Source organism: Astatotilapia calliptera, chromosome 1, assembly GCF_964374335.1.
Source record: "Astatotilapia calliptera chromosome 1, fAstCal68.1, whole genome shotgun sequence".
NCBI classification, from domain to species: Eukaryota; Metazoa; Chordata; class Actinopteri; order Cichliformes; family Cichlidae; genus Astatotilapia; species Astatotilapia calliptera.
Window position 1 is genome coordinate 21,188,339 of NC_137422.1, and position 121,896 is coordinate 21,310,234.

The 121,896-nt window shown below is 40.5% G+C and overlaps 4 protein-coding genes and 1 non-coding gene across 11 annotated transcripts; all 5 read right to left on the minus strand.

The window, feature by feature from the left end:
- Positions 1-17,522: 17,522 nt before the first annotated feature.
- On the minus strand, positions 17,523-31,095 carry stk33 (serine/threonine kinase 33). 3 transcript variants are annotated; one of them, XM_026167492.2, is made up of 15 exons: positions 31,019-31,095; positions 27,246-27,378; positions 26,192-26,308; positions 25,579-25,692; positions 25,348-25,452; positions 25,032-25,170; positions 22,453-22,535; positions 21,764-21,851; positions 19,930-20,005; positions 19,738-19,850; positions 19,520-19,605; positions 19,373-19,445; positions 18,871-19,016; positions 18,100-18,195; positions 17,523-17,742 (listed from the first exon to the last, which is right to left on the minus strand). In XM_026167492.2, exons 2-15 carry the CDS (start codon positions 27,252-27,254, stop codon positions 17,665-17,667), a joined length of 1,323 nt encoding a protein of 440 aa, XP_026023277.1. In that variant the 5' UTR covers positions 27,255-27,378; positions 31,019-31,095; the 3' UTR covers positions 17,523-17,664. The 3 variants fall into 3 exon arrangements, with proteins under 3 accessions (XP_026023277.1, XP_080154302.1, XP_026023286.1); XM_080298176.1 differs by lacking the exon at positions 31,019-31,095 and adding an exon at positions 29,321-29,425; XM_026167501.2 differs by lacking the exons at positions 25,348-25,452; positions 25,579-25,692.
- A 4,527-nt stretch (positions 31,096-35,622) lies between these two features.
- On the minus strand, positions 35,623-35,693 carry trnag-ccc (transfer RNA glycine (anticodon CCC)). Its single transcript has one exon. It is a non-coding gene; the product is annotated as a tRNA-Gly (tRNA).
- Positions 35,694-38,152: 2,459 nt separating this feature from the next.
- trim66 (tripartite motif containing 66) lies at positions 38,153-56,441 on the minus strand. Of its 3 annotated transcripts, XM_026167528.2 has the most exons (20): positions 56,170-56,441; positions 52,354-52,569; positions 51,878-52,106; positions 50,985-51,198; positions 49,562-49,691; positions 49,118-49,234; positions 48,895-49,009; positions 48,501-48,647; positions 47,332-47,449; positions 46,296-47,119; positions 44,957-44,995; positions 44,265-44,474; positions 43,086-43,191; positions 42,908-42,989; positions 42,664-42,814; positions 41,240-42,099; positions 41,018-41,141; positions 40,668-40,742; positions 39,872-40,024; positions 38,153-39,756 (listed from the first exon to the last, which is right to left on the minus strand). In XM_026167528.2, the coding sequence occupies exons 3-20, from the start codon at positions 51,884-51,886 to the stop codon at positions 39,520-39,522; spliced, it is 3,711 nt and encodes a 1,236-aa protein (XP_026023313.2). In that variant the 5' UTR covers positions 51,887-52,106; positions 52,354-52,569; positions 56,170-56,441; the 3' UTR covers positions 38,153-39,519. The 3 variants fall into 3 exon arrangements, with proteins under 3 accessions (XP_026023313.2, XP_026023304.2, XP_080154303.1); XM_026167519.2 differs by lacking the exon at positions 52,354-52,569; XM_080298177.1 differs by lacking the exon at positions 44,957-44,995 and having other exon boundaries at positions 56,170-56,440.
- Positions 56,442-58,630: 2,189 nt separating this feature from the next.
- Positions 58,631-113,895, minus strand: dennd2b (DENN domain containing 2B). Of its 3 annotated transcripts, none has more exons than XR_013905894.1 (20): positions 108,530-108,798; positions 97,927-98,025; positions 89,078-90,355; positions 87,617-87,762; positions 81,440-81,561; positions 80,002-80,217; positions 79,522-79,618; positions 79,309-79,353; positions 79,011-79,195; positions 78,166-78,275; positions 77,614-77,683; positions 75,236-75,313; positions 74,129-74,269; positions 73,859-74,007; positions 62,882-63,059; positions 62,033-62,074; positions 60,937-61,177; positions 59,793-60,032; positions 59,408-59,494; positions 58,631-59,098 (listed from the first exon to the last, which is right to left on the minus strand). XR_013905894.1 is itself a non-coding variant. In XM_026167559.2 (20 exons), the coding sequence occupies exons 2-20, from the start codon at positions 97,998-98,000 to the stop codon at positions 59,064-59,066; spliced, it is 3,405 nt and encodes a 1,134-aa protein (XP_026023344.1). In that variant the 5' UTR covers positions 98,001-98,025; positions 113,370-113,895; the 3' UTR covers positions 58,631-59,063. The 3 variants fall into 3 exon arrangements, 2 of the variants coding, with proteins under 2 accessions (XP_026023344.1, XP_026023334.1); XM_026167559.2 differs by lacking the exon at positions 108,530-108,798 and adding an exon at positions 113,370-113,895 and having other exon boundaries at positions 61,066-61,177; XM_026167549.2 differs by having other exon boundaries at positions 61,066-61,177; positions 108,530-108,789.
- Positions 113,896-115,039: 1,144 nt separating this feature from the next.
- tmem9b (TMEM9 domain family, member B) lies at positions 115,040-121,211 on the minus strand. Its single transcript, XM_026167573.2, has 5 exons — positions 120,945-121,211; positions 119,346-119,437; positions 119,134-119,242; positions 118,701-118,835; positions 115,040-116,153 (listed from the first exon to the last, which is right to left on the minus strand). Exons 1-5 carry the CDS (start codon positions 121,014-121,016, stop codon positions 115,998-116,000), a joined length of 564 nt encoding a protein of 187 aa, XP_026023358.1. The 5' UTR covers positions 121,017-121,211; the 3' UTR covers positions 115,040-115,997.
- Positions 121,212-121,896: the final 685 nt, after the last annotated feature.

Genomic DNA, 121,896 nt, shown 5'->3' on the forward strand with positions numbered 1-121,896 from the left:
AACCTATCAGAGGGAGAGGTTTCACCACTTCGTGGCACACCATCATTATTTTCTGTATGCCTGAAAACATACTGCATCATATGAGATAATTACTGGACATATTTTACTTAAAGAGTAACAGCTTTTGGCATGTCTGACTCACAAGTCAGAGTGTGCAGATTGTTGCTTATAATGCACTTGCGCATTGTTATCTTCATCCCTGCATGCTTGTTTGTCTGTGCAAGTGTACACACTTCATTTTAATTTCTATAAAAAAATTCAGTTGGACCAAATAACCAACATTATTACAATTCTAACTCAGTCAGACAACTACCATTTCAATCTGTCCATCTTATCCATTTCAGGGCCGCGGGAGCCTATCCCAGCTGTCATGGGGCAAGAGGCAGGGTACATCCTGGACTACACGCCAGAATGTTGCAGAGCTAACACAGAGAGACAGACAACCATTCACACTCACACTTACACGTCCTTCTTGCTGTGAGGCAACAGCGCAAAACAGAAAATAGAGTTTAGTTTAGCTCTAAGATCCTCCAAATATTGTTACAGGCACAAAATGGGGTGTGATGAGCATTTTTTTAGCAAATAGCTACCTGCTTTGAAACAATTGCTGACTAATACCAACCAACCACAGTCCAATCAGCTCTCCACACGCTGAAATGGTGTGCATGACCTAATCGTAACATGAAAATTATGCACGTACACGGCTGTGTGGGACCACAACATATGAATTCAGGATACTTAGATAAAGACAAACAATAAGAGAAGACAGAGTTGTGCAGTGTAAATGTCAGTGTTCATTTTTCAGCATGACAATGGTCTCAAAAACTTTGTTAATATGGTACAAAGCATACTTGGATAGAAGAACACACAATGGAACACAATCAGTCTTAGACTGGCCTTCTCAGAGCCTGGACCTCAACATTATTGAAGCAGTGTGGCATCATCTTAACAGAGAACAAAAGACAGTCAACATCCAAAGAAGAGCTCTGAATGTCCTTCAAGAAGTCTGGACTATTCCTGAAAACTACTTACACAAATTACAAGAAAGTTTGCCTAAAAGAGTTCAGGCTGTGCTGAAGGATGCAGGTGGTGATACAGAATATTAACTTTCAAATTTGTTAGACTTGTTGAAACTCAGTTTTTCCCTTTTACACTGTATTTGCATTTGTATCTTTGCATGTTTCAATAAATCAGTGCATATCTTTGCCATTTTCTTTACAAAATATAAATAAAGGAGAGAAGGCTCGTAAATTTTGCACAATACTGCAGCTTCCAGGTGAAAAGTGAAGCCAGTTACAGAAGAAACAAGAAGTGCCTCACTGACTAACTACATTAGCTGCATTTAACAGTAGCTACATGTTACATTTGGAGGGTGTCCTCACTCTATACCCAAAGTGTTCATGTGTGATTGCAAATCTCGCCACGAGCACAGATCTCTTAATGCCCCAGCCATTATACTACAGCTAACTTACTGTATAGTCACACATATTGACATATTAAATATTCAAATCAACCTGGTCCCATGATGCCTGTATTTCAAAATATTCAGTTTGTGTTACTCAAAAAAGCAAATAAATACAAATTCTTTTTTTTTTTCATTTTCAGGTTCGCGTGTTAGCTTAATTAGCTAGTTAGCAACAAATAACACCTGCTGGTTACAGATGTCAGATTCACTATCTGAAGCCTATTTTTGTCTGCTGAATAATTACTTAGAATAATAAGTGATAAATCATTTTAAAAACTGTAAACTGCATGTGTGCCATACGAGAATGGAAAGTTAATGAGTGCAGAGCCTCGCAGACAGTCGAGTGGGCAGGATGTTTTCAGTGGCAAGTTAATTACGAGTCTTGTGATGTAGCGTCACAGACGGCAGATGTAGTGATCTGCTGGTAAAAAGCAGGTAATACTAACACGGTTATTGAATGTCATGATGTCACAAAAAAAAGTTGCAAACTTGGAGGTTTTTAAACTGAAAGTTTGGAGTCAAAAATGAAAATAAATAAATAAATGTAGTTCCACGTTCATCTGAGCCACTGTATGCAACAAAAGGCACACATACTCACCTTGACAACACGGCAATAATCGCCAAATGAACTGTTCCCAAACAAATCAAGCATTCAACCAATATAACATGGAGATGTGCAACTCAGAGGGGACGACTCAAACTGCTGCTGCACAGAGGAGTTTGCATACTGAAGCCACAGGAGAGCCATTACAGCTCAACCGTTCTCTTCACTGCACTGATAAACAACAATTCCCAGAGTCCCCTAGTCCTCCATTGTCCGAATTTACATGAGGTTTGGGGGCTTCGGCACATGCGGGTGATAGAGGTCAGAGCAAGTGTGTATCCACAAACACACGCAACACAAGGTGAACGAAAACTTCCCCTAAAACGGCACTGGATTCAGAAACTTTTAAATTGCTTGGATGCAGAATTACACCTGAATGTACACATATACTGTACTGATACCTATGAATGCGTGCATGAAGCATGCACATGGTGCGTTCATGTACACATGCACACGCATGCCAGTGCAGTTATTTTCATGCTGTTGTAGACACACTATATGCAAATGAGATCTAAAATGGCTCTCATGCTTGCCCTCTTCCTCCGGTGCCAGAGTCACGCATCATTGTCAGCAGCCAGCAAAACAAGATGAAATAAAATTCTAAGCCGTCCTGGCAGTCAAGGACACCATTCCCTCACCGTAATAGCCTGTATCGCCTAGCCACTCCATGTGTAGCTTTTCTTCATTGCTCTGGGCTTTTATTCCTGGCAATAAGCTCTTTATCACTCCTCAACACAATTCATTTAAAACCACCGTCAAGAAGCAATCAAACCTTAAGTAAGAGGATTCAAAGTCAGTGTGTTATTGTTAAGCAAAGTAGCATTACTTCATTTACATAATGCACCCAGACAGAGATGCCAAATAGGTAATAATAAAGAACAGCATGAAGGAAAATAAACAGTTAATATTTGTTCTCGATGATGGGGCCCCAAATTTAAATTCAACACTTCATGCGTCCGTGTTGTTTCCTCTTCTCTTCTTTCTCCGGATTGCCTCGGTCCCTGCCTGTGGAATGGCATTATGTTTAGGTTAGTTGTCTTTCTGCCTTGGACACCTATGATTTAGCAATTCTTGACATATCCATTACGCCACACAGATTGGCTGTTGTCCGTTCCCTGTGTCTCGGAAACCTATAGAAATGACATCTACCCTTCCATTTTTTTCTCAAATGTCCTCGATTCACAGGTGGTGCATTTAGAAAGAAGTGGATTCTAATTTCAGGAGTGTTCTCTTACTATTAACTATAGCTACAGGAGGAACATCAATCTTGACAAGGTCTTTTTGAGCCATGTCTAAAAATGCAATGCCATTTTGTGTTTTTCACCTGCTCGCCACAGTCTGACCGTAGAGGGGCATTTCGATTGCCGGTTTTAAGATTAACTATCTGCTTTATTTTTCTCTCTATAACAGTGTTTGGGAAATGGTTCACATGTCATCACTGTATATCTTTTGTATGTTGATTGCTTAGGTAGAACAACCCATCTCATCTCTCCCAGAGCAGAAAGTCAGTCAATTTTATAACAGGTGCAATCAGTGTCATCATCAGCACCATCATCTTCTTCATCCCTGCAGTGTTTACTTTACTGTGAGCTTCATCTTCCACCTCCAGCACCTCTCTCATTGATGTTTGCTCGTGGATTGATCTTCATCCTCACATATTTGCAGTTCTGTTGAATCCTAATTTTTAAATTCATGACTTTCTACAATAATTGATCAGGTGAAAGAGGAAGTTCATCAAGCAGCAATTGCATCAACCTGTGAAAACAGAAAACACACACAGCTTAAAGTGTCCTTACTGATAATGCTATAATTTTCCAATTTCTGCCCTTTTTTTATCTCCATGTACCGTACTGTGCAAAAGTCTTGAGCCACCCTTAATTTATGTTTTGCAAAGAAAATGGGAAAGAGGTGCTAAAATGCAGAAATTTCCTTTAAAGTAATCTTCAGGGATATTTCTCCAGGCTTCTTGAAGGGCATTCAAAGCTCTTCTTTGGATGTTGGCTGACTTTCCTTCTGTTCTCTGTCAAGATGATCCCACACTGCTTGAGCCCCAGGATCTGGGGAGGCCAATCCAAGAATGATAGTGATCCCTTGTATGTTTTTCTGTCCAGCTATGCTTTTACTGCACAGACAGTTTGTTTGGGATCTTTGTTATGCTGAAAAATGAACAGTGTTTGCCCAACAAACACTTTCCAGATGGTACTGCATGGTGGAAGCAAATCTGACGGTACTTTTCTGAGTCTATAGTTCTATCAGTTTTGACAGGATCTCCAACACCACGGCTGAAATGCAGCCCTAGACCATGACAGAGCCTCCACCATGTTTTACAGATAGCTGTAGACACTCACTGTCGTATCTCTCTCCTGACCTTCTCAGTGCATACTGAGGACAATTTCACATTTGGATTCATCACTCTATGTGAGTAGTTGCCACTGATTTTCACCCTAGTCCTCGTGTAACTGCATACCTCAGCCTGTTCTTTCGATTTCCCTTACTTAAGAATATCTTCTTGATAGCAACTAAGACCATTTCTGATGAGACTTCAGTGAACAGTAGATGGATCTGTTGGAGGACCAGATGTATCTCTCAGATCCTGTTTTAGGCCTTTGCTGGATTTTTTTCCTATTTCTTAAGGAAATGACTTCGATAGTACTCCACTTGGCCAGTTTCCTTAAATGTTTTAATGACACACTGGACACAATGCCAAGATATGCCAAGTTTTGTGGTAATGGATGTTTGGGGTTGCTGGTTGGTGTATATCTGCCAAACTGTGTTATCATTGGCATTTTTGTAGCTTCAACTAAATAAATTGGAATAAATAAGTGTTTTTGAAACAGGTTGCCCAAATACTTTGTAAATACTTTGTCATCCCTTGAGTTGCTTGAATGATTCATAGTTCAGTCTAAAGTGGAACAAACAAAAGAATATGTTCAGGTAAAAATGTCCACGTACAAGGAGTGAAAATGAGTTAAAAAAAAAAAAAAACAGCCAATTTCCAAAGAAAATTTTCAAAAGAGCCTCAGAAAGTCTGAAGAACTATTTCTTAAGATGGTTTCAAAAAGTTATAAGAAGGTCTGGCTCCTTTGAAGCAAAATCTAAAGAGATATATAAATATATAAAGGGGGTGGCTCAAGACTTTTACACAGTACTTTCCATAAATTTGTCTTCTTAAACGATGACCTTGAGCTTGAAACTTCCACTTCACTGTATTTGTTTCATTTAATTGGATATAATAAGACGGTCCTTCACAAACGCAGAGGTATTTAGAATTAAGTCACAACTTGTGAAGCTGTTTTGATTGAAGTTATTATCCACCTAATAAATTGTGGTGTTTGTTAATCATAGTTATATGTGTGATGGTTTAATTCCATGTCCACTGTCCCCTTGTTCTACTGCTTTCCATTTAATATGGCAACTTCATCACCAGGGAGATTAAAGCTAATGCCTAAAGGAGCACAGCCCAAAATTGAAAAGAATTAACTCTAATTAGCACACTGACAAATGGCTAATACGGTGGCAATTGTTATATTTTTATTATATAACCTGTAATCGTACCCTTGAGAACCTCATTTTAAGTTATGCTGAAATGAGGTTGAGGGTCATTTTAATAAAAAAAAATTCATTTTAATTTAGTAAAATTAAAAACGCAGGGTTAAAAAGAAGCATTTCTTCTGTCACAGCTCTACTCTTGCCAGGGTCTTCACCCTTCATGTTGCATCCTTTAGCAAGTGCGGCACAGCACCTAACGATAGGTAAGCCCACCACATCAAGCTCAGCATCATTACACCGACACCACAACCCCAGCAGGCAGTACAGCACATAAAAGACCCTGCAAACGGTCCCGTCAGCCTGTAAACTCAGCTAATTAACAGTAGCTTCATGCTTTTTGTACGTTGCCAGCTCTGCGTGCTTCTTCAAGGCCACAGGATGTAAGCCATGCAACAATCTGCAAGCCAATTGTCACACACCGAAAAAGTGAGACGGGTAGTAGTGAGCAGGGATTTACTGGCTGTGATAGTTATTGAATGGAGTTTTTTTTTTTCGCCTTTGTCACCTGCTGCTTGCCGTTGTCGCTGCCCTCGCCAGCGTCTTTCCTCACACAGACAGTAATGAAAATAATAATAATGATAAGAATAGCATCACTTCAATCTCACTTTCAGTGATTACATTGTTCCTCCCGTTTCCGTTTCTGCTTAAATTATATTTAACTTCATCTGCTGTGGTCCGCAAACAGGATTACTGGTACTTATCTGAAATGAAAGTGCATTTTTAACGCAGTTTAATAACGAGAGTGGAAAATCCAGTCCATAGCAATAAAGCTGAAACTAATTCATTTCGATGGCTGTCGGCACAGAGTGTTTCCATTCTTCCTCGCATGCCCATTCTTACTGTTTAAAACTGTAAAAGAAAGGCGGCAGAAGGCCATTTGTGTAATCTGCCGCTGCCTGACACGAACATGGTGATCACAGAGCCACTGAGGAATCTTCATCCAGCTTTTAAGAGGCTCTTCAAAGAGCCACTAAAAGGCTGGCTTAAAAGCAACCGAGATCATCAAACTCTGCAACTTTTCTTAAGAGTCTTGAGCAGAGTGGAGGGTGAAGGGTGTGGACCGGGGGGGGGATGGAGGGCGGGGGGAGGAGAAACTACCGCATGTCCTCGTGCATCTAAAGTGGTCAGCAGTTTGAACCTGTCCGTGCCTCCTGTTCCATTATGGAATAGTAACACAGGGGCCTGTTTGTTCGCCAAACACAATTAACAAGGTTTCTGCTGCACATCAATACTGCTATTTGCATAGGGTATTGATCTGAAGTCCTTATAATCACAAAATGTTAATTGCACCAATTAATTCTCAATCTGTTTGTGCCCTTGTCTGGCCGCCTTGAGCCCTGAAGGTCAGTGTGAAAATGAACTGCTCTTTGATTCTCCTCCAGGAAAAGATTTTTCCCAAGACAACACACTTTGCTACTCTGAAATCAAAAGGCCCTACCATCCTTTATCATTATTATCATTCCATGTGAGTAGCAGCTAATGGGTTTAAAATCTTGTGATCTGATTTGTCCTTTTAAGCAAGGTTTTTCTTGTCTCGTTCATTAACCAGGGCTGGCTCCACTTCTCTGCAGCAGAGCTGTGGCTATTTACACCTCAAAGACACAGTATCCCCTTTATATTGACTAATAAGTCATTTTCTGAGACAATGCATTGCCCATTTGATTCATAGCCCATACACACTGTGTGTGAGTTTCCTCTGTCTCTGGTCCTGCTACACCATGTTATTACATGTTGAAGCATGACCTCCTGGTTTATTGTCTGTTTGAGATGATCAGAATAATAAGTCAGAGCTGTCTATTTGCTTCTCTTCTGTCTGTAATATGTAGGTAGGCCTCGCTCCTTTCTTCTGTGCCACACTCATATTTTTTCTACCTAAACATCACAGCGTATATATCGCTCTAATTATCATTTTAAATGGGGTATACATGCATTTTGCATATACTGTATACATAGTGAAGATAAACAAATGTGAATAATAACACTACACATTTAATATGACTTATTTAAGCCACAGGAACTAATTATATTTTTTGCACTGGCTGTATTTACCAGTATTGATTGCAGTCTCCGTTAATTGCTTTTCCCTCTATCTTGATACAGTCAACAACAAGAACGCAATTATAGGTTTTGCAACGTGTTTCGCTCGCTGATATCTGTACATAACAGTGCACAAGGACCTCTCTTCCAGTCCCCGTCATCCATGCCTGAGCACAGCCAAATGAAAAATGAGCCACCCTGTGTGAAAGATGAATTTCAATCCACTACACCTGTGCCACCCCACCAAATGAAAGGACTGATTGCCTCCAATTGCATATTTAAAATGCTTAATTCCTCCATTAAGGAACCTATTTACATGAATTAGGGACAATTAGCATTTTCAGACCCACTTCAACTTTGTTCGCCCCCATCCATTAACATTTGAAAGTGTCGGCTGCCAGACACAAGAAAGCCCCTCCATCTGATTTGTGCTGACCCCCTATGATGGCTGCCTGAATGGACTTTTTTATCTGTACCACTTCACTAAGGAGGAGGGAGGGGTGAAGAGGATAAACTGGGGGACTATAGTAAGTCACCTCATCGTGGTTAATCAACAAAAGCCAGTGAATGAAAGACAACAAAGTGAAGGGCAAAGGGGTGTCTAATGGAGGGCAGCTAAGGTCCAGGTCTTCAGCATTACACACCTTTTATCTAATAGATACTACATTCATTTAATGCAGTCGAGCTCATGTTTTGTCCCTCTAATAGTGGGTTACACACTGAACTGCGGTGGAACGCAGACCGTTGTTCAGTGTGGAAATTATGAAGAAAAAAGTTTCTAAAAGAGAGGAGGATGAATTTTAGTGTGTACACCTCTCAGATTTGTGAAATTACTGAACCTTGTAGCCAAATCCAGTCGACATAATGGAAAATGAGGCCTCTGTGAAGACTGTTTGTGCACAGCCTTGAGTATTTCCATCGGTCAGCAATTACAGCTTGTGATTCAAAGCGCTTACACATCCTTAAGATGAGCTTTTTGATGGAAGAAAAGCTGCCATCCTCTAATGAAGGTGACAGAGGCCGCCTTATTCTCCAGAGAATTTATTAGAAGGGGAAAAAAAGTGGGGCGTCGCATCATGTGAGTCACATGTAATGCGTTTTATTGTTGCAAGAGAGGAAGGGAGAGCTTGAAAATACATTAGTATCTCTTTGAGTTGCATAAACCTTTGTGTGTTTGTTTTTGGTTGTGTACTGTATGCACGTGAGAGAGGGAGAAAGCGAGGGAGTATGATTCTGCAGACATGTACGCTATGTTTTTATGGGTTATGGGTGCAGTAAATCATATGATTTGCTCTAAATCAACATCATTTTTATTATAATGTACTTTTTTTTACTACAATGACGAAAGAGGTTTGAAATGTCACCTACACGTTATCACATTTCAGCAAAGAACATCTGAAGATTTGGAAATATCGAGTCAATGTCACATACTTGCATTTAACTTTTCTTATACTGCCGCATACCTCAGGCTTTATGCTACTTTTTGCTTCATTTCATCCATTACTGACTGTTAACCTAACAGGCTAATGCATCATATTGACTACACTCTGTCTCTCTGCTTGTCACACTGGGCATTTGCATATTGAATTGCATCACATGACACAGATGGATGCACTAAATTGGCACAGTCAGCAAGAACAGAGGAGAAATTTCTTCATGAATTACATTTCAAAATGAGCAAAACACCACTAGATCTGCAGCTTTGTCAGGACTTTCTGAGTTTGGGTCAGATAGCAGAGCTCTGTGTGCCACATGGTCAGATCATGTAGGAAGTTAACATACAGGTGGTAGTGCTGAGTATTTCATTCTTGGGGAAAATTGTGTAACGTATACAGTTTGCAAAAGCAGAAAAAGAGATATTCTCCCATTGACCTCAAGTGGTATTAAACCAAGAAAACACCAATGAAGTCCACGATTCACTTTAACCATCTTAAATTCAAACTTGATTAAAAATTCAAATTAAATGTAAAGAGGGAAAGTGCAACAGAAGCAGGCTGAAAAGGCCATCTGTTAACTCCATGGCAGAGTGGAAAGGTTGTTTTCTGCTCTGTAGCTTCCTTAGAAAAATGAATTTCATCTGACCAGAAGTTTTGCTAGCTAGAGGGCTTTGCTCTTGAGCTGAATTTGTACAGTAAAGGGAGTGGGTCGACTTGAACTGGCCTCCTCGCCGGTTCAAATACCACTTTGTACAACAAGAGGTAACGCTGAGATGGCTGACCCTAAGTTTGAAACACTCTGCTCAGCTGCAGGAGTGTCTTTGCAAACACCATGAAGAAATCACACTAGCTGCGGCAGAAGGAGCGAAAGCCTATTCATGCAATCATATGTAAACATCATCACATGCTATGAAATGTACAGCGGGAAACTTTTATGCCCCGGCCACCTGTGTTGCCTTTTTCCTTTAAATCTTGATTGGAGGTGCTGAAGATGACTAACAATCAGCTTCTGCAGAACATCCGCTGGATTTTTGTGCTCGCTGCAGCTTTAGTCGATAGATTGCATCTTGTATATTCCTTTGCTTGTTACATCCAGTATGACTTCCCGAGGCTGACTGATCTAGCCACATTCAACCTGAATGTTTGAGTACCTCTGTGGATCGGGTGTCAAACCACATTAAATGGCCTTAAGTTATTCTATGTGAAATTAAACTGTGGACGGCATTGTTGCCTCACAGCAAGAAGGTCGTGGGAATCCACCACTGAATCTATTGAATCCACCAGCTGACTGGGGGTGAGCTCTCTCTGAATACTCTGGCTTTACTCCCCTGGTCCAAATACATGCATGGGGTTAAGTTAACTGGCAATTCTAAATTAGCTGTAGGTGTGAATGTGAGTATGAATGGTTGTCTATCTCTCTGGGTCAGTCCTGTGATAGAGACTTGTCTAGGCTGTACCCTGGCCCAATTTTTATGGGCCATCAATTGCTGTAGCTGTTTTTTATGTTGATATATATATATATATATATATATATATATATATATATATATATATATATATATATATATATATATATATATATATATATATACATATATATATATATATCTGCTCTATCTGTCTGTCATTCCCAGATTTGATGCATACATCGTGAATATTTGAAGCTGTTCCTGTGGCCTGGGCCAGGTGTTTAGTGTGTGCAGAAATAAAAAATAAAAAAAAACAGCAAACCAAATATACTGAGAATCTAGTTTAAAAAAACTAATTACGTGTGGGGTTATTTTACTTATTTTTATTACTGTTTGACCACCGACATCAGATGGAGCCGCCATGTGCCACTCTCATGAAACACCTTGCAGTCCTTCCAATATTTAAGGGCACGCCAAAGGACAGGCAAATACCATCATCTCACTGGATTTAGCAGCCTTATTGTACTCCCTCTGCACAAACTCCTTCTATGATATTTCAAAATTGGTAACTTCCATACTCTCCAGCAATTCATGACAATATAATTCTTCTTCCCTTACACTACACAAAGAGCCCCTGATATATTGATTAGGACTAATATGATCGGTCCCGTTTTATCATCATAAATGGTGCATGAGATAGTGTGCAGATAGCATAAATCTCACTCCTGACAACAGATGCTAGTTTAAGTCCACACCACACAAGTTAATGCTATAATGAACACAGCCTCTTTGAATGCACATATTGTCTGTATTGCTAAGGACAGGTCCTACTCACTATCATAATTGTGCTATTGATTACACATAACTCATTTTGTCTGATTATGATTACAATTTCACATTGACTTTCCGTGTGCGATGAATTCACTTTCCTGGTGTCACTCTTGTTGACTTGTATGATCTATGATTCATCGATACCATCGACTCTCCCAAAGTTCATCCATCCATATGTGACTGGCACACCAGTATTTTACGTTAAAAAAAAAGATTGAGGGGAGGCAATCTGCATGTCAGCAAAATGTCACCATAATTGAGCTCGGCTGATGTTATTGTCCCTTAACGAAGTTCTGGCTGTTTTATAAACAGGGCTGGGACAAGAGGCATCAGTCACAAGGGAGACTGTTAACATCACCAAGGACAAGAGCACCTCATAGGGAGGGCCACTCTCCCTCATATCAATTTAAATACATTGATTTATTTATCTATCTTCAAGGTGTGGCTATCTATCTATGCATTGGCTCACTACAGCGATGGCAGATGTGTTTACAGTTTACAGAACAAAAGGAGAACATCTACTATTTACAACAGCAAGAAAGACAGCACACCGAGGCTAATTGGAAAGGGCCTGTCACTGATTATAGACACACTAATGCACACCGTTTGCGTGTGTGTTTGTGCGCGCACGTGTGTACACATTGCCCATCTGTGCCCTGCGTGGGTGCATGGCTATTTGGTCCGCACACACCTGTGTAGCTCTGGCAATTGCTCCGCTGGTGGACACCGCTGTGACAGTGAGCTGCCCTCAGAGGTCTCTGGATATCCAGTGTAAATCCAGCCCAGTGGAGCTGTGAAAAAAGCTAATAATATGTTATTGCAGTCTAGGTCCCCCCGTCGCCTCTCCATCAGAGCACCACTGTCACCTTACACATGGACCACTGTGTGATAATGGACAATAATGCGGAGTAGCTGAGAGTGAGAAGTCCAATCTGCCTCCTAAGTGGTAAAAGGGCTGAGAGGAAAGCACAGCCCATATGCTGCGTGAGCGCTCCTGACTCTGAGGCCGTGTGTCATCTTATCATGAACCTGTGGCCACCCCTTTCCATAAGGCGATCACGCTACCGATTATTATCTTATTTCATCAATCACAAAGGTTCCATCTTAACGAGAGGGGGGACTGCGTGAGATTTCTCAATGCAAAACTCACTAATTACTTCCTCTTTCCCTGAGAAGTAAGGCTAATTAGCGAATACAACTCCTCAGCTTTGTTTTTGTTATTACCATTTCTTTTTTTTCTAGTGATGCAGATACTTAAACCAGCAACACTTAGGACCATTGCCTAATTGTTTCATCATGATGTGTTTATTCATATTTAATGTAGAAGCATTTTCTCCTGCAAAAACACGGTCATTAGCGAGAGCTCTGCAAAGAAATAAATAAGCAGATTTGTTGTGAGAGGGTTTAAATTTCTCAAAGAGAATCTAAAATGATGCTATCAGTTGTGACTTTAGGCATGTTTGCGGCTAGTGAAGCACCGCTGCCCGTAATCCGGTGAGCTATTGTTGTGATTTCTTTGTTTAGAGCAAAGTTTTACAAAATAACCTTCAGAACATAAATAACAAGTCCGTTTTAAAACCTAAACATATTAAGCATGCTTCCTTTGATCAGGCTAGTGTATCTGCTGTTGCTTGCAGTGAACCATTTCCCTTTAGAGGAATGTAAAAAAGCACAGTGGTAGTGCTTTCAGCCAGACTGAGGCCTCTAGTGGCAGCTGAAGGTAACATCCTCGCCAGTAAAACTTCTCTTAAACTTTCAGTATGACTTCATTAGTTAAAGGTTAACGGCAGTTGTTGAATTGGTTAATCTTCTGAACTTTTATAGTCTAGCCTTTTATACCTTGCACCTACAAAATACAACTAATTTTCCCATCACTGTACCTCTTCAATGGGTGCTTTGTGATTAACACACTGCCAGCTGTCACACAAGCATCACAGCCGCATAACTCCTCAGGTTAGAGTGCATTTAAGACAGCAAATTACGGTCTGCCTTTCTAATTGTAATTTATTTAATGCTGTGAGGGCGCAGGGGGCATTTTATTTTCCGTCCGATGATTGAATTTCTGCCTCCTTTCCCGAGCTGTATTTTGGTGCGTGACCATGAGCTTTGTGGTTTTTCAAGTCTCATGGGACCAATTCCTATTATTTACTTGACTGTGACCCTGTAACGTGACCCTTGAAGTCTCTCATTCTCCAGGAGCCTTCTTTTAAATTGCTCATCTAATGGCGACCTGCATTTTTACTGAACTGTAATGAATGTTCCAATTACGCTGAAGGTGATGGAGGCGATTTTCGTATGATGGAAGAGGTGATTGGATCTCCCACACTCCATTTCACTATCTCTCTGCTCTTCAGGCATTCCCACAGACCTGTGGTCAACGCTAGCAGTTGGGAGGAAGCTAAGCCTCCACTTGTGGTAATGCACCCTCTCAGTGCACTGCCAAGCCGTGCACCAATGAGGTGACTACAGAATTAAGTGCTTGAAATAAATGAATTCATTCTGGCAGAAATGTGTCAAATGACCTTTCCGCTGCTCATTACACATGGTCCACATTACACCAGAGAAATGCTCCTGTTGTCTGGGGCTCCTTTGTCCCCCCCCACCCCACCCCCATCTGCCTTGTCAAAGGGGAATGGTAATTAATTGAAATCATTTCCATGTGTTAGGTTGTGTGAATCCCTCCTCAAGGTGTGTCAATGGGTCGATAGATATTTGGAGTGTATAGTGGAGTCAGGTGATAAGAACTCCAGTCATACTGTGCTAAATGACTGCCAAAGCTCCATAAAACCAATTCAAGGGCAGATGAGTTTGAGGGCAACAAGTAACAGAAAGAGAGGGGAAAAGGCATTGTCCCCAGCGGACTGTATTCTGACAGCAGACGATGGTCACTATCCACAGAAATTGCAGTGTTTTGGATCATTCAAGGCTGGGCACATATTTCATTTTCCACTCTTTTTTTCCTTCTGATTAAAAGGTTGTTTGTGAGAACCCAAGAGTCTCCTTGGAGGTGGCATCCGCCTGCTTGACTGAATGCGGGGCATTTCACCGAGCTCTGTGCACAAGAGAAGGGAGCTTATCCAAATGCAGAGGCTTGCCTGTCTGCCTGCCAAAGAGAGATGTGGCTTTAAGAGGGCCATACATGGCGTTGATTAGTTTTACTGAGCGGTTATGCAGAGACCAATAAATTAAATATGAATAAATTAAAAATGTACTCTAGCAGAAAATTGCTTGGAAAACAACCACCTCCCCATTAAAATATGTATAGTAATGCCTTTTATGTGAAGTAACTTGGGATTAGATATCACTGTAAATTAACACACCATCCAACCGTAGTGAAGAACTTTTCACTTTTAACAAGGACTTATAAAAGAGGTATTTACTCCAGTGTGTTCAGTAATTAATTTGATATTCAAATGAGCTTACAGTATGCATTATAATTGCAAATATCCCAAATAAGAGTAGTTTTAAAAAGGGGGTAGTGTCAACAAAGATTGATGAGGCATGCTTTGAAATTGCCATCTGTTTCAAATGTTTACTTGACGCCGGCACTTCCCCTCCCCTCTTCTTCTGTGGAAATAGAGGCATCATGGCATCCTCCCGCCATCCGGGCCATATGTATCTGTTATTTTACGAGGGGAGGTACGCTGCGGTGTAATACAGCCGCATCTCCGCACACATCGCAAACACTGAAGGGGATCGAGAACATCGGCATGTGTGATGAGCTCCCGCAGATAACGTCTCTGCAACATTTCCATGACATTGTAACTGTGTTCCCTCATTACCACAATGTCATAGCAGCATTGTGAGGATGTTGGGTTGGGGTGAGGATGGAAGGGTGTGTGTGTGTGTTGGGGAGTGGGGGGGGTCAGCAGCAGGTATCGGGCTTCTGCAGATGAGCTGATTAATTAAAGGGAGCTCTATTAAGGTTATTGAAATGAACCCTCCCCTCCTCTCCTGGAGCAACTCCCTCTACACTCCTCAATGGAGAAAGGTGGATGAAGAAGGGGGTGGGGAGGGGTGTTTGAAGAATCCTTGCCTCTTTTGACATTAGCCAGCGTGCACACGTCACACAACTACTCGCCACAAGTGCCTCTTATGCACCCCACCTTTGCAGGAGTGACACTGTTTCCCCCCCAAAAAAATGGGGCTTCAGAGTTTTAATCCCTCCAGCCCATCAACCCACCCACTCTTACTTCCATCTGTCGGGAGCACTGCTGGAGGGAAAAGGGGTGGGGGAGGATTGGAGGGAATGAGGGGGGGCATGGGGCGCATCCCTCGTTCCATCCCGACGAATTTTCTAATTTCCTTTGCTTCCATGCTTTGTCCCAAATTCACGCCCCTAACCTATCCACCATACAGCCTCTCATTCTTTCCCCTCCTCTCCCACCTCTGTGCTCTGTTGTTTTGGCAAAAGGAGTGAAACTGGAGGCTGCTGTTTGCTTGAAACACCATGACAGTGTTTTAACAACATCTGACTTTAGCAACATAGTTATGACTCTTCCATGTGTCCTTCATGAGTTTCACTCTGTTAGAATTTGTCCCAACCGGAGACACATATAAGCACTCCTATATCTTGCTGTACGTCAAATATCCACACCCCACTGCTGTCCTCTTTTTCTCAACTTATCACCACAATCATAAGGCAGAACCCAAAAGGAAGTATGTCTGAACATTTTATTTATTTTTCCTCTATGGACCACGCAGATATAAGCATACAACATATTAATTAGTGCCACATCACATGGGTGTCACAGTTTTAATGGGCAGTGGCTCAAGCAATCAATTCTAATTACAGAGCTTCATGCACAAAAGTAGGTAGCTTCAGGGACGACACCCTGTGTCAGATTAACTTCAGGGAATTATTTCAGAATCAATTCAACAACTCACTACCAGCTACCATCTGCTGTTCAAAGCAGTGAGTAAACAAAAATCATGTTTTCAGGAATCACCCAGTCCTTTTGGCAAGCAGCTTTAATCAAAAATAATTCACATCTCATTTGCATATCTACTCACTATGTTAGGGAACATCACCTGAGATTACTGTAGAATGTCTGCCTGGATAAAATTTGACTTAAAAAAAAAAAGAGTCCACTCATTCAAGAAAAAGTGCAAACTACATTTACACATACACACTAAAACACAGAGCCTGTGCATGAAAACGGGGCCCCATTGTTGGCACTCATTCACTTCAAGATGCAAATGGGTGGATTTGAAATTCACCCTCTGTGTGTTATGCTTGGATACTTTAATGTTGTATCTATGCTGGGGATTATTCTCTCTGCAGCGGAAAAACCTGTGCTTGAATGGCAGTGCCCTCAAAGTAGCTCCTACTGCTTTCAATGGCCTCCAAACGAGATTAGACCCGTGGCTGCCCCCAGTCCCAATCCTCTGCATTCAGATGGAGCGTAACCAGCCTGTGTGACAGTTTTTCTGTTTTGACACTGAGAGGGTGCAGTCACTGCATATCGGACGTTTTGGAATTGAGAGGTCAGAACAGAAAGAAAGAAAATCCCTATTGCTCACTCTTTTTTTGTTTGTTGTTTTTTAAATAATATCCAGTAATCTGCACGAGTGTTTTCTCTCCTATTTATAAAGCAAATAACCTAAAAGAAAAGTGACAAATTTAAAAAAAAAAAAAAAAAGACAAAAATTTATACCTAAACAGTTTACAACAACTAAAATGAAGACTTAGGGAAGAGAGAGATGTCAAGATAAAACATCAAAATCTTACCTAACCTTGTTGTTGCTGTAAGCTAAAAGTATCAGTGTTACACATCAGACTCATTCAGGCTCCACATTTGGCAGCAACTATAGAAATGCATGAGTCTTTATGTTAGCTGTTTGATGTTCTAAAACAATTGGCTATTTAATACAAATAATTTCTCCAGGAGTTTCTCCCCATGTGGGAGATTATCTCAGACGGAGTCTCTTTCTTTTGGCACACGGCAGTCCTGAAGCTGAAACTGAAGCTGAATCAGCTGCAGTGGTTTTCGGCCTCTTTGTACTATTTTCACAGTTATGTGACACTGTGTTTGCTGCTTAGTGTCCGGCCATCACAAAAAGGCTGCACCATTCCTAGTATTTACATTCACATTACTGTTAAATAAGAGATCTCAATTAAATAACAGAATGAAAAACAAAACAATAAATGTATGTCCAACACAGCCACAAAAGGCCAGGTTTGTTTTTGTTTTTCTCTCTCTTCATGTTTTATAATGGGATATGGCTCATTTTTTAGTTTTATTCTAAATGGTTTTCAGTCTTGGAGCTAGCTGGTGGTTTGCAGGGACCAGTTGTACTTTACTGGGGGTAGAAAGTCTCTGGTCGTCTGCCTTACTTGGGTTTGGGGGATTGTTTCTGTCCTGAACTGAGGTCCTTCTTGTCTGTAGGCCTACGCTGCTTTGCACTCGGCTGTGTGGAGAGTTTAACAAGAGCATGAGACTGCAGGCATAAGACTCATATTAATCTTACATAACAGAATTAACTATGACATCCATATAAAAAAAAACAGCTGCATGGCTACACCTTTATTAACATCTTCTAACATCTTTAAGAGGTGAATCTGGCACCATCTAGTGGTAGTTAAACATGAAAGCCAATATACAGAAATTTAGCTATAAAAAAACCTTCTTTTTTTTAATCCAAACGGTAAATCAGTAGACATTTGTAAACTGACATTTTAGATTAGACATGTATGCTGCTGAAAATACACACTAAAGAAAACTTTAAATTAACCAAAAAACATAGGATGTAGGAGATTCAACAGACCTGTGTGGTTGCTGGCTGTGCTGGGGTGTCAGAGCTGTTTATTTGTTTGTCCTGCTGAAGACTGCCACTGCTTTCTTTAGTCTTTATTCCACCGTCCTATGATAACCACAGGGAAAACACGAAACATGGACTTCATGACCACACATAATGGTCTATAAAGAGGTAGTTTAAAGGAAAATTCAGGTTTGTCTTGTTTCATTTTAAACCTTTGACACACACACACACACACACACACACACACACACACACACACACACACACACAAACACACACACACACACTGAGACTCAATTTATGTGAATTATTAGCAGTATTAATTGCTAACAGGAATAAAAAGAAATCAAGACACTGACGACATTACAGTAACTTTTAAAACTGTGTATGAGTGCTTCTAAAATGTTTTTATATTTAAAAGAAAACTTTTAAGGAACCAGGGAAATTTTTTTGGGTGGGAAATCAGAGTAAAGCAAGCATGTGACAAACACATCACACCAGCCATTATGATATAATACAGATGAAATCTAACAACTCTGTAACTCTGTTGTGCTGATCATAAACCTACAGCGATGACTCAAGATAAAACCCAATAATTGCCAAAAGGGGAAAGTGGGGTGTTTAATAGTGAGTGATACAAAACCTACATTAATCACATATAGCACTTAAGTAGATAATAAGAGACCTTAAGAAACACACATTTGGGGTCCTAAAACACATACATAGGCAAGTAATGTGAAAATGTAGAGAGAGCTGTGCTAAAGAGAAACACATTACCAGTTTAGTGGATGTGGAAGATATGTCAGAGCTGCTGTGTCTCATGCAGTTGCTGTTAGTTTCTGCTGAAAATGCCGGGTGGACCGGGACTGAGTCCAGGTTTGCCTCAGAAGTGATGAAGGGTGAAACTTCTGAAGTCTTGTTTCCTGTTTTGGAAGTTTTTTTAGCAACATCTACATTAGGTAGATTCACATGCCTTTGGTTTATCACTGTCATCTGTTTCTTTATAGTCTATGCTAAATGAAAACAAATGCCTCACATTTAAATATTACATTACTAAGTCAATATCACTGCCTTGGCCTTATTTGGCAACTTTTCCAGATCCATTTATACTGTGACCTGCATGTCTGCTCAATTATATATCAGGAGAACTCAAATATAGTAATCAGCATATTAAACTACAGCTTACCAAATGATAGCAACAGTACTAATAAAGTGATCAAATCAAAATCAAAATGATCAAGTGATGACTTGGAAGATTTAATTTAATCTTCATTATTACTTTCTTCCTGCTCCAGGTACTGACGCATCATCTCCAGCACATTGGGTGGTACAACAGGCATAGTAGAGTCACCCTGTTTGACAAAGCGCACTATAAGAGCTCTTCATGCGACTTATCTGAAGTTCATGAATGCTGAAAGTGCCTTACTGTAATCCAGGGGTTCTCTAGTAGCTGATTAGCAGACATTCGGTATGCGGGGTCCACCTTCAGTAGGCAAGTCAAAAGATTTTTAGCTGTTGAGACAGACTCAAGACGATCAGTGAGTGTTCGTAATACCAACCTGCCCAGTAAAACTGCACATATGAAGCATTTGCGCTGCTACTTTATATTACCATAAGAATGTGATTAAGATCATGAAGTGTTACCTGCATCACTGACTGAGGCCCAGATGGGTTGAGAAAATTTGACTCCAGTGTTCATTATCTTCTTAAGTAGGTTTTTCCTTGTTTTGGAGACAAATGGAGGTTCTCCACACAGTCTACAGGGACACATACCTCAGACATGTGCACTCATGAATCGTGTACATGTATAAAAATAGTACGTGTGCGCCTACTTACAACATATACATAATGACTCCTATGCTCCACACGTCGCACCACTGGGTATAACCTCGACCGCTCATCATTTCAGGGGCTGGCAACAACACAAAAATGCACAAATGTATGACTTGGTCTGCATGAGCTACAGAAATTTGTGGTGGAAAACCACTTTGTTAAATGATGTTTTTTAGCACCAGCAGCGCTGCTGAGCCCCATTTCAATAAGTTAACACTATAATAATGTGTGTGTTATGTTTTGTCACCATATTTGCAAGGACACATACACATGCAAGCTGAGTGACACACAAGGTGAAAGTGCAAAACCACAGTTAGAGATAGTAATGAGCCATAAAAGTTAGAGATGAATACATAAAGGTGGAGGAGGCTCATCTTTTGAATATATTATTATATATTTTTAATATATAATGATTTATATCTTTTGTAATGTATTTTAAATTATATGCTGGATCTACAAAACATCCTTTGTGCAACCATGAAACACTCCAGAGACATATTTATATGCTGAGAAAGTAACAAAATGACAGAAGGAATTTGCAGGCATATAGCCCAGCACATAATTGAACAATTATACCAAACAGGTGCTAATGAATCAAATCATTAACGTGGCTAAACCAAAACCATTAACTGTAACAGAAACAGCTGTGTAGGAAGGATTAAAGTGGCTGATACCCTGACATAATAAAAAGGTAAGGATTCTGAAACAGTGACAGTTCGAGCTAAAAAATCTTTAACCGTGAAACAAAATGAGCCTCAGCAGGAAGACAGAAGGTGGTCAGCCTGCAATGCTTGGTCTCTCACAGGCCAACATTTTGTGGCAAACAGGTTTTTCTGGACGTGTAGTCCAAGATCATCTGTAGAACCACACAGAAACGGTTACGGTTCAAAACAAAGAGGCAAGCCAAGGAAATAGAGTGCAGCAAACAATTGATGCATTAAGTTAACATTACAATCTGAGGATTTTCCAGCATTGCCGTCATGGAAGACTTCCAGCCAAATAGCCAATCCTCTGATGTAAAGACAAAGCCAAGTTAACTCACGTATGCAGAAAAACACAAGATGTGGGGTACAGAAATGGAAGAGCAGGTGCTTTGGGACAAGTCATAACCTGAAATATTTGGCTCCAAGAGGAGGCGGTTTAGTCGTCTGAGTGTTAACAAGGACCTGAGAAGTCCTGGCATTAAACATCATCAAGAATAAATTTAATTTGTCCCAGACTGAGTACCTCAAACGTACAACCAAAGTTCTAAAGATAAAAATTCTCCTAATATCTTTGATAATAAAAGGAATGAAGGGACACAATCCCAGAAAACGCTGATCTTAGTATCACAGAGTAAGTCAAGGATTACCAAAGAGAAAGTGGCAGCTGAGGAAGCATAAATTCACTGAAAGACTGGCAATAACTTTATTCCAACTTTTACAAACAGTTAAAGTGAAAATCTGCCTGTAGAAGAATCGGTACTTTTTAAAGGCATAGGGACACCACAGTTTGTATCCCGTTAAGTTAAAAGATAAATATTACTTTTGAAAGCATGACCACTTTACTGGTTTTTTCACAAGGACTAATAGCTTTTACACTGCATTGTAGATATAAGTATATAATAGCATATTTAGTCATAACATTTAACAATATACTTTTTATATAAAAACAAAAACAGCATTTTACAGTCCATTTATGAATTTTGCAGTCTGTATTTAAACTTAAAAATGTCATAAAAATACTTTGGCGCCCTCAGTGGTAGAATCAAAAACAGGAGTGATCTCTGCTACTCTGTTCATCCGCACTGTCATCGTGTTGGTCAACTAGCATGCTGCAGAAGATCCAAATATCTTACCCATATAGATAAGGGTCCCACAGGCGTGTGTCATTATGTTTTCGATCCCGACACCACCTGTCTTCACCGATAATCCAAAGTCTGCCACCTAGGTGGAGAACAGCACTTAGGAAAAAGGTGTCACAAATAAACATGATTCAGTCATGCTGACAAAATCCATATTAGATTCTTTGTTAAAGGTGCTTCAGTAAGGAGCTAGGCAAGTAACATCAATACAAGCCGACACTATACAGAATTTTTCTAGGGGAAAAAAAAATCGCAATACTTGCAAAGTTTTAAAAAAAGAGACTACTCTGAAAAACAATTTATGCTCTGCTATGACAAAACTTTCTAACAACATGTACTATAAGTGTGTTAGTGTATGTGCAGCCAAAGACAAAGACAATCCTGGCCTTGTTTTAACTCATACACCAGGTATCTGCTTTGTCTGGCTCGCCATCAATACAAGCAACATGCTGTGCTCAGCATGTCATCTGTTTAAAGATGCAGTTTAGACTCCATTTGTAAAGGTGGACTATAAAGGAAGACCAGAGGGAGACTATCATAATGAGATAGTATTTAAAGCCTTTACTAACTATAGAGGAGACAGTGGGCGAGGAGAAGGCGCCTATTTGAGGCTTTTTCTCAGTGTGGCAGAGAATGGATAAGATGCATTTATGGAAAGCTCTCAGTTTGGTTCAACATTTTACCTTGACATCGATTTTGTCACCATCCTTATCAGGAGAATTTTTCACAAGAATGTTCTCAAGTTTCAAGTCCCTGTGTACAATATCTGTAGGATGTGAAGAAACAGGAAATTTTACACGGACATAAAAGCTTCAAATATTTTTATATATATTTACAGGATTAGGTGCTGCAATAAATATCTCAATCAATTTTTTTTTTTAAATTAGAAGTAGACCAGTGGTTGCTTAATGATGAGACCAGTGATAACTATTTAATACCAACTTTTCATGAGTCATAGATAAAACATCAATCCCAACATAATTATTGTAATATTACCTGTGCAAAAGGCAAAAACAAAAATGTGGCTGAATTTTGGAGGTTACCTGCATTTTCTAAGTAGTTAATGCTAGTAAAGCAGGGGGCAAATGTCCCCAAAGGGAGTTATAAATACTAACTTAACTAAGCAGATTCATGGGTTGGGCCAGTGGAACATGACAAAACCTTTATGTTAATATTTTGACTTCTTGTGTTGAATTATAAGCCAAGAATTGAAGAAGCGAACAAGAGAAAAATACATATGTAGCCTTTCATCAAGGTATAACTTTATGGTCAGTCACTAGAATAAATTACATGTTCCATACATGCTAACACAGTTATGTTTTTCCTGCTTACAGCAGACCAGGCTGAAGGGCCTTGTTAACTTAGCACAGAGAGGGAAGGCAGGAGGAAAAATACAATTTGCCCTGGGCAGTCCTATTCAGTGCACTATTTGAAGCAACCAATTATACAATGCAACAGTGCTGATGGTGTGTGAAAGGTAAGTTAGAACAAATGATGTGCCCAAAACAAACACCTGAAAATGTTTTTTTTTCTTTTGTCTATTTAACATTTTTTTGGTATGGTAATTATTTTTCTTTAAAGTGCTTTCTGTCACCTGAACTCTCAATTTCTTTTTTCAGTTACGTAACAATTATACACACACTAAAACAGAAGTACCAGTTGTTAAATACACTACTTAGTTCTGCTTTTTTTCTAGTTACTTAATGAAATACTAGTGCAAAGAAATTAATTTCGAACTATAAACTACACAATATAAGGTTTGGTGCATTTAATTCCATTAAGGAATAAGAACAATAAGGAACAATACAGTTCACAGATCCACACAGCAAGCAACTACCAGTGATGCGGGAACCAGAGACCACTGCTGAGGTGAAGTGGGCAGCTTATTTGTTAAAATTTTCTCAGCTTCAAAGCGAGTGATTGAGGAGACTACCAATAAGACAGAAGCATACCACTGACTGACATATGAGGGGTAATTCATTCGAGGCAGGCAGTGGGCAATTACTTTTTCCAAGGGGCAACATGAGAAACTGGGACAGTTTTGGACAGTCGCACCAATAAGATAAGATAAGATAAGATAAGATAAGATAAGATAAGATAAGATAAGATAAGATAAGATAAGATAAGATAAGATAACCTTTATTAGTCCCACACGTGGGAAATTTGTTTTGTCACAGCAGGAAGTGGACAGTGCAAAAGTTATGAGGCAAAAATTAGAATACAATAAGAATAAATACAGTACACAACTGTACAGAATAGAATAAAATACTATATACAGTAGAATAAAATAAAATAAATATACAATAAGATAAAAATAGAATACAAATACAAATACTATATACAACTGAGTAAAAATACAACGATGACAGAAAGGATTATTGCACTTAGTATTATTGCATATGTATGGATGTGTGTGCTTGATCAGTTAAAGTCTTTATTATGGAGTCTGACAGCAGTGGGGAGGAAAGACCTGCGAAATCTCTCCGTTAGATGAACTAAACTCTGCTCAATATTAACTTTATATCTTCAGAAGCTTATTGGCGTGGCCCACCCCAACAGTCCCAGTTTCTCATGTGGCCCATGGGGAGCAATAATTGCCCACCCCTGCACTAGAGTGTTTCCTAGACAATCAGAGCCTGGTATGTCCGCTAGCGACAAGCGAATCACTTCCTGTGTGGACGCCCCTTAATGTGCCGATGGTACATTAAGGGGCGTCAGAAAAAATGTGATCTACAAATTTAAGCCAAGTTATGCAACTTGTCATTTGACAAAGAAAGGTTTCTGGAGAGCTCATTCTCATTACTATCATTAATAAAAATGAAGCCGAAGAACACCACCACAAAAGGACTTTCCATGTGAAAAACTCCTGTTAATTAGTATTGTTCCCTAGTTTGTTCTACATTAGTCATTAGCCACATGAAATGATGCCTCATTACCAAGAACTGTCCTAAATTACCTCTAACCTCAGATTTTACCAAAGGGGAAACAGCATTTCCAAATAAATGGTTTAATTAAAATGTTTATTTCCTGGCAGCTGGGCATTACTGCCATTTTATCAAAATAAGACACCTTGCTACAGTGACTGAAAGCCCTAATGGCAAGGAATATCACATCATTGAGGGCAAAAACAATTTGAATACAATAATGGCATTATAGCACCAGTATAAATTAACTGAAGCACAATTCATTCAAAACACAGGCTGAACTACATTTTTGACAGTATAATTAGCATAGATTAGATCAATCTAGAAAATGACGTTACCTCTTTTATGAAGGTGCACAACAGCATCAGCTAAACTACAGATTATATCCCTCGTCTCGTCCTCTGTGAAGAACTTTTTCCGCTGCAACAGCTCCCTCAGATCACCCCCTTTGCACAGCTCAGTAACCAAATAAATCATCTAGAAACGAGAAGATAAATGCATCTTACTATACAGTCAATTTGTGTGTTCATCAGTAATATTTATGCAGAGCGGCATGCAGCAATAGACACAGTGATATGTTACATGCATTACATTCACCCACTCACTTAATTATGCTAATTTTGAGTTTGTGATTTAAAGGATAGCAACGCTTACCGTGGTCGAGCGGTAGACTGCCTCAAGATGTATTATGTGCGCATGATTCATTTGTTTGAGAAGGTTTATTTCGTTATCCACCATTTCTACTTTCGAACTTCCTGCCTAATGCAACAGAAAGTCAAATCACAGCTGGATTTGTTACCCTCCAAATATAAACTTCCCTTATTAGTGCAACTTTTTAAACACATTAAAAAACAGGCTTCCTCGAGGGATGCCAAACACACTCACCGGTGGTCTGCAAAACGTCTTAATGGCCCATTTTGTCTGTGTCTCTATGTGGGTGGCTTCATAAACAACTCCAAAGGCACCTTGACCCAATTTATTTTCAAATTTATAAATTTCCTATGGGCACAAAAATACTAGAAAACATTAATACATTTGTAATATCCATCTGTTCACCGTCAGTCATATACAGCAGAGGATTTCCCCCGAGCAGGTGTTGAAGACCTCAGGATCATTTCACTGTTGTTTTTCAAAAACATTATGTCCTAACTTAAGACCTGAATTGCAAAGTTGTGAAGCCCTCTGAAGGAAAAAAAACACACCAGTCTCTGGAGCCGCAGAATATAGTATTTTTAATCAAGTTACAAATGATTAAGTTGCTGCTGCAGTTCGCTCAATCTCAGGTCTAATTAACTTGATTGTTATCTGTGTGCACGCAAGACTGAGCACTGGCTGCTTTGGATTTAGAAAAGTGAGCAGTGAAATTAACCAATGAAGGAGGCTATACAGCAGCAAAGTGGAGTTTGGTTTTCTAATGCTGCACATAGTGTGTAAAACAGACGTCATCAAAGACTAGGTTTTACTTTGTCAGTGGGATCGTGTTACAGGATCAACATACCCTGATGTCTCCATCATTTTTCAGCCGCATATCTAGCACATTCCTCTCCGACGTGCATCTACTGGTCCGCACAGACTTCAGGTTCATATCTAGTCCACTAACATCTCCTTTTGTCATCTACAGAAGGAAGGAGAAGGCAGTCATAATCTTTCTTGAATTGGCATGCGTATAAAAAAAATTCATTCTTAACTGACGAGCAGCTGTAATCCTTTGGCTGATCAATTTTTTTAAAATACTAAAATCTGTCAAATTTGTCAAATATTGGTATTACAGCAGGTTTTTCTAAAACAAATAAAAAAAGCAAAGTGATTTTTATATTGTTTTATCTTAAAATCCCAACATCATAACAAGATTATTTTTCATCTTCTAGTCAGTCAAGAAAAGTAATAGCTTTCCTTCATGATCCAGTTTGCCATCATTCCTAATCATTACAGCCCAATCAATCCTTGGCAACCATGTTTCTAAACCCTAAGGCATTACATGTGTCGTGGTAAGAAGGCTTAAAAATAAGGAAATGCTGAGAGACACATAAATATTCTCCAACGCAAGAAATTATCACTGCTAGTTTCAAGCAAGTGTCAACGATTACGTTTATTTTTTAAGCTTCAGCTACTAATGCTGTAGACATTTTTAAAAGTTTCCTAATGACTTTAATTCCAAAAGTCTGGTGTTCAAATAGTGTACAGAATTACTAAAACTTTACTTCTCCCAGTCTAAGTTGTCGCCTTTTTTTCTGGTTTATGGTTTATGACCAAAACTCTTGTCTCTGTCTGAGCCCATATTCACTTTAAGCACAATTTACCCAGCTTGAAAAACAGTCTCTAAAGCCAAATTAAATGTAAAGCAATTATCAAGTGATGACTGGGAGCGATGAAGTGGATCCACCACACGCACAGCAATTAATTATTAACAAGGAAGTGGTGTCTTTAACCTCTTCACTCTGATGCATTATTTTAGCCCTGACAGGGCTCTCATAACAGGCCTGTCTCTCCCATTTTCTCCTGTCTATTTTCCAATCAAAATGATTGTGACAGCCTCTGGAAATTCCAGTCACCTCAATCATAGCTCATTTGTGGAGACAGCAGCATGTGATGAGTGTATCACTGAGGACTTGAGGAGACTGGAGGAGGGTCTCAGCTCCTCAGGTATCTCCCAGACAGAGGTGACTGGTCCTTGGCCCCAGATCTCTGATGCAAAGGAAATAGGATATCAAGTTGATGTTCAGGTTAGGGTGAGAGGTCTGACCTTAAAAGGGTCACAGACACAGGTCTTGAATTGCTTTAAGCCTTGTGTGCCTATCTAGAATATCTATACCTGTGATTCTAACAATTCAATTGAAATGCATGACTTACTTAAATCTGTTTGTTTTTTTAAACTTAAAGTCAAAAACAATTCAACAATACAAACCCAAACTAAGGGCCTTAAAGGAGCAAAGAAAAGAACCGAAGAGAATTAAAGTAAAGACAAGCACTGTACCGCCACCTCTCCCATCAAGATTTTTTTTAAATGTAAAACATAAATGCATCTGACAAAAGCTACAAATTGCCTCCATTGAGGAAATTCACTGAGAGGTTGTGCTCTTTAGTGAAACAGCCACTGACAACACTGAAGAATTGCTAATGGAGTGGCAAAGACATGGTCATTTAGTGGCTTGCAAAGCATGGCCACTTGTGTTTGTTGCATGACCAAATTGCTGGAAATACAATTGGGATTTGAACCACTCTGCAGTGGTGGGGAAGAAGTGTGCCCCTGTGCCACCTGTGTACCTAAAATGTTTTCCATTAAGGTTACGTCTTCCTTCCAGCTACCCCTACATCAGTACTTACAAAATGCGAAATTTTGAAACCTCCCTGAAGGCTAGACTCCTTATTTTCCTTTTCTTGACTTGATTAAGAAAGTGCTGGAGTACCACCAAAATCTATGTATGGATCTTCTTTCCAATCTCTATAGCACTGACCCAAGAAAATACACATAATTATTAACTAGAGCCAGTGAGGAAGGAATTGCAGTGATGGCACAAATAACAAGTCTGTTTTCAACCACAGACACACTGACGGGTGAGCAAACATCAGTACACCCTTTTATATTGAATTTGGTCTCATCTCCAGGTTCAGGAGGTAGTAATTAGAGCCCCAGGTCAAGCCCCTACCAGTCCCACCTCTCCATCATTCTGTCAGACAGCAATTTCAGCTTATTTACATAACTAACTAAATATACAAATGTTTTCCAAATATAAGCATGCTATAACAAGCAAAGAGAAAAGACACATAAGGGTTCATTTAAAACCTTTTCCTACTTTTCTCTACTTAAAACAGCTCTTCTTTCATTTATTCATGATCATGTACATGTAGTTTTTCTAACCCATCAGTGTCAATCATATGAAGCAAGGACTCTGCTGAACATAAAAAGCAAGAATAGCCCCTTGCTGTGGGAAATGATATACATAATGATTTTTGTGATCTTATAGACTAAACAACAGATTTAGTTATCTATTAACTGTAGTCAGCCAATACTAGAAATAGTTGGTATAGATTAGCTGTAGCATACTAAAGGTTGATGAGATTGCATGTAAGTGAAAAATGTTGGTAAGCACACAGAAAAACACTTAGCCCTCTCTGTTTGCCCAGACCAATAACATGTTACACATTTCAATTATTGTTTGAGGCCTTTAGAAGTTCATGTTTCTTTAATTGCATAAACTGTAGGAATAAGTTGGACTCAAGCTCTGCGGGACTGCCTCTAGCTGTAACGAGCAGCTGCTTAAATATCGCCTGAAAATCAAACAAAAACAAAATCTTCCTAACTGCAATTAAAATGTACACTGCCATCCGTTTTGCTCGGGCCCCAATATTACATTTTACTCATGTGAAACTTAATCATTTATTGACAGCTTGGCTTTGATGACAAATGATAAACTTCACAGTCCTAATGAAGCGTGGAATTACATTACCTGATGAGGCAAGAAATTGCATGTTTAGAATGCGAATATCCCATCTACTAAGTTATGGAGTGAATCCTAATATTATGCAGAGATAATCAAAGCTTCTGGTCTAAATGCACTACACCAACAACATTAAGCCATTAAAGCACACACCAGACTAACTAAAGAGCAGTAAAATTACACTGTACCTGGCAGCTGATGGACAACAAGACTGACAAATAAAATGGAGGTGCAACTAAGTTGCTGCTCCCTCACTGCAAACAAGAAATGCATGCAGCTTTCCTATAAACAAATCATTTTAAAGCCGCCCCCCCCCCCCCTCAAAAAAAAATCCTGCTGTGTTCAATGGTCATGTTTGATAAGTGTCTATTGGCAAGAAAACACGCTTTGCCAAAAGGAAGCAAAAGATCAAATTCTGCCATTTGCTCAGGGCTCTCCACATGTTGCTAGGAGATAAGGGCCAACAAATTCAAATTTTCTCATTGGTTTAATCCTGGTTAAAGCTAATCTCTGCCCTTGCTGGGTTCAGCCTTGGGAAGCTAGGGTGGCAGACGTGTAGGAAAATGTAGGCCAGTGCAGAAACAAGAACACCTCAAATTTACATCGATGAGAAGCCGGAGAAAAGTCACATTCATATTGGAATACACAAATGGCCCCACCTGTCAAATACTAATGTCATAACAGCTTCTACAGTATTCATCTGTTTTTAAAAAAAAAAAGAAGCAGTGGGCCTCTTTATGGCCAAATAAAGTTTTAGGACACTTAAAACTACTCCCTTTTACACAGACTGTTTCACATAAGTCAATATGACAACAATAGTACACAAGTGTTATTAATCACATCATTTAAAGCTTTTCTTATTAGTAGCATCTATGTTTCATGTCACCTGCTAAAAAAGTGCTAGCATTTAAATTGTTGTTTGACCGATTAGAATTCAGCAGGTCATTTACATGGATAATGCCGAGTAGAAACTGCGAAGTGACTTTATATATCCAGCTAAAAAAAGAAGTCTTTTTTAAAGAGAGATCTGACCAAAAGGGCAGCAGAAATTTCAACAAATATAACATAAAAGTTCTATAAAGATATTTTAAGCAGCCCTTGATACTTACAAAACATGGCATTTCGTTATTTTATATGGAACCCATTCATAAATGCTGTTTACTACTACTAATTACCAATATAAGCAGACATTAGACATTTAAAAAAAACACACAGAAACGTCTGTAATCACTTTTTGGCACACAATACTATTTCATGTCAAAATGGCTGCAGTTAAAAGGGAATGCCGGGTGGTTTAAAATAAGAGGACAATGTTAAGAGCCAAGAAACATAGTCACTATAACCGCATGAAACACGCATTCAACATCGACTACTCTAAAGTATTGAATAACCGGGTCATTAAAATGAATGTTAAATTATTGTCCTGCTCGGTGTGTAACCTCTGTCATTATACTGCCAGTTAATCTAACACAGAGCCTCAATCCTAACACTTGACGCTTGTAACCAAATGTGCTAGTTAGATAATAACGATAGCTAGTTGAAATCTACAATAATTATATAATTATATATATAATTATATTATATAATTATATATATAATAATAACTGTGATATCCCAGAAACGGCAGGGAGACATTCGGTATCTAGTAATGTAAAAAATCAGCTACTCCTCGCATAAAAACAGCGCAGAAAGCTTTAAAAAAAAGTGACTTTTTTAATAAGGTAACGTCTCCCACGGTTACACGTTGTCATGGCAACGAAACGTGAGGTTGCAAAAACGTTTCCTCTTGAGAAGACAGCGTTAAATAAAGGTGACCCCACTCATACACGCACGGCTGTACAGTGTGTACAGTGTTGCGGCTGTAAAATTCACCAAAAGTTTCTTACCTGTTGGAATGAGACATTTTTCATTCAGCAGGTTGTGCTTCACGCAAAAACTTTTTTTTTTTTGGCGAATGACTACGGGAAGCCAAGAGGGACAGAAAGGGAGTTAAAACTCCACTGAGTCAATAGCGAATGCTTCAGGGGCTAGTAGTAGTTTTTTTTTTTTTTACCTGATGCTTAAAGAGAACCCTATTAATAATGAACCTGACAGAACAAAAGAACAATTCATACCCGAATATTTAAGCATAAGGAGACATGTTTTTTCTTTGCGGCATCTTGAATTTTTCTTGGTTCTTAGTCTCCATCTAGTGGACACATGGAGAGCTTGTCTGGTGAGTTTGAGTTTTAGATTCATTTTGGAATAATTATTCAGGGATGGGCAATTAATGTTTCCCAGGATGCCTGGAACTGGAACTGGTTATAGAGGGCCGCACCAATAGGCTTATAAAGAAATAAAATTGAGCAGAACTGAGTTCGGTGTATTGGTGTGGCCCCTTGGGAAAATGATCTCACATTATGTTTATCATTTTAGATAAGTAAGAAAACATTTATATTAATTATTGTTTAGAGTAAGATCCTAAAAGACACAAGTGGTGAGTAAAGCAAACTTTAGACAGACTTCTTTTTCTTAAACTCTGAGACTTGTTAACTCAGTCAGATGTTAACACGAGCACAACAACCTGACACTAGTGCAGCCTTGCAACCACAATGTGGTTTCTACACTAATATATAGAGCCAGAGTTCCTGTCACATCAGAAAAAAAAGAAAGATCTACTCCAAACTCAGAGCTACAGTCATGTTTTATTTTTTGACATTTCCTTTGGTGTCTGTTGATTTTCATTTGACTCTTTTAAATGTTATTTGAAGGTTGTTTGTTTGTGTTAATTTCCTTTTACACTGAAATCACAAATGGCTTCGTGAGACTCATAATTTGTAGTTGTGCTGGATCCAGGTTCACCCATTTTATCTTGCATTTAGAAATATAAGAATGTTGATGTAATGCAGCTATTTTCTACCCACAGAAATCATGTATTTGAGAGGATATCGCTACAAGAAGTTAGAAAATAATAGTGTGTATACCCCTAACATCCAGCTGTAATACAAATCAAGATAGGGAATCATAGTTCTATCACATACTGTTCCTGTTTGGAAATAATAATTAAAAATGTAAATTTTACTGAATTTTAACAAACTAATTTAACAACTACATTTAAAATGTCATTTGAAATGTTTGAATAAAGATGGTATTCTGAAATGCTTAGCAGATTAGTTCCACATATCTGGTGATGAGTGCAAAAGGCTTGAAGTATCCAATAAGCAGTTTTGTGTGGTAACATGTAATTAGTAACCACTGACTTCCTTCGTTAGGCAGACTTCTGCCTTTTATCTAAGGCATTATTGATCATTTTGGCCATGGACTTGGAGCCACTGTATTCTCTACAGTCTACACAGTGCTTAAGGACCATCACATGATAAATGAGCTTTGTAAAAAGCTTGGATATCTCCAACTAATTCTCTGCTCCAAACACCTCCTGGAAGTGGCAGCACTCTTTCTGAGCTTGTGCATATCTGCTGAGCAGTCCTGCTCGCTGCTCACTAAGAAGACTGGAACGCCCATAAATGTGCCACGGAAGAATAAAGCAGTTACACAGTAACCAGCAACCCAAGCACTTAAGGTGACTGAGTAAGTCCACATTCACAGTTTTGTTTTATTTTTTTACTGCCTCTATGATGTTTAAAATGTGTAATATACTGAACTGCTGCAAACCTACAAAATAATTCAGTAAAATAAAATCCCCAGTATGTTTACTTTATCCATTTACAATTTACATAAACATGCAAGGAAGCACACAGAGGTTATTTGATTTACCCAGTTAATGGAATGCTTTAAGATCCAGTGTGAGTCAGAAGTGTCTTCATCCCTGTGCTCCTGCTCAGATTTACTCTTTCTGGCCACAAACATAAGTGAACTTTGTGCAGGGAATCTCCAAATCAGTGTGTTGGAATGCAGACCATAGCTGACATGATACCACATGGATCCTCACACTGATGGGCTGATTTAAGAAATGGGGCTCATTAGTTCATGAAAGTAAGTCATCCAGCTCAGCTTCAGTAACAGCTAACACCAACAACTACATGTATGGTCACTGACCCAGTGCTGCTTTCCCCTTGGGCCTCAATGATCTGCCACAGGGCACTCTTGGCATACAGGAAGGACATTTGGTCACTTCACAGGCTCCCTCAGGATACACCTGCAGCTTCCTCTTTGACACATCAAAGATCAAATGCAGTATATCATCTACCAACTGATCAGACTACAAAAACGATGAATTTTTAGAAGCATGGATTTCTTTATTGTCCACAAACTGCAAAAATTGTGAAAATTGCTGAGAAACTCGGTAAATCATTTGGCAAAGTGACTGGATGAAAACTGTCTCCCGGTGACCATTGTTTTATAGTATAATCTAGAACAAAAACAAGTCGAAAAATATGAGTGTTTGTTTTAAAAGTAATCAAATCTTAGCCAGTAGCATAAATACAAGTGGAGGGTGAAGCAAAGTAAATGAAAAAGCTCTCTGAGAGGCAGTGAACACAGCATGATGCCAGCTTAGTCAAATTATGGAACAAAGATTACTATATTTACTGTGCATGGTTTCTCAGAGAGGGCAAACAAGCTAATTAATTTAGGCCAGAAGAGAAGAAGATTGAAATTTTATACCCTTCTGCAAACCATCATTCTATTACAGCCTGTAAGATAAACACTGAGTGGTGGTAAAATGTGCACATCGCTGATTCCAAACCCATATGAAACAGACTGTAAAGGAGGTTTTCTTGAGTCACATTAAACTGATATAGTGTATTTCGTTTAGGGCCAACAGAAACAATAAGGAAAACCCATGAGAGTCATATATTATATATCTTTGTATGCTATAACAATATTACTGGTTTAATGAGTATATCAACATAACGACAATGGAAGCACACTCTCCAATAAAATGTTGGAGAATCACCGCAGAACAGCTGGGGAGAATACGATGGTAAAAGAAAGGGAGTCAGTATTTCCCTGCTTCACAAGGCCTGTGACTCTAAATGTGGCACGGTTGTTGGAAAATTGTTGCCTGTTCTAATGAGTCAAACTTCTGCTGTGACGGTTGAGTCAGAAGCAACATGAAAGCATGCGTCTGTCCTGTCTTAAAAAGTGTGAGGACACACTTTGGCCATCTTAGAACTAGTTTTAAACAGCACATCATACATGGGTATTGTTGCTGACCATGTATAGTGTATACATCTATTAAAGTCTGCTTCCAGCTGGATAACACACCATCTCACATAGCTTAACTCAAATCAAGCTGGTTTCTTGAATATAACAGTGGGTACACCGTGCTCAAGTGGCCTCCACAGTTGCCATACTTCAGTCCAATAGAGTACCTTTGGGATGTGGTGCATCGAGAGATTTGCATCATGGACGTGCAGCTGACAAATGAGCAGCAACTGCATGATGCTGTCATGTCAGCCTGGACCAACATCTCTGAGGAATGTTTGAGCATTTTTAACAGTATGATATCTCATTATAAAGCAAAAAGAAGAAGAAGAAGTAGAAGAAATAGCTCAATGCTTACTAACTGTTTCCTATTCTTTTTCTAGAATAGAATGACGGCAGCTGTTTTTGTGGTCAAAAACATGAATGTCATTTCTTGTTAGCTGAAGGTGAGACTCTTTCTGTTAATTCCAGAGAGGGCTAAATAATTCTCACATCACTGTGCTCTAAAGTATTTAGAGTATTTATATTTCATTACATACATTTAATCTGTGATGGGAAGCATAGCAGATAGATTAGATAAATGCACAAACATGTAGTAATTTTCCAGAAAAGAAAGGTTGAGATTGGTGTTTGCTCATCTGCTTTTCCAGCCCCGTTGTTCCTCAGCGGAGCCAACTTGATGATGTTACAAGAGCTAAGTGAGCTGTTAAAACTGTCCCTCTTCCTCTCTCCAGTGTACACAGCCTATCACTGTGCCAGCTGCTCAGACATGCTGTGAGTTGTCTCGCAAACACCGGTGTCCCCTGTGAAAACTCAGTGAAAATCTCTACCACTCTTCAGTTAGTGCTAAAATTTAAGGATTTGGCAGAAAAGTCACGCAACACAATACTGACAAGCAGCCTAAAACAAAGGCAGGACATTTATACCTCTAAGATTATTATGCACAACAGATGATTTGATAAATGTGCTTGTGTCACACAATAAAACCACATCTAATTATGCTTCATCCCATTCAGAAACATCTATCATCACCTTTTGTGAAGCGCCTTTTTACCCGTTACCCCACTTTGTGAACACATTACCTCAACGAGGTGATGTAGGATTTTCACATTAATACCATAGGTGCTACTAAAAAGCTCACACCAGTTCAAATCTCAGTGACCTCGACCTTAAGTTTTCCAAAACTCTTGTCAATGCACATACAGACACATCAGGGGAAGCTTAGAGTTCGATTTCTTACCCAAGGATACTTCAGCATGAGGAGAAGGAGTCGAGAACTGATCGACCTTATTTTCCAATTGGTACGCAACTCACTCTGCCAAGTGAGCTACCGCCACCCTTAAAATGCATCGCCCGGGAATCGAACCCAGCTCGCAAGAATGGGAGTCTTGCATGATACCACTACACCAGCGATGCTCGAGATGCACCAACCTTAAAGACTCCTTAAGGTGGATGTGAGGTCTGTGGAATTGTCAGCTCTGAATTTCAGAGTTCTCATAAACAGAATCTATGGCTAACACACACACAGGCACGTTACCAAGACTATAAAATGCCAGCAGATGTTTCCAGGTGTAACGTGCCAGTTAACCTCAGCAAGGCACACAATTTAGATCCCCTCTCTGCCCCCTGCAGCACTAAAAGACTCCAAACTTCCCTGCGTCACTTTCCAGCTCGTGTTTTTCTCTCACTGCATTTCTGTCTGCCCTTTTCATTGTTCACCAAAGGTCACAGAAGTGTCTCATTATTATCATGTGATGTTTTACGTGAAGACTGAAGACTGAAAGGTCACAAGCCTTGTTCACAAATAAAACATAGCAAGAGGCCTCCTGACCAAAATAGTGTACATATAACAATTATTGCTGTGTGTGTGTGTTGGTTAAAAATAAAAAAAACAGACTGATCTCGAGAGGAGGATAAGCAGTGTAATGTAAAAACAGAACTTTCTTCTTTGTTCTTAAAGCACAGGCTTTTTGCAGCAAACTACAAAAGTCACAGAAGTCAAACTGCAACTTGCACCAAGAGGGGGGTTGTTATTTTATTTTTACAACGCTAACACTTTAATGCATCACCAGGGGGCTTCTGTTAAATGTCCTTCTCTCTCCAGGAAACCCTTAAAATCCCTACGATGAATCTCGCCTTCCATTGTCTGATTAAAACTAAAACAAATATCCTGATGCAGAAAATCCTATGTTAAGTGAATTCTATGACACTTAGAACTCTTGAACTTCTACTTTTAAATATGAGGATTGTTTTGTTTTTAACTTTTTTAAATGTTTTTTTTTTCACATGCAATTAAAACATCGCAACTTTTTTTCTCCACAGTTTGTGTGACGCGAGGCAGGAGCCAGCAATGTCTCCTGGGCCACGTTGAAGGGTTACATCACGTCTGTGCTGCCGAAAGAGTCCAGCAAGTTACTTCTCCCTCTCTCTCTTTAATGCTCTCCAGACAATCAGATTCATTATTACATGCTATGTGTTCTGATGGTGTTCTGTTTGAAGTGGCCATGAAAGAGCCTTTTAAGAACCGTGCAGACTAGGTGGGCGGTGCTGTCTGCATGACTCACTTCTACATACATCAGGGCAAAGAAGCGATGGGTTTTAAGAAGCATTTCATTACGTAAAACTAAAAGATAAAACTTCAAATGATGCATGCTAACTGATTTATGACTCGGGAATATTCAAAACAAATGTGAAAAGAAACTCGTAAAACTCATGGTGATGTGCATTTTGCCCTGCTCGCAGGCTTCCAGGAGCTACTAACCTTTAGACTGATTGCTTTCTTACATTTGACAGATTGAACTGAAGGTTTGGGTTACAATCATAGGTACAGGCCGATGATAGTGGCTGCTTTGAAGAAAAAAAAAAACTACTTCAGAGCAAAAAGACTGTCAAATCTCAAGGAAACAAGTGTGACTAATTACACAATTTTTAGTTCTTTAGTCTCATCTGATTAATTCTTAAAACTTCTGTCCGCTCACAAAAAAATCTCTCTCTACTTTATGTTGCATCAAAGCAGTTTGAGAGATTATTCAACCAAATATATTTTTTTAAATGTCACGAAGGTTTTAGAAGTAATAAAAGAGTCTTTTCTGAATATTTTTGCAGTTTCGGCTGTGTAATTCTGAGCACTCTTACCACCCTTCCACACACCATTAATGAAGCTATAAAACACCCATAACCTCGGACTGTATGTGACATGGCAGTGACAGGATTTTGATATAAAGTTAACATTGCTTCGTTTTGATCCAGCATTTAACCTGCTTTGCAGTTTGTAATATGTCCCTGTATACGTCTTTTCTCCCCATTCCCCTTCCTTAAGAACCACTTCTTGACAGTCACCCTTCCACTGAGACTGTTTCAGATGAGACAGGTCTCGTGTCTGGATTTCTTCTAAACAACACGGCTTTCATCTGCTGTAGATTTTTTTTCCCTCCACTTTCCCATTTTTTGGAAATCACCTTGCTGTTTCTTTTTTATGCCTTTTAAATTGCGTTATTTTTTGCTTTTATAGCTCAAACTAAATAAAATTAGGGGGAAATGTGTTTTTCTGACAGGCTGCTAGTAACAAAGTGCTTAAATATACAATTTAAATGGGTTTTTTTGCTAAGTTATCTGTTATGTGTAGACACAACACTGATTAACCCTTGAGTTAGGTGCTTTTTTATGCTTAAATGATTCATAGGTCAGTTTTAAGTGGCTTAGCAAACATGTAAAATGAGGAGAAAAGCGGCCAGTGTCCAAAAAAAGAACTATCTCTCAAGACCACCATAAAAGTTACAAGACAGTCAGGCTCCTTGGAAGCAAAATATAAAGAAATGACAGGGGAGTCCAGACTTTTCTGCAGTACTGTATCTTAAATAAGAATGCTAACATGCTTTTTTTCATGAATGCGTTTTATTGATATTAATATTTGTGCATTTATAATTACAGTTACAAAAAAGGAAAAAAGACAACATTTCTCTTGAAACAGTGACAGCAACTATGGCAGTTTTCCCTTACGCCTATTAGATCTACTGATGTCAAAAGGAATAGCATTACATATACTATACATTCGCTACTTTTGTACATCCATCGCCATGAGTCACACAAAGCGTATATTAAGCTGCAGGAACCAAGTACAGCATAGTTAAAAACAGGAAATGCGCTACAGCGTTTTTTTTATAAAATTATGCATTTCCTTTCGACAGTAATTCTCTACACACAGCAGCAAGTACATTTTTATACTCATCAGTAATCAAAGATAACAACACCTTAGACTTTCAGTAAGCCTGAGACATCCCGATAAGAGAAGAGTGGAAGATTTTGCTCCAAGAGAAATAATTTGCAATATACATACACAAACTTATCTGTTAGCTAAATGTGAAATTTTACATTTCATGAACTGTTTGCTCCAGATATTAAATTCTCCAATAATAAAAATGCCCCGGTGAGCTCTAACAGTGCTTACGGTGCCCACGATCTCTCACATCCTGTCTTCCTCTAATCTAAACAATTTGCTGCTGCTTTTCAAAAAAAGCTACTGACACACATAATTATAACAATGATCAAACCTATGTTAATTGCCTGCAATCATTCATATAGTAAAATAAAAGTTTATACAGTGACACGTGCATAAATGATTTGGAAACTCGTGAATATGGTAAGTACAGAATTTACCGACAAAGTTTCAGAGTACTGCGTATAATCAGGGCTATGATGACCTGAAAAAGTCCACTTAATAAAGATGCAAAGTGCGATTAATAAGCATCCAACTACAGCATCCTCTGTACAAAAAAAGCATGTGATGAAAGATATATAAGGTATTTTATGTTAGCAGAAAATAGCAAGCAGTGCAGTGTATCAGGAGCATATGCTTAGCCGGCAAAATATGACATGATAAAGGAAGTATTACAGCATCACCTCACTACATGGCTGTAGAAGCAACAAACCGAGATCCACAGAGGTATGACTGCGTAACCTATACAATGTGACCTTCACTTATTTCCATTTTCGCACTCAGCCCCTCCGATGAGTTGCATGGATAATAATGACTCCTGCATTAGTTACTACTCTCAATCCTATTTTCGCATGTTTAGCTGCCATCAGATGGCAGTACTGTCATATCACTGCAAACCACAAGGTTGGCTTGCTTTTAGAAACACTGGTGCATTCCCTCTGGCTGCTAAATGAAAAAAAAAAAACAGCATATTTATAAACAGAAATAACATGTTTTCTGCCATGGTTGCGCACTATTAAGCTCTAATTAGAAATGATGCCTCCTCGACTTGAGAGACTGCCTCCTCTTCCTCTTCCTGTGGCACTGCTCTCTTCTCTCTGGCCAAGGGAACCCGCTCTCAGTGGTCCTGTAAGCCTCGTCGTACTCATCGCTGTCTGAATCCACCTCAGCCATGGGGAAGACTCTGCCTGGGAAAACTTCCTTCAGGTTGGAGGTGAAGAAGGCCTCGAGGCTGCGGCCTGCTTGGGCCACCTCAGAGTCAGGCTGCAATGACGGGGGGGGGGGGGGGGGCAGTAATTATAGTAAAGTAGTGACCAGTGATGATATCGAGACTGATGTATATACACAGAAACAAGCAGAATTTAGACTTTTAACTTACGTAATTGAACTTTGCACAGTTGCGGAACATGAGATACATGTCGGCCACAAACTCATCAGGTGAGCTGTAACACTGGGTATTCCCCTTGCTCAGCTTGGCCCTGATCACAGACAGGTCCATTGGCCTCTTGATGATCTGGTAGTAATGGCGTGCCTGTGTGAGAAAGCAGTGGCATTTAAGACTCTTATATTATCCCCCCAGCCACTTTGGTTCTCTAAAACCAATTCCAATTTAATTATCTCAGGAGCACTCTGCTCTTCAAAATGCATCACATTAATGTTGCATGAGCTCCATTATGTATCATTGTGACAGACGTGCTTCTACCTGTGCACAGGGTGCATGCTTGCATCGCAGTCTTAAACTAAGTTAGATACTCAAGACCTTTGATAGCATATGGTAACATGGAGGTGACCTGTTTCTCTGTTGAAGTTTTGTTTATGGGTTACAAAACAGCTTAAACACAATGCACAATGAAATGTTGCATAAATAGATAAGTGTAAGCTGATTTAGGCATGAATGACAATTATAGAATGCCTCAAATATCATATAAAATGAGCTTCGTAAATACTTTATGAAGAAGAAAATGTATTCAGCACAATTTTAAGGCTCTAAGGATTCACTCACTTGGGCAAAAACTGAATGTGAGCAGAGCTGTGTTACATATAAAACCCATGAGGGAAACTTTAGACTGGTAGTAAAACTCTTAACTACTATGTGTCTGTAAGTATAATGAAAACATAAATATATTCTGCAAAAATAAATTAACTTTACTGTAAGAAAATGTTGATTAGCTTACGAGTGGACTGACGGGCTCTTGGAATGGCGCACTCAGGATGTTACTGAGGATCAGAAGTGTCAGCCGCTCACATTTCTGCAAAGATTCAGCCAAACATGAATGAAAACTGGCGCGACAGAAAGAGAAGGATCACAGTTAAAGAAAAACTAAAAAAAACATTAGTTATTGCCACATACATTTTTTATAGCCATTTTGATAAGTACGTAAACACTCGTTAGTCATGATATTTATGGATATTTTTTTAGCATTTAGATGAACCCCCTCGGGTAATATGAGTGACAGCTGTGTTACCCTCTATAACATATCAAATTGACTGCTGTAAATAAGTTTGTTCTTATGAATTGACCTACTTTCTGGTCACATGGAGATAGCAAATTTGCTGATGCATTTTCTCCAGATGCTCTCTCATTGTCACCGTTGTATTCGACACCTTGGTGTAGAACATCTCTGCACAGGGTGCACACCCAGTCACCTCTGAATGAGGGAAGACACATTAGATTAGCAGTACCAGCTTTATGTAAACTGTTTAACAGGAGGTGTGAGGATTGTGCTGAAATTTCACGTGAGCTTACGAGGGGAAGGTCGGCAAAGGGGGGATATGGCAAGAGAGGTGGAAGACTTTTGGACAGCGATCACAGCATAGCAGGTCTCCTCCGATCAGACAAACGGCACAAAAATCCTCACTCTCCAACTCTGTGCTGTCTTGCTCAGTCTGGACTTCCTCTGTGTCTCCGGGAACAACGGGATTTGCAATCAGGAGCGGCCTCTGACCTGGACCGATCTCCTCATCCAGGTCAGAGCGAAGCGGTTGCGGGTCATCGGTGGTCAGCTCGGGTTCAGAGTCTACATCGAGCTCAGATGCCACAGAGCCCTGAGAGTCTGGAGGCTGATCGGAGACCACGTCAGAATCAGTCTCGCCCTGAAAAGTGGGGTCGTATACAGGCTGGATGTCGGACTCCGTTTCAGCATCACCTGATTCTGTATCTGCATCCAACCCTCGGCCGTCTGGTCCCGCATCTGATTCTGGATCTGCCTCATACTCCAGACTTGGCTCTGAGTCGCCACACAGCCCCATCTCTGCAGACTTCTGCTCAGCTCTACACTCCAGTTCAGCCTCAGATGAAGACGGTGCATTCGGGTCAGAATCTGGTGATGCATCTGAGTCAAGCTGTGGGTCTGAATCAGCCTGAGAGATGACTGCTTCCTCTGACACTGACCTGGGATCAGAGTCAGAATCCAGATCCAGTTCATAGAAACTTGGTGCCACATATTCAGAGTCAGCGGAGAGCAGTGTGGATTCTTTACGAGGAACAGGTACCCCTATGTTGCTGTCGCTGCAGTCTGATTGTGCGGTGGACTCATTACAAGTTTGTCGCTTTGGTGCTGCAAGCACGCGGGTGGCCCCACTAGTCTCAGATTCTCCTGTTATTCCCTGTGTTTACCAGAGAAGAGAAAGGAAGGGATTTTTTTCATATTACAGTTTAATCTCTTAAAACCCTCATGCATAAATACTACAGAGGACAGCAGCTAGCCAGGGTCATCCTAAATTACCCCTAAAGCTTACTAGCCAACACACTTTAGCCATAACCAAGTAAACAAATGAAATAAATGGTGTGGTGACAGCTAATTATATGCCTGCTATGGTGCTTCTAACTCTTTAAACCCTAACCTAATTTCCCTTTAAACCAGGGGTGGGCAACTCCAGGCCTCAAGGGCCAGTGTCCTACAGGTTTTATGTGTATCCTTGATCTAACACAGCTGATTTAAATGGCTAAATTACCTCCTGAACATGTCGTGAAGTTCTCCAGAGGCCTGGTAATGAACTAATCATTTGATTCAAGTGTGTTGACCCAGGGTGAGATCTACAACCTGCAGGACACCGGTCCACGAGGCTTGGAGTTGCCCACCCTTGCTAAAAATGCTAACCGTGACGGGTTAGGGTTTAAAGGGTTAAAACATCTCCCTTCTTGTTTTGAATGAAACAAATGCACCACACCTGAGGGAGGGTTTCGCTCTTATCCGTCCCACTGGCAGGTAGAGGGTCACTCTGTCTTCGTCCGTGTGGTGGGAGCTGAGACACGAGTATTTTGAGACGCTCGAGGCAAATGACTGGAACCCTGGGCCTTGCAGAGTCGTTCTGAACATCACTATTAATTTAGAGGGATGTAAAAATAGGTTAACAAGCTGTTTTCATGATTTGTGCATGGACTGATCTTTCATTTTTTTAAGACAATACATACCTGCTGTTGCTGTTACTTGAGAAGCTGCATTTCTTGTTGGCATCAAAACCAATCTCTTCATTTACGTAAGTGATGGGGTGATCTAAAAAGTATGAAGAATTCAAGCAGTTGAAAATGTGAGGTGTTTTTTTTTTATTGACTATGTAAGAAAAAAAAATCTCTGAGTGTTTTCAACCACCTGGCTCTGTCTTATAGGACATTAAAGGAGGTTCAGTTGAAGTTTCCTTGGCCACACAGAGCACCCCATCTGATGCTCTCCTCTGTCTGGGATCCAGCACGTAATACTGAAATCAGAATAAGCAAAACTCTTTTAATAATGTACACTTTTATTGATCCCCATGGGGAAATTCTTCTCTGCATTTAACCCATTCACTCAGTGAAACAGTGGGCAGCCACCAGGGAGCAGCGTGTGGGGATAGTACCTTGCTCAGGGGTACCTCAGGGTAGCCGTTCAGGGGATTCAAACCCCTGACCTTCCGATCATGGGGCAACCACTTTACCTACTGAGCTATCCCTGCCCCATCAAGCAATAAAAAACTCCAGCACCATCTTAGTCATTAACTCCAGCAGCAAAATATGCTGTTAAACCAAATAATGGCTCCTGCAGGTTTCTACAAGCACGCGATTTTTCAAATGACAGAAACTGTCAAAAATGATTGGAAAAATGGGCTCCTCATTCCCTCGCTTATCTCCTGAGAAAACTGTTCAACTAAACGCCTCACAGATTTTATTATTTTTTCCTTTTTTACAAGAGTACTGCACAGATTTAGTATCGCACTCTCTGTCAGACGTTGGGAATTTAACTATTAAAACTGATTTAGCAGAACCATCGTTTTGTATTCTTTCTCCCTTGCTCATTTTCATTCTCCCGCCTTATCAAATTGAGCACCTCCAATATATGCATAGCACCAAATCAGAGGTGTGGGTGCACCGTGCCAAGAGCAGCTGATTTCGCCTAAGCTGCTAGGCTCAAGCAGAGATGAGAAGTGGGCTTTACACGTGCACAGGTGTGCTAAGCTCACTTCTTTCTAACTCTGCATTCCTTTTATCCTGCTCTTTCTGCACCTCCAGAAGGCTTTGCTCTTTCTTCACATGGCAGATGAATTCTTAAAAGCGCTTGAAAAACAGCAACCTAGTGACAACTGAGCATCTTAGTCCATCGATGCAAAGTGGATCTTGGTATTGTTTTCGCCTCTAGTTAGTTTTGGAGTTACAGTTTTTATTGTGGAACACTGTATCACCAGAGATGACAGTGCTGAACACACATGTGGCGAGTGCACCTCCTAACTGTGATCAGTCCTATTCTCCTTGACAGCTCAGCCTCCCCACGTGCAATCATATTCTGATGCGGGGTTACCTTATTTGCAGCTCCCGCTTCTAGGCTACGAGCCCATCCTGTGGGCCTTTCGGCATAAGGGCTGGCGGACGGGGCTGCCAGTTCTGTCGGGATGCTCTGGGAGCGCCTCTTCCTCCTCGAGCACACCGAGCCAGTGCTCAGCCTGCTGCTATTCTGCACATCAGACACACACTCGTGGGCTGCCACTGTCACCTCCAGGGATGTGGATCTCTGTCAAAAAACATAAATATATCCACACACACAACTGAGCTGGGGTTTCAAGCAGCCTTGCATGCACAGGTGCACCTGTTCATGCCATTAAAAACTGAAAGGAGACAAAAAAAAAAAAGTGGATGGACACACACGGGCACACACCAAATGAACAAAAACATCACTCAGAGCCTATTCAGGGAACACCTCAATCCTTACAAACATGTTGAATATATTAGTGTTATTGTTGGAGCAATGAAAGCTTTGGATATCACACCAATTATCATATGTAAATTCAACCCGAGAGCTACAGTGTGGCCCTTTGATTAAGCCACCACTCTCACAGTTTCTCTCATATATTACAGTTTACTGATCCAAGTCTTCCAAAAGGTTTTTTTAAACACTTTGGCTTGTGTCTCTTTTTCCGGTACACCATCACACATTTTCAGGCCAGGCTGACACCAAGCACATGCTCCTTAGTATCATGCGATTAAAACACTCACCTGATCTATGCCCCCTGGGAAACGTATGCAGGATTCAGGCTGTAGAGGAAAATAGACTATAATCCTTCTCTCTGGAATCACGGAGGGGTATGGGAATTTATCTCAGTGCAAACCAGAACTAAAAAACTGGCAGCTCACACTATTCCCTCAGCGACTCATTAATGACAGGTTAAGTACACAAATGACTGTGCCCAAGTGGCTTTATATCACTTTCAGATGCTGTGACTTGAAAATGTAAAAATAACATATCTTTGTGGTAGTAATCACCCATCTTGAGAATTTTTAAAGAAGGGCGATTATGCGGCTGCTAAAACCCCTGGCATCACGAGTGATTATGATGAACAGCGAGCTCCTGGATTTAAGCATGCATTGAAGTGCTCGGCTATAATTGTCAGAGCAGCTCTTTTGTTTTCCCATCATCCCTTCTTTTTGAAAGCAAGAGCAGCTTTCTGTTGCGCCATCTGTTTTTGAGGCTAGCTGTCAGCTGTGGGAAGTGATCATTCTGGCATTAATATAAAGTGTTGCTTTTGGTTTCAATTGTTAATGGATATTAATTAAAACTGAATGCCGCCTCAAACGCTCCAACACTCGTCTACATGTCAATATTTTAAAAATATACAATAGCCCTTTCAAAACGCGTAAATCGCGGCTCTCCGAGCTTTTCATTCGACTTAAACGTCCCGTCATTAAGCAATTTCTAATGCAGGCTTTGGTGCCTTTGTGTAAGCAAGTGTTTGAACGTCTTTGTTTTCACAGGAAATAGGCTTGACCAAACAGTAGCGGGTTCTGAGAGGCACATATAAACAGCTTTGTGTGGTTTACCATAGCAGGGTTAAAAACTTCGCTTGAGCCTCTAGAAACTTTGCAGAACCACGTGTGAAGTGAAAAACCGAAGGCTGAGGTGCACAAAAATCCCACCGCATGGCTCGCTTTCATCTGAGGGCCAACTGTCAAACAATGTTCGCAACTCTGCTGCTTTTAAGAAGCTTTATGAAGCTGGATTTAAGCAGAATTTTCTTGTTACAACGAGGAGCGTACAAGAAGCACACTGTACATAAAACGCTATTTTTAGCTGATCGGCTATTCTCAAGGTGTCGCCATGTTTGATTTGGCAGATTTCTATGTTGGTCGCCCTTCCTGACACGACAGCAAAGAGATTTCTGTTTCATTTGTATAATCTTTTGCTTTAACACACATTTTTTGTTTGTTGTCTTTTTCATCTTGTTTTTTTAATATATTGTAGCTTCAGCTCTTTTTTTTTAATGCATGTGCATATGGGTATATATTATATTGCAATATCCTCTGTTGGTGAGGTTCCATTTTTAGCTTAATTTCTCACCCTGGCATCTCTGTGGTCTTTGACGGTCAGTGCAGAGTTGGTCCTCTTTTGCTCTTTTCTCACACCTGATAAACACAGCAGCAGCTGCTGCTGTTGGACAGGACTCTGCACCCTCCTGCCCTGTTGTAGCTCTTGATCCAACATCTCCCTCCTTTCAGCAACCGCTATTTGTCCACAGGTCTCCTCCACACGATGCGTTTCCACCCGGTTCTCTTCACTCATTGGATCCCTTTCCAGAGCCGTGTAGCTGAGCTCCTGTTGCAGAGATCTGCTGGTCGATAGCTTCCCCCGACGCCGGTTTGGTCTCCCACGCTCTGCACTTAGCCGAGCCTGGGTATTTGGAAGAACTTCTTTGCGGTGTTGATGATGAGAAAGATAGGACTTAGACTGAGAATGTGGTTGTGAGTCAGCAGCTTGTGGCTGAGATGCAGATGCTCTGCTGCGGCTGAGCTGATTGTGCCTTCTGTTTGGGACAGGTGATGCAGGTGGAGGACGCTGCAAGGAACTCTCCTGGTCCCAGAACCTCTGGATCTGCTGGTTCTGGTGCTGGGAAGCAGAAATATGAGCCGGCTGAGCACAGCTGGAGTTATAAAGTGTGGTGTCCAGCTGGCTTTTGTCCAGACTGGGAAGATCTGGCTGCGAATGAATGCCATGAAGGCAGCACATCTGAGGCTCACAGCAGGCTTGGTACCCACAGCCCGGCTCTCGTCCTCTGTGAAACACTGGTGGCAGAGTCAAGCAGGTAATGGGCTGGGGTCTCATAATACTGGAGCAGGCCAACCCTGGGGGATAAGCGCAGTTTCCCCCCTCAACAGTCAGCTGACCTGCAGAGTAACAGAGTCACAGTGAGAGCCCGGTTTCAGAGATAGTATTTCACATGTCATGCATCAAAATAATGCTGATTAATTATCAAACAGATATACATAGTTACGGTTCCTTTTGTGCCTACTTAACTTTTTTTTTTGAGTGAGGAGGTTTCTCCTAGAAAAACATGTTCTTAAAAAAAGTCTTCTTGCATTAACGGATTGATTTTTACCTAAACAGGAAATTTGTTTCGTCCAGTAACTAGCATCCCAGTTGAATTTTATCTTCACAGGACTCCAAGAATCTGAGTGGTGTGACGCCTCAAGCAGCTGCTGCATCTGGAGTGAAATCTGCAGGAAAGGAAATATGAAAAAGATGAAAGATCAACTTTATTCATTTAGGGTCAAATCACAACAACAGTCACCTCAAGGCACTTTAGATTGTAAAGACCATTAAATGATAGCGAGGAAACCCCAACAATCAGACAACCCGCTGTGAGCAAGAACTCGGTGACAATGGGAAGAAAAAACTCCCTTTTAACAGGAAGAAAACTCCAGCATATATATGTAGATGATTATGCATTTCCTTTGTTCCTTTCACTAAAAATATGTCATTCAGTTTTTTATAATAAACTAAATCAACACAAGGGATAAAACATGCTTGTTAAAGTGGACTTTATATAAAGGTTTTTATGATAGGGCAAGAGGTGGACTACACTCAAGACAGATTTCCAGTTGATTCACATCCATGAGCTGATTTAGAGGCACCAGTTAACCCAAAGAGCATGATTTGGACTGGGACAAATGCGAAAAAGTGATGCGGTGGGCAGCTTGAGGTCCACGCACAAGGCCCCAAGCTGCCCACTACACCACTACGTGACAAAAGAGTCAGTGGACAGATGTGTCTCCATACAAATCATGAGACCAGAAAGACAAATGGATGCAAAGTAAGTTTAAAAGAACACTTAAGTGGTTTAGTTTGGACTTCCACAAAGAGGCGAATCTCCCAAAACAGTGGATCCTGCACTGCTTATCATGCAGCTTTTCTATTTTTAAACCCCACCTAACGGGTAAATGTCAAACTCCAGGCTGCCAGTACAGAGCACACGGAGCCTTCTTTCTTTCTCATGCTGAACTAAAGCCAGCAACACAACTTCAGCAATTTTCTCAGGCTGCTCCTTCAAAAAAAAAGTAATCTTTAGCAAACTGACCTTCAAGTACAACTGGAGTTCCCCTTTAAATGTAAATGTGTGGCTTCTTTTTCAAAGACGATAAAAAGAGACTTCACACTTGTTGTTCTACTTTACAAGAAATTAATTATCACTTCTCTCACAGGACCGGACTTTGTGTGTGTGCGTGTGCATGTGCGGGACGACGTCTGTTAACTGTCTCATATGCATACCAGAGCTCTGCTGAAGAGCACCGGGCTTGTGCAGTGATGGGTCATAGCCCAGGTGATGAACTTCTGAATATGGTCCAGCTGGCCACATATCTCTATTGCCCCTTGCAGCTGGTCCTCCAGACGCTGCTGGAAGCCCTCTGCAATCTTCTGCAGAAAATTAAAAAAAACAAATGTAAACATGAAGTTTTGTGTCCTTACTTGCAGAAGGCAAGCCTTGTGATTGGACTGCAGGTTAATCAACAGACAGCTTTTGACAGATGTAGGTGCTGGGATGTCGGTTTAAGCAGCTGCGACAGCTTATCACGAGCTAGCGACGGCATCGTGGCAGTTACAGATTCTTTGCGTGTAGATTCGTGGCCGGCAAGATGATTAGATGGAAAGAGAAAGTAATTACCTCCAGTTGCTCTATTAATAGGTTGGCTCGTTTGTTAAGCTCGTTCATCATAATCATCTTTGCCATTTTAATCTGGTTCTCTGCCTTCCTGTGTGCAATCTTCACTCCGTGAAGCCTGGAAAGACAGAAAGGGGGCAAATGTCTCAGTCCCTCCCTAACCCACCATTTGTGGGCAAAGTTGCTCAGAAATTGGATTTTAATGACAGTGTGGATGAAAACCAACCTCTCCTCTATTTGTTTAGCGCTGTTCTCCACTGCAGACCTCTTCTCCTCCACCTGAACCATCAGACTCTCAAACAGCCACTGCTGATCCTGTAGGGCCTTTCCGATCTGCACCACCCTAAACACATGAGAGATCACAGCATCCACCAGAAAGTTCACTAATTTATTCTTTGAGCATGACGAACACCAGAATTGAATTTGTTTCCCCCGAGGACAAGACATTATGCAGGTGACCTTCGCAGCACCTCCTGCTTTCTAACATCACAGAAAACAAAAAGGTATGAATACTTAATGAATGTTAGGCTGGCCAAGGGTAGTGTATGCAGATATAGATGATAAAACTGACAAGGCAGTTAAAGAGTGTTACTGCTCACAGGAAGTTTTTTTTTAACCTGTGGTTAGCCCTTCTCGGCAGTGTCCTTGTGCTGTGCATCTGAGGACTGACCTGTGGTTTTTGTGGGAGGACAGGTGACAGCTGCTACAGCACAGAAGGTCACATGACTCGCAAAAAAGCTCCAAGGGCTCCTGTCTGTGAGAGTGGCACATGAGGAGGGACCAAGGATACGACCCCGGGCCTGAACGACATACAGAGAGAGGAGGGGGAGGGGGGCAGAGCAGCAGTCAACAGGCAGTTCACAGTCAGGCCCACAGCACGCAGCATTAAAGTAAACACATTAGAAGAAAAGAAAGACTTGCAGTGTCATCAGCCTGTTTGCTCAAAGTTTGCTCAAATGGCATGCAGGATCACATGACAGCCTCTAACTGTCTTCTTGATAAGTTATGAACACTTTTTATTATTCCAAAGTGTCTTTTAATGTCATCAGTATAGGACAGATATGCTGATGTGAAATACTTAAAGAGCTGTAAATCCTTAGAAGTCGCCTCTAAAGTGCCATGCTGACCAGACCAAGCCTCAGTTCTTTAAGTTGTTTATTCTCCTGCTAGCTAATGGTCTGAATATAAATTCTACTTGTACCTTATACCTGGATTCTTTTTCTTTTTTTTTAAATGTTGAAAATAAAAGTCAGTCAGTGCTCTTACTGTTGCGTTAAACATACATGAAAAGAAACTGAAGAAAACTGAAGAAAACTGTTACCAGTTTTGTTGACAAGCATTATTAAAGCTGACCTAGTGCTACACTTTAACACCAAAATAATGTTGTGGCACCCGAAGGAAGCTGAGGTTGCAACTGTATGTGTTAAAGTGTTTAGTGACAAAGATGTCAGTGTTTCAGCTGCTGTCCAACTGGCTTTTGAAGTACCATTAGCAACATCTCACTTTTAATACACACGCTCTAAAGTGCTTCTCACCTGTACCTCTCTCGCTATATAAGAAGCTTTTGGCGCACAGAAAATCCATCTAACATTAGCTGGATAATGCTAATAAACGTACCCTACTGCTCTCTGGTGGCCGGCTCACCTCAGCCAACCCCCCTCCTGCCTGCAGATCATCAGAGATCTCTGTGGTAGAGAGCTGAGCATCACCTTGTGTGCATCAGCCTGATCTGACTGACCACATCCTGTCTATCAGCGCTGTCACACAGTTTTTCTCACAAGTACACAAACCAAATGCTAACCCTCCCACATCACAATAATGCTGTCTGGGACGTGCTCATTATGATTTGACAACTTGTGCAAAAGCAGCTGGCAACAAAGCTGCCAAACATACGCGATGGGCTTAAAATAGCAAAACACTAATATTAGCAAAAATGAAATCATCCGAGCACTGAGACACGTGTTAAAGACAGGTGCATAGAAATACATGCAGCTATCATGCATTAATCATTGCAAAAAGACACCAGTCCTGCTAACTATATAATAATGTGTTATACAAGTCTGTAAAGCCAACAAATCAAACTAATGTCTTGCCTTGTCCAGTAGGAGGCAGGGAGCTGGAGCCCCTCTGGTGCAGTTCTGGGAACTGGGTGGCACTGGGCCTCTGTTGCTGGTGTGATTCCATGTACTGGGAAGTGTTGGGGGTTCTCAGATGCTGGTGCACATCTGTGCACTGGTAACACAACCACTTGTTGCAGAGCGTACACAGACTCTGTGCAAGAGTCGGCTCTGTGCACTCTGAGCAGCTCTGAAAGAGAAACTTTGCCTTAAGTCATACAACGAATACACAAACACATGACAATGTGTTAAAAAGATGGGGTGGCACATGACATGTCAGAAAAAATTGTGCTGCTGCTTCATTTAAGGTGGAATCACACTTTAAGGAGCTGTTATGCGTTTGCATGCTTGCAAATGCCTCCGAGAGTCTTTGTAGAGCGACTCGTGTGGATAAATATAAGTACCCAACCAAGAGATTATCTAACACAATAAAATATCTAACACTGAAATCTAAAAAAGCTGGTTTTCATCAATAAAATGTTCAAATGCTCTCTCTTGTTTATGTCGTCTTTAGTTTCAAAATAAAAGCACAGAACCTATAAGAACAAAGCACTTTCACTTTTATTAATGTATCCTTGCCAGGACATTTGTCATCTATAGTTGATCCTGCCTAATTTTGGAGCCGTGAACAGCACCTCTGGGATAAAATCCGCTTTTGAAACTCTAGTCCAGAGACAACAGTAGGAGTATTCCAAACATCTAACAAGACTTTTGGGTTGAGAAGAGGGCAACACAAACATAAGAAACATGCCAGCTTTATACAGAAAGTGCACGGTGCACAAAATGCCACATGAAAGAAATATAATTTCCTGTTGTGTCAAAAAAGAAATTAAAGATAGGAAACAAGATTCAAAAATGCGACAACTTACCTTCTCCATTTCCGTGCTTTGCGAGAGGATGTGTTGCCTTCTCAGCGGGAGGGAGTGAAGAGGAGAGGGAGAAAGAGAACTGCCTGACGCCTCAGCAGCAGAAACACTGAGGCTTCTACCTGAGGCAGGAAGCAGTGTACACCGAGAGGTGGCCCCAAAGGAGGCGGCTTACATGACAGGCTCACTGTGCTCTCTCCTCCCCCAGATCATCCAAGTGTAGGACCCCTCACTGCAGACGAGGAGAGAAGTGTCATGTTCATATTCATTCACTGCTCGCTGGTGCAGCCAACAAAAAAAAAGGGAGGGAAAATCTAATCCTTTTTCTTAAATAAGCCTGTGCATAATAATTGGGAATTAGGGAGATAACATAATTATTTTTTGTAGGGCAAAATATCCCCGGAAGCCTTTCCAAATTAAAGGAAGGAAGACCAAGTGACCTACAATGAGCAGGGAAGGAGAAATTGTAATGCAAGCACCTTTAGGTTCTTTGCAGCAGGCAGGATTAGGTGATGCAAGGCTGAGGTTTTGTCAGGCTAAGTTGAGCTGGGCTAGGATGGGCCAGCTGTGGCCTTCTTCCCTTCGTCAGCACGAGGAGGGGACAAGTCCCAGAGGGGCTACACTCTAACGTAGCTCACGGAAACGGGGTCAGGCTCTGATGGGACTAGGATGCACTCCTGCTATTCCTTCTAAAACTACAAAATCAATCAGGACGTTAAAATGAACAGAGCACTGTAAAATGAAAGTAAAGAAGTACAGATGTGAACACAGAAAATATAAATATAAATATAACACTTGCATGTCTTTCAAAGATACAGTTGCAAGATAGTGTAAAAGCAGAGAAACGAAACCAAAGAAGAGGTTACTGCTTAAACCAACCAAAACTTAAAATAGTTCCACATCAAATACCCAGAAGCTTTGAATTAAACCAATGTGGCATCTGGACCTATGAGAAAATCTGCCTAACAACAACCCTTTACAGTCTGACCTAAAAATCTGACAACTTTCTCATCCTTGGATACTTCAGCGGGGGAGCTCAGAGCAATCCCATTCCCCATTGTGAACTCAAAGACCCAATTTGAAACACAATTAGCCAGTCGTGGTGCACCCTGTGTCTCGTTCACTCAGCTCTGTAGCATTTTCAAACTGCGCACTCGCTTTCTCTGCAACCTGCACAGCGTTTATCGCTCACGTTGAAACCTCCCGCCAGCTTCCCTGCTCTGCTAAGCTGGCACTAGATACGCATACCATCTCCGGAGACGTCACAATTATAGAAACCTGCGCTATGATCTCTCCCTTGAAAGCACCTCCCAAGTAACATCTATTAACACTGAGGTGATGAGGTCACAGAGAAAGCGGGATTATCTTCAACCACTCTGAAATTATCATGCTGTTTTACTATTCCTCCCTTCAAACAACTCACTGTTACCAAATCCATGAACAGGAAAGAAACGTCTTCACTTTTCACTCATCAGATGTTAATCAAGCACAAAGTCTTCCTTCACAAAAGGCATCACATGTGACAAAAACATCCCGACCTTCTAACTCAATTTAATTTAAAGATAGAAACAAGTCTTAAACACATATTTTCCACATCATGTTTATCTTTTGAATGTGGGCTAGTTGAACCGGTATAGCTGATAGGCTATAAAATAACATGACATTTATTTTCAGTGTTATTTATTTTAAAGGGGTGTTTATAATTTTTTTGTCACCAGGGGGCAGAATAAGCAGGCAGACGAACAACTCTCACATATTATTGCTCTTTAGCTGCAATGGCTACCTTCTTAATAAACTACTTTCCACATGTGCCAACAACACAATTTAATATTCAAATGTAATATTACTGACATCGGTTCAGCCTCAGCATGTAAGCCATAATTCCAAAAACACTGAACTAGCAAAAGACTCATAAAGCTGCACAGTAAAAATTCCCAGTTCGTCATTACACTGGCAATACTGTTGATATTACAGGTAGTCTGTAATTAAGTGTTCTGTGCAAAACTCCTGAACCACCCCTCAAGGGGTGAACCTGTGTTGTGTTTACATAACAGGCAACTTAGCAAAGAACCAACAAGGTGCTTCTCAAACAGCTATTAGCCAAAAAACTGGCAAAAACCATAAAATCTACAGCAGATGAACAGTATCTGAAAGTCATGTCCTTAAGAAACAGGAAAATATCCAGCAAAGCAAAGCCTCATCAGAAATGAGCTCAGTAGAAGCATGTCATTTTTAAGAAAGGAAAACAGGGAGAAATGAATGAGGTATACCAAATTATACAAAACTGTGCTGAAAATCAGTGGCAACAGGTCTTATGGAGTGATGAAATTTGAAATTTATAGTCCAAATATTGTCAATAGGCATAGTGGAGATCAAGAGAGACTTACTACAGTGAGTGTCTAGAGCCATCTGTAAAACACAGTGAAGGCTCTGTCAGATTTGATGGGATTATGAATGCAGAAAAGTACCATCAGATTTTAAACCACCATGCAGTACCATCTGATTGGCAACAGCTTCGTAGCTCAGGATGACAATGCAAACCCTTTGAGCATACCTGGATAGAAAAACATACGACTGAACACTGTCAGTCATGGACTGGCCTCCCCAGAGCCCGGGCCTCAACAACAGCAGTGTGAGATCATCTTGACAGAGAATGAAACAAAAGGCAGCCAACATCCAAAGAGAAGCTTTGAATCTTCAATCCTTATGAAACCTGTAAAACTATTCCTGAACACTAAAGGAATTGTAATTACACTAAATTACAAGAAATCGTCCCTAAGAGAGTTCAGACTGTGTTGAAAAAGAAAGGTGGTCATGCCAAATATTGACTTTCAAGCTTGTTGAAATTGTAAAAGCTCAGTTTTTTGCTTTTTTTTTTTTTTGCATGTGTTTCAATAAATCATTGCACCTATTTCCCATTTTCCTACCAAAATATAAAGAAAGGAAGGGTAGCTCGAGAATTTTGCACAGCACGATAGGTTAACCACTGCATTTCATTTATAGTAGTACATGCTACAACATTAATATATAATAATATATATGCAAAACATAAAATAATATTGTATTAAAATTTGTTAACTATAGGGTGCTGCAGCTCTGCAGCACTAAGGATGCTGGGAGCTGCGGTCCTCTAGCAGGCTTCTCAAATGCTAATTTGGATTTACATTAAACTACATTTCTTTACATTGAAGCAAAAGAAAACATTTGAAATTAAACTTCACTGAAAAAAGTATAATATTAATATAATATTCATAGCAAAACTTACAGAATAAGGAGCTCAATTCACGCAATAAATAAGAGGAAAAACATATCGAGAAGTTCATCACAGCCAGTGGCCTCTAAAACGAAATTGGCCTATATGAAATCCAGAGCCGTGCAGAAGTTATTTTATGTGAGTCAAGTCACAGGACATGCCACAAACTAAACAAACAAAAAGTTTCTGCACACCACTAAGTCATGGGGTGTATAATTGTGAAAGAATCAATTTTTTACCCTCTTTATCTTATCGAGGCGTTAAAAAAATTAGTTTTAGCTTAATAATAAATACAAGTTCATCAAATTATTGCAATGAATACCTGTTTAGTGTTTAGGTTACATTATGACTGAACTGTAAACAATGTAAAACAGCACATCCGTATCTGAATAGCACCCAACCCTTGTGGGAAACTTACATTAAGCGTGAACAGTAATGTGTAGTTTTTGTATTAGCCCACTGCATAAGGCTGTGGGAATTCGGGATTTCCTGTGATTTTCCTTCTGGCGTATTACGCGTTCGGCTACCTGTTCCATCTGTTTATGGATGTGCTGTCAGCACCTTATTAAAGCTTCTTCAAATAACAACAGCAAGCACGTCAGAGACATCGCAGAGTACCTGCCCCTTCATCCACAGCCTGCCTCTGCATCAGCAGCCAGCGCATCACTGAGCGTGATATTATTTTTTAGAAAGTGCGCATGAGATTCCGCCCCTATCATGGCATCATGGTGCAATCCACAACACAGAGAAGGACAGCACGCAAACACAAAGTAAACACACGGATACTTTCCACCACTAAGCAGCTACAAACTGTGCCTGTGTACAAATTAAATCCCCTCACGAAGCGCACGGCTCGTGCAAAACATCCTGTCAGGTAAACATCAGTGTGCGCGCGTGTGAGGATGTCACAGTGTTGTTTTTGGTCCGGAGGAAACGAGACTGTCTGCCGAGAAACTCCGCTTCTGTCAGCCTGCCCATCACATCTTGTGCCCTGCGTCTGCACAAAGAGAGTTTATCCTTTCTTTTTCTTTTTTTCTTTTACCTTGACCCGAGCATCTCCGAGTGTTGATCCCCCTTCGGATGTCGCTCTTTGGCCCGGACAAAATTTTGGAGATTCCAAGTCTCGCAGTTAATCGTGAGATTTTATAGTCCTGCAATACTTCTGACGTTTCTCAAGGCTGAAGTGTGACACTTGGCGAGAAGACTGCAAGTTTACAATTAGAGCCCACCGTCACTGAGCGATACAAAATATTAACGTGTAATACCTTTCGAAACTTAAATGCAAAATTATGTATAAACACGTAATTACAAAATTACAAACAAATCATCAACGTGACCAAAATTTAAAACTCCACATTTTTCTGAAAACGGGAATCGTGTGTCAATTTCTGAGTAAAAAAAAAAAGGTGCAACAGTGATAAAATATTACGCATTTTATCGCCGAGTTACTGCAGCATCATTTCAGCTGTTAAATTTCGGAGATTAGCTGGAATTCATAGTTTAATTGTGTTTGGTCTCTGAAGCGTTTTGTAACTATGTTTTTTTAAAGTGTTGTGCATTATCATTATAAAACATGATAGCGTTTTAAAATCAAGCAAGCATCTGAAAATCATAGATGACTTTAGTGCCTGACTAAATGTACAGAAATTCAGCGGACATGTGAATGGTTCATTTAAAATCTCAACACTCACATCAAACATCAACATCAGGAACATGTATGACTTTAAAAGTCATCTAGTTAAAATAAAATAAAGATTATGGAATACTTTATTATTAAAGCAGTGAAAACATTCAAATATTTCTTTTTTAAATCAGTCAAGCGAGTGAAGCCGGCGTTCATAATGGTCACAAATAGAACATTAAAACATTTTCTTAGACAGCTTAAAGAAGTAGCAGGTATATTCCCAATTTAAGGCATCACTCTACACACTCATCCTTTCCTGGTCTTGAATTATTGATACTATAATCTGCAGGACCGTTTTACTGCAGCCACTTGGCCAGTTTACCCCATTTGCCCTGCTGATGTGGGCAATGTAGCAGCACATATCCTTGGTGTCCGCAAGTTAAAGTACAGCCATAATTTTAGCAGTATGTTGGTGGTTTTAGGACCTTATACTTTTACTTGATTTTTAAATTTGATACTTTTTTTGAGTATGTCTTTATGCCACTGTAGCTGCAATCAATTTTAAAGGAAATTATTGCACCTTTTACTTTTTTCCTAGACATATTTCAGATGAATATTAGGAAAAATCTGTTTAAAAATAAAAAGATGTTTAAGTAACAGAGCCACCAACCTAAGAGTTGGATTCAGCTGCAACATTTAACTTCCTGACATATTTTGGGTTTCATTCTGTTTATTAAGTGTTGCATGCTGTGTTAAGCAGCTTTGACTTTATTGTGCTACACTGTAAAAGAAAACCAATATCCTCATATGAGGAGATACTTCTTTTTTCTTTTTACGTAAACTTCCTGTTCAAAGAGGAAGTTTACAGAAGTTAACTAGAAGAAATCAAAATACAATCTCAGGTCACAGGAAGTTAAAGTGGTAAGAAGCTGTAATGTCAGCTGGACTGGGGGATTTTAAAACTCCCAGTTATTACACCTATGAATGATAATATTCCACAGTAAAATATTAAATACTAGTACTTGTGTGTATTTGTTTGTTTGTTTGTTTGGTTGCTGTGACCTATTGACCTCTTGTATTAATTCCCTCCTATCTTTCTATTGGTGTCTTTTATTATGGTGGTACAGCTTTTATCTTGCTATTACCCATGTGCTGTAGTCATTCTTATTGGTAGCTTTTATCTATGAACATAACTCGTTATTTTTTATTTTTTTTATCCGTTATCAATGTTTGAACCTTTTATTGTTTTATGTAAAGCACTTTGGTATGCCCAAGGCTTTTAAATGTGCTCTATAAATAAAGATTGTTGTTGTTGTTGTTGTATTTACTACATTCTGAAAGCATAATTGTAGGTTCACTGTTATTATAACTTGATTTCACAACTTTTGTTCAAGCAAAAAAATTCTTTCATGGCCAGCTCTTTATCCGAAAGTCTCTGCACGACCACTTCACATCAAATGTCACTCTTAACTGCGATAAAGACACTGGCAGGAGAAAAGCACCACGGCACCTGGAATCAACAGCGAGCCGCTCAGTTAGGAGAGCTAATAACAGCGTGGCAGCGACAGCCACCGGAGTGATGTGCACAGACGTAATTAGGTTACCAGCAGCATGTGGTAGCCGGTGTTAGACTACTGCGCCTTTTGGGATCTTACCAACCTAATACACAGCTTTGGGAGAGGCTGTCATTGAGATGTCAGCGATAAAAGGAGGTGAGTTTTCATCATCAGGCAAAATGTGAAATATATGTCTATGTCTGACTGGGAAGTCTGTACTGCTTTGGGCCTTGTTTTGATAATGAACGAATACAGTTTAATAAGGTTAAAGAATAAAGAATAGAATAAAGTTTAAGTTCAATGCTTACACTTGGACACTGAAACAATTTTAATGATCACTTTTAATAAAAGACTGTAAAAATCTCCAGGAAGAGTTCAAACCATCTTCTTCATTGTATTGCATGTACAGTTTTTGAATAAGCTTTAGGTCAAACAGAGAAAAACACTGTCGTAAAATAATGCAAAAAGGAAAACATATCTGTACATCTACGCCCTCCTGCAACCCATTTCAAGTCACATACACTCACAAACTCCGATAACACTCTTCACAAGCACGACTAGACATCAGTGGTTACTCTACGACTCACATGCTGTGTACCGTCCTGCTATTGCTATCTCATACTATAAACATAGGCTGAAGAGCATCACAGCTTACAGTGAAATAATATGTACATGCTTTTAGAACATTTAAAACAAAACAAAGTATGAAAATGGGAGTCGTCTTGACGCAGAGACTTGAAAGATCAGGTCGTCTCCTCAGTTCTTTTTGTGGAGAAACTTCATTTTACTTCCTGGAAATAAAATACATGAATCTATTAAGCCGTGTAAAACGAAGCCACGAATATTCGGTATAAAAAAAAATCTGATTTCTGGCAAACATCCATGTTTAAGTTCTTATTGGTGAAGCCTATCACAGCTAGCTCGTGTCATGTGAGATATTTACAATAAAAAATAAAGTGAGAGTGAAACTGTGCAGAGGTTTGGTAAAAGCTGCTGTGTAGCTCTGCCTGTTCAGATGACATTAGCATATGCAGAATAAATATTTGATATTTCTGTTTATAACTTTCCAGCTCCTAAAATATGTCTGCTTCTGAACTCACCAAGGCCTCTGAGGAACTTGTTGACTCCACTCTGCTCTGTGTCTGGCAGCTCCTCCAAATATTGATCTACCCGCTGCTCAAACAGACCTGTCAACACAACAGCAGAGATTTTTCTTTTTTTTAAAAAGGAAAAGGAAGGGTAAAGAACGAGAATATGAAACATCAATACTTCAGGGAGCTGCTTTGATTCAGTGAGAAAGCATGCTGTTGAAAAACTTTCAGCCACTAGAGGTCAGTGTAAGTGCAATGCTTTCTTCTGCACAGAGAGCACTAGGAATGCAGGGGTGGAAATGCACAAAGAAAAGCAAACAGCTTTCTCATGAAATGTTTTAAGGAAGAAAGAGCATTCATAGACCCAGCTGACACTCAGAGAACAGCAGTCTACCTTTAGCTCGTGTCTTTCTGAGCTCCCGGTCTTGGATGAACCCTGCAAACATCTGAGACTCCATGAAGACTCCCAGGAAACGTCGGATGCTCTTCGATGCCACTGATTTGCGGAAGGCCTCTCTTTGGAAAATGCGCTCCCCACGCTCATTCTGAGTGATAAACAGGGAGTAATGTCCAATAGTCTCCAGGAAGAAGCGGATGAACGCCTCCGACACCAGGCTGTTCAGCGAGTTATACTCTGTGGGGGATAAAAACGAAGGCGTTAATCGATAAAATAAGCCCACAGCTTTTGTTAAACCTTGAAGTTCAAGAATTTTGCTGTGCTTGCAAAGTAAAGTTGTCGAATAAAGACCAAACCTCAGTCATGTTAACGACAAAATTGAGACATAACAATAATGATGTGACAGCTTTGTGCTTATCCTATGTCAGAAGATGTCAAGTGAAGCACAATGACACTGCAGGAAAAACCTGAAATCCTGCCCATCAGAGCACCCAGAGCTACAACTGTCATTCAAGGCTAGTTTACCACAGGTCAATATTTTTTACTTATTTCTTTTCTTGATTACTCGTGTTGTTATTGTTTTTTATTACTTTCCACTAATATTAGCACAAGAAAGCTAATTGTTGTAGTTGTAGTTTCATTTTCCCCTTCACCTACAGTCCAATGAGGCTATACTGTGGGTTGCACAAGTGTATTGGCTTTCTGGACTAGTGAGAACTGGTTATGAGTGGCACTTGGCACATGTAACATAACCACACAGAGTGTTAGCTGTTGGTCTTGGAGGGGAATTTGGAAAGCAGAGATAAGACTGTCTGAAGTAGCCTTAAAAAAACACAAATGATTTGGCCTTATTATGTCAAAATTCTCTTTGTTTCTGTGCCGTAAAGCATGTTGTGACAGCCCATTACAGGTAAGCCATTCATGATTCCTTGATAAAAGCCTCATTTCCACACCAGGAGTCAAAACCTGGCCTCCTGGGTGAAAACCGGGAATCCTGACTGCGAGGGCACATGGGAGCTACACATAGAGACATTGACACATTAGAAACAACTGCACTTATGCTCCAGTCAGCTTGAAATGTACACTACTACCACCAGAAACAGCATTAGCTCATCTCAAAGATGAGCCTTTCATGACTCACTGTCAGCAGAACAGAAGACGTCATTTCCCAGCCAGTTTCACAGACTTGTAGACCGCGCTCCCTGTCGCCCTAATTAACAAGAAGAACATCTGCCGCGTTAAACCGAGAGATGTTCAGTCGCTTATTCACCTTCGTCTGACTCGCTGTCAGAGTCCTGAGTGATGATGTCATTCCTCTGCTCCAGCGCTTGCTCGAGAGCTGCTTGAAGTTTCCGCGGCAACAGCGATGCCTCGTCATCCATCTACAGACAGTTGAAAGTGCTGCAGTTACTACAGATGAACAACAGTGGCGTGGAGACGATGCTCTGCAACCTTTTACGAGCATGACTGTCTAATTTTTGGAATAAGAAATGTTTCGATCTTCCTACTCGACCTGATACAGTCAGGGTTTTTTTTGGTTTGTTTGTTTTTGTCCCTTACTCATGATAGCTCTTATCTGCTAACTTGAGTTAGTTACTGCTGTGTACGCACATTATTGAGACATTTTGCTGTGACAGATGTTTCACCACAATTACATGTTGCCACAGAAAACCAGGATACCCAGGAATGATCTCTGCGGTCCCTCTTAGTTTTTTTTCTCTATTTCTTTACTGTTGTCCTGCTTTCTGCATTCCTCTCTGTCTTCCTGTTTGCCTAGGAAGGTATGTTCTATGTCTCTCTTTCCGTCACTTCCTGTGTTATTTTGTTGCTTTTTTTCTTCCTAATGTGGCTATATTTTTACTTCCTGCCTTTGTTCTTTTCACACCCTCATTGTTGTCAGATGTAGTTCACCTATGCATTATTGGCTTTTTTCTTGGGACAGATCACCTCTGTGTGCTTCATTACTTCATCTAGTCATTACATTCCTATCCTGAGTTTTGAACTTTTATTATAATTATTAAATTTTTCTGAGTTAAGTCACAATTAAAGCTGCTTTTACTTATTAATATATTGTTCCAGAAATAAGAAATGCCAATTAATGTTTTTGAGCAAACGACTGAACAACATGTAGGGTGTTAAAGGAAATTTGCCATTATCTTTACATTACCACTTGGGGCACAGTGGTCACTGCTCATGCTAATGCTAATGGTTTTCTTTTTAAATGCCATTAGACCAACCTGTCTAATGAAGCGGTCAGTTCCCAGGTCGACCATTAAAGCCTAAAAAAGAGAAAAGGAGGATATCATTATTTGATTAGCACACATGAGAACTCTTTGATGAATTATTTAACTTTAAAGTCCACTGTACACATAAAATGGTCAAAGCTACATGCTACAGCACAATGTTAGATGTAAACGTACTTTGGACAAATGTCGCAATGAATGAATCACAAACTGGAAGAGTGACAGAAACAGGTTTCTGGTATCGCGAACAACTCGTTATTGGGTCAGTCTTAACTCTGATTAACATGGTCGCGTCTCAGTTTGATACATTAATGTGGCCCACGCTGGGGAAAAACTGGGTGTAGTAACACTTTTGTAACAAACTAATGGCCATTTCATTTCACGCGGCTTCTACTGCCAAAATATTTATTTTATACGAAAGAAAGAATCAGATGGAGAGCACAGATGCCATCCGTCCATCCACATTGAGCCATGTGTGATACAGACCAGTGTAGTAAAGTCTTGCCACACTTCACTTCACCAAGATTCTGTTTTGTAGAAAGACTTGGTCTAAAACCTGTAACCATTATTTTTACTGATCAACTAATTTACTCCGGCTGGGTAAATTCATCATTTGGACGTCACCTGGCTCGTTCCCTAGTATAATAAAAACGGAGACAGAAAGAGAAACAGCCACAGTTGCCAGGTCATAATGGAATTACTGTGAATCTGTACTGTTTTAACATGTCATCCAAACATGTCATCCAAATCCCTTACATTCAGGACTCTACGCAGCAACATTTACACATCGCTGACATCAACATGAAAATTGAAAAATTCATGGTCTAAATACAATGTACTCACCTCTTCTACAGGCAGCTCTTTGAGTTTAGGCATCGAGCTGGAGAGCAGCCCCACCAGGAACGGAGTGGGACAGCAGACGATATCCAGCATGGACCCTGGCAGCACCGGGATAAAGGTGTGTTGCCAGGAGAAGGGGTAGAGGAGCGCCACCACAGCATGCATGCAGCTGGACAGGGTGCTGATGATGGGAGACAAAGAGGAAGGCAAACACATCAATCATGTTTAACCAGATTAATTCAGACAAGCTTGAAACAGGGAGTATAAAACGCTGAAAGGGTTGTGCAGTCAAGCATTTACTCAAAAAGCACCACCTGCTGTGGTCATGCTAAGTTGAACGTTATATTCTTCTTTAAAATGCAATGTTTGGAAAATCATTACTACTAAATCACTAACTGGGGCCACATTCCAAACTATTGGAGCACAGCCGATGTATTTCCATCACTACACTCCAATTCTCCAAGTTAAATGACTATTTGATCCTCTTTTCCCTGAAACTGTTGCCTTTAAATGAGCCATAACAGTACAGCTAAGTATTCGGACTCTTTGTTCTTCCTGCAGCTCTTCTAAGGTGCAGCCAGATCCAACAGACTGTTCTTGAGCTTCCACAAATACACTTGTTTTTCTTTTCTTTCCCCCCAAAGTTTTTACGTTATCAGAGCTTATTATCACAGCTTCTGGAAAAATTAATGCCTTAATTTATTGCACTTCCACTTCTCACGCCAACAGTTAACACCATTTACTATAGACCACAACGAGGAACCGTAACCCCACAAACTGCATTATTTTGAGATTGCCCCACTCTGTCTGCAGGGGTGGCGTGACTCTGACATGTTGCTATGGTTAAGCTGGGGTCTTGTTGACGCAATAACAAAACGCAGCAGCTCGGTTTAACTTCGACAGCTGTGGTATAACATGAAGCTCACAAATAGCAGCACGTCTTTCTCACGATCCGTCGCTTGTTGACAGTGGCTGACCCCGCCCCCCCTCCAGACGCCCCTCAGTCTTCTACATACTGTCCAGTCCATGTACACAAAGAGAGTGAAAATAAACTGTGGGTCCAATCTCTCTCTCTCTCTCTCTCTCTCTCTCTCTCTCTCTCTCTCACACACACACACACACACACACACACACACACACACACACACACACACACACAAACCACTAAATCAGTATAGCTCAAGACCGAGACCAGTGATCAAACATGGTATATGACGCACGTTATCTGAGATATATACATTTCATCAACAGCAGTACAGCAAACAAAAGTTCCTCCCTTTTATGTGACCTATGTCTGTTTCAGCGCAGAGAAACTTTACTGAGCAACATACAGAGAAAACTGACAAACTCCCACAGCTTTTTTTTCCACAATATCCATTCCAGCTACATGTCTGCCAGAGATTTTTTTTCTGAACTTCCCATGAGTCAAATTGACAAGATTAAAATGTTTTCTAGACAGGGTAAAATAAAATTACATCAGAGAAACCCAAAGGCTACAATAACCACAGCATTCAACCTTTCTTTCTTTTTTTTTTTACATTTCACTCACAACATGAAGCACTTGCAGCTTTGCTTTGGCCAGTCTGATTTCCATTTGCCTGAGGTGGGCTTGATAATTCCTAACAGATCCCGTCTCCTGGGTTTGACGAGTTCCAACAGGGAGTGATGGGGCACAGATCTCCGAAAACCTTCGCCACAGGCTACACACAGCCCTGCACACCACTGATACCAAAAAGGATCAATTACACTCATTCCCCGACCGCATACTCCTGGGAGAAAATGAACTTGCAACGAAAACACTCCGCACTACCAGAGGTTGCCACTCAACTCTGGAGAACGAGTGGGACATTCCCGTTTGATCTAGACCAAAGCTTCAGGCATACGCAGGTCATAAAATAAGAAGAAAAAAATGCTTTTTGGCCTCCATATACATTGATTGGTAAAGAATAGTAGAATGTAAAAAATAAAACAGTTTGAGTTAAACAGTAAACCCATATTTTTTCCTTGGTACAGTGTAGATAAGTACAGAAGCTGGATTTTAGCCACTCAAAATTGGTGGTACCAGATAAGATTATAGGCCTTTATATGGCTTTTTTAGCTATGACATCAACATTGCCACAAAGTCGGTCAGTGCCACTTTATTCTAAATATGAAATTCCACTGAATTCAATTTCATTTATGTAGCACCAAATCACAGAAAGTCATGTCAAGGTAACACCTTTCAGTAATAGAGAGAAAACAAACAACCCTCTTTGAGCAACCACTTGTTAATAGTGGGAAGGAAAAACCCCCTTATAACAGGAAAAAACCTCAGTCATCTGCTGTGACCGGTTGGGGTTGAGGGGAGGAAGATCAGGAAGAGGAGGAAATCTTTTCAAAACCACTGAATGAATTAAAATTCTTTGGTTTGTGACCATCAGAAGTATAAAACTAGCAGTACTTCTGTCTCAGATGTACTTTCTGTACTTTCTAGTGCTAATTAGGAAATTTAACCCTACAAATCAAAATGAAGTAACTGACAAATAATCCAAGTCGGAGGTGGAAAAAACTGCAGTTCTTGGAGTGTCCACTTGAGACAAGTCGTCACAGACGCTTGTGGTAAAATTTCCAACTAAACTGCATTCTTAAGCAATTTTACAGCTTTGTACAAAAATATTTTTGGTCTCTGTGGATAGTTTCCCCCTTCATAACAACTGTACTGCATTTGGACTTTGTTAAAGTTAACAGTCCAGCCTATTTGAATCATACTCTGACGATATAGCTCTAGCACTCCTGCTAGGCTTCGCTCACAAATTTGAGTCACTGAACTGGACTTCTTGCCCGTGTTTGTGTTGCAGGTGCCTTTTGGACCATTTTGAATTAAATATCATGACTAATACTACTATGTGTTCATTCCAGATCATTCAAGAAGTTTAGTGCTTCAGTTTTGAGGAGTAAAATTGTAGTATTTTATTTATCTGTTAACGCTAACTAGTAAGTACCCGTGTCTTAGCATTGCATCTCTAAAGTTTATAGATGTAGCTTTCTAAGGCCTCGGACAGTGAGTGACTGCTAGAGGCTGCTGGCTGAGTCTAGGTGAAACTGGTTACAAAGAGCATGGTGTGCCAAAAACCTCCTTGTGGTAGATTTGGTTGCAAACAATTTGCCTTGACCACCCTCAGGACACTAACCGTTTCTGTTTTGCGTAACACTATTCAGTTTAACTCTTGCTTGAAAATAGTTTCCAAGTGTTTGCGGACAATTTGGCATCTACCATGCAAACTGCAATAAGGGCAGTCTGCTAGTGACCGAGGTAACTGCAAGGAGGTTTTTCACTAAAGTACCATGGCCCTCTCTGCGATTCCCAGAAACCTTCAGAAACCACTCACCAACCAGTGACAGAATACACACTTCACTGGTTGCTAGGCAAACCGACCACTCTGTAGGCCTGTGTAAAAGGGGGTCTATTTTACCGTGACACACTTGTTTTTTCTGTCGTGACTGATCGTTACCATATGGTGGTTACCCAGTCTCTAGGCCTGTGTGACTGAGGCCTAACCATGCTTGCTAGCTTGCTTTGCTGATAACTTCCACCCTTTATTAAAGTCCAAAAGCACGTGGGTGACATCACAGTAGGCATGTCCAGCTTTTATATGCAGCCTATGTACAAAGTAAGAAGGCATAGGTTAGCATTTAGCATTATTGAGAACATGTTAGAAATTAAATGAGTTACCCTAACGTAGATACAAGAGGACAAAAAAAATCGGTTTTTGCCATTCAATGACACCCAAAGCAACAAAGTGTGTGTCAATAAACTTGCTGACGTAAACATATGTAAATATACATGAATTTCCATAGTTTAATAGACTACGTGCACGTTAGCACATGCTACTTCCGGTGCGGAAACCCCTGTGGGGAGCTTTGTTTCCGGTGTCCTATTCGCACCCTGTTTACTGTCCAAAACAAGTTAAGCAAGTGAATGAATCAAGCGGCGATTTACATTTCTATAGATGTATTTATGAGTGACTTATGTATGTATGTATATATATGTATATATTGTATATATATATTGTATATATTGTATATGTATATATTGTACTATTCTTAGTTAGTGTATTGTCTGTCTTGTCTTAATGTTGGTTTAAAATGGAGCACTGTAACAAAAAATAATTTCCCCCAGGGATCAATAAAGTATTCTGATTCTGATTCTGATTGGGCATTTACCCAATATATCTGTAAATGATGTTCATCGACTTGTCGATATTTTTTCCCCCGCGCCTCAGAGCAAAAGAGAAAAGGGATTCAAATGTTATATTTCTCAGTATCTGTAAATACCGGTCCCTCGTTTATCGCGGGTGTTATGTTCTAAAAATAACCAGCGATAGGTGAAATCAAGTAGCCAATTTTATTTTTTGACGGTGCAAAACGTTTCGTGGACATCGTGGACATACAGTACTGCTGTAATTTTGAAGGTAAGTCACAACATACCCTTCGTAAATACTAATGTATAGAAACCGTTACCAGCAATCGTTCAGCAATTTTTCATTTTTTGCTTTTTTTCACGGTTTGTTAACATGCTGTGTAGGTGTGTACTTCACTACCTGATATCGACATAATGGGAAACATCTGGCTTGACTATTCTTCACCTGTAGTTTGAATGCTGAACATTTGCCTGTTTAAATCATAAGAACTGTCACTATACAGAGATGTGCTTCTGAATGTGGACGATGTGTCTTCTGATTCTGTAATGCAGTTCTGCTTGTGTTGAGTGATGTAAACAATTGATCGATCTAAACTCTTTAAACGTCAAAATTGATCATTAGATTTTTTATGACACAACAGTGGTGAGTGTTTCCACCTTCTGCTCTTTGTAACTTAACGCAATCTTTCCGTTTTCGAGTTTTGGACATGATTTTGGAGTATGTCTTCGCAGTAGCGATTGACCGCAAAGTAAAGCTACTTGCTGATTGTTTTTAAATGTACTCTTAATTTGATCTGTTATTGTATATTTTACACATGTTTGTATGGGATATTGTATTTGTTTTAAATGTTATATACCTATGTGGTATGTGACTTTTGTTGCTATGATGCCAGGTCTCTCTTGGAAATGAGATTTTTAATCTCAATGAGATTTTTTACCTGGATAAATAAAGGATTAATAAAAAATACCGGAAATGTACAACCCCACATCCGGTCTCAAACCAGGAAGTTAGCATTTTCTTGTGCACAGGGTCTATACCTTTTTACTAATAAAAACTACACCACAGAAATTAATTTGACTCATTTAATTTGATGGAATACATCTATGTTTCAATTTATGATGCCACTCTCAAGAAAAGAAGAGAAAAAAAAGATCCCGAGAGTTCAACAGAGATAAAGTCTGTTCAGAGCTGTTGTGTGTTGAGGTTTGGGAGCTAATCCTCACATATTAGCTCTCATGGGTCTGCTGGGCCTGGTTTAATGTGTGTGACGATGAATTGGCAGATACTCCAGGAAACATGGGATCGGGAGGCTTAGTATGTGAAGCCCAGAAGAAGAGTAGGATAAACTTCAGTATTCAAGAAAAAGAGAGGCAAGGCTGTATCATCACATGCTTTGCAGCTCTGTGTTGTATCAACCAGTCTTAGGACGGTTTGGCAAGATGAATTCCACAGACAGGTCTGTAGAAGACCAAACCACAGCTGTCACTTGCCAGCTGATCCACAAAACCACTCCTCAGTGTTAGGCCTCCTTCAAAGCCCCTAATAACACCTAGAAGTCACACGAAGTCGCAACAGAGTACATGCAGAACTGTATAGCAAGGGAAAGCTCCCAGTGGTGTATTTTTATCCTTTTAGCAGAATGTTCTCTGCTTGCTCCTTTAGCCCCACAAATGGTTTTCCCTCACTTCCTGTGCACAAGGGTCTCCAGCCACGGTCTCAGTCAAACAGCACAAACTATTTTACACTGAGAAATGGCCCCCTGATGGAAAACTCCATACATGTTCTTATTAAAACCACAATAACATCCGAGTTTAATCAAGGCTGTCTGGAGAGCAAATGTAAGTGTGCAGGTGTCTTCCGTTACATATGCTCACTGATGTAAAAATCAGCTGGTCAGACTCATGTAATAGCCACATCTTTCTCCACTGAAACATTTCACATATTTACAGTGCGTTGATGAGTTGAATACCACATGGGAAAGCGTATGAGTTGCTAAAAGTGGTTTTGGCTTTGTACCAGCTCTGCAGAACATGCCAGAGAAAGCGTCTGAGAGCAACCGTGGACTAAATGAAACAAGCACGCTGCAGTACCTGCTGATTTGAAAATGCCTACAGCAACAGCAATAATTCTACCTGTCTGAGCGCTACAGTCACCACATTGATCATACTATTGCAGATCTGCAGCTGCAAAACATGTTGGCAAGCTCCACGGCTGCAGTTCACTTTCAGGCAATTTAGTGCAAAACCAAAAACACGACACCTCATACGTGATTTTTTAATATTTTTTTCAATCGTGTAGTTTCACTGTAAGAGGACACAGGAACGGCTCTATGCAGAAACACAAACAGCCTGCTGCACCACAGAAAAGTGAGCTTGATTAATTCACCATGGCTGTGAGAAAGGCTTTCAGCTATTGTTTTGTTTCCCTTCACAGTTCCCTCCTCTTTTCACTGTTTTCTCTAAAAGCCAGACTTCTCATATTTCATTAAATTCTTTTCTCTTCTTCGCTGCCCGCTCAATTACTCTTACGCAGCTCTTTCAGACATACACTGATAAGTGTATAAAGTGACAAATCAAATTAAAATGATACAAGTACGATTTGGAATTTGCCCTCATGTTTATTATCAGTGCATGGAGAGAAATTTGTGCCTGGTGTATCTAAAAACTGGCCATTAAAAAATTGCAGGTTTAATGTAATTTTTTCATTTGCACAAAAATGCATTGTTAGTTATTTTAATTAAATATATTTATGCGCAGCTGCACAGAATCATATTACCATATTATTAATATCTGTAATCTAATATACAGCAGGAGTATTTCTCTGCTTATGTTTAACAATAAATCCAGACATTTAATTTTGTAACCGTTCTCAGCTCTACCCTGAGGGCTGACAGTGACTGTTTACATAAGCCTGCAGGACTGACAAAATTCATTCAACATCTGCAGGTCACTTGAGTAAAGCAATTACAGAGCAGCACAGCTAATGCTGAGTGTCTGTGATTAGACATCCAACTAGTTTTTACAGGCATCAGAGGGTGAATGACTTTGTCTTTTCAGACTTTTGTGTAGAAGGAGCAAAATTTCTGGAAATAGCAGCAAAGCTCTCGGTTCATTTTTACAAGACTTGATTGAACGCAGCTATTGCCTAAAATAGCTTTTCCTCTCGGTTCCTTCGTGTCTTGGGTATACATTTGAGGGGAAAGAAACATATATCACGGTCTGCTATGGATTATGTGCCAGAGACGGAGAGGGTGTAGCTCTTTTATCACATGAGTCATTAAAGCTGCACAGAGATCATGTTTTAAAATTAAATAAAAAGACTGGAGCACTGCATATACACATGCATAAAACCATAGACATTAAACATGGACTGGTTTGAGCAGATCAAACATTAAGAGGAATCTGTCGAGAACGCTGCCTTATTAAACGTTGTGTATGTTATTTTTGTTTTGTGTAAGTTTTATGTCTCCTTTCTTTACATTTTAACTGACCTCCTGCTTCTCAGTTATTTAAATTTGGGAATAAATCTGAAGTGGGTATTATACTTCAGTTTATATTTCGGAGCTTTTAATAATTAGGTACAGTGTCATAAAAGTTTTTGCCCCCTTTCTGATTTCTTAGTTTTTTGCATTCTTGTTTGAGTTAAATTTCACTTGCCTTATCCAGGCTTGATAACTGAGAGATCCTTTAGGCAGCTAAAAGATCTCAAAAAGCAATAAATCAGACAAAAGGGATTTCCAACGAATCACAGTGAGAGCCATTATCCACAAATGGAGAAAACTTGGAACAGAGATGAACCTTCCCAGGAGTGGCTGTCTTACTGAAGTTAGTCCAAGAACGCATTGACGAGTCATCCTGGAGGTCACAAAAGAACCAGAGGAACATCTAAAGAACTGCAGGCCTCACTTGCTTCAGTTAAGGTCAGAGTTCATGATTCAACAATAAGAAAGAGACTGGACAAAAATGGCATCTATGAGAGAGTTCCCAGGTGAAAACCACTGCTGACCGAAAAGAACAAAAAGACTTGTCTCAAAAAAAATCCTCTGGATCATCCTCGATGATCTTGAGTTGCATTACATCTGCTGTAAAACCAACAGCACTTGATAAAAAGATGATCATACCAACAGTCAAACATGGTGGTGGTAGTTTGATGGAGTCGCTTTCCTGCTTCAGGACCTGGACGACTTTCCATTATTAATGGAACCATGAATTCTGCGCTCTACCAGAAAATCCTGAAGCAGAATGTCCGGCCATCAGTTTGTATTTTGAAGATCAAGCACACTCAGTTTATGCAGAACAATAATCTAAAACACACCAGCAAGTTCACCTCTGAAAGGGTCCAAAAAAACTCAAAACAAAACCAACAAAGGTTTTGGAGTGGTCACTCCAAAACCCGGAATTTATTAGGATTTACATGTTTCGGTATGACCTTAAACAAGCCGTTCATGCTCAAAATCCCTCCAATGTGGCTGAATTACAACAATTGTGCAAAAAAAGAGTGGGCCAAAATTTCTCCACAGCAGTGTGTAAAACTCATTGCCAGCTATTGCAATTGCTTGACTGCAGTTCTTGCTGCCAAAGGTGGCGCAACCAGTTAGTAGGGTAATTACGTTTACATATAGGGCCAGGTAGTTTTGGATAGCTTTTTTCCATTAATAAATTCAATCATCATTTAAAAACTGCATTTTGTATTTATCTGGTTATTGCTGACTGATATTAAACTTTGTCTAATGAACTGAAACATGTAAGTGTGAGAAACGTGCAAAAAGAAAAACAAGAAGAAATCTGGAAATTTAACCTTTAGATGGTGGTAAATAAAAAGACACCTGGTCACCAAAGTTCAAATAACCCTGAGGGGACAAGAGCAGCTTCACAAAAGTTCATGACAATCCATCTAAGAGTTGTCAAAAATTATAAATGTAAACTTGATGTTTGGAAATGTCTGAGGATCACCAGAAGGTATAAGACTCTATTCTCTGGAAACCATCAGTATGCTTTGTTTATCACTTGAGCTAGATATTACAAAGATCTATCAACATTGACTGCTATTTGCTAACATATCATAATAATACTCTATCTCGAGTCACTTTGTGATTCCCACCCTATGACTCCTCGATGCTATCAGCTCCGCTAACGAGCAGCTCAGACAAATTTTCTCCGGGGACGCAGAGCGCGAGGTCACTTGTACGTAGGGAGTGAACGTGACATCGTAAGTCAAATGGTGACAGTTGAGCCACAGATCACAGAGGGCAGAGTTGCACACACAGGAAGTGCATTCCTTCCCCTCGCAGTCACTGCCCCCACTGATGTTTGTTTAAACTGGGCTCTGATACATGAAGAGATTACTTCTCCACTCAAATCTCCTCCCACTCCACCCTTGACTCCAATGCTCTTAAAGTACCCCTCTCTTTTGTGTAAGAAGAGGACACTGAGTCCTTGGAGACTTCACATTTTACCTCTCCTTTGAAAGCGACCCGTTACACCTCTGATATCAAAACTCCACTCCTGCTTGACTTTTTCTTATACTTACCAAACATCAGACATCAGAGTGAAACTGTTACACGTGCATCTGTCAGGCTTCAGTTGGCAAATCCACAGCATAACCCTGCTATTACACGTCTCTGTGTTTAGAAGAGGGATTCCAATAGGCCGCATGAGACTAAGGCAGCCCTGAAATTTTCTAGATACAACAGATTGGACACTAAACGGCACTTATCCTGCAAGTTCCTCTTCAGAGTGAGTGTGATGTGTCATCGCACAGATTGGAACAAATTGAGAATTTAATTTAATATAGATTCACAGCTTACTGAGTGGTCACGCGGCTGATGTAAGTGATCTCTTGTTGTGCGCTGCACTCAGGAACGCAAGCTTCTTTCCAACTATCCTTAAACTACTTTTTGATTTGAGATGGCAAGGAGGCAAGGAAAACCAAACCAGTCTGTCAGGGCCTCTTAGGCCAAACTTTTTTCCTTTCGGCTGCTCCCCTTTATGAGTCGCCACAGTGGATGATTTGTCCCTAGCATCCCTCTCTGTCACACCAACCATCTGCATGTCCTCCTTCATTACATCCATGAACCTCCTCTGTATTGTTCCTCTTTCCCTTCTGGCTGGCAGCTCCATCCTTTTTCCAATATATCCACTATCCCTCCATGCACATGTCCATCTTGAGCCACTTTAATAAATCTAACACAACTGGGAAAATAAGTATAAAAAAAAGATTTGAAACTAGACCATAAACTCAGGAACACTTTTTGCTGAGGTCACGAAGCACAGGAGCTGACTTGTCTTTTCCCACAGATTTCAATGTACCCAGACGGCTGTTTGTTTAAGGCACTCTTTCTTTTATATACAGCCTTTTGTAAAGGCACAGAGGGAAAATGCCTGTTATAGCCCACACTGAAAGAACACAAGTGTGTTCCCATTTCAGTTGCCAATATAATCACAGTATAAGTAAAACGTCTTTCAGCAGCTCCCTCATTTTTCATCAGAACTTTGTGTCTGGTCTCAAACCAGGGATCATGTTTGTGTGTGTGAGGCAAACGTGTTAACCGCTACACTAGAGAGATGCATCTATATAGAAAATGAAGGATGAAGTCTGAGTCTTGAGGCTGAAATCTGAAATTTTGGTGTTGTTTTTAAAAAATTTCCAGGAGAATTTGAAACAAATTCTACTGGGAAAGAAACAAAATGTCTGAAATTACCCATCCAATGAGATACTTTTTGTATATGCAAATATAAAGTATGCACATATGGTTGCACAGGTCAACTTTGCAGACCAATTCTTTAACTCGAACACTTACCTGAGTTTATCAGCCACGAAGATGACTCTTCGCTCCAGCAGCAGCGAGGCAAAGACGCGAATCACCTGCCGCACGCTGAGACACTTGAACAGACTTTCAAAGTCCACGTGCTCCAGTCGGGAATCGGTGGGCCGCCTCAACTCAATGACCTGAGTGATCACAGAAAGCGTGAGTCTGATTTACTGAGTGCACTTTGCCAAAGTGTACTGAGCTAACGGTCGTAAACAAAAAGCAGTTGTGTTTTGTTGTGCCTGTGCCTGTAGCTCTGACCTCATTTCCTGCACCGGGAAGGAAGGTTTTTACTTTGATAATCTTCCCTGGAGCGGGAAAGGGGGACTCCATCAGACTCCTCATGAAGGGATAGACCAGAGCTGCTGAGATGCCTCTCCGTCTCTCTACCTCATCCAGGATCTGAAAAGAGGATGTTGACAATTAATGGAAACATACTGTTGTGGCTTTAAGCGCTCATGGTTGTCTAGCTCTCATTTTCTGTTTTGAAAAATAGCAAAGGCATCTATTTCCATGCCTTTGTGTGAGGAAAATTCCACCCAGTGTGCCTGTCTGCCTGTTTTGGTCCAAGCTGCCTCCTGTCTGGAAAGTTGATTGGGGAATCGCTCATTTTGGAGGTCATATGATACCAACCCTGTTGCTCTCTCTTCACACACATACAGCTTCCTCTGAAAGCAAACACTGACCTCCTTCTTTATCATGATAACTTTTTTTTTAATAAATCTAATTTACATTTGAAACATCGCAGGCATTCTCTTGCTCTCTTTGGGCATCTGCTAAGGGTGCTTAAATATCACAGGATCCAAAACTAGTTAAAGTTTGGCTCTAGTAAGTAAACACCAGTACAAATTAAAGGCACACACCCATACTGATAGTGTGTGAATACTTCATCAATATGGGGAAGTTATTCTACTTTTACTCAGTTACTGCAGTCTCATTGGGCAACTATATATATATGCACCATATCCTTAAAACATTCAACAGTCTGGGTTGAAATAATAAAGGAATCAGATAAGGCTGAAAGAGTCACACAGAGTGACTGCTCTGTTCTGCGTTAGCACCAGTGAGAAAAAAGCAAGAGAAACAATTACTCTGGGAAATCAGAGGGTTACAAAAAAAGGAAAAGAAGCTGAAACAAGCCTTACTGACAAACAAGCGTTCGGCACAAGGTCTGCTGAAAGTCATTTCCTTTAGCTATGAGACAGGTTAACCACAGCTACAGCACCGCATGCAGAAATTTGGCTTTTTGTGTGTGTGTGTGTGTGTGTGTGTGTGTGTGTGTGTGTGTGTGTGTGTGTGTGTGTGTGTGTGTGTGTGTGTGTGTGTGCATTTACTGTGTGTGTGGCTAGAGGACAAGACTGAACTCACTGTAGAGAACAAGTCAAAACAGCCCAGCCTGCTGATGACACAGTACACCTCAGGAAGGCGAGGTCCTTTCCCAGTCGGCTGCAAGAGAAAAAAGAATAAACTCTTTACCAGAAGAGACCCATTCAGAGATATCCTTTAAAAAAATGATAACTATAAATGCACTTGAAGAAAGGGCTTAGCAAGGTAGCCCTATACCCAGTGCTGTCCAAAAGTCTGGAGTGACACCTCTTTTCTTTATATTTTACTTCCAAGGAAACACATTTTTTAAAGTGGTCTTGAGCAATAGTTCTTGAGGGTTTCTTGGCTGTTTTGAGCCCAGTCCTTGTACCTGATGATCTTCACAGGAATATTTGTTTTTGCTTGTTAAGACACTTAACACTGACCTATGAATCATTCACGCATAAACAAGGAACCTAAACTCAAGGGATGCACCAGTGTTGTGTCCTCACATCATAGAAAACAAAGAATCAACTTTAGACATTTTGTTACTTGCAGCCTGTCACAAAAACACAAAAACATTTGTTCACATTTCTTTAGTTCATTCTATTAAAGAAAACGCCAAAAATAACTAAATTTAAAAAGCAGCCGTGGCTCTGTCATGGTTTTGGGCTGCACTTCAGCCAGCGGTGTTGCTGGAATTAATTACAAAAGGACAGAAAAGTACCATCAGATTTTGATCTGTCAAGCAATGATCCTAAACACGCTGCATACCTGGATAGAAAAACACACGACTTAACATAATCAGTCACGATTGGCCTCCCCTGAGTAAGAACCTCTACGTTATTGAAGAGTAATCCAACAAGGGGCGATTCAAGACTTCCAAACACTACTGTATATAATTACAAATACATAAAGGGACCATAAAACTACACAGATGATAACGTGAAGATAAGTTGCTTAAATGTTGTATGTGAAGTCTTTGACTCAATCTGTCATCTGAGGTGAAAGTCTTTCATGCGGATAAACATAGGTGGTTTATCTGCTCTGTCTGATCCTATCTGCTGTCCTCTGTGCGCTCAAATAGAAACACCGGGGGCACAGACACTTAAAAACACGGACACAAATGAACACAGGCCACACAGACGAATCCACTTGTCCATATTAGGAATACAATTTTCTCCTCTAGTTTCTCCTCTGCCTTTCCAAATGGATGATTAAATCAACTATGTGGAGCTTGATTCAAGTCCTCAGGAATGCTCGCCTGCTGCCAACTGCTGGACAGACAGCGGGGAGGAAACAAAGTTACTGGAGGAGAGCAGCTCACCTCTCTTCCCCATCTCCCTATCTGTCTCTGTCAACCGTCATTAAAACCTGCTTCCATCAAAAACAATCTCAGATCAACAAAGCGGATCATGCATAAGAAAACACTTTGCTGATCTAAAATTTACCAAGAAATCTAAACAGCACACACGCTCCTGGTAAGCGTCTGAGACCGTGCATGCTGCGTGCACGCTTTTTTTCCCTTTCGTTTTTAAAGGCAAACAAAAATCGCCAGCACATTAGCAGAATCCCACACAGTCATGCTCTCCACCCGCAAGCTAAATGGGAGGCTCAACGAAACACTTCAAAGCATTCGCCAGCCTAATTACGGAGAGGAAATGCTCCAGAATGACAATGTTTGGATTTTTCATGGTTTCTTTTTGTCTTGCCTCGCTCGAGAAACCGTTGTTAAATTCAATGAGTCAGTCCTAGACTCATTGAATTGAATAGACCCATTTCTGTAATATACTTACATATCTATACTATTGCTAATATATATTGTAATATATCTATATCACTAAAGCACTTCTGGATGGATGCAAACTGCATTTCGTTGCTCTGTTCCTGTGCATGTGCAATGACAATAAAGTTGAATTCTATTCTATTCTATTCTAACTGGGTTTTTATCTTCAATTATTATATTTTACAACATTTTCATGGGCTTTTTATGACTGCGTTCTATCTTTTAAGGCAATATTTCTTCCCAAGTGTATTCAATTTAAAATGCAACAGAGCTACACATTTCATTAAACATATACTTATTCAATTACTGTATTTTGTAGCCACTGAAATCTCACCTGTGTAGTTTGGGTGTTTGTTGCTCTGCTAACACTATTTAAAGTATTTACTGGGCACACACACATGCTGCTCAGCTGCTGTAACAGTAAGTGCGATAATCTTTGTCCGCATCTATTTTTTCAAGCGTTTCACACCCTGTTTAGTTTTTCATGTTTTATTTTTGACATTATTATTCTTAGCGATTTCTTTTCTTTTCGGACAAAGCACACGGTCACATCAGCAGCGCCACAGGAAACTACACCGAGTGTTCAAATAAAAGCGTCTGTCACAACAAACAGGGGCTCAGCGGGGTGCGAACAGGGAGATGAACAGCGGCTTACCAGCAGGCGCCTGCAGTACCCAAACCTCCTGCTGCCGTCCTCCCCAGTCAACATGAAGGAGAAGGTCTCGCTGAGGCCAAAAACAAATATATGCACATGAGGAGCAACGCAAAGACACAGAGTCGTGAACACAACGGCAGATACTTGTGATAAAACAGAGCATGATTGTATTGGGCCTGGCATGGTTATACATTCAAACGGTGCAGCAGGTGGAGTGCACAGATAAAAGGGTGGAGGTGTGTGAAAGATTATCATCATTATTATATTGTTGTTGATTAAATAAAGTACAGTATCATTTATTATCAGTTATAACGTCCACTGTGGCTTTGGGTTTAGTAAAAATCCACCTTTTAGAGAACGGAGCCAAATGGAAAAACTTTTAACATGCATGAGACGTCATTTCAGAAGCTGAGGTATTCAGCAGAGGAAAACCTAAACCTCGCCTTAGAGGGTGAGGTGGATGTGAAATTTCTATAGTTTCTGTTTTTTCTGTTGCCCAACAGACAGGAAAGGAAAGGAATTTGACACTGTGTGGAAGACTGCTGGACGTACCTGCTGTACTCTGAGACCGGACTCCAGTCTTTGGCATCTGGGAAACAGAACTGGGGAATGGCTTTGAGCCTCTGTTCTGCCTCCCTCATCTGCTTGGTGGGCCTATCCAGCTGTGAGGTGAGGAGAGTATTCCAGTCAGCTCATCCTCCTTCACATAACTCTGTCATCCTTTATTAAAATCCCCCATGGATGACCTACAAATGACCAGACTAACTTTTCTCCTGTTCAAGGTTAAACTCCCTCATGTCCTCTCTAATTCAACTACACAGAGAGTGCTCTCTGGCCGTGTGAGATTAACTTCTCCCAGTGTACACGTCAGCTGAGAAGTAATTAGAGAAATGCTCTTTCAGGGTTTTTCCTGTGGCGTGAATGGATCCTGGTTATTTTAAATTATAAACAGACCTACAGGGCTTTAATTTATAAGCTGTAATAACCCGCACAACTTCAAACAGCCTGCAGGGTCAAATGTGAAAAAAGTGTTTCAAGGCTCAAAATGGGGGGAAATTTTAGAAACCCTCTACAAGATCTTTTAATAGTAAGAATAATATCATTGCAGTAACTGCTTTTATAAGTCACGTAATAATAACACTCAGGAGGTTCTGAACTATTTATGCTTTGGAAACCATTCAGTGGTGACATATCTGTGCACAGTTTGTGATTTCTAAAAACCTAGTGACGTCGGTTAAGGAATTTTATGGTCACTGACACGATAGACTTGATTTTTTTTTCAATTTCTTTGCTTGTTTGCTTTGTTTCAAAGCAATTTGCACTCTCTGCGTTCTTGCTACGCCCCACGTAAAAGTTGTCAGAGGTGACCAGCAGCAGGACCCAGTTGCGGCTTTTACCTTGGGGAATTGGTAGGTGACCTCTGGGGAGTAGGAGTTCTTGGTGGGTTTCTTTTTCAGAGAAACAACCACAAAGTACTCAAAGAGTTCTCTCTCCTGCCACTCGATGAGCTGCAGCTCCAGCGTTCGATAGCTCGGGGCTCGTCGCAGGATGGACTGTAACTTTAATAACCTCTGGGTGTGAGCTGAGAAACATAATACACGCAAAATTGTCAGTTTTTTGTAGAGAATGAAATCTGAGGCTACAGCAGGTCAGTCAATTAAACAGAAGGTATCTGAAAAATGTGCGCTCGCTAACCTTTGAACCTGTCGTCCGAGTCGCTCTCGCTCTCGCTGTTGTCGTCTGGAGACACACAGAGAAAAGGGGTCTTTATGGGTCAGGGTGCTTCTTCACAAACATGTGTTTATGTCACAAAAGGGACACAGAGGGAACGCTACGTGGGTGGCTGAGATACAAATATTTACTCGCTTATCTGGCCAGAAGATGAAGGGGAATATAGAGAAGCAATACCTCTCAGAGATGCAGTCTCAACATTGGACATGGAAAGCTTCTTCAACCTCTTCTTCCCACGTTTAGTGCAGTAAATGGAGTTGATCCTCTGGACCAGCTGTAGACGGAGGAAGGAGGAAATTCTATCAGGAACTTAAGGTTTTGTTTCTCTTGAGCCTAAGTATAGGAAGCAGAGATGTGCACGGCCAAAGCTAACAGTGTGAAATACAGTACATGTGTGTTAAAGGGTGCAGACAAATACAACAGAAAGGCATTAAGGGGAGTTCTTGAGAAAAAGGCAAATTTAAACAGTGATTACACGCACCAAGGCACTCTATCTTAAAACATCTATTCCAAACTGTGGAATTACAAGTGATCCAGAGCTCCACTGACTCTGACTGAAACCTGAGATGGCCTGTGAAGCGGGAACACAGAGTGAACACGGTCGGAGCTCTGCGAGGACTTAGTGTAGGTGTTTTTGTACAATTTCGCAGTGTGTACCTTGGGGATCCTCCAGTGCCTGTGTGAGGGCAGGGTATCGGTTGTGCTACAGAGGCTATCATCCAGCAGGCCGCAAGGTGAGGGCGATACACCAATCTGGGGGAGAAGCAGCATTTCGTCGTGGCTGTAGCGTTTGGTCAGCTGCGACATCCGATGGCTTTTCCTGTCGCTCGGAGCAGGCAAGTGAAGGGACTGACTGCTGGGCTTGGAAGGCAGCTAGTTACAGAGAAAAGAAAGCAGCAGGTTTGGTACCTTTCATTCACTTGTAATAACACTTAGCTTTAAGCAATATCTTTATATCTCAGTTACATTGCGCAGTGATCTGCCTTCCTAGTTTTTCATTTCCTGTCATAAAGAGGTGTCCAACATAAGGCCCGGGAGCCAGAATTGGCCTCTAATATGGCCTGCTCGACAGCTTTGGAAAGAGCCTGAATTTTGGACTTCAATGACAGAAATTTCCATTTTTTCATAGAAATCTGTCATTTTAATGGTGGTTTCAGAGTACAAAGGGGGAAAAGGACATATTCTGTCAATTAACAAGAATTTTTATTTGATTTTATTTTCTGTTTAATAATTACAGGACAGTCTGTGCAATGAGCTACAAGAACATTTTCGGTAATTGTAACAGTGTTTTCTTACAATTTGAACCCAGTGTGGTGCTGACTGATTTTATTTTTTCATTTACTATAACAACGTTTCTTTATTATGTAGAAAAACTGACAAGTAATTCAATTCAGTTTTATTTATATAAGACCAAATCACAACAACAGTTCCCTTAAGGCACTTTATATTTTAAGTTGACCCTACAATAACATAACAATAACATTTATTTTTTAAATTGCACTTATTTTTCTTTTATTAAAATATACCAGGAATTAAATGTGTAGATTAATAGCTTTGCACTGACAGAAAGGTCAGTTGCACCGGTCCGTATGTGGGCCACAATGCTTTAATGTGTTAGTGTCAATGCAAACAAAACATTAAAGCATTTAAGCAGGAGAATACGATTTATTGTGAAGCAGTCACAGGGAGTGGCGTTCAAAGGAACAACTTAAAAAAGCATGTCCATCTTCAAAGCAGGGGTTTTTCCTGTACATGTGATAACTTGAAACGTTTGTCATCTTCTCAGCGCTACTCTGGAAATGACTAACTTCTCTGATGGACTTCTCTATCAAAAGTAGCGGTTCAAACAGTGTTTACAGCAGCGTTAAACAATGCTTGTTGTTACCACATGTACCCCTTTTGTCCCTTCTACTTTACATAGTGTGAGGCATGTGCCTGGCAATGAAGTGAGCAGACTAAATCAGCAGATGGCCCTTTCTGTAAACATCGCAAGGTCTAAACACGTCAAGCTGTTTCCTGGAGTGACTCAAATGAGGTGTGAGATTCTTTAAAAGACGTTATCCAGGTTTCATCCGTGACACCCTGAAAGGGTTACCTGAGGCGGAGAGTTCAGCTTCCTGTCCATGACGGACCAAGAGCGGTTGTTCTCCAACAGACGAGACGTACGGCCCAAACTCCGCCGCTTCAGGTCGACGTCCTCATATGGATTCTCCTTCTCTGTGGGAATAAAGTGAGTGTTCACGATAGAAGTACAGCTGGCAACAGTTTGTGTAAGCAGGCCATTTCTGAGAGAGGACAGATGAGGCCGAGGGGTCAAAGAGGGTAAATAGAAGGCGATTAAAGGTGTCAGAGGTCCAAGAAAGCCTCCCTAGGTTATTTCAAAAAGGGATGAGTGATGAAAGGTAAGTCAAAGGACATTCACAGCCGACTCAAGTTAATTCCCAACTGAGTCACTGTCCAGATATGCAAACTGTAGTGAGAGAGCAAAAGAAGAGTACATCATGAGTTCCACAAAGACCTTTCCAATAACCACTGGTTCTTTCAAGTATACATCAGCTAAGTATATCATTTTATGTTTGTTTTTTGCATAAGACAATCTAATAAGGCATCTGACAAACAAGAGTTCAGGTCTCATTTGGCAAATTATTTTAGGCCTGCAATAAGCATAGATTTTGCTACCGCTCCATAGTTGTCCTTCAGTCACTAAATGATGGCAGGAAAGCAAAGAACATGAACATTACAGAGCATAGCATGGCTCTCGCTGATGTCACCTGGCAGGGGACCAACTTCAATAAAGACAGAACTTGTGTAACACCACAGTCCGTGTCTATTCAGACATGTGCTCTGAGAATAGCTTTTTGGCAGGGTCTGAAAAAGGTTGTGAGAAAGAGAAGAAACCACGGCGAAGAACAAAAAACAGAGCCAGATGGCGTCGAAATGCATGAAGGGAACTTTTAAAAGAAAGAAAATCAGTGTTATCTGGCAACAGAAGTGCATCTGGTAGCTGTGTTTTAAAGGAAAACCCGGTGAACCCTCCAACAATGAGAGTTTTTTAAGCACCTAACTTAAAAAAATGCTTGCATAGCTTCGTTCAGTTACCTATTTTTAGGTTAATGATTTAACCTGGACACACACATCCATGCACAGACAATGTACACTGGATGGGGAGCTTCGGGGCGTTATGTTGTGTCATGCAGTCAATTAGTCGAGTGGAGTTATTTTTATGTGCATCATTAAAGCTGCGGGGCAGAATCAGAGGGCTCAGTCTGACCCCACATTGTGCCGCTGCGCCATTAAACCGAAGCTATACTGTAATGAGAGCCTGCTGGGAAAATCATATGTCTCTATAGCTGCTCATGCACTGGAGGGTACTAATCTGCTGCTCTGATTACAAACATCAGGATCTCTCCCTAACACACTCCCAGACACGCAGCATTACGCAGGGAGGGGACACACCTCAGCTGCACACTGTGATTGTACACACGCACAATAGACGCTCTGGGCAGGGCGAGGCTCAGAGCAAACTACACTAACAATGTCAGGATCAATTTACCCTCTAAAGTGGCGATCTTGTACCAATGCTCAACCACTGAAACAAAACTACATCAGGGACGGACGCTATAGAAGAACCTCTGGCAGGACCGCAAACCGTACAGCGCCTCCGTCACGAAGACAGTCTCTCCCGTGACCACGCCGGCGACGTTTTGTGGCAGAATGTACAGTATTTCAGGCACCATAACAAAATTACAGCTTGCTTTATGTGTCTAAGGTGCATCTGTTTAATCGCTCGTTACACGTAGCAGACAGTCGCCCAGATTCATTCATTCGCAGTGGGGTAAGAGCAGACAGCTGAATCATTGTGTCAGTGGTGCAAAGGGTGTGATTCATCAGCTTGTAAACAGATCAATCACCGGCACACCATTTATCAGCTACACTGGTTAAAAGCACTTACACGGTTCCCTGATGTCACAATATATCATGCAACCGTAGTAACACTGTAGCGCAGGTCAAAAAAGGCCAGCGATCTTAAGATAAACACCTAACATCAAGCACAAGTGCCAACTGACAACAAGTGAGTGGGCGTCCTTCCAAGAAAGTCAAAGAAGTCAAAGTTCTCATGGGAAAGAAAAACATTTATTTATTTATTTAATTCTTTTCATTTCTTGCATAGTCAGTGTTCATGTATTTTCATCCGACATGAAAAAGAGACCTCACATCTGGGAACCATCGCAGCACTTTGTTTTATAGGGTCTTTTTTCTAGCCAGCGTTACCAGGGTACTTCCTCAGGTTAAGAGGAACTTTGAGTGATGCAGGTATACTGTAATTGGCTAAAAATCTGAATGCAGCTATTTAGAGAGCAACTCTTAAAGATGAGATGGAGTCCAGACTTTAATAAAGGGAAATAAGATGCAATCTTGATTAAATATAAAACTCTGCACTCACAGTTCCCTTCGGTTTGCTAGTGGGCATCCACCCCATGCAGCAATGTGGGGAGAAAATGAAGACGCTGACCACAACAAGAGGTGACGCTGAGCTACCAACCACTGGCCTGCATTACATCAGCCTCAAGAGTTTGTTGAGGGGCGAATACAATCAGAATAAAGGCTTGGAAGGAATTTGGAACACAGGGACATCCCCAGTGGGTACTTACCCACAGGTACTCCCCAGAAATTGTTTCGTCTGAAAGCAGCTTTAATGTCAGCTTGCTTTGCATTTGATTTTTATAATTACAAATAGCAAAGAGAAAAACGTGTCATGAGCAAATATGAAACACATTATGGGAGACCTAGACTATATATATATATATATATATATAATCTAAACATCAGCAAAAGGGTTTTTTTCCTGTTTCTTTCTGTACACGCTTACTTGTTGAGTTCAGAGAATATACGGGAGGTTGTTGTTCTTTGTAAAAGATGGCTGTACCGTGTAATAAGATACACAAAAACCCTAATTTCCTACCAGCGTGGCTGCTTCTCAAATGAAACTTTAGTTTGAAAGCTTTTGTTTGAGCACTTCAACTCGAAGACAACATCTCTGTCGAGAACAGGCAAAGATCGGGAAAAGTGCGTCTCCAACCCGCAAACTCTCACCCTCACAGTGCCGGATGAACAATAGGAGCTTTGTTGCGAGTCACATGAAAATCCGTCATGCCTTGACGCTCTATCTCAGACCGCTGCACATCCTCAGCCAAAAAGAAAAAAAGAAAAAAAACAGAAGAAGAAGGAGAAGAAGAAGTGCACTGACTGGGAAAAAATGGTTATGCTTGTATATTTAAAACATCCTACCCTTATTTAGTCATCACTGAGCGTTTATAATAAAAATATTGCAGAGTGTGTAAACTGTTTGGGGATTTTTTTGGGTTTTTTTTGTTTTTTTGCACAAGTTTCATCATGAGCTTGCACATCGCACTGACACATTTTCACTGCATTAAGTATGTACCGAGGGAGTTGGCAGCTGAACTGGGCAAAGGGCCTGGGGTCATTTGCTAGTGGAAAGGAATTTTGGCTCCTCGACGCGTCCAGCATTTCATACACAAATTATCTCAGACAACAAACCAATGATTTGACTTCTCTCCGGCGAGAAACGCTTCATGAAAATGTAAGAAAATGATGCTTAGCAATTTTTTTAAAAAGCAAATCTGTGACCACACAAAAAATTCCATCCTTACTCTAACATTTGGTGAACTGCCACTTACTGATTACTGATTACATCTATCTGCATCAATAAAGGCATTTCACTGTGGGAGTTCCCACTGCTCCTCTTCGCCCTGCTGATGCCGGATAGCAGAGTGAAAATGCAGATACCCAGTCGATCTCTACAATAAAATTCAACCCGTGCAGCCACATGTTATCCATTAATCTTATTTTCAGGCTCAGTGCTCACTGACTGCTCCCACAGTGGGATTTGTTTTCCACACCCCACACATTTCTACATGAAGCAAAAGCGAAAAGGGGGTGGGCCACCATGCTTATTACAACTTTAAGAGTCACTAAAACATCCGACTTTGTCTGCCAAAGCTTCTGTTACAATCAGACTAATGATATGCATTCAGCACCCACTTTATTAGGTACACCTTGCCAGTACGAGTTTGGAGCCTCTTTCACCTTCAGACCTGCCTTAATTCTTCATGTGATAGAGTCAACAAGGTGCTGGAAACATTTCTCTGAGATTTTATTCCATATTCACATGACAGTATCACACATTTGCGGCAAATTTATCGGCCACACATGAATCTCCCGTTCCACCCCATCCCAAAGGTGCTCTTTTGGATTGAGATCTGGTGAGTGTGAGGGGAATTTGAGTACGGTGAACTCATTTTCACATTCAAGAAACCAGATTGAGGGGATTTGAGTTTTGTGACATGGTGAGTTATCCTGCTGGAAGCAACCACGGTCAGCATCAATACTCCAGTAGACTGTCTTGCTCTGTTGATACTAAGGCTACGTTCACACTGCAGGCGAAAGCGCATCAAATCCGATTTTTTTGACCCTATGCGACCCATATCCGATCATGGTATGACAGTGTGAACGGCACAAATCCCGTATTTTCAAATCCGATCTGGGTCACTTTCGTATGTGGTACTGAATCCGATACATATCTGATGTTTTAGAAAGCAACTGCTGTTTGAACGGTCATGTCGCATTAAATCCGTCTTTTACGTCACTGACACAAGACAGACGCCAATTATCAGCGCTCGAGAAGACATCGTGAACGCTTCCTGTCCATCCAGTGTAGATGTTAGTGAAACTGTTGGGAAGACAACGTGAACATTTTATTTGTACTGTATAATCTGCAGATTCTGACAGAAATCTGCAACTATCCTTTGAAGCACAGCTCCTCTCTAAAACAGCAATAAGGATCATTACTTATCATAACTTAAAGCAAAAATTGGGAAACATAAAGTCCGAAGTCTTTATTTTAAGGACCATCAGTCAAACAATATTGTTTGCTCTGGGTCTAAACAGAGTGCGTTGTGTGTGACGTCTTCTTTTGCGCATGCGGGCCGCTTTAATTGAGCATTAAGACCTGCAGTGTGAACGTAGCCTAAGAGGTCCAAAGTGTGCCAAGAAAATATCCCCCACACATTACATCACCAGAAGCAGCCTGAATTGATCCAAGGCAGGGTGGATCCATGCTTTCATGTTGTTTATGCCAAATTGTGAGCCTACCATCTGAATGCAGCAGCAGACATTTAGAATCATTATACCAAGAACCATTTTTCCACTTTTCTATTGCCCAATTTTAGCGAGCCTGTGCCAACTGTATCCTTAGTTTCCTGTTATTAGCTGACAGGAGTGGTTCCCAGCCTGGTCTTCTGCTGCTGTAGCCCATCTGCTTCAAGGTTCAATGTGCTGTGTATTCAGAGATGCGGTTATATATAAATTTCTGTTACCTTCCTGTCAAATTAAAACAGTCTGGACAAAAATCTTCTCTGATTTTTGGCATCAAGAAGGCATTTTCACACAGAGAACTGCTGCTCACTGGATATTTTTGTCTTTTTCGGACCACTCTCTGTAAATCATAGAGATGGTTGTGTGGGAAATCCCAGTAGGTCAGCAGTTTGTCAAAAACTCAGACCAGCCCGTCTGGCACCGGCAACCGCGCCTCGTTCAGAGTCACTTAAATCACCTTTTATCTCCATTCTGATGCTCAATTTGAACTTGAGCAGATTGTCTTGGCTATGTCTACAGATCTAAATGCATCGAGTTGCTCTCACGTGATTGGCTGATTATATATTCGCGTAAATGAGCAGTTAAGCAGGTGTACCTAATAAAGTGGCCAACAAGTGTAACTAGTGGAGCTAAAACTTTTTCACATGATTTGGGTGTCCTTGCCTTTGATTTCCTTTATAGTACCTGTATCATTATATGTTTGGAGCAAACCGATTTGAAGATTATAATTAATGCCTCAGCTGTCACATTACTCTTACAACAAATTTGTATTTCCTTCATAATTCATATGTAACCAGACACCTGTTGTAAAAAAAAATTACCATGGACAACTTCCCTAAAGACCAAGATTGCGTATAAATTGCCTTTTGTTGTCTCAACATAAGTTCAAAATACAAAAATATTCAGTTTACTATCACAGAGGAATAGAAAACATGAAAAATAAATGCAAATTCAAGACACAAGAACCAGAAAAATGTTGTATGTCTTACTTTGAAAGGTGACTTATACAGTAATACAAATTACAGATCAACGATCTGAAGATCAGTTAATGTTTACATCTTGTCTTGTTTACAGTGTACTGAGCCAGTGTGCTTACCTACTATGTCCTCATAGGCATTCTCCTCTAAAGTGCTTTTGGAATTGGGTCGGCTCCGTGCGTCTGTGGTCAGTGCGCCATTCTCCGTGGGCGAGGACGGATATGAAGACGGCAAGCTGGCAGCATCCTCCGACTCACACGACTCTCTAGAAGAAGATAAACAATTTGAAACAGACCAAGGTGCTGAGGCAAAATTACAAGGAGGACAAGTCAACACGAGCCAGTGTCTTACTCAGAGCATGTCAACACGTGATAGAGGACAGAAAAAGTGCAGGTTGTATTAAAATATAATCCAGACAGCTGGCTCTACTTCTAAAATGCACTACTTGTCATCTGGAAGAACAGAAACAGGTGGTTAAAACACTCCTAGTGCTGATAAGCGCATTAAAGTCAGCGTTTGTCCTTTAAAAAAAACCCTAAATCAGAAGAATTAATGTTGAAATAAAAGGATCATGTTCCGATCACCGAAAAATTCTAGATAAGTCCAAAGTAAACATGCAGATATCTTACTATTCCTGCGTGTTGTCTGCACAGTGTAAAGCACATGCCACATGTCGAAGCACTGCACAAACTGTTAGCGGAGCTACATCGGCGCAGGGATCTACAGTACGGTCAAGTCGCGCCATCGACAGCTTGTGGCTATAAGCTCGGTCTGAAATTGCTTGAACCACAGGAATGTTAAACACAGAGTCACAGGGATGAATGTTTAAGGATTTCATGCCCGTTTCACACACGGGGATGATCTGGACAGGCCCGACGCTCACAAAAAACAACTGAGGACTTCTGATAAAGAGGATTATGAAAGAGTTATAGGAGCAGACCTTTTTTATGGGCCTGCATACATTTCTGGATAGGATCTGGCATTTCAAATCCTCTGTCAAAGTATTATTTTTCAGTGGCAACCTTAACAGCTGATTCAAGAGCTAAAACAAACTCAGGACGTGCAGCAACCTTGCAAACGGACACACTGATGAGAAGCCTGTTGAGCTTCATCATCAGCGAAGCAATTAGCCATAATGAACAAGCCTAATTTCTCACAAGGCAGTCAAACATGTTTGATGAGTTATCCTCTTAAAGGAGATGAAGCCAGAAACTAGGTCCAATGCCAAATTATAACATACCACAGAAGTTTGTGCAGTTAATTCAAAATCTGTAAACTACCTGTATAGCTCCAAGATGCTTTTTAAAATATTTTTGGGGATGTTACATGTGGTATGCATGTAGTTGGAATATGCAAGATCCACAAAATATTACGTTTTTATTACACTGTAAGTGCATGCCAGGTTTCATACTTTCTCCCTAGCCCTTCAAAAACTTCCTGTTTTAAAGTGGTTCGTCCTGTTCACCCAAAACTCCAGACTGTAATAATAAAGCATCGTATTGTGTGGTAATGTACAAGTTTCCTGTGCTTATACTTGTGTGATTACAGACACAAAAGCAGGCATTTGATTTTTGCCTCACCTGTCCCGGATTCTGATGGGGGCACTTCCTTCGGTCTTTGCCGTTCGTGTCGTGCTGGGTGCAGGGGTCGAGGGCAGCGGCGGCGGAGACTCAGAGGCTCTGTCTGGAGGTAGTCCATTGGTCGACGATGCACCCTTCTGGTCTCGATTGGCGTCGTATTCAAAAGTGCGTTTGGGTTTAGGTAAGGGGTTGACTGGTGTGCTAACAGAGTTCTTTTGGCTCGGTGGTTCTGGGCTCTCGGACCTGGCTGAGCTCACACTAAACCTTTGTCTGAGTTTAGAGAGCTTGTCGGGCACCAAAGCGGTGTCCGGTTCAGTGTTCACTGAACAAATGCTGCTGCGCTTACTGGTACATGTGCTGTCCAGGTCGTCCCCTATCACAAAAGACTTTTGTCTCGTCTTATCCGGCGCGTAGCAGTTACTCAGGTAACGTGGAGGGGGTGGGCTGGGATTCTCCTTAAGGGCTTGCTCGATCTTTTGTATCCTGTTGAGGACCGCTGACGTCTCTTTGCGAGTAGACAGGGAGCGCACGAACGGTCCCGTAGAGTCTGTCTTGCCGATCCTTTTCTGGAAACGTCCGTTTTTGTCTGGAAATCCTTCCTCCTCCTCCGTCTCTGTGAAGGAGCATTCAGAGAATGCCGTGCTCATCCTGCGAACCCCCTTAAAGTCAAAAGTCTTCTCGCTGCAGGGAGAAGACAGCAGGCTCGGGCAGCCCTCGCTACTCCCTATGCGCTCCCCTCCTCTTTTGTCCAGACACAAGCTCATCCTAGGCAGAGACACCCTTCTGCACTCCCATTCTGAGATCTTCTTGCGGATTGTGGCAGGAGGGACACCTGTTGCTGAAGAGGTGAGAGAGAGGGCGCGCTTGTGGCCTTGGTAAGAGGAAGGTCCCAGTGAGAGCGTGCTCCAGCTCAGTGTCCTACCATTAAGTCCATCTCCTGGAGCGAGATCCCCTTGTTTCTCCTTCTGCTCCTGGGCGCCCTGACTTTCCTGACAGGACTTGGTTTGAGCTGGAGGCTTGTAGATGGAAAGCCTGTTCTCCAGGCAGCTGATGCTCTTTGACTTGGTTAGACGCCCCTGGCAGTCAGGCTCACTTGGGAGAGATGCACCGCTGCACAGGCTAGCTGTCTTGTTATTCCATCCACCGCGTAGCAGAAACCTGCCGTCAGTTCTGACGTACCTGCTCTGCTTGCCAGAGTTCTCACTGTCGCTGAGGAGCGGCTGCTGGCTCTGCCGCTGGCTGGCAGAGAGAGCAGGACACGGTGATGTAGACTGGCACCTGAAACAAGGCGGAGAGAAGTGTGAAGAAAATTTACATTTAAAAAAAATATTTCAGACTGACAGATGGTAACAAACCAGTGTCATAAAAGGTGCCAACAAGTCCGCGTGCAAATGTGGAACAGATGGGAGAAAACTGTAAAGAATCAGCCGAAAGATTTGAAATCATTTCCGAGATCAAAGACAGCATGAAAACCTGAGCCACGTATTTAGAATAACCACACTAAAGTATTCTGTCTCTGGCAGCGCGGGATTCAAATACAGGCCAAAGGAAATACAGACTACATTAAAACGCCACTGCGGATTTTTCCACATAATCAAAAAAAACTTGAGGAGAATCAGTTTGGACCTCACACAGAAAGGAGCATGCCAAGCAAGATTTATCTTACCTGTGAAAGTCTCGCTGCTCCGCTCAGGTGCACAAAACTTTTGCTGATCCTTGCAGCTAAGTGGTACTAGGTGCTACTGTGTTCTCGCACTTACTGCAGACTCTGCAACCGTTTACCTCACACACACTATCACACACACACACACCTTTTCTCACGGTGCTCACCCGCTTTAAGATTTCCACAGAGTGCCAAATTTTCCACTTAACAGCAGGTTAACCTACCACTCATAGCACATCAGGAGCTTTGTCATGAGCTGAAAGGTGACTAACTCTTGTGAAAGTGAAGTGTTGGGAAGATCTGATGTCATAGCCATGGTTAGAATAACAAGAGCTATGGGAGGAGGAAGCTGAGGGCTGTGGACTATGATCCAACAATGCAGGTTGGGACAGATCCGACTTCACGCCTATCTGCCCATCCCTGGTTTCACTCTTCCTACTCCAGGGTGGAGAAACTTATACAAAAGCTGGGGGCTTGGTTGCTGAAGCCATGGAGGATGCATCTCATCTTACTTGCTTTGAAGGTGTACTGTATGAGAAATGAAGACATGACCTCACATCTGCAGAGTTTTAATGGTAGTTTCCAGAGTTACTCTGGAGTAAACTGAATGATTAATAACACTAACACTATTTTCATCATAAGGCTGAAATGTCAGTGGAGACAAAGGAAATATGACCAAATATGATTCTATAGTCCTTTAAAAGCAGGATCCCACTGACATCTGGTCCTTCACAATTTACAGTAATTCTCATGTTTTAATATATGAGGATAAGCAGCCCCTATTCAATTTAATTTAATTCAATTCCATTTTGTTTACAGCGCCAAATCACAACAACAGACCCTGTAGATCCTACGATAATACATACAGAGAAAACCCCCTATGTGCAAGCACATTGGCAACAGTGGGAAGGAAAAACTCCCTTTAAACAGGAAGAAACCTCCAGCAGAACCAGTATCAGGGAGGGGCGGCCATCTGCCGCGACCGGTTGGGGTGAGAGAAGGAAGACAGGATAAAAGACCTGCTGTGGGAGAGAGCCACAGATTAATAACAAATGTGATTCAATGCAGAGAGGTCTATATTAACACGTACTGGGTGGGAATGGTGAATGAAGAAGAAATACTTAATGCATCATGGGAATCCCCCAGCAGCCTACACCTATTGCAGCATAACTAAGGGAGGATTCAGGGTCACCTGGTCCAGCCCTAACTATATGCTTTAGCAAAAATGAAAGTTTGAAGCCTAATCTTAAAAGTAGAGATAGTGTCTGTCTCCCGAATCCAAACTTAAAGCTGGTTCCACAGAAGAGGGGCCTGAAAACTGAAGGCTCTGCCTCCCATTCTACTTTTAAATACTCTAGGAACAACAAAGTAGGCCTGCAGAGCGAGAGCGAAGTGCTCTAATAGGGTGATATGGTACTACAAGGTCATTGAGATAAGATGGGGCCTGAATATTTAAGACCTTATTTAAATATATATTTAAGAGGAGCAGGATTTTGAGTTCACTTCTGGATTCAACAGGAAGCCAATGAAGGGAGTTTTTAGGACACCCTGATAATAATGAATTACAGTAGTCCAGCCTAGAAGTAATAAATACATTTTCAGCGTCAGTCTGAGACAGGACATTTCAAATTTTAGAGATACTGCGCAAAAAAAAGAAAGCAGTCCTACATATTTGTTTAATATATGCATTGAAGGACATGTGCTGGTCAAAAATGACTCCAAGGTTCCTCACAGTGTTACAGGAGGCCGAGGTAATGCCATCCAGAGTAAGATCTGGTAAAAATTGCATTTCCAAGATTTTTAGGGCTGAGTACAGAAACCTCAGTTTTATCTGAATTTAGAAGCAGAAAATTAGAGGTCATCCAGGTCTTTATGTCTTTAAGACATTCCTGCAGTTCCTGCAATTGGTGTGTATTATCTGGCTTCATGGATAGATAAAGGCTGGTGTCATCTGCATGGCAGTGAAAATGTATGTATGCTATGCCAGCGATGATACTACCTAAGGGAAACTACCTATATTAGGTGGTTTCCGAAAAAACTGCAGTAGTAATGCAAAAACAAAGTGAGGTTTATGGCTAGTGTAATCTGCAATGGCTGCAATGTTTAAAAAGAATTTCAACTTTCTTTGAAAAAAAACTGTCCTTTTTATTCTTATTATTCCATTTTCTACAGTGCGGGGACAACTGCTACAACACTGAGGGGATCACATTTTTAGATTTTTATTAAAGGATGAATATAACGGGGCTATAACATGACATGGTGCAGTTTTATTTTTGGGGGGGCACTGTCCAAAAGCCTCGAGCCACCCCTCATTGCCTCATATTTTGTTTCCAATGATCCGGACATTCTGGGAACTTTTAAAGTGGTCTTGAGTGATAGCTCTCCAGGCTTTCTTGAGGTCTTTTTAATTTTTCCTGTGGACATTGGTTACTTTTTTCCAGTCCTTGTACCTAACAACTTTCAGAAAAATGCTTTTATTTTGTTAAGCTACTTAACACTGACCTGTGAATCATTCAAGCATAAAGAACGCACCTAACTCAAGAATGTTATGACTACACCTAAGAGAAAACTTAGTAAACAACCAATTTTATATTGTGTCTTTAGGCACATTGTTACAAGCAGCCTGTCACAAAAACACATCATTTGTTCCCATTTCTTTAGTTGAGTCAACAAAAAATACCAACAATTACAGTTTGACAAATATAAAATAGTATTTATACACCAACAAGGGGATTCCCAGAGAGCTTTTAGCCACAAACTTGCATTTCTCAGCATGCTGTGTATTTTCCTAAAAAAATTGAGGAAACTTGGCAACTGGAGGACAAAAGAAGCAGCAGTCCTAAAAAAACAACAACAGATGAACAGTATCTCAAAGTCATGTGCTGAAGAAATAAGGAAAAAATCCATCAAAGGCCTAACACAGGACCTGAGCGATACATCTGGCCCTTCAGTTGATTCATCTACTGTTCAGCAAAGCCTCACCAGAAATGGTCTCAGTAGAGGGATGGCCGTCAATTAAAGAATTCTTAATGAAGGTAAACAGCCAGAAAAGGCTGGGGTATGCCATACACAAGAACTGGACTGAAAACAAGAGGCAACAAGTCTTACAGGTTGGGGATCTTCTCAAAATTGACTGAATAGTAATGAATGCAAAAAAGTACCATCAGATTTTGAGCCACCAAATGGAAGCATCTGTCTGGCAAAGGATCCATTTTTCAGCATGACAATGAACCCAAACCCACTGCCGGTGTAGTATAAGAATATCTGGATAAATTGGCCTCCCCAGAGCCCGGACCTCTACATTAATGAAGCAATGTGGAGTCATCTTGACAGAGAACAGAAAAACGGCAGCAAAATACAAAGATGAGCTTTGAATGTCCTTCAAGAAGCCTGGAGAACTATTCCTGAGGACAACTGAAAGAAATTACAAGAAACCTTGCCTATGTTGAAGAATAAAGGTTATCATACCAAACACTGACTTTCAAGATTGTTGGAAATATAAAACCTCTGTTTTTGTCATATATATTGTATTCCCATGTATGCTTGCACATTTGTGCACCTATTATGTCTGCACCTATTTCCCAAACCAAAAAAAAAAGCCAAATAGACCCCATGGTTTCATGAATACAATCCTTTTAAAGCACTGATGTTAATCAGCAGTCAGCATGTGTTGCAGTGTTTCAGTGGGGAGCTGTTGAAAAGAATTTGTCTGGGAAATTAAATTCCTACTGCTTTCCTGGCAAAACTCCGATCATAAATTCTGCCAAGGACTACGTCTGCCACAGGAACCTAGTGAGGGAACAGCATCTCTGAAGCTAAGTATCAACTGGAATGTTTTAGTAGCAACCAGACCAAACACTCAACAATGCCTAACAATGATTCCACAATGTGACAGTAAACAAGCAAAAACAAGATGATCTGGGAGAAAACACTCACGCTGGCTTCATGCTGGGCTTTCAGAACATCTTAAAGAGAGAACGCAGCATAATTGTGCACAAACTGCTGTGTCTTCACTCTGACATGTCTGAACTGATTTTCACCCCTCATCCAAGAGGCTTTTTCAGTTCTAACACGAAAAGATGTCCCAGGTATTTAAACCCTAGTGGAGAAAGTCCCAGGAGGTGCTTGTTGACCCACTATTAATCATGTGTGCATCGTATGCACAGCTCTCGTCCCACAGCATTTCATTCAGGCTGAGGTCATTGTAACCCTTGATTTTATTCTTTTTCAGCCATTCTATTGTCAATTTGCTGCTGTGTTTGGGATCCTTGCGCAGTTGCATGACTTAATTTGGGCCAAGCTTTAGCTGTCCAACAGATGGCTTCACGTTTAACTCTAGAATACTTTGGTATGCACAGGAGTTCATGGATGACTCAGTGACTGCAAGGTGCCCAGGTCCTGTCGCTGCAGAATGCGCCAAAATCATCACCAATCCCCCACCGTGCTTTGTTTGGATTTTCACCAAACATGGAGCTGTGTGTTATAGCTAAACATCTCTACTTTGGTCTTTTCTGATCAAAGCACAATGTTCCAGAGATTGTGGTATTGTGTAAACACACACCCCAAAGCTCCAGACCAGGAGGCTGCAGAAACATCTGCTTTTATAACGGTGTTCACACTTGCTGATGATCAGTTTTTCAAGTGCATTTGATTATCAGCACCTGGTTGTTATTTACTCTCTTCTTTCCTATCAAAACAGTGAGGGTGTACTTAGCTTTCACAGGTCTGCACAGAATCCTGTGAAAACTTCCTGTCTTCACACGCCACTTGACAGCTTCATATTATTTCAGTTGTAAACATAAAATAATACGAGTATAAGAATAATATTAGAAAACCAACTGACCTGTAGTCTGACTTTGAAGACCTCTAAATTAGATAGTCAAAACGTTGTGCTGAGCTTCACCTTTTCTATCAGATTTTTGCCTATTCAAGGCTTTGGGTGCTTTAAGAGTTGTAAAAATAAGCCCAGTTTAGTCAGCTTCAGATGGACTGGCCACACATACAGTACTCTACAAAGAGCTGAATGCCAGTCACAACCTGGCCTCTGGCTCTTACTCAGGCTTCCAGGGCATTCCAACCACAAGCCACTTCCCGTTACTGACCAGGATGGAGAATTCAGCCTGTTCCCTAAACTTATAGCTCCGCATGTGCCGACTTTACCAGCTCTCTGTCAATTATCAGTGCGTAACACCTAAATATGGCAAATGTGTACCAATGAAAACAGTGTAGTAGTCTTCACTGTAGTCTTGCAGGTCCATGTCCATTCAGAGTACAACATCAGACGAAGATCCTGTATTTGGACAAGTTTCCAGTTTCAACTCATTTTAATCGAGACTTTGCCCATGTGCTGTTGCATATTAAAATGCTCCCCTCCTGGGGCTTCACAGTTAAGCACAAGCATAATTTGTCCTAGAAATTTATCCTTGGTTAATTTCATACGTCGGTGAGAATCCATTGAATAGCACATAAATCTTCTCCATCTGTTAAAACATCTGGCTGCATCTCACGAGCTTTAAATATGATCTTAAAGAGTCTTGTGTAAGACGAGTCCCTGAGGACTACCAGCTGCCAATAATAACAAATACTTTTATTAAGAGACGCAGGTTAAATGGACAAATGGGGTGCAAGGGGGATGATGAGAAAGCTTTGTGCTACTGCGATCAGTGTTTTACTTACAATGACTAGTTGCGAATGTTTACTATGGAGAACAGTGTGTACACAGTAATACCTAAAATTTGTTATACTAGATTTATGACACTGATTTAAATCCTAAGTACCCACTGAGACTTGTACCCTCATAGAAATCCCAGCAACACCACCTCAACTGTGCTGGATTTGTTTGATAGTAATAAACATTCAGTATATTAGATTAGCACAAGAAGAATCCCTCTGTTGTGAATGTATTTAGCTTAACAGTACAGACATACGATATTTCTCTCATTTTAATTTGTGCTCGCACTCAAAAGTCTGCAAATGTTCTCCTCTCTGTTGTTCAAGACTTACTCAGTTTCACTCATGAATTAAGGATGCAGCCACATCAGCACATAAGTATAAACACAAGGAATGTCACACACTGCACCGGGGATTCGATGCAGTACCACAAATTATGCTTTATGTGGTTTTCCATTTGCATTAGGCCTGATTGAAATGAGCAGCTACAGAAACCAGCTCCATTAGGTTACATTATAATTCTATGTAAGAAATGCTCTCTTCTGTGTGTCTTGCTTCATCAGAATGAAAAATGAGAAAAGGAATAGAAATCAGCAACATCCCTGGGAATCATTAACTATATAAGAATAATAGAAACCATGGATTTAAAAAAAAAATGCTGTTTAAAATCAGCTATGGCAGAGTCGTGTAACAGCTTCAACAAAGACAAAAGGGTCGTTCTTCAAATATGTCCAATTTTCAGGATACCTTAAAAATGTATTTCTTTTTTCTAATGTTTAAATTTAGACCACAGTATCATATAAATTCATGAATTGACATGAAAACATGCCAGTTGTTTGTTTTTTTTAATCTCTTTTTGTACATTTACTTAAAGACCACGTGTGGTGGTTTTTTTGTCACACTGCTTAAAGGCATTTATAAAATATTATTTCTACAGTCTCTTCAGCACATGAAGAAAAAGAAGAATGCAACAAATCAGGAGATAATAAAGCTGATTTATTATTTATTAGGTTTGTTAAAAGTATGCATGTGCAGCCATTTATTTGCTGCAATACTGAAAATATTTGAATTCTATATATTTCAATTTATCAACATATGAAATACGACACCTTTTATTTGATGTGACAGGAAATGTGACTCAGAGGGGCTTTTGACAAATTTGACAGGATCATAAAGAATTATATTTTACAAAGCATTTGTAAATGAGTTTTCCCGCAGTATGTCACTGTCACTTCTCGACATGCTGACACACGTTTCAGCTCAGTATTCAGTTCAGGGCTGAATGGGGCACTTGTCCAGGAAACAGGATCATACTTGCAAAAGCTTTGGAAGCCTTATCATGACTGACAATCATTAGTTGTTTTTTTTCCATGAGTGAAACAAATAGGAAAATATGGATAAATTCGAGCAGTGGATTTGTTTGTCTTTCAAGTCGAGTCATTTGGTCACTTTGAAACCACTTAATGCTCCCTGAAATGCACATACCCAAGCCCACCCTGTCCAACATGTCACTGACCTGTCAGGGACGTCCCGAGGAGCTTTACCTCCTGCAGCACGAGGTGCAGCCTTTGAACTCTTGTTGGCAGTCATGTTCGTCTGCAAACCACCCGCTCACCTACAACACAGGGATATCAAACATTTAAACATGGGTTTTATACGGAATATTAAACCATTTATATTGTTTGTATTTGTCGTGAATATTTTCAGGATATAGAATCATAGAGCTAAAAAGCTTATTTTAGTTGCTCTCTTATTCCCAAGGAGTCGCCACGTCAGATGACTCTGCAAATTTTCATACTGGTCCTGCTGCAACCCTCCCAGGGACTTGTGTCCCCTGCCGGTCTCAAGCCAGAGATCTTTTGCTAAGTGAGCATATTAACCACTACACTAAGGAGCCACATAACAAAACACAAAGCTAACAGAAGGCAACACTAACTCTACTGATACAGCACCTCTCATGTACATGTGCAGCCAAAAACAAATGAATAAACAGATACAACATAGCAGTTCTTTCATCTGTTGTGGTTATGGGTCTATATAACTGTAGTATCAATGTGTCAATGCAAGGTTTTGAAACATCAGCTGTTACTATTATCCCCCATCAATGGTAGCTTTACTACTATTGCATCTGACAACTTTTCACAGTTCGGGCTAATAAAGAAATCCTACAGAGTTTTCCATTTCACCCCATCTGCCATCTTGAATCTCCAGTGTAAACACTGCAGATGACTTTCAATAAACTGAACGTAAGTGGCATAACTAACAGAGTATGTAGACAGTATTGTGCTGGAGAAGCCCCGGAGCTCCCGGCACAGCTGTGGGGTTTTTACGCCTAGAAAAATTTCCTTTCGGAATCAAAGCATACGGGTATACAGTGCTGCCAAAGAAAAAGCTAAACTTCTATTTAGCAAGCTCTTTATAAACATTATGAATCATATATAAATACATATATTCACATGTGCTACTCTGCTGATACTAACATTAAAGGTTGAGTTCAAACAAAGTCCAGAAAACTAATTTAGCTTACTTATTTCTAGAATTGAAAAGAATACAGATTTTTTTAAAACAAAGTTAATATTTAAAGACTCTCATAACGCTTAAACTCATATTTGAAACCCATCTGTTGTGCATAGGGTGGAGGTCAGGGTGGATAGATGGGTAGGCAAACCCTCTTAGCAAATAAAGTGCTAATTGCTTACTCACCATATTGTACACATAATACTATAGGTCTATTTTTGGGGAAGGAGTGGGGCTCTTTAGTTATTATTATGCTAGGACAGGAAAGCTGTGAGACAGAGCAGAGGAAGCCACACGGCAGATAGGCCCGGGCAGATTCCAACCAAGGTCTCTGCAAGAGTCTTACGGGCTATGGATTACCCACAGTACACAACAGACATTCAGGGTCTGCTATTTTAACCCACATCCTAATCTTTCCATATGCTCTTCATGCTTTGCCTAATTGTAATCAATGGCTCATACTCAAGCAGTATGTCTGGTATCACACAAACATATTTACCACCTTTCACGTCTAAAATAAGTGAAAAGAACATAGCAATGAAAATACTATTGAGCGTGTAATTGTTTTCATCCTAAACAACCCTCTCTTTATAACACTATGAAACGCTGATGTAGCACTGAAACTGTTAAGTCGTTCTTCCTAAAACATTTACTCAAGTTTGTCAAAGCAGTTAGTTAAAGCCTCCCTTCAAACTGAGGGCCAGTGCCCCTGAAAGTGCAGCAATGAACCTTTCAAAAAGGCTCAAAGCAATTGTTCTGGTGCATGAGGAGGTCAAATGGAGATCCCTAGAGATCAGAGTTGGAGGATAGGAGGGTGCTTGGCAGCATGACTTGTTTACAGGAAGCTGTTGTATGAAGAAGCCAGCCAACCAGTAGTGGAGCTGATTCCTATAGAGACAGATGAGAAGAGAGAGGGAGCATTCCTGCTGTCAGCTATTTCCTGTGGATTGTGGACTGGGCTAGAACGACGAGGCATGCATCGTTATTTTCATCCAACACAAAGAACGATTTTGCCTTGTCCTGTATACGACTCCGCCAGTGCTGCTGCTCCTCTGTGAACCATAAAACCGCAGAGCTCAAAGTAAAAACAGAACATTAGTCCCAAAATAGGAGGGAAAATGTGGAAAGTTGCATCTATTTCCTGTCATCCAAATAGTTACGTAAGATTCATCATAAGCATCCACTCACATGCCTCGGAGAGAGACAGAGTCATCAATCAACATGCTGTTTGATCTAAAATTAGAGAAATTCTCAAATGATTTCTACAAATCACATGTCCGGCATCGAAGACTATCCTAATACGCGTGTAACTATCTAGACTGATTCACGATGGACTAAACAACGATAAAAATGTAAGAAATCATGCTTGACAGGAAAAAAAGGGACGTTGAGAAAAACATTCAGAGAACTTGAGAAATAAAATCTTTCATCTTATTCAAAATTTGACTAAGTTAAATTAGGAAGCATGAATCCAGAGACACTGGCAGCTGTGTAAATATGATTTATACCTGATTAAAATATGGTGAGTTTGGAGATGATATTCACTCCACTCTCTTCTCTCTGATTTGATCTCTAACACCTTAAAGAAGCGCAGAAATAATTTCTTTAACATCATTATTACCTTATGTAGCTAACTTAGAATCAATTTTAATCTGTGTAAATTTATTGTTTTCATTTTTTTTGGACTCAGAAAGCTATAATCACAGAAATGGGTCACAGAGGCCCAAGATGGACATTTCAGTGTAAACACCAAGGCGTTAGCCAACTGACTTCCTGAGGTCTGATACCATCTCTCTACACAAAATTACTGGCTGTAAACAACCACTTCTAAGAAAGCTCTAGAGTACCTTTAAAGTGCATTCAACCACATTCAATACAACTTTTCTCTTGAGATGTCAGAGCCAAGGGCAAGCTAACGGTCAACAACTGACGAAACGCTTGACATCGCAGAGTGTTAAAATCTTTGGGGTTTTACGGGGTTTGGAGGCAGGACACAAAAAGGCACACTTTAGCCTGAGGTTGCTGTCCTGTTGTTGTAAAAACACAATTCTTCTGTCTCCATCTTTCTCCCTCCGGGTCCACTCTTTTCACCCACACGTCCCCGTCTTGCTTTTTCAGATGTTTCTTTCTAAAGGGTTTGTTAGGAGGAACTTGGATATGTGAGGATGGAGGAAGTCTGATAATGAAAATGGGGCAAATTTGTCATTAAGCAACATAACACAAAACAAAGCTGACTTGACTAACCCTGACGTTTGTAGTGCATTCCTGAATAAGTTGAACTCTTAACTTCCAAGTTCCAATTAGGAATTTCAATCTGGAATGTCCCCTCAACTAGGATTTCCAACCTGACACGTCAGAGCAGCCCTAGCAATCCCAAGATAGCAACTCAAGATAGCGGTACTGAACGTAAACAGGAGTAAAACGGTAAAACTTTTCTCAAATGGCACTGTTCTGTATCCATAACTCACTAAATAATCCATACGCAGAGCAGTGACTGACACTGAGGCTCTATCCATGAATATACTGTAGCGGTATTTTTAAGCTCAATAAAATAAGTATTATGTTGTATTGCTAGCGACACTTGAATGCCTCTATCTTGATAAGAATCAAAACAAATCTTGTTTTCCCGTGCCTTTTCCTGAACGTTCTCCAACATCTGAATTCCGAGGTATCTGGAACACAGCATTACATCAGGGGTGTCAAACATAAGGCAAAAGGAGAGTGTGGAACTGCTGAATAAAGCAGCAGTCTAAAGATCACATGTAGGCCTGAACCAGCCTGCAAACTATCTTAATCGAGCGAGAGGCTGAGGGCTCCAGTCAGCTTTTCAATGTGAAGTCCTTTTCTTACTGTAACACTGTATCATGGGCTCATTACAGCGTCATTTTTTATTTTATTTTTTATTTTTATTTAATATTAGGCCTCAATTAGTTTTAAAATGCCAACTTTCCATCTTAAGTAAACATGGGTGGAAAATTATTTAAATTTAATAAGACTAATAAAAGTTCAGGGACTGGACTTTAACATCTCTAGTGATGAAGTCTTTTGAAAAGCTCAACAGAAAGGAGATTCTGCAGGAGATGGAGCATAATGATCCACTGCAATTTGCATACAGGCCTTGTAGGGGCGTTGAAGATGAAGCCGTGGTTGAATAAATTTCCTGTATCGTCGTCTGGAAAGGGCCAAAGCCCATGCTCTGCTCCTATTTACTGACTTTTCTTCATCTTTTAATTCAATCCGGCCACATCTGGATTCCCAATATGCAGATGATACGATGACTGTAAGTCTTCTTTATGGTGAAGAGTATTCCCATGGGCCTGTTGTGGGTGAGTTTGCTTCTTGGTGTGATCAGCCATTTTTGAAGATCAACACCCTGAAACTAACAACATCCAGTGCACTCAAAGTCACATTGTTTGGTTTCTGTGACCAATACATTTTGTCTGTTTGTCGCTAGCCAACTTATCATCCTGTTTTACAACACACTGAACCACAATGCACTCTTCTAGCTAGTTAGGCTAGTGTAAGCTAACTCCCCAGGTTCATCCTATATATGGTCACGTCCTGCTTAAAAAAACAAGTCCTATGAGTTTGGCATTTTGTCTACACCCAAAATGCCGCTAGCACATCCATCCTTTATTTACACTATTGTCTCGCCTAACCATGTCGACTAACACATATCCGCATTTCCAAGCAACTGGCCTGCTTCCTCTTCTTTCAAATCTTAGCTTAGCAAAACATCCAGACTTAGTCAGCTAAAAGTTTTTCTTCCTTATTTTCTTTTTTAAGCGCTACTTCTTAATCCCTTTACTTCAACCTCAACGCAGAGATTAAAAACTATCTGGCTGTTTTTGCCTCTGGCATAAAAACAAATCCTGTAAGCCAACGTGTCACTTTTGGATATTCAACACCATCGTCTTAATTAGCTAGCTTTGCCATTTCAGGGTTTTTCCTGGTTCTGTCATGTTCATGTCCAGAAGTATTATGTGATTACATATCAATGACGCATATGTTCCCCCAGCAACAGGAGCATATTGATGAAATGGGACCATGACAGTGTCTCCATTAGACTGTTTGGCCTGGAATAAAAGAGCTCTTTGTGCTCAGTGTGTCCTTGAGAGGGAGAGATGGTTAAAAAGTAAGTCTTTTATCAGTCTGTAGTCTATGTGTGTGTGTGTCTTTTAAAGAGAGTCCACATGTCCTTGGCACTGTCACTTTTGACATATTATCTGATACATAGTTCTCCCCGCAACTTGCAGGAATGTGCTAATATTTGCATTATCCGTCAGACCTTGGCTGCATTCAAAATATTAAAGTCTGTTCTCAGAGGGTGAAAGGAAGCACAGCAGAGGGGCAGAAACACCTGGAGTCAAAGCCAAAACCTTTGTTCTCATTCAGTGTAAGGCTACACAAATACGCACCTGGCTAAGAGCAATCTTCACGGAACCGCTTAACTTTACGTAACATTTTCATGTTATTATCAAGACTGGCAAACTTTAAAAATATGCATCAGAAGCAGCAGACACAACAGCTTTCATAAACAGAGCTGCCTGCCTCTTGTTTCTCTGCTTTTCTGGTTGACCCGGTTCTCTATTTCTGCTGATCAGCAACCTGACTTCAAGGTTTTTCAAACCACTGCAGAGCTCACAGGCAGCCAAAAACAAATGGGGAAAGGAAGGGTGAAAATCTCTGCGAATTCTCAACTCTTTCCAGACGTCACAACTTGCTGGCAGACATGAGTGCAAAAGCCCACACACTGATCCACACCATTGTTTCAGTACCTCCTGAAAGACCAGTTTTGTCCCCAGCGGACAAAGTCCGTTGAGCCAATTTGAGCCGAATCATGTCAGCAGAGCAGCGTGGGAGTTGAGGTACAGATACATATTTTCAGAAGGGCACCCAGGATTTGATATTCAACAGGATGAATACACATAAAATCATTTTCACTACATGTAAAGATTGTTTTTAGGCATTTTATAAGCCAACCATGATGGGAAAGCAAAAATTCCCATCTGAAACTGAAAACCTGAAGTATATATGTGCATTGTGTTCATAGTGAGACTCTCTGGAGACCCATTTGAGACTCTAACGGCCTCTATCTGTCTATGTAAAAGAAACCCACCAAGGTCAGTGCTACTGGCAGTTGCACATACCCATACCTATATAATTACACTACCACATGTTTTGCCATGCTGCCACTGTAGCTCGATTGTCCAGGTGGAACCAATACTTCTTTTTTTATCTCTGTTTTTTTTTTCAGGGCAATCATGGCATATTTTCTCCTTGTGGAAAAGATGAAAACCCCTTCTGTATAACCTAGATATGAGCATGCACAGCTGCAGAGGCAGGCATGTGGAAAACAGGCTTATGTCCATCTGAGCTGCAGCGGGGAGGTGGGGGGGGTGGGGTGAATCTGTCACAAAGCTGACCTCCAACAGAAAAGTCTTTGACTTTTCCAAGGACACAAAATGTGCTCTTGTTTGCCAAATTCTTAAAGCTTAAGTAAACAGAGAAAGAGATTAGCTTTACTAATACCTGCGTGGTTCATTTGTTCTCCTATGAGTCATTTCTCAGAATCTATCAGTTTTATGCAAATTAAAGGAACAGTCGAGTCTAGAAATCTCATTTTTCTAAAGACTGTTTCACGGTGTTGCGCAGTTTTGGAGATCTCAGCTGTAGAGATGTATAACTTCAAGGGTTCTTTCCTTGTAGTACTCAAAGAACCAAAAAAGTGCATTTAAAATATTCTGCAGCAGTGTCTCTTTCCAGAAATCACAGCCCTGTTGCTCAATAAATCCACAAACCTTGTTTTTTACCAATACACACCGACCGAGACTATCACTCTGCGTGAGCAAATGTTCATCTGCCCACCACGGGAGACTCAGTCTACTGACAGCGTGACACTAATCACTAATCAGCCGCCCATCCTCGGCTGAACCGTAATGTTACCCAATTACTAACAGACAGCCAAAAGAAAGCAGTTCTTACATGAAACAGTTCATAACAAGCTATATGGATTTCTTTATTTTCTCCCATGTTGGACGAGGGCCAGCAGCATGACCACTCATTCATAACCCAGTTTCCACTGTTCATACACTTTCTTTTCCCATCACTAGTTATAAAAACTTAAGAACAGCTGGCACTGGATTCTTTTGGCCATAAATGTGATGTTTCCCCGAACTTCACCGCACAGTTTTAGTTAGAAACAGAACAAATATGAGCTGTTTGTGGAGCACTTAAAATATGTGGATCAAATTACCCCCTTTTTTTAGGCTTCGCTGATGAACAAATCCTGAAGAAAACAACTGGGCTCCCATTGATTACACTGGCATTAGCACTCTTGACTTAAAGTAGCCAGTGAGTTAATTAATATAACTGGACGTGATCTCATTAGGGGAGTCATTACGCATGTGATGACTGAGACAGATAAAGACGTTCCTCGGCTTTAGCTGTTTTGAGTTCAATAATCTGGAAACTCAAGTCAATATGTGCTGATTAATGGCACTGGGAAAATTATGCTCCGAGTCAAATTCACTAGCAATTCATTAAAGATTATAGGCTGTCTACTTTATAAGGAGGCTTTGTAAATGCAGCGCTTGCACCATTTATTCTGAGTATCAACAGGTTGTGACAAGTGTTTAAGAAATGAAAACACAGCTGAGAGTGTGTGTACTCCAGACATCCAACCCGAGCGCTGCTCGTATCTCAGCACGCAACTATACATGACAAATGTAGCCCCTCGAATAAATATAGTCAGGACGTCTTACGGCATGATAACGTCTACATGATGATGTTTTGTTACCCTGACATGGCATGCAAAATCCTATTAAAACATTACGACCCATTAACTATACAGCCCAGGGGGGCGCTTATAAACGGTTACATATAGAGGTTAAGTTACACAGTAGCTTGAGGCTTAATTTTTACTTCACATGAAATAGCTTGAAAAATATTTTGGATTTTTATTAAAAGACAAACAGAAAAAGGCTGTAACCAAAGTCTTTCTAAAGCTTTGTGGAAATCCTGCACTTGTCATCTTTAATGAGAAAAAAGAAAAAAGCACTATTGAACCAGAGGCACTGTGAGTGGGTGAGAGGAAGTGTAGTCGTGTTGGCACTGCAGCTGGAGAGAGCTTGAGAAACTTCCTAGGAAACCTTAAGACACACCAGTCGTAGATTTCTTTTGGTAAATGCAAAAGGGATTAAGCTTAAGGCAGTTTTACACTGTGCAATTCTGGGCAGCCCCAGAGGAAAGACGACTAATATAAATGAATCACGATGGCATCTTTGGTTTGGCACATGGAACGGTGAGTGTCACTACGTTACGCTGTAAAAGAGGTCCATAGCTGGCAGCTCTGAAGGTCTTGCAATCAGTGTTAGCCAGACAAATTTTTGACAACAGAACTGCTGCTGTGACTGTAGTCTACTAACAAAGCACCATGAATAGAGCATCATATGAGGTACTGATCAACCTAACACCAGCGCTTGTGAAAACCAGAACACCAGTGATATAGCAGCTCATCCCACTCATGATCCATCACAATTCACGGGTTATTGTCCAGTACAGAAAGAAAGTGATATGTTTTGCTTTACTTCATGAGCTAATGAGAGGTCAGGCAGGCTCTCAAACACTCATATCAAGGATAGAAGGTGGAAGTAAAATGTACTAAAGTAAAACACTGGGATGCCAATAAATCTAGTTTGTATGTTGAGGCCGCAGCATGGTGACAAACAGTATGACTAAGAGTGTGCCTTAGACCTAAATCAGTGGGTAATACTGTATGCCTGAAAGTTAATATTAAGTCAGCATAGCATGACCTTCAATGAACTAAAATCCCACGGCGGAAAGCAAGGTTAATATAGTTTCTTAGCTGAGCGACAGCAGATCGATGAGATCAGTGTTTATAATCCTAGAAAGAAACACACACCTTATTGTTCTGTGCTCTCTCCACAGGTGTGACATCTGCTGTGTTTTTAAGCCACGTGAATGCGAGAGCTGAATTGGTTAAAACAGTCACAGGCGAGCCAAAGGCACCGGCATCATATGTCTCCTTTCTGCGTAGATATAGTCACATAAGATTAAATGCTTTCATGAAAGGCAATGAAAAGCTTGCTTTCAAAAGAAGCTTTGTGACTTCTGTGGCTGTTTGAGGGAAGCTAAGGGAGATGGTCTTGTGATCTGCAGATTTATGACTGGGAAATCTGTCAAAACCGCATGTTGGAGAAATACACCCCCCAGATCTGAAGAAATGTGGTTGAGGATCGCTTTAGCATGACGGTGAGGAAAACTACAACCTCAGACCCTCACGATTCTCAGTAAATCCCAATGAACCTATCTTGAAGACAAAAACAACTCTTGATTGTGATGTTGAGTGAACAACGGCCCGTTTAGGCTAGACGCACTCCTGTTAGAGTGAATGGAGAACAGAGAAGAACTTCCTCAATAGCTTTGTGTTGACAGTCCCATCCAGTGAGAGGGGAAGGTCATTGTTTGATCTGCACAATGGAAAGGCTTTTTTAAGGGAGGAAAAAGAAAGCTTAAAGAAAACCGCTCACAGCCATAGGGTTTGCATTATGGTGAGTGAGATAAGATCATAAGGATTTAGGCTGTAATCTGTTAAGAAAACTCATATTCAGGAACCAAAACATTCAAGAAAGACAGCCACACAGCTCTCCATACTTAACCTACACAAACCTCAGTGTAGTGAAAACACTCTTTTCCCAGCGTTGTTCTAAAAAAAAAAGGTGCTTTTAGAAGTTTAAATTGCCTGAAACAATTGTGATACATGGGCCAGATTTTCCCCCTTTATCCAAGTAAGTAAATGCACATGTTTCAGAGAATCACAAAAAAATAAAAAAATAAACCAACCCTGGACCTGCATCTGCGCCAAAGCCAGGTCAGAAGAAGTTAAATTAAAGGCTCCAAACTAAGAAGTAGAGCTGAAAACACGTACATGATCATTTTAACCCACAGAGGTGTGATTAATGATACTTTTTAAGGACTGCTACATCACACGAAATGCAAATGATCTCCAAATGTGTGGCGCAAAAAGCGTTAACAGATAAAACTGCACATGCACAAGAGTGTAAAGGTTAAAATACACAGAATGCATGTTTTAAAAAGTATTTGGGTTTTTACCCTTCCCTGGCCAAAACAACAGAAGTCACCCCCCTCACCATAAGCCTGAACTCCAGCAGGAAAAAGGACACAGGGTGCTCAGTTCAGAGTCGTGTGATCTGGAGTCTTGTGCTGTTTTCTTACTTATCTGCTGGTTTGACTTTAGGGATGTTTGACCGATAATAACTAATTACAAAGCCCGCAGAGTTACTGCCTGCATCCGCTGGGACATTTTTCTTCATTCAAAGGGTCAGCTGTCGGGGGGGTGAAAGCAAAGCAGTCTGCCGATGACTGCACTTCATCGTTCAGCATGCCATTGACCAAATATGGTCACATGGAGACACTTTAACGCACCTTGCAACTTTTTAAAAAGTTATTTTCCACCCCTGCTTTGTCCCACTAGCTGCTTTGTGACAAATTAAACTTCCTGCCGTAGCTCGTCGGGAAATTTTTGTTTGTTTAAAAAAAAAAAAGCAGACGGCTTTTACCTCCGAGTTTCCCCTCACATCCATGGCTGCTGGTATTTTGAGATTATAATCCCTTTGCGACGCACAGATCCCGTTCGTCTACACGGTGAAAAACTTTGGCTGGCTCTGCCGGATACCTGCCCTTCTCAATAAACTGCGACTCATGTCTTTCCAACTAAAACCGACCAGAAAAAAAGAAAAGGAGGAAAAAAGGAAAAAGCCCTCCTGCCTCCCCTCTCCTTTCTCTCACAGACTGCTGCAGAGTACAGAGGCTGGGCTTGTTACCTTGGAAACGGGTTGTTTGCCCCCCACTTTTGCCGGGATTTGCCCCCCCCCCCCCCCTCCGCCTCCCTTCCTTCTGCCCCTTTGCCCTCCTCCCCTCCCCACCCAGGCATTCAAGCCTCTGGCCTCTTGTTTATTGTCAGGACGAGTTGAGGAGCGTGGATGAATATTCAGGAGCCGAGGGCTGCTGATGGGACGAATCCGCGCTGCCAGAGCTGGCTGCTGGGCATTGTCATGCTGAAAAATGCTCCACAGCACACACAAAGATGCCATTCATATGTCCAAAGTGAATGGGAAACACTGACCGAGTGTTGCCCACATGTGCAAATGCATGTTGGCCGTATAATAGCGTTTCATTAATGATAGAAAAAGATCCCTTATGACATGTTCACCATTAAAGTGCGTACACACATGAAGACTCCTCATGTTATTCATTTGTCCTCCAGCAGCTTCACCAGAGTGCATTCAAAGTCAGTCAAACACGTTATTTTTAAGGCACCTTTTCTAACTTTTAGCTCAAAATGCTTCGTGATGACTCAAAGCACAATCTGGTTCTTACAGGTCCTGTTTAATAAAAACTGCCAAGCGTCTGTTCCTCAAACTAGAGACTCCAGCGGTGTCCTCTAAAGCCAGCTGTGCACCAGGACTGTGCTGTTCCCTGAAGGGAGAGTACACCCCAGGGTGGAGGAAACGATGTGCAAGAAATGAGACTTGGAACAAAAATCATCTCTTTTTAGTCACCTTCACATTAAAAGGAAATGCACAGATCCACCCATCTTGTTCTTCAGCTTATCAAATTCTGAGTTGCAGGAGGCCCTGGAGCCTATCCCGGCCGCCGTAGGGCGAGATGCAGGATGTGCACCCTGGATAACCAGTCTACCACAAAGAGAAAGACAACTACTCACACTTACAGCTACAGCCAACTTAGAATCACCAGTTAACCTAACTCCATGCGTGACTTTGGACTGTTAAAGGAAACTGGAGTAGCTGTTCCCATGGGAACATCACACAGAAAGGCCCCCAGACTGGACTCTGGTCTGGGACCTTCTCACCATCGTGTCCCCCCTTCAGACACTCAATTAACCAAAGTTACTGCTTCTATTAATCAGAACAACAGTTTTTAGTTACAGTAACATGATAAATTCAACTTTTAAGTTAATGAGCTTTATTTATTGAGTAGCACCATATGCAGAACAGTTACAGTTTACTAAAATTTGGGTGTTTTTTCAACCCTACGCAGACCTATAAAAAAATCATCAGATTTGTGATGACTGATTCTATTAATCATCCATCTCTGACCACCTCATGATGAAAACAACTGTGCTTTTCTAAAGAAAACCCCCATTCAGAATACCTATTGCAAGTGAAGTAAGAGTATGGCGTGATATCACTTTGTAATGTTCACTTAAAAGCAAAAAAGATGACTAAGAATCCCTGAAAATCTGTTTTATTCCTGACCTCTACCTTTAACCTTGTTGCACAGATACGCAGGTGCACTCCAAGATCCCATGTCATCACTTGTGGGTGTGGTTCCAGGTGTAACAGAGGAGAGACCTGGCAGGAGACACCAAATCAGACTCACGGGTGATGCTTTAAGCCTAAGGGCAGTGATTTTTTTTTTTTTAAAGCCAGGTGTTACATCAGTAAAAGTTACATCAGTCATTTATAAACAAGAGAAAGACACACTCATTTCAGCCTGTAGTGCGGTGTTATGGTGAGGTCTCACATCCAATTAAAAAAGGTTTGCACTGGACACAAATAAAGGAATTTCTAATATATGTTTTGTTCTTTTGGCAGAAGTTGATGGAAGTTCAGAGAAAACCGTTTCCAACTATTTCACAAGAGAGTTCCCTTTGTCATCCATGGTTATCTGTCTGTACATTTCTGCCCCAAACACTGAAGGAGCACCCATAAACATTCTCCTTTCAGTCTCTTGGGGTGTCTTATCATCCCACAAGCCTGGGAAGAGAGAGGAAGTCACAAAACTCAGACATCCGTGATCGCGGTTCATTACATGAAGTCAGCAGGAAGCCTACAGATCAGTGACTGTGCAGCTTTTCTTACAGAGACCCCGTCAAATCCTTTCAAGGTCTCATAAAGATCGTCCTTCCTGAAAACACTTCAAATCCGCACATTTTCAGCACAAAAGACTTAGGCACTAACAGCTTTTTGTGGGATTTTTTTTTTTTTTTTCACCACAACATAATGTGGAATTCATTGTTCCACTGATCACAGTGGCATCTGGACTTCTCATTAAAAGCCACATCCTCTTCTCACAGGACACGGGAGCATCAAAGCACAGACTCACGAGCATACATGAAATTTTACCAGACAGGAAAGGAATCCCAATTAAGACAGATTTCTAAAACTTTATGTGAATCCCTTCAACCTCAGTTTCGGGACTAACCACAGAGCTCTGACAGCAGACATCGTATTCATTCGTTACACACCTCCTGGAGCTGCACTCATGAGGGAATAAGCAGTAATCTCATCCAACATGAACAACAGATACGATTACGCCTCATCTCTGTGAGACTTTGGCCACTGACACGCCAGAGAGAAAATCATTACTAAGCCTTTCTTTTTCCTTCCTGAAGTTTCAATGAGAAGAGAGGACAAGAAGTCAAAGTCACAGCACAATTATCCCCTAAATAGTGTAATAAACACCATATTGAGTTTCAGAAAAGGACCCAAGGCAGCTCTTTAACTTCCCGATTAAGTTGACGTGTCTTTTCAACACCCTGAGATGCAGCCTGACAGCACAGAGGGAGAAGATGCAACTTGTCGAGTTGACACAGCCTCTTCACTTCGAAAGAAGTGAAGAAATGGGCTGGAAGTGTCTCTTTTAACTGTATCTGACATCACTCTCAAGAGACTCTCACTTACTTTTCTTTGTATTCGCACATGTTTGAATGCAAAAAAGGCCAAATGGTACTGTGGCTGTTAGGATCAGTCCATCGTTCACCTTAGAAAAGCTAGGTAGTATCAGCCACCTTGAGGGTTACAGTAAATAACAGTTATCAGCTGGTTCTGTGTTATAGAAGACCCTTTAAGAAAGGGGTGTCAAACATGAGGTTTGGGGGCAAGAATTGGCCCAGGAAAAACTGTAATCCGGCCCACTGAGCGGTTTTGGAAAATATGAAAGAGGGCATAAATATTTTTTCTTTTAACTGTATTTTTAAAGGTTTTATTTCTGAAAGACATCCCCCACAGCCATTCGCCCTTTAATAAGTAGTTAAGACACATTTAAACAATTAAATGACAGAAAAGTTGCTGTTTACTGTCTACTATAGAAATTTCAGTTGAAAACAAAATTCATCAATCAACAAAAACTACAAGACAATCTGGGCAGTGTCTTAGTAATTGTCTTAATTTTACACATTGATCATGTAGAAATGCACTTATTTATTTTATTTTTATTTTATATCAAGATATCACAGGGATTAAATGCTTAGTTAAACACCTGGTATCGGTGTAAAGGTCTCAGCACAAGATCAAAATGGGACGCATGTAAAATGAGTTTCACATCCCTGCTTCAAGGGGAAAAGGGGGATTGCAGTCTATGAGTAACCATGATCACTCTTTGATTATCGAGGGGGGAATGTTTAACCGAAGCACAAAACTTTTCTTGTTCTCTCAGTCAAAGTAACAATAAGATGTTATTGTTTCTAAAAATGCTCTGAATAGCTGCAGCTTTCACAACATGATGTGCTGGCGGAGCAGCAAGCAGAACAGTTTAGTACAAGGACATTCCTTTATCTCATGGCATTTCAGCTTCTGACCACACAGCAGCCACAACATCAGTCCGAACTGAATCAGAAACCTTGAATGCAGCGATACGGGGTAACATTTCATATACTGAGTATGCACATATGTATATACATAATATTTATGTTGACATAACCATCTCATTCCGAGGATCTGGCTTTCTTGTGGGTACAAAAATAGACTCTAAATAACAAAATCAGTGCATTTTAAGAAGACTTGGCTTGAGGTAACAACAGCAAAACGAATGTAAGTCAGTGTAATGTATTGTGGAGATATGGAAACATGACTGTGTGTGTGTGTGTGTGTGTGTGTGTGTGTGTGTGTGTGTGTGTGTGTGTGTGTGTGTGTGTGTGTGTGTGTGTATTAGTAGGGACAGGTTTGACAAATACCTGGGAAAGTCATTTAAAAAATTGAACGGGAGCTTGTTGGGGCATGAAATAAAATAAACACAGATGGATGTAAAAGCCATCGATTCTGCACTGGATCAAATTCAAAGTCTGAGGCGACCCCTGTAGGCTCGTCGATGCAAGTGCAACAGTAAAACTGAGAAGAGCTACTTTCCCACATAAACATTAAACACTGAAGTTATCATCTGACATCGATCTAAATCACTATCTGCGAACTTTTTTTTGAGTCACACACCTTAATTATATCAAAAATGACTAAGGTATCGTTCCGTTCAGCTGTTTTTCTTCACAGAAACTCTCTAAATCTGCTGCAAAAACTACAGCTTACTTTTAAAAAAGGAAAGTTTGGTTAGATTTCTATACAAAGAACATTTAAGGAGGTAAAACAAAGAAACAAAGCCTACCTGACTGTCTTTCTTGGAGCTCAGTTAGGTCACTGATCCATTCTTGCACAGAGCCCGTGTCGCTCTCTCTCTCTGTGTGTGTGTATGTGTGCAGCTTGAAAACTGCTATTTTTTTTTTACTGGGGAAAATAGTCTTCTCGGTAGAACTGCATGCAGAGAGAGAAGGGAAAAAAGGAAAAGCGGACTGCACAGGAAACGATGACGTAGCTGTATGGAAATCACTGAGTTAAATGAAAAGAAGATGGTTGGAGTTATCAAACATCTGCAATTTAACTGGTTTGAATGCTTGTATGGGACTTTTCTCTGCGAAATCCAAATTTTCATCATGACACGGTAACTTAATGGGTTACTATGTCAAGATGAGAAGTAAAAGAAGAAGAAGAAAATGCCTGTCGAGTTTTTTTTATTGACCAAGCTGAATCCCAAATTAGTATTTTTCCATTGGTAGAAAAACTGTTGCCAACACAGAGAGGACAAGTTATGAAAACAGAGATTTACTAAGCCAGAAAAGCACCAGACAAAAGAACACTTTAAAAAAAAAAACCGAGGTATTTAAGGCTGGATTACTAACATGTCAAAGTTTGGGAGATGTTTGTCTCCACGGTTCCCAGAAATGCATTCAAGCAGAAAGGTTTCTCCTTTTTTTTTAATCTATTGTTTTTCTTAGTTTGGTTGACTTGTGGATTTAAACGATTTAAAGTGATTGTCAGAGTTTAGAAAAATCGTATACACGCTGTCACTGAAGGGAGGCTTCCCAACTAACTTTGAGACCGGGGTGTTTCCAGGATTCTTGCCTCGTTTTTGCCACAGGAGACCAAGAACAAAGCTCGCGGGGGGGGGGGGCTACAGGAAATCTGAATATTTAATCACAACCAAAAATCAGTGCAGAAATCTGGTGTAGAAAATCTGACATGATTCACACCCTCTTACAACATCTAAACATAATTTTGTGTTTTGAGAAGTCGGGGGCGGGGGGCTGAGCTATTATTAAGACGTTTTACTTGAGTAAAACCTGTAATCCAAATCAGGCAGCTTAATAGTGCACAAGTTGCATAACTAAAATAAAGTACCTGATGTAAACATACTCAGTCAGTTGATATAGATACATATATACATATATATATGAATAAAAACTTCTCTTGGTCCTTTCCATGCTGTCATCTGATGCTGTTGGGTGTTATAAGTACCAGTGTTACAGGGTTACATGAGAATTATGCTTCCGCGTCAGCTCTGCATCAATTTATGCCATCACCAAAGCCCTAAATCAAGCTTTCCTCCAACCTCATATCTACAAACGCCCCCTCTTTGTGATGACTTGGTTACCAGTTGTATTGTTTATTAACACGTATGTTGAAATAAAAGCTAAAATGATGAGGAGCCTCATATGGTTCCTGCTTTTTTGTGGCTCTTTTGTGATTAACATGTGACAAACATGACCTGAACCCGGGCAGGATTCTGGTGTAGATACAATGATCGTCTTTGTTCTAAAGTAAGTTGGTATTTTATCTTTGTCCTGGGACCTCTGCAGCATATCAGTCAGCTCAAAAAAAACAAAAACAAAAAACCCCCAAATATATAAATCGTAATAAATGACAACAAACTAGTAGTTAAACGTGTTTTCTCAGGGCTGACCTGGGACCAATGTAACGAACAGATTACAAGTGCAAGAATCAGAAATATTACAGAACTTTATTTCAAAGTTAAAGGTACCACATATACAATAGTTAAGAACACTTTCAAATGTCTCCCAGCGATGGCAGTTCATCCACTCTGCCCATGTACTCACACAAACTATACACAAAATAAATTCTGTCACAGAAACCCTGCCTGTTGTTTGACCAAGCGTTTAAAACCCCCAAAAAACCTGCTAAACCAAAAGACGTGACGCTACATTTAGGCAGTTGGAGAGGGCACAGATTTTAAAGGGCCACTAACAGCCGATAACCAATAGCACAGCTACTGTAAGTTCATTATGACATCGAGAGGAAATCACATTGATTTCTGCAACAAGGTTCAGGGAAACTACTTGTTCAGTTACCAAATTTAATTCAGTTCATTAAAATGATTAATTTCACACCAGTTATGAGACATTAATAATCATGGTAGGAAGGAAGGATCGTAAACACATTTAGAAAAGATTTATTTATAAAACATGCATTTTTAAAGCAGGAGTATTTTACATGATTTTTTTTTTCCTTTTTGCTCCCATGGTGAGAGCAGTGATCGTGTTTGTTTTAGGGTGGAAACTATCGACCCCGCTAAATGCCAACAAGGTAACAGCCAGTTATGACCAACATCTGGATGTTTTGTTCAGAAATCAAGTGTAATCAGACTTCTTTGGACTAAGAGGACTCTTAGCTCAGATTCATTAGTCAAAGAATAAATTGTGTTTTAGGTCTGTGTATTTAAACTGTGCAAGAAATTAATTCAGAGTAACCTCGTGTGTTGCCTGCAGACTAAACCAGAGCCGGGAATGATTTCTTACCTATGTCCACCTCTGATGCACCACACACGTTTAGATTTGATTCAGAAATGAGAGAAACGAAGCGATATAATTGGAGGGCGTCTGTCACAGTGTTTTTCTGTTATTGTTGTTTTTTTGCTCCACCATTTACTTAATCACAGTTTTTAACTGAGAACAACATGGCGGTCAAACACAGATTTCCTCTGTTCCTGGACCTGCCTCCTCCAGCGCTGCTGGGCATGCTCCACTTTGTTCAGGACGTTGGATCGAGAGTGTGACCGGGACAGCACGTTGTGAGCGTTGGCGAACGGCTGCTGGTCCTGAAAGCAAAGTTAACACAGTGAGATTAAAAAGTCTGATGTACGTCAAACACGAGCGTCTCGGTAGTTCTTTTTAAGACTCAAATGTACATTTTAATGACCGTCTTGAAAACAACAACAACAACAACTAATAAAAACAACACAGTTAACACACATGTAGATGTCCTCTGTTCTGTTTGGGATGTGTATGTATGCTGACAGCTGCTCAAGCCGGGTTAGCAGTGAGAATCATTTAAATTAACAAAAGCCTAGTCTCCGGTGGAGTGTTGTTATAGCTTTGTATTTTCTAGTTTCCTTTCACATTTACTTTATTTTGATTGTTTTTAATTCAGTTTGGTTTCTGTTGGTGTCCAGAGTGGATTTTCTGATTTCAGTTTTGGTTTTTATTGTTTGAAAATGTTTAGTTTTATAAGTTTCACTGCTAGTTTAAGGCTTTTAAATTGTTGCATGGCGGCAATGTGTCAGAGGCAAGATTTAGAAAATCAGTACAAGTAAAACAAAACTTTTGGAAAGAAGTTAATTAACAGTATTGTAAGACACCATGAGTCCCAATAAACATGTCCATAAACGCCTCATAAGGCAAGTTGTAATGAAATTTTACTAAACTAACAAACACTAAAACTAAACCCTAAAACTTTATAATTTACTAAAACTTTATTTTAGTTTTCAGAGTTTCAGAGTTTCTTTTAAAAAGTCTAGTGTAGTTAGCTAAAATGTATCCAGATGTTAGTTTAGTTTTAGTCAACTATAATAATCTTCTTTACTGGATATTATTTAAGTAAAAAATGGCTATGGGATTATGTTGTGAGGATGGGAAAGGGAAAGCCCTGTCTGACTAAAAGCAAGAGCTTTAGTCAGACAGTCTCTCTGTATCGAGCACTAAACATTACAAGCCCACCATTTCCTCTATAATTAATGTTGCAGGAGTCCTTCCGCTTTTATTGGTTTTGCTTGCAATTTTTTTTTTCTTCATCTAATTCATGTTAGAGCACAGGAGAAACATGTGGTCTGAATTTTGACTACAGGCTTTGGGATAAACAAGACAACGCAGCACCTCAGCTGTTTGTTGTCAGCTTATTCACCAGAAAAACAATATACTGACAAATCTTAAACTTTTAGTGGCAGCATTAGCTTTTTGTACAGTATAAGACAAACACCACAATTCTTCTTGCCTAAACTTTGCCAGTGAAACACAGTGAGACTGCTTTGCACCCACCTCCCACAGTCAAAGGTAGTCACTGCTTTTTTCTCTAAACAGTCTTTCAGACTGGAAATTAAATTAAAACAACCAAACTGTCTGCTCTTACGAAGAAATTTGAGCATTTTCACAGTGCCTTTTTATTAAATAATTAAAAAGAGAAAACAGCAAGAAGTCAGGAATCTACTGAACTGTTTCCTTTTTGTTTCTTTCTCCTACTTGATACTGCATATGAGTGTGTTCTGGCTTTTAAAAAGTACAGATTAATGAAAACACAAACTCAGGCTGATTGTTCACTGTGCAGCAAGCGAACAGCATGAACAAATGTAATAAACAGACCAATGTTTGACTTTGAAAACTGACACGTTAAAGTGGGAATCCTTTCAGTCATGTCAATTAGGTGACACCTGGTGGCATCAGACAATGTTTGAGCTCACAGATTTTGATGGTGAGGACGACTAAAACCAAAATATCTTTATCTTATTTAAAAATAACAACATAATCAGCCTGTTTCCATCAATTTGTGAATAACTCTGATCTGATTTTATGTCTCCTGTGGTATCAGTTGGTAAACAGCTGGGAATATTGACAGGAGTTGGTCATCTCTCTGAGGAATTCGTTTCCTTCCTGCCGAGTGAAGCTCTTCGTTCATTTTAATCGTTTCCACAGTGGAAAAAATGCAGAAAATGAGCATCAGCTCGTCCTGATGAACGATAGCAGTAAGTGCTAAGCTTACTGACCCATACACTGCATTTCCTGTGAGTATGTTACAGTAAGGGTCAACTCATATTTCACAAATTAAATTATTTTCACGTGAATCTGCAGCAGCAGGAAACCTAAAGCTTCACCACTACTTTTTCACATCATAGGTTGTGTTCTCACCCACTGCACCACAACCACACTTCCTGTCCCAGATCTTTGTCATGCCCATGTTCTTATAAATAATCACGATTTCACCATCAGTAATGTAGCAGCTGTCATCAGCTTTCTTTTAACTGTGTTGTGAACAGAAGGTAGTTACAGCTTGTTTTAGATCCTCCCTGCTCCCGTGTTTGCCTGCGATTGTAGTAACTACCGTGTTCTCCAGTCTTTGCTTGAAACATGCGATCAGATTCACTTGAGGCATTTTCAGCACAGCACAGCACCAAAAAAGGGTTTGAAAATTAACAGAGGCACTTGTAAACTTTTAAAGTTTACCTACAAAGGATGACTCCCATGTGACATTTCGGCCAATGGGTCCACATAAAAATCCTCATAAAAGGAGCAGAAGAGTGGCGCAGCAGCAGTGAAAAGAAACTATACAACAATGCTCTCAGGTGGAGTGCTGTAAAATTAAAGGGACCACATACCCCAACATCATCGTCGCTCTGTATAAGCTGCGAGTGCCCAAACAGGCGCCTCTTCAACATGGGCTCCAGGAGAGTCAGGTAGACCATGTAGAGCAGCAGCAGACCCAAAATGGACAGGTACATTATGATGGTAAACTGAAAATAAGAAACAATTACTGTGGGATTGCTCGTTTCCTGGTTTAGAAGAAGAAAAAAAAAGTCACTGAAACAATCAGATGTCCTCTAAGCTGAACAATAATCCATTAAGTCACACACAGCATGAGTCACATGATAGGCTGGCTGTTTTTCATTTTTGCATTTTGCTTTAGACAAAAGAGAGGCGTCACAATAAAAGTACAATAAGACTATAAAACTAAAACTCAATCATTAGATACAGCCCTGCGTCACAGCAAAGAAAAAACAACCACAACTCTTTGATCTAACTTGAATTTACCTTAATGGTCCCCGAGCTCCTCTCTTCATATTTACACTCACAGCGTAAACAGTACGCCTCCACATCTTTCCCGTCCACTGGCATGGGATCAACCACGTGGAGACAGTTGCTGACGAAACATTAAAATTAACAAGCTTTCAGCTTTTCAGCTAAACAGACCAAGGACAACTTGCATCATTGAGAGAAACACAGCGACGGATTTGTTAGCATACCAGTCCTTAAGAGAGACATTTTGTTTGTAGATTTGACCCTCGACTTCTCGGTACGGCGGACAGATGCATTTACAGCGGATGTCCTCTGAATTCTGCAACAGAGACGGCAAATGTTCATTTTTTTGTTTGTCAAACACATTTGCACAATATATGGTACACAAAAGCCTACACATTTCATTAGTATGCAATTATGCAATTAATTCATTATTATGCAAATCATAATAATCGGGCAGGGATAGCTCAGTAGGTAGAGTGGTGGCCCCATGATCGGAAGGTCGGGGGTTCGACTCCACTGAACGGCTACCCTGAGGTACCCCTGAGCAAGGTACCGTCCCTACACACTGGTCCCCGGGCGCTGCACTGGTGGCTGCCCACTGCTTCACTGGGTGAATAGGTTAAATGCAGAGGAACTATTTCCCTATGGGGACTAACTAAACACTTTACACTTTACATCATCCCAAAATAAACTTAGAGGATATTTAAGCCCAATATTTATATTTGTTCATTTAATAATCTGACATTCTGATATATCGGATTATTTCCTTTTCTTTCAGACAAAGAAAACATAAACAGATTCATTAACATTTTTTCGTGTGGTTATTAATTTACTCGTTTACATTCTGCCCAGCTCTGCTCAGATTAGCTGATTGTTGTGTTTGTGCCGTTTCAATCAGTGTTGCCAACAGGGAAGATGTTTAGTGCCCTCTGATGGACAGACTATACAACATCAACACCCATAACATGGCAGAAGGATGTTGCTTGTCTCTTTTTTATTTTTTTAATTTTCATTTAATAACAGCTTCTATCAGCCATCAAATTAGTAAAACCAGGAGTGTGTTTGTTAGGATTGATCTGTTAATGAAAAGTAAATCTGAGTAAATGATGACTGAGTGGACGATGCTGAATAAAATGCCACGATGCTGTTTTTAAGATAGATGGATTCAAATGGAGAGCCTGCATTGAAGCAATTAAACTCTGGGGTGAACAAACTCAGGCAGCTGAACTCTGGCTTTCTCGAACTTAAAACTCAAGAGTTGCCCGTGTGAGAGGTAATCAACTTGGACTTTATGGTCAGACACAGTTTGTTGAACCTGCTTACTCAACCATAACACTGATTATTATAGTTATGTCGATACAGGTTACAGATGTCACACGCATTCAGTACAGTCACGTGACAATACCTGCATCTTTGGTTTTTACTCACTTTTTTTTTTTTAGATGGAGTGTCATTATTTTATTTAGATACTTAACTCCTTCACTTTTCTCTATTTAACTGTGCTCCTACTTTACTGACCCCTTTCGTCCTGTCGTAATGTATTTTATCCAGCTTTATGTTTAATGTTTTGGCCGCTGTTAACACAGGAACTTGCCAACTTCGGGGTAAATAGCCTCTTTTTTCTGTTCTACATCCTCACCATCAAGCAGCAAACATAGCAGCCACATTCGCGCATTAGTTAACTTTTCTGGCATCCAACTGTCAAACCCACAGCGACAAGTCATCGTTTAGAGGAGATTGAAAGAAAAAGGCATTTCATTTCATCCAGCCATCATCACCATTTCCTCCACATAACTAGCTAAGTCTGCTAACGTCAGCCTTACCTTCGCTGTCACTTGGCTCAGCAGCACAAAACAAGCCAGGAGGAGAGCCTCGAGAAAAAACACCCACTTCATGTTTACAGGAGTGCAGCTCGTTAACAACACAGGTCCAAATGTTTCCACGAACAGCTCCAGCAGTGTGAAGCAAACCCTAACAACTGACAAGATTAGCCATCAAGCTAACTAAACAGCAACAATCGTCAGCTTCCTAGCAGCTGACTTGTAATTTCCGGAAATGGCGGTTGTCTTCCGCACACAGTACTGAGCGGGCTGTGCTTGGTTAAAGACATAATAAACGATGTCCGGCGGGCGGGACATTTCAGATAATGCCAAATAGCTGCTTGTTTGTCGCCCATCAAAGGTTGTTCGAAATATTATCCAACATTTAAACCAGTTACTTTCAATTAATTGGGTTATATTTCTACAAAAACAAACAAACAAAAAAAAAAAAACAATAAAAGTAAACTGAACTGCTAAGGACGTGAACAGAGGCGGAGCCAGACATTTGAAACACCCGGGGGCTTAGCCCTAAAGGGTAGTATGCATGTGGGATTTTTTATATAATTATTTAGCCTTGTTGTGCAAACAAGCCTGCATAACTTAATAAATGTAGAATTTGAAAAATAGTAAACCTAAAAAGAAACACTAGGTACGAGATACATGAGTACCTATGATACAGTGATACTTTTGGTAAACAACCATTTGACTAACATGTGTCTCACCTGCTCTTGTTCCATCTCTGTTCTGTCCTCATTCTGCATCTCCCTCTCTGTTCCTCTCTCTCCCTCTTTGTGCTGACAATCATCAAATATACAGTTGAAACCAGATATTTACACACACTCTTCAGATCAAAACACAAACACTTTTTTAATTGTAACAGACAAATCAGACTAAATGTTTATTTTTTTAGATTGATAAATATAAAAAACATATTTGTTAACTTTAAGAGTAAAGA

Coding starts and splice junctions, on each gene's coding strand:
- stk33 (XM_026167492.2), bottom strand. Junction 22,536..25,031: donor TGTGCACCTTCATAAAAGAG/GTAACGTCATTT, acceptor CACATCCTACAG/ATATTGTACACAGGGACTTG. Junction 21,852..22,452: donor GTGACAAAATCGATGTCAAG/GTAAAATGTTGA, acceptor TTCTCCACCTAG/GTGGCAGACTTTGGATTATC.
- trim66 (XM_026167519.2), bottom strand. Junction 42,100..42,663: donor AGAGCGAAACCCTCCCTCAG/GTGTGGTGCATT, acceptor TGGTAAACACAG/GGAATAACAGGAGAATCTGA. Junction 39,757..39,871: donor ACTGTGCAAAGTTCAATTAC/GTAAGTTAAAAG, acceptor CCGTCATTGCAG/CCTGACTCTGAGGTGGCCCA.
- dennd2b (XM_026167559.2), bottom strand. CDS start 98,000: ATGACTGCCAACAAGAGTTCAAAGGCTGCACCTCGTGCTGCAGGAGGT. Junction 79,619..80,001: donor GGCACTGGAGGATCCCCAAG/GTACACACTGCG, acceptor CTCCGTCTACAG/CTGGTCCAGAGGATCAACTC. Junction 59,099..59,407: donor CAAGTTCCTCAGAGGCCTTG/GTGAGTTCAGAA, acceptor TTTTATTTCCAG/GAAGTAAAATGAAGTTTCTC.
- tmem9b (XM_026167573.2), bottom strand. CDS start 121,016: ATGAAGTGGGTGTTTTTTCTCGAGGCTCTCCTCCTGGCTTGTTTTGTG. Junction 119,438..120,944: donor TGAGCCAAGTGACAGCGAAG/GTAAGGCTGACG, acceptor TCTCTGTTGCAG/AATTCAGAGGACATCCGCTG. Junction 116,154..118,700: donor AGAGCGACGATGATGTTGGG/GTATGTGGTCCC, acceptor CTTTGCTTTCAG/GACCAGCAGCCGTTCGCCAA.